Genomic DNA, 141,671 nt, shown 5'->3' on the forward strand with positions numbered 1-141,671 from the left:
ACATTTGGTCACTTACTTCATATATTAAATACAGAAATTCGATACCTTTATGAAATATTCCAGTCATGATTAGGTTTGTATAAAATAAAAAACCGCTTCCGCAACATTTAGAATTCTTGTTCTCTTCTTTATAGGTATAGCTCAACCCTAGACACCTCTTGCACAAATGAAATGTGACACCTATTACATGTCAGAATGGAGCGATACCTTCCCAATCATTATCTCTGTGTGGTGGTACAAAACTGCCCTTCTATCTCTCTTCTTTAGATCCAAAGAGTTTCCTGAGCAAACAATCCTTATGAGAATCATGGTGAAAACGTAACCTTAATGATGAACCGGCAAACAATGCACATTTCTGTCATAGTAACTGGTGTAGATTGTTTTCATCATAATAAAGGGATTACCTAAACAAGCCACGGAATGTGCATTTTGTACTAATGGAGAAATCGGTTATGAATTTCATTGTTTGATCGAAAGTAAATTTATTGGTCAAAAACTGCTAGTGTCATTTAAAAAACCCACAATACTTTTAAATTAGACCATTTATGATAAATATATAAAACTTGGAGCTGTGAAAAATATTGGTGAAGTGGAAGCATGTTTGTGAATATTTTGCTAAATACATTTTAACCCCTTCCATGTTTAATCATTAAAATTTGTAGTTCAACAAGTATGTAAAATGTCAATGAAATTATTTTTATTGTTATTAGTATAACCAAGCTGTAGTGTGCTACGAAAAATACACGGATTATCACCTGTCAACCGACCTGAGTGGATGTGTTATAACTGTGTCGAGGACACTGCATCTCATTATGAATCTGAGAGGTTTGCAGAACAAGTTATTCTTGGATTACCAAAAAGATTTAAATCTGTTCATGTAAATACATGTAGCTTCATAGACAAACTTCATCAAGTAAAATTTTTAGTCAGGATGCATGTGTTTGATATTGTTGCCATTGCTAAAAGTAAATGTGACTTTATTTTTGTTCATGATGCTGAGTTGTTTTATCCATGATGCTGAAGTTCGAAGCAATAGATACGGAATATAATCTTCACAGAGGTAGTGTTACATTATATTTCTGGTGATATCATCATGTGAATAACATAGCAGTATCAATTCCTGCCAAACTGAAAACTGTGGTGTTTGAGGCAAAGCTGGTAAACACATCCGGTATTGTATATGCAGCTGTTTACTGATACCCAGTTTTCTTTATGGAATTATTTTAAACTTTTAAACTATTGATGGAATAGTGAAATAAAATATATGACAGACTTAATTTGATCGAGGATTTCAATACTAAGGAATGTAAAACGTCAAAACTTAAAGACACGATGAATATTGATCAGATGTATGAAATAATAAAATAAAACACTCATGACACAAAGGACATAATCACACTAATTGACCGTATCCGTGCCCGATATTAATTTTTATTCTGGAGGCATTTCCCATCGTTTCATAAAAAATAAAACAATAAAAACAGCTGTTCATTGTGTGGTATAGTCAGTGAAGAAAAGAAAGGAAATTAAAATGGAGAATAGGAACGAAATTAGGCAAAGCACTCGTGTAAATCTTAAATACTGCGATTTGAAAAACTTAGATGAGCTTGGTCCAAGGATTGGAAATAAGTTTATTTTTAGACACAATGTTTGATAATATAAATATTGTATTCATAGATTTCAAGGATTTATCATTTCATACAGCATTTACCATAGGAAGAACGTGGCATCACATCAAATTCTAAGAAGTGGATTATGATGATCTCTTACCTGTCATGAGTACTATAAAATATCTCTTATCTGTCATGAGTACTATAAAATATCTCTTATCTGTCATGAGTACTATAAAATATCTCTTATCCGTCATGAGTACTATAAAATATCTCTTATCTGTCATGAGTACTATAAAATATCTCTTATTTGTCATGAGTACTATAAAATATCTCTTATCTGTCATGAGTACTATAAAATATTGAATATTGCATTATCTGCATACTTTAATTTAATGGGTTTTTTTAAATATTATTTACTGCACATGCAATAAAACAAAATAATGTATCTGCACTGAGTAAAACAAATATGGTGGCATAGGGTCTCTTTGTATATAGGCTCTTCTTACTAAAAATCAGTCTGATAAAAAGCCATTCTGTATAATCAGGGTTTAAATGGTTGTTATTAATAATCCATTTTTGCTATGTGCTCAAATTAAAATGCTTCATAACTTTGCAAAGAAGATTCCAGATGCTGAATCAAATGCATTTTCGTAATCAGTGCAAACTAGTTGACTAGGTATTTTGTATTTTAGGGACAGTGCAATGAAGCTAGCTGTCTAGCCTATTTACCTGCCTTCAATACATTTTGTACTCTCTGGGCTACATACATGAACGGTAATTTACAGCACAAATTTAGAAGGTAATAGGAGTCGATTGTTTTTGTTGTTTATTTGTTTATTTTATAACTGTTTTGGATTATCTCCTTTCAGTAAGCAAAGAATAAGAACGTGTATCGGACTAACTGAAAACTGTTGCTTTTCATGAACCTCATTCATTATTCTCGATATGAAATATTTTAAATCACTGTATTCTAGAGAAATAAATTATTTGTTGAATTTTACAAAACGTTTCGTTTTTGCTCTTTTCTATTACTTAATTTACGACCATATGGTCGTAATATCGCAATTCAGCAAATCCAAAAGTTGCATCTTTTTATCCAAGTTTAGGTTAGTAAGGCGGACATTTAATGAATAGTCATATATTTTTTCATTAGACAAAACTCGTCATTCTTGGACATACCTAGACAATATATTTTAACAGAAAGTACACTTGTTATGACATAAAATACGTGTTTTTGTTTAATCAGGTATGTGTTTGTTAAAGGTATCTTATGCAATAATTAAAATGCGAATATTCACTGATATGTGCCTTTGTGTAATAGAATACATTTCTTCATGCAAAGAATACGAATGTTGAAAATGAGGATATGCCAGTAAATAGGTCGGGCCATATTATCAATTGATCACTATAACCATTTGGGTCACATTTATGATTTTTTAGTATTTGTTAAACGTGCACTGAAATAAACATTTTGAAGATCCAGCCATGTTATGCCCTAAACCCACAGATAAATTGATAATATTTTTATCCAAGGTTTCAATCTAAAAATATATGTTATTGCTTTTCAACACAGAGTACTGCGCATTTATACAAATATGTTAATGAGGGTAATGGGGCGACCTGTCGATCTTAAGTAAACAAGTAGTACGAATGAGAAAAAGGAAACATTAAACCATTTGATATTATTACTTAATTATCACATTTAATCGACGGGTGTCATATGAAAATAACAAAAAGTCATTCATATATGTAACACTGATAACTTTAAACTTTCATCAATTCTAATTGGGATAAAGTTTTATGGTAGACAACCGTACGATACATAACAATACTGGGTACTGTCTACAGAACAGTTCTAAGCGAATAGGGACGGAAGAGATTTCTAATTCATGATATTCTTGGAAATCAATATATTTCTTTCGTAGAAACATGTCAAGTATTGCTATTACTAATGCAGTGATACGCTACATGGAAATCTTGTGGAATAGCGTGTGGACTGATGAATGAACCACTCTAATTAGTAAGTGCAGGAGTTTTCATCTGTTTAGAATGTTGATTCAAGTGGCTGTGTTTGGTGCTGTTTGACAAAGTTTGAAGAACACAGGTGTGATATAACACATGTCTAGTTGTTGCGGTCTTTGCAGTAGCTCTTGAGAGAGGTTGGATTTTAAATTTGTGTAGTCAGTGATGTGTACAGTCTATGTGCCTGAGACAGTGTTTACTATCATAGTTCATTCATCACAGCATAGCGAATTTTATGCTATCTGTAGCTCAGTAAATTTTCAGGTCAGCATCATTAAATGTAGCTAACAGTATCTAGTTCATTTCTCACGAAGTATTTAAAACTAATTAGGTGCCTGTAGCTACATTTAATGACGTTGACCCGAAATTTTAGTGCCTTTGTTCTACAGATAGGATAAAATGCACCATGCTGTGTGGAACGAACTATAGTTTTAAGCACAAAACCAAATAGCTCGACTTCGCGCGCGCGCGCGCGCGTGTGTGTGTGTGTGTGTGTGTCTAAAACTGTTTTATATGGTATGTTCGCAAAGTTGGAGAGATCTTAAGTTGATTTACGTTTTTGTGTTATATATCTGTTGCTGTTGTTGTTTGATTTTATAAAAACTCTGTCAGGCACAGCAGAGAACAACAAGGGTTTCTTATTTTTATTAGTTCCTGGCGTTTGGACACCTTAACTGAGACGATTTGACTGAGACAAAGAGACAGAGATAAGAAAAGTAAGTTTATCAAAACAGCTAGAATTCTCTGTCGCATGGGTGAGAAAATAATTAATGAAGTCTCCATTCATAAATTACTAATATGGACAATATTAGTAAAATCCCAAAGCAAGGCGAATAATTGAAGCTATCGAATAATAAAAAAGAAAAATTATATGAAAACAAATTTGCAGGTAAACATACAACTTTATGCGAAACGAATAGGGTCCCTATACAATACTAATGACATTTTGAACAAAACAGGTAAATAGCGGTATCATTCTGAGTTGATTTTATTGCAAGTGTCTTTTATGGGTAAGTGTTCTTTAAATGGACACTGATTTTAGAGCAGGTAAAAGAAGTATTAAGCAACACTAGCAAAAGAAACTCGGTCGTTGTAAAGATTTATTTGAAATATTTCCCTCTTAACAGACTGTTCTATACGATCAACTCTAATGGTATTTGGCAATGTAAACTTAAAGTACAATGTATATTATTTGGGAACAGCAAATGACAAAATAAAATTAGCTGAGTGTTTAATACACTTGACAATTAACATATTTCAATGTCGTAGCAATTCAAAATACAAAGTATACTAGCATGTGGTAAAATTATTCAAGAGTTACACAATATATCATATCTGAAAATATTCATGCGGCTCGTGACAAAACACAAGTACAACAATAAATACTCGTCCTCGTTATGAATATTAGCAATCAGAAGTCGACGTATAAAGTATTGATTTCAAACGTCAAAGTCATGTGATGTCATCCACATTGTTCTGGTCTTCTTTTGGTTCTGAAAGAGTGGCAATTAGGGGAAGGTCAATGCAAAAACTGTATTAGTGTATTGGGCATATATTCATTCAAACCATTCCATAAATGTGAGGTTGCAGCTTTAATCCGAGTTAAAATAAAGCGCGAAAAAATTCATTTTGCTTAGTTTTAATGTTTCTAATCTAGACTTGTTCAAAAACAGTTAACACATGTGTATTAAAAAAAACAGTGACGCTTCTTTAACATTATTTTTGGAACTTGTTTCTTAAACTGTATTACCCCCAAATGGACTAAATGTTTTCGCAATTTGTCTAGGGTCCTCTCCTTCACAGAAATTACTAATGCAAGTCTAATCGCAAGAGGCGCTCCTAGCGATACTTTACAACATCGAAACAAAATGCAAGAAAATATTATGCAACGAACAAATGACAAAGTAACATTCTAGATGGAGCAGACAAGGAAGAAGAAATTAAGAAAATGAGACGCAAAACAAAACGAACATGAGCACGGAGCAAACTAAAATATAAATAAAATTAAACCTATGGACTCGCTAAATCAAATTATGGGTTTATTTTGGGAAAATGCCCTAATAAAAGGAGAATAATAAGTTCTAATTTATTTTTTGTAACTGTGGTATTATAATAAACGTTCTGCTTACTTTGTATAACGACCGTCTTCTCGCTGTATCCTCTAGCGAAGTTCTTGGTTCTACAGACATATCTGCCGTAGTCCCCGACTCCTAGATGACCTTTCCGGATGACCATGGACAGAAACTGAGTATTGAAGTCTTTCACCAACTCTCTATCCCGGATAATATCATACTTCCGGCCGGCACGGATTTCCTCTCCGTTATTTTCAAACATCCATTCCAATTCCCCTTCCATAGGATATGCCTCTACCGCGCAGTGCAAATTCAATTCCTGCTCCCCTGTGGTGGTTATTGTTTCTTGGAAAACTTTAACGTCCGGTCCAACTTATTAAGAAACATAAACAGTTCGAAATTGTAGCAAATAATTTAGGCGCAAAACGGATGATCTTGTTGGACATTATTAATAGTAATTCTATCTGGTAAAGCTGGTTCTATGTCATCGTACAAAGTTGGTAAGCTACTAAGTGATTAACCCTTTCGATAGTAAAAAATCTATATTCCAGATGTACTCGTGTGAACTGTACTTGATTAATCCGATCACACAAATAAACCCATATTGACACATACACATGTTGTAGGGACATAAATGAGTCAAAAGATGTGAACAGAAGTCTCGCAAGCATGAATGAATACGTAAAACTGAACAATATATGCTTCACAAATAATTGAAAGAATTTTTTATTCTTCAGAGACAATCCCTCATTTGACACCAAATATTCCATTTTGATATTTTCAAGTATCTAAATAATGCTATTAAATTGTCTTTATAGACAAACATTTAAAGAAGAGAGAGAGAGAGAAAGAGAAAGAAATATCCAAATAATGCTATTAAAATGCCTTTTAGATACACTTTTAAAGAAGAGAGAGAGAGAGAGAGAGAGAGAGAGAGAGAGAGAAAGAGACAGAAATATTCAAATAATGTTATTAAAATGCCTTTTAGATACACCTTTAGAGAGAGAGAGAGAGAGAGAAAGAGAGAGAAAGAGAAGTATCCAAATAATGGTATTAAAATGCATTTTTACATACACCTTTAAAGAAGAGAGAATGAGAGAGAGAGAAGTATCCAAATAATGCTATTAAAATGCCTTTTTACATACACCTTTAAAGAAGAGAGAGAGAGAGAGAGAGAAGTATCCAAATAATACTATTTAAATGCCTTTTTAGATACATCTTTAAAGAGAGAGAGAGAAAGAGAGAGAGAGAGAAGAGAAGTATCCAAATAATGCTATTAAAATGCCTTTTTAGATACATCTTTAAAGAGAGAGAGAGAGAGAGAGAGAGAAGTATCCAATTAATGTTATTAAAATGCCTTTTTACATACACCTTTAAAGAAGAGAGAAAGAGAGAGAGAGAAGTATCCAAATAATACTATTAAAATGCCTTTTTAGATACATCTTTAAAGAGAGAGAGAGAGAGAGAAGTATCCACATAATGCTATTAAAATGCCTTTTAGATACATCATTAGAGAGAGAGAGAGAGAGAAGTATCCAAATAATGTTATTAAAATGCCTTTTACATACACCTTTAAAGAAGAGAGAAAGAGAGAGAGAAGTATCCAAATAATGCTATTAAAATGCCTTTTTAGATACATCTTTAAAGAGAGAGAGAGAGAGAAGTATCCAAATAATGCTATTAAAATGCCTTTTTAGATACATCTTTAAAGAGAGAGAGAGAGAGAGAGAGAGAGAAGTATCCAAATAATGCTATTTAAATGCCTTTTTAGATACATCTTTAAAGAGAGAGAGAGAGAGAAGTATCCAAATAATGTTATTAAAATGCCTTTTTACATACACCTAAAAAGAAGAGAGAAAGAGAGAGAAGTATCCAAATAATGCTATTAAAATGCCTTTTTAGATACACATTTAAAGGAGAGAGAGAGAGAGAGAAGTATCCAATTAATGTTATTAAAATGCCTTTTTACATACACCTTTAAAGAAGAGAGAAAGAGAGAGAGAGAAGTATCCAAATAATACTATTAAAATGCCTTTTTAGATATATCTTTAAAGAGAGAGAGAGAGAGAGAGAAGTATCCACATAATGCTATTAAAATGCCTTTTAGATGCATCATGAGAGAGAGAGAGAGAAGTATCCAAATAATGTTATTAAAATGCCTTTTACATACACCTTTAAAGAAGAGAGAAAGAGAGAGAGAAGTATCCAAATAATGCTATTAAAATGCCTTTTTAGATACATCTTTAAAGAGAGAGAGAGAGAGAGAGAGAAGTATCCAAATAATGCTATTAAAATGCCTTTTTAGATACATCTTTAAAGAGAGAGAGAGAGAGAGAGAGAGAAGTATCCAAATAATGCTATTTAAATGCCTTTTTAGATACATCTTTAAAGAGAGAGAGAGAGAGAAGTATCCAAATAATGTTATTAAAATGCCTTTTTACATACACCTATAAAGAAGAGAGAAAGAGAGAGAGAGAAGTATCCAAATAATGCTATTGAAATGCCTTTTTAGATACACATTTAAAGGAGAGAGAGAGAGAGAGAGAGAGAGAGAGAGAGAAGTATCCAAATAATGTTATTAAAATGCCTTTTTAGATACACCTTTAAAGGAGAGAGAGAGAGAGAGTTCTTGGCAAGGAAGGATAAAAAGATAATTACACTTGACATGGACTCGGATCTCCCTACGATTAGTTGCAACACTATTTGAAGCCTCACATATGTATATGTTGTCATAGTAACGCGTGATATTATGAAGTACAAGTCTGGCTCCTTCAGCCCCACTATCTAAAAGAAGAAATTAAAAAACAAATTAAAGAGAATTAAATGAAAATATAAATGTGTCTTTGAATTCACATAGATGCTTGAACCGAACGTTCAACTTAAATAGCATGCACTTCACACGAGGAATCGGATAACAGTTCCGTTCCCATCAACATTTTTAAACCCTTCTTTCTATTTGTATATCCACGTTTGTTACTGTATTCTCGCGAGTACTGATACAATTCACCTGTAGCTTTTATTCATAAGCCAAATTATGCATTAAAATCCGTATATTCCTCGCTAATATGCAATGTGTTATTATGCATCAAAAACACCGGTCTTTCCTCATTAGTAGGAAATTAAACGGTCGCCCTCTGACTTGCCCTAAGTTTTACGTAAAGAATGCAACTCTTATAATTATGCCCTGGTCCACTTAAATAAAGAACACTTTTTAAAGAAAACACTGAAAAATGTAAACCAATGGGCCTCTGGATGTTTGATTTCCAATTGTAATTTTAGACAAAAATGACGTCACACGCAGAAAGGAGAACAAAGCCTAAAAAGTCATATGGTACAGTGATCTCTTTTACTGTCTGTGAAGGGCATACGACACAGTATGATATAAACCCTGTCATTATTATTACCAATGATGTATCGTGCAGTTGCTACACATTGTATTCATAACCTTTCAACGAGTAAATTCTCAATATTTAATTCCTGCGTTAAGTGTTCATAGTCCAGGTAGGTTTGTGTGCATGTTAATACGGCTCAGTAAGGTATTATTGTTATACATGATGTGAAATTAACATATATCAGGTGAATGGAAGAAAATAGTGTGTGTGTGTGTGTGTGTGTGTGTGTGTGTGATTTGGACTTTTAACGTAACTGTAACAATTTTTCAGTCACATCTCTACGATGTCAGTAGTATCGCAGTTTATAGTGATGTAATTTTAGATGTAGCATCATTTAACACCCAGTCACATTATCCTGACACCAGGCCGACCATTCCTAATACTAAACTATTAATGCTGAGCGCCAAGCGAGGCAACTGTTAGTAACATTTTTGTAAGCCTTTGGTATGACTCGGCCAGGGATCGAACCCACGACCTCCCGCATCCGAGGCTGACGTTCTACCCACCTGGCCACCGGAGCGGTTAAGAAAATAGTAAAAAAACTATGCAAAATAATAAAATAGTAAAAAACTATGCATAATAATACGAAGAGTAATCGTGATAGCATCGATAAATGTGACATAAAAGATATATTTCATGCTCTTCTTCCCATCAGTGAATCGCTGCAAAATGTTTCTTTAGACGCCGTTTTCCATCGACTAAAATGTGATCAATAAAGAAAATTTCATCAGCTGTTTGTGCATAACTGTGTGAACACCATCTAGGCAGAAAGATATAACTAACCATCGTAAGTTTCCTTAGGTGAATATTGTTGTCTTTCCACATGGAATTTTCAACACAATAAAGTTAGCATCTCAACGCCTGTTATTATAAAAAGAATTATTTATGTTATGTCTACTATGATGATAGAATTACATGTGTAACAAACTACGTTGTGAAAATAACTATTATGTTCGGAATTCTCAGAGAAATGTTACGTAGAAGAAACAAGGCCCAGTTGTTTATCTGTATTATTACAGGCACTGGTTTGCATTATATATACAGTTTCCCTTTTGTTATTTCTATAGGCATTAACAATATACCTTAGATGGAAAGTTTGTTACCCTTCTAAATATACATACATACATATCCTACCCGATTTTTCAAATGACCATTGTTATTCTCTGTTGTTCTTCATTTGGGTTTGACTGGTTTGGTTTCTGTTGAATACGTGAGTGGCTGATCAGGTCAATGTATGTTCTGAGCTGTCTTTGGCACATTTGACAGGAGATGTCACTAGGTTTGCTTCATCAGTTGAAACATGTGTTGCTTTAATAATATTTATGCTGCTCGCGCTTCGGTACTGCCTTTGTGGTTTTCCTCCGTTCAAAATATGTTGCTACGTGGATGAGACTCCACCAGGTGGAACCATCCTGCGTGAGATCTTCCCAAGACTAAAGGTCAATGTTGAAGTGTGTCTAAGATGATTTGAGAGGTTCTTTTAAGAATTTCTTCTGACCACTCTGTGATCGCCTTTTATCCTTTTTATGTCGCCGTATATTTGGTTTGATAATCGCTCTTCTGACATCCTGGTGACGTGCCCTGCCCATCTCAGCCTGTAATATCAACAGCAGAGTTTGGATAGTTTGAATGGCTGCTTGTCTGAGAATCTCAGTATATGGGACCATGTTCTGCCATCTTATCCACATCAGTTTCCTCAGGCATCCCCATGTTATAATTGTTCAGCTTCGTGGCATGGAGTCTGTTCACCGTCTAGGTTTCGCAAGAATCTGCAACACAATGGTTTTACAGACCTTAAGTTTTATTGGCAGACTGACACGTCTGTGCTTCACACATTTCCATGTAACTTGCCAATTGCCACACTTGTGTGAGCAATTCTGGCATTGGTTTTGTCATCGAGATAGGTGAGCTTGTGTACTGCCACGAAGGTTTGGCCATGTGCAGTGATGGTGGGCTGTACGTAAGGCTTTCCTGGTGCAGGTTGGCGCATCACCTCTGTCTTCTTGACACTGACCGTGCCACCAAAACTGTCACAAGCTGAAGAGAAATTGGCGATACTGTGTTGCATTCCAGACTTTGAACTGGCATTCCAGGAACAATGGTATTCAGATAGGAGATCACGAACGGCCAATTCCTGTGACTTCGTCCACTGACACAACATGCGACCGGTCAAGATCAGTAATTATTTAATGTCGCAAGGAAAGCCACCAACACCCCTTCTCCGCCAATTATTATCCGATTAGTAAGACCAACCAATTGTCCAATTATTGTATTTTAAGCTGATTTCTAGAGAGAAATTATTCACTTCTTCTGAAAGATTTTTGATGAGAGTTTTAAATATACCATGCTCCCATTCGAAATCATGAACCCCTAAAGGGACAATAATACCCTGTTATAGATAACACATAAAGCAATACAAAGGCTTGTCACATATAACAACATTCATTTTATGAATTCATGTTAGAGACAACATATAAAGTAATATGAATTCATGTCACAGATAGCACATCAAGTAATATGAAGTCATGTCATATAAAACGCATGAAGTACTATGAAGTCATGCCATGGTCAACACACTATTAGGATGAATCCATGTGACGCATAAGTCATAAACTACTATGAAGCCATTTCATAGATAACACATAAAATAGTTTGAATTCATGTCACAGATATATAAAGTAATATGAGGTCATGTCACAGATAAACCAGATCACTATGAAGCCATGTCACAGATAACACTTACAGTACTATGAAGCCATTTCACTGATAACAAAGTATTTTGAAACCACAGCTTATAAAACACACCAAGTAATATTACGTCATGTCACGGATAATACATAGAATATAATGAAACCATGTCACAAATACCACATTAAGTAACACGAAATCGTGCCACAGATAGCATATAATTATTTTGAAGCCATATCATAACGAACACGTAAGGACATGGATGATATGATATTTAGATACTTAATATGACATACTTTGTGTGTAGATCATAACCAGTAGCTGCTAGATTCTGTCATATCCAACAGCATTGTCTGAGTCTGTCATATCCCTCAGCATTGTCTCAGTCTGTCATATCCAACAGCATTGTCTCAGTCTGTCATATCCCTCAGCATTGTCTCAGTCTCTCATATCCGGCAGCATTATCTCAGTCTGTCATATCCCTCAGCATTGTCTCAGTCCATCATATCCCACAGCATTGTCTCAGTCTGTCATATCCTACAGCAGTGTCTTGGTCTGTCATATCCTATAGCATGGATTGTCTCAGACTGTCCCATTTCCACAAATATGGTAAAGCTTCATTTATCACTACGATACATATTTCATTTTAGGTCGCAGTTAATTAACCAGAAAATGTGATGCGAATGTAGATACAGTCTGTCATTCTTGTCGCATTACATAGTTGAAAACGTATAAAGTTAGTAACTTAAATTTAACAAGAAATACGATTTGAATTGGAGTGATAATTTTGCATTGTGTACCATTCATTATGCTTACATTCTTGTTTCTATTTTTTTCTCTCCTCTCTCTCTCTTGCTATATATATATATATATATATATATATATATATATATATATATATATATATATATATATATATATATATATATATGTGTGTGTGTGTGTGTGTGTGTGCGTGTGTGTGTGTGTGTGTGTGTGTGTCTTCTGTGTAACTGACATCCGGTGAACATATTTGACCTAGCTAGTTGGTTCATATTCTGTGATAGAAATAAATTTCTTTACATTTTACATCAGGAGAAAAATAATTGATAGGATAGGCTGGAAAACAAAAAAGGTGAACTCGCTGTATGTGTGGTGATTTAAATCGAAATGCCACATTATCAATTGAACATTCTTAGTAACTTTTTCTGGTGTTTTTCCTAAAGCCTTGATAATTATCAATACGAATAACAATATATTGTACACAAGTAATGTACATCTAATTAGTTCATTTTCTTTTTTCCCGGATTTATTAAACTCAGACTTTCATTATAGCCCTTTTATGCTTATATGTAAATACTATCCATTTCCACTGACATCTTATATGTAAATAATACCCATTTCTACTGACATCTGATATGTAAATAATACCCATTTCTACTGACATCTGATATGTAAAATATTCCCATTTCTACTGACATTTTATATGTAAAATATAATACCCATTTCTACTAACATCTGATATGTAAATAATACCCATTTCTACTGACATTTCATATGTAAATAATAATACCCATATCTACTGACATCTGATATGTAAATAATACTCATTTCTACTGGTATCTGATATGTAAATAATACCCATTTCTACTGACATCTGATATGTAAATAATACCCATTTCTACTGATATCTGATATGTAAAAATTAATACCCATTTCTACTGACATCTTATGTGTAAATAATACCCATTTCTACTGACATCTGATATGTAAATAATACTTATTTCTACTGACATCTGATATGCAAATAATACCGATTTTCACTGACATCTTATATGTAAATAATACCCGTTTCTACTGACATCATATATGTAAATAATACCAGTTTCTACTGACATCTGATATGTAAATAATACCCATTTCTACTGATATCTGATATGTAAATAATACTCATTTCTGCTGACATCTGATATGTAAATAATAATACCCATTTCTACTGACATCTGATATGTAAATAATAATTCCCATTTCTACTGACATCTGATATGTAAATAATACTTATTTCTACTGACATCTGATATGTAAATTATACCCATTTCTACTGATATCTGATATGTAAAAATAATCATTTCTACTGACGTCTGATATGTAAATAATACCCATTTCTACTGGCAACTGATATGTAAATAATGCTACCCATTTCTACTGACATATGATATGTAAATAATCCCCATTTCTACTGACATCTGATATATAAATAATCCCCATTTCTACTGACATCTGAGATGTAAATAATACCCATTTCTACTGAAACCTTATATGTAAATATTACTCATTTATACCGACATCTGATATGAAATAATAATACCCATTTCTACTGACATCTGATATGCAAATAATACACATTTCAACTGACATCTGATATGTAAAATATTACCCATTTCTACTGACATATGTAAATAATACCCATTTCTACTGACATCTGATATGTAAATAATAATACCCATTTCTACTGACATATGATATGTAAATAATAATACCCATTTCTACTGACATCTTATATGTAAATAATACCCATTTCTACTGACATCTGATAGGTAAATGATACTTATTTCTACTGATATCTTATATGCAAATAATACCCATTTCTACTGACATCATATATGTAAATAATATCCGTTTCTACTGACATCTGATATGTAAATAGTACCCATTTCTACTGATATCTGATATGTAAATAATACTCATTTCTGCTGATATCTGATATGTAAATAATAATACCCATTTCTACTGACATCTGATATGTAAATAATAATTCCCATTTCTACTGACATCTGATATGTAAATAATACTTATTTCTACTGACATCTGATATGTATATAATACCCATTTCTACTGACATCTGATATGTAAATAATACCCATTTCTACTGACATCTGATATGTAAATAATACCCATTTCTACTGACATCTAATATGTAAATAATACCCACTTCGACCGAGTCATGCCGAAGACTAATTAAAACATGGTACTAACAGCTGCCTCGTTAGGCGCTCAGCATTAGGAGATAGTGATAGGACTGGTCGGCCTTGTGTCAGGATAATGTGACTGGGTGTTACATGATGCTACATGTCTGCGGCATGATGCCCCAGTGCTAGACATCACCATAAACTGCCACACTGCAGAAATCGTAACGACAGGACTGAGAAAAAAAATGTTAAACCTACGTTAAGGTCTAAATCACAATCCCACACATTTCTACTGAGTGCTACTATGTAACTAATACCCATTGAGAATGAGTGCTGATATATAATTTCTACTGCTGATAGTACCCATTTCTAGTGACATCTGATATGTAAACAATACCACATGCAGATATGTGAATATTACCCATTTCTACTGAATGTGGATATGTACCTATTTTTACTTACTGCTGATATGCAACTAATACCCATTTCTATTTACTGCTGATTTGCAAATAATACCTGTTTCTACTTACTGCTAATATGCAAATAATACCCATTTCTACTTATTGCGGATATGGAAATAATACACATTTTTACTTACTGCGAATATGCAAATAATACCCATCTGCACTTACTTTAGATATTTAAATAATACCCATTTGTACTTACTGCGGATATGCAAATAATAACAATTTCTACTTATTGCGGTTATGCAAATAATACCCATTTCTGCAGAGTACGCATTATACAATATGCAGAAAAAGAGTACATAAAGTTTGAAGCGTGTAGTAAAGATTTGATTACAATGTCGTTTCTGTAAATGATTACACTCTATTGATTTAGATTAAATGGTTTGAAGGCATGTCAGTGCAGGGTTTAATCAAGAAAATTTAAGCTCTCATAGGTTCAGGCATTTTTTTACATATTGACTTGAAAATCGGCAAAGCATCTAACTGAGCGCATTTCACCTGTCATACTGTCGAAAGTACCCTTTTACCCCTTAACATCTCACTTTTAAATGTTGTAGAATATGCAAATGTTTGTAAAAATTAGAGTGCAACCCAATGATGCTGACAAATGTGTCTAATGACTCTCTAAGACAATGTCAATGTGTTTCTTCCTACGAGCACATTCACGACTATATTAGAAAGAAGAACTAATTCTGATTCCTAAGCGCGCGCGTTTGCGTTTGCGTATATGTGTACCTTTCTTTATTCTGCAACTTTCTGCGAATTATGCTGTGTACCCACCTTCGTCAACAGTTTCTGCACGTAGATAACGTAAGGAGGGCACTAGCCCCTTTGGAGGCTTTTCCGTATATTTAAACAAAAAAATACAGGTGCTTTGCAGCTGGGTATGTGGATGGGGTAGGGAAAACTACCTTTATATTTCTGCTCCCAGTTAAGACAAAAAGAAAGAAAAAAAGTTATACTGCTCCTACAAAGCGGACTCTGTACTCCGTAACAGCTCGAATAACAAGTAACACCGGTAAATAAAAAAGGACTTTCCTCTTATATGCTAGCTGTTTTTAACCTGTTAGTGTTTGTCAGGCCGTTGATTTTAAAAGACATTATACTTAGTTTATACTTATTTTTGTGGACGTACACTTAGACTGTAAAGTTTATAGTAATCGGCCATGTTTGAACGAATTAGTCACAATCAGAGAAAGCTGCCACGTTAATGGGGAGCGAGAAAGTACATTTAGTTCATATTACGAATGCTTTTGACAGAACGCCAGACACTGCTACGGAGGACTAAGCAGATTTTGCAAAAGAAGTGATATATATACTAGTAGTTTTGGCTTTGTTGCATTAAACTTTAACATTAATATATTGTTCACACTATCATGCCGAGGAAAAGTAGTTAAGTGCCCTTCCCAAGGACACGCCAAGCCAGCCGCCTAGCAGAGAGATATGCTGATATCCGTGGAGACATGCGCTTGGAATTATTTATGAAGGCAGTATATACTGAATGTACGGATTTCTACTGCGGGTCTTCTTTCCACTTTTTGATGGAAGCAGTACAAACCTCCTTGAATTATAATGATTAGCGGCTTTTCATCGATTTTCATAGCAGGGTGTGCTTTGGGGCATGTGATCGAATTTCAGTTTTCATCTGATATTTTGAAACTTCATCCATGAGTAGCCAAAAACCGTCATCAGAGATGTGAATCTTTAAAGCCCTAGATGTGTGGTCTAAGACAATATTCAGCTTAGCTTCCACTACACACGGACTTTGTTGTGCCGTTGGTTTTTAGCAGGAGGGTTCCGGCTAATAAACGTACTAGCAACCCCAGGCAGTTCGTAGGCTGGAAAGGCTGTCTCAAGTCCCACATAAATGTGGGTAGCAATAAAGGCAGAAAGCAAGTATTGTAAGCTCCCATTCCAAAGGACAGCTATAATAAAGATGAAGTCAACGGCATCAATGTCATTAACGCGCCAACGATAATTTTTTTCTGCGAGCCGCTCTCGCCTCCCTTTCCTGCTCAAACCGGTGTCAGACCTTGCAGAGTTCGTAAATCCTAAATGTCGCTCAAAGGGTACATATGATTAAAATCCGACTTTGGTGTTGAAGAATGTAGTAGCTTCATCTTTTAACATTTTCGGAAATCATCTAGGTCTGAATTGAAAATTGGAACCCATTCTAAACCATTTTAACTAATTCTTATTTCCTGTATTAGAAAAGACATCTTTATATCAATGGACTATTTCCCCTTTCAATGTTGAGTCTTAAGATAGATGTTCTGACTAATTTATCAGTGACAATAATTGCGTGTCAAAATGAAGGTTTTCTCTCCCACCCATCCCGCTTATATATATATATATATATATATATATATATATATATATATATATATATATATATATATATGTCTTTTTCTAAAGGAATTAAACCTTAAAATGTATTATGTTTCAACTAGTTTATTTCAACTTTCTGCAGACACAACGGTATTTGTGTTTCATTTGTTTGTCTTGTCTAGGTTTTGCATTTGCCTTTGAAAAAGACTCATTGAGAGTCGAAATCGCATAGGCTAGTTAGATACTAGTTTTGCACTGTTTGTTGTCAGTTTATTGCATATATATATATATATATATATATATATATATATATATATATATATATATATATATATATATATATATATATATATATATGGTTTCGAGATAGATTGTCCCACCGGCTGAGAATATCTACTTATGTTAGTTTTATTCAGCAATCAGTCAGGACAGTAATGTATAATCCTTTTTATATACTTATATAGTTTGCACCCTTAAGGGTTAGACCGATGTGCCCATCTACCCATCCATGTCAAAGAAGATAGTTGTAACTGAACGGTCGGATCTAAAAAGGACCCAGACTGGTTGTACAGGCCACACGTGATGCTATGCCTACGAAACAGAGTGACTACATATGACTTTTCAACATATTCTTGTAATTGCGTTGGGACACAGCTTTCCATTGTGACGCTGCAGATTTTATCAGGAATGTCAATGTTCGTTGATGAATCGCTAGAACTACCGCGATGTTTATGAGGCTACATTGTCCGTCACTGACAAGAAATTATAACTCGTTGATTATTATGCAATGCCGGTATTTAATCTGTGCATTAGAATATTGGACGGCCGTGGCAACGACACATTCGGGACAGGATGCATGAGTAATTCATAGCGTCGTGGAGGCAGTGCTATTGGAAATATTGTCTCTCGAGTAATCGTGGTTCGGACTGATAAAAAAGGTCATTTCGTACGGCCAATATACTTACTCGTCATAACGGCGGCACCGAGTTACCCATCACCATCTAAACCCGGGAGGGAACGCAAGCCAGTGCTACAGGATAAATCAACAATGACTAGATCCTCCTTCATTATCAGTCACCCTTGAAAACCTTTAGTGACAGATCTGAAAGACCCCAGTTGCAAGGCCTTCAAGCCATATAGGTTGACTCCATAATTACCGTATTCCAGGTAACAGTCACCTCCCGCTCACCCCTAACCCAGCAGTTGTCAGTGTAATGTTGCAGGAACTTCTTTCCCATTTTAGACACCTTCTAGCGCAACACACATGATGCAATAATTCATTCGCTGATTGCGGATACTAAATACCAAGTCGGATAAAACCGTGTTGGATGGAAAAGATTTAACGGTTGAAACTTTGTTGATTAATACGATTTGGAACTTACTTGTCACAATTCTGGGCGTATGTTCCCAACACTGACTCACCTACATTAAATATGAGGACAAGGCTGCCAAAACTGGAGCGAAACCTATTTCCCCGTTTGGTGCGCTATAATGGAATGCGTCATTTCGGCAGGGGACCACCTCATATCAAGGATCCTCTATGCACACCGGATGTCTGTTTCAAGTTGTATTATAAGACGCACATCATCGTGGCTGACATAGGTGCTCAGCAGCATATCAAATTTGCCTGTCGCGCTTAAAAAGACATGCTTGGTATGGAATATTATTACTCCTCTCAGATCGCCTACTAACCAACATGTGCAACCTTAAAGTACTCCCGACGAATAGTGTTGTACCGTGTCTTCCATGGCAAAACTACTAGCAGACGCTTGCTGGCATCCAGACCCCATCTTTTTGCGAGGCTCGTTTTTCCTGTCCTAGGATATTTTATGAGAGTGACAAATGAGCCCGCTCATGGTCAACTGGCAGCAAGCTCTTTTCCCATGTCTACCATCTCACTCCATTCGCTGAGCAGTTCTGCAATACAATAGTTCATTTCGTCTTCCGTCGCCTTCTTTTGGAACGTATTCTTCCATGAGCCGAGTGGCATCTAAGTCATCCCACTCATACTCTATTTGAAACTGTTTCTGTTGTTAAAGTGGGGTGGTGGGGGTGGTGCGCGTATGGAATATCCAAGAATATCTTTGTCCGACGCGTTTACCCGAACCTCTTGAAAAGGCCCACATCTTCACAGCGGCAAAGATCCGAATTTCCATAGCGAAAGCTGGCTTTTCCAACGCATTTTGGCTTCATAAGCAGACAAAGTAGTTTAAACGCAGTCTGTGCGTATGGTAACTACGGATTCGTCCAAGACGAAATGAGACGAGAAATGGGACGGTATCCTTCTGAGAGCTTATTCTGTATATGGTCGACGAAAAGCGTAAGGTCCGGGCTCACTCGGTATGGGGAACCAGGTTGGCAGAGTGGTCTAATGCGCTTGCCTTTAAAGATCACTTACACATCTCACCTTTGTCCACATGAACTCGAGTCTGGATTAGTGTGACGTGTGTAAGTAACAAAGTTGCCAAGTAGTTTCCCATGGGTCATTGTTTTTTTTCCGGGGTTTTACACCAGCAATATACTGGCCGCCATGTAGCATGTACTGAAAATAGCGTTAAATCCAAGAAAGTCAAGCAACCCATTCAGTATCTAGCTCACGCTGACACTGCATATAGACTTCCATGGGGTATTTGCAGAGCTACACCCAAGTGACCTTGATCTGTGGCTGAAGCCAGTGGCAAAACAACAACAGGGTAGCTTTAACATGATGAGATGAACTATAATCAATGTGACCGGCTTATGTAGTCATAGCGATGCACCAGCTAATGCGGACCTAGCAATGCGACCGGCTAATGTAGGCCTAGCAATGCGACCGCCTAATGTAGGCATAGCGATGCGACCGGCTAATGTAGTCCTAGCAATGTGAACGGCTTATGTAGGCCTAGCAATGCGACCGGCTAATGTAGGCCTAGCGATGCGACCGGCTAATATAGGCCTTGTAGATACTTTACTTCATTCACCATGTGTTTATCAGAATAACTGTGCTGAGATACATCTTTAAATAATAATTAATCACCAGATAGGAATATGCAATGGCCTTAAACACCTCCACGTGTGGAATATCAACTCCCGCACGCCACCCCTTCCCCCTACCCTAAAGCGGAAAATGAGATGTATGCGGATGGGGGTTTACAAATGCAGGGACGCCGCAAAAGGGATAGTGGACTCGTTTCATCGCCCGATTGAATCTCGCCCCTACGTCTGTCAAAGGTGTGTAATCTTGCTGAATAATCTAAAAGCAAATCATGTCGATTCCCTTCTCCAGCAAATTCACCATTAATGAAAGAATAAAGAAAAGTACATTTGTTTACTACAGGAATATTTAGCAAAGGTTACCCACCCTGCCTTATTCCGTCTACTTGATGTGGCGATTTCCAGTACCAGCGTACAGATGGAGCCGGGAAACCAGTCACGTTACACCACAAGATGCCCGTGTCTCCTTCTTCAAACGTCATATCATGCGTCTCTTGTATCATGGGTGAACCTGCCAGATAAAGAAATAAAATACATAAATACATCAATGAAACTGAAACATTGTAATTCTTCTGCTTTTAGCATACTTCACACTTTGAAACTGAAAGTATCTCTATTGGGATGCATAAAGTGTGTCGTAGTTTCTAATTCCATTTTCGGTCATTCAGATATGAGTTTCTACAGTGTACAGACACATTTATGCTACGTCAAATTTCACAAACGTATTACCACAAACATGCAGGCAGAGTTAGAGAGAGAGAGAGGCAGAGAACTCACAAAAATAAATCTGAGGCAACACCTTAACATTGATGTTCTGCACCTATTTAAGCCCGCCGCCCCCCCCCCCCCCCCCGCCACGGGAGAAGTAAGCTCACTTACAACAAATTAGCTTTTCGACCCAAGATATATAGTTTCCAGCATCTCTCTCTCTCTCTCACACACACACACACACACACACACACACACACACACACCAAGAAGAAAATGTATATTCACTTTTCACCACGAGATGGACCTGTGATATGACTTGTTTTCCAACTTTACATGTGTATTCTCCAGCGTCTACCACGTGCACATGCTCTATATGGATGTTCCATTCTCCGTCGTACAATTGGCTGATACTCATCCGCTTATTGTAGGTGTACTTGTTAATGCTTATGATGGTATTTGGGTTCTTGTACCAGCTGACCTGTTATCAGAATAGGAAATACAAAGACCATCTGAGTGTTCAGATCTATTCTGAGATATATGACACGAGTTCAACATTATGTATTTGAACTGAACTTATAAACTTAATTATAAATTAACACAAATGTAAGATTCTAACATCATGACGAGTACTGACTGAATCTATAAGCGGCTATATAGTGAAGAGAAATGAGGCCGCTTTAAAAGTTAGATACCCTAGACATAACGGCCTTGACATTTATAACGCCATGACACTTAGGGTCGATCAAAATATCGCTCGGATGTTTCCATCGAATGGAGAAATACCCTCGGATTAGCTGTAATACCCATAAATTTGTTGGTTTGTATGAATTGTCTCTGACGGAATGTACTACGTATGTTACAACAGACAAGAATGACAATATTCCCATTGTGACTTTGTCTTCGTTTGCCGCCATATTATGAATAAGTTCTCAAAAGCGGCGAATTACGTCCCATTTGATTTACTCAGCTAGACGGAAAGGCCTAGGGTATTCCGATTGACATTAGACTTCTTACAGGATGATAATTACCTTTAATATCACTATTTAATGTAACAGTACATTCACTATTCGCATGACCACCATCAGCTGGTAATATTTATGAGTCGCGTAAATAAATTAATTGAAGTTACCATTTAGAAAATGGCGAGTATGTAGTTTGTAATTCAAACACGTACATTCACTTTGTTGAGCATATGAATAAAATGAAGAAAAAAATCTGCAAGCTTCGCACCTGCCACCATCGCTCCAGTCTGGCAATAATACGAAACGTCATTGAGCATATGGGTAGAGCAAATTGTTCTTGGTTATACCTGATTTCGGGTTTCATTTTATTTGGTGATTTAAACAAGGAGGCTATTTAGTACCGAGGTAATATGAGTAATAGGGGCCCCGAGTGGCCGAGTGGTCTAAAGCGTTCTCCGTTACGGATCACTGCCATCTCACTTCTGTCTGCGTGGGTTCGAGTCTCGGATTCGGCTAATCTGGGTATGTGAGAAAGCTTGCCAGTAGCTTCTCGTGGGTCGGTGGTTCTTTCCGGGGTTTTTCTCGGGTTCTTCCTCCACCATTAATACTGGCCGCCATGTATAGCCTATCTTGTGCTGAAAAATTGCGTTAAACCCTACAACAACAACAATAGGAGTAATATGCCTTGCTAATGAACTTGAAGGCTGCACCACTGTTGTTAAATCGAAAGAAACACACCGGGTAAGTGGCATGAAATCAACTCTTTCAATATTATCACGTTTACAAATGGATATTGTTAACTGTACCTTCGTGTGTGTGTGTGTGTGTGTGTGTGTGTGTCTGTGTGTGTGCGCGCGCGCGTGCGTGTGTGTGTGTGTTTGTGTGTGTGGAGAGAATGGGCGTTTCAAGCTGTCGGGATAATAAATTAAAGAGGAATCAGCTTCCCCATTATGCACATTTACTTTGATGCAGTAATAATAACTTACTTATATTCCCGTATACCCAGTTTTTCTATATTTTTTCTCACACATATAAAGAGCCCGCGTTTTCGTTCTATATGAACTGCTGGACATAATTCATTATGAAATATGGGTGGCGTAGCTGATACATAGCTTGTACTACAAATCACACAGATTTCGTGGCTGCTTCTGAAGGAAACAAACATTAAGTAATAATTAAGATCGTTCGTTTCTTAAGAAGCTAATGATTTCAATACTTACCATATCATTCGGAACGTTTGTGATGTAGGTTGACTCTGACTTAGTACATTGATGCCGAATCTAATGTCACTAAAAATTTACCCATCCACCCCAGTCTCCGTTGGCGAGCAAAACACGCGGCAGGCAAACTTTACTGGTACAGCTGTTTTGACTGGTGTGTTTATGTTGTCATCAATGAAAATCCCTTATATACAAATACACACTGGAGTAAGTTTGACTTTGATGTTGACGAAAGTTGATCATTTTAGTGATTCGGATTGACATGAGTAAGCTCTGAAGTCGAACTATTGTTGTAGAATTCGAAACAAAAACTCACGGGGAAAATTCTCTTTTTCCGCTTTATTTTTTGATCTTTTTATATGAAGAAATGAATATTTCTTCATCTATAAAACACATACTTCTTGTTTTTTTGCTATTGTTTTCCTTTTATTTTCAACTTGCTAATTGAAGTTTGTCATTGTGACTATGATTTTCATTCAAGAAAATTGATTGGCCTATGGTTTTGTGGGATTTGGCTTTTCTGATTTACAAAGGGTAATATTCAAACAAGGAAAACATGCATTAAAACACAAAGGCAAATATAAATTACTCCAGGGTACCATTACAACAGCTTAATGTTATTTTTTGCGTTTATCATTGCATGAACTATAATTTACCGAATCAAAACTCCTTTCCAGTGATATTTGCTGCATGTTTCTGAAGCTGACAGTTTATACCACAATACACGAAGAAAACAGTTAACAATTAAACGACTTCTACGGACCATTATCACATGACTTCAGTGATATGACGTTCCTCAAACGCGTTCAAACTGTTATGTGTATTTTTTCAGATTGTTTTATGGTCAAAGAAATGAAAGATTCTGCCCGTTCAGGCCAGCAGGCTGTGTCGCTGCCTGGTTGAGTCTTTTGGGAGTACACTTAGTTCCCATTTCCTCGGCATAAGAATGTTATCTACATGCAATATTTTACAATAGTACAGCTTTCGTGAGCTGAATATTATTAGTCACGTGTTTGTTTACCTTGATGTTCTGAACGTTATGACAATCTTGAACTCAGCACACTCTTCGGCTTAGAGGTACTAGACAAGTCAATCTAAGCACGGGGCATTATAACATTCATTACAGCACAGCAGATTAACATGTAATAAAATTATTACCTCATATACCTTAAATAAACTTATTTGGCGAAAGAATTACACAAAAGTTTCTCTCAGTTGTCATTTTTTCATATGTAGCCCACTTTTTTAATAAACAGCGAGCTAGTTTGAGGAGTTACCTCCCTTGCCGATTTCCTTACGCTACAATAACCCACCTTCCTCGCCCCTCCCCCCAGAAAACCCTGATGAAATCTTCCCGAACGACCAGTGAATCAGCTATTTGTAATTAACATAAATGTTCCTTCCTTTGGAAATACTTTTCAATGATAATAAATAATATACACCACGGTAACTCCCGTCGATATATAATAAAATAATGTCAGATATTGGATCATGAATAATCTGTTTGCATTTAATTTCTGAATATAAATTTTCCGCCATTTTTTTGTTGTCTCCATTTGTGTGTTAAAAGTCGTCGTGTGACTTGCTTACATCCATTTGATATGTTTGCTGATCCGCCAGCACCAAAGGCCAATAGTGTTTAGATTGTGATTTTATCTCTTCCGCTGTCATATTGTTCCACGTGAACGAAAATAATTTAGAATATTGTTCTCAATAGCAATACATTACATCCGAAGTTTCTTTCTCCACTTGACGGAAAAAGCCGAGGATGTTCCGATTGCCGTTTGTAAGTCTAAGTCACATGATCTAGTAATGATGCTATTGGATTTATTACATCCCTTTTTATCCAAATTATATCCTAAAATTTTGACTGTTGGCTAATAGAGTTTTATGATCTAGTAAACCTCGTACTGACCAACGCGAAGAGAATGTCACTATCGTAGGTTTACTGGTTCATTAAAATTTATATTGAAGAAACATATATCTGTAATTGTTTTGTTACATAATTTAGAGACTAAAATGACAATTTATTTTCCTTTAGATTTATATAAATGCATGATGCTATGAACCTAAGGTTATAAAGTCACGTAAAAGTCAATCACATCATGAGCAATTGACATAAAGCATGACCATCCAACATGAAGACATATCACATATCATGCAATGTTGAGAAATCCAATGAGAGAACCTCTTTCGCCGATCCTATAAAATAAATAGCACACTACGTCATTGATATAAAGTTCCATAGACTCGTTCACATTTATTCGCATTTAAAAAAAGAAGAAAATAAGTAGTCCCCTCACAAGAAATAAATAAAGATAACCACACACAAACAAAAACAGAAAAGAAAACTGCTAGAGTAATGGTATAATAAAGACAGGTTCATAAATTCAATGAGAGAACCTCTCTCGCCATGCTATAAAATAATTAGCACACAACGTCATTGATATAAAGTTCCATAGATTCATTTGACATTTATTTGCATTAAAAAAAAAAAGAAAATAAGTAGTCCCTCACAAGAATAAAGATAACCACATACAAACAAAAACAGAACAGAAAACATGCTGCTAGGGTAATGGTATAATAAAGGAAGGTTCATAAACTATATACCGTATTACTAACGCCTTGATTCGACACTTTACAGGGCAAAGTCGCCGGTTTGTTGATTTCAGCATTAACTTCGATCACTTCGCATTTTACACCACTGAAGACTGACCCTGAAATTGACAAGTCACTTTTGTAATGAACTATTTGCAGTCTTAATCCAATACCTACGTTGGAGTGTTGCCGTAGCTTAGCTGACAATGTGTCAGTCTCGTAATCATAGGGTCGCAGGTTTGATATCAGCCCAAGGTCGTTTGCTTCAGTGTGTCCGTAGGAAAGGTAATTAACTCTTATTTCCTCTGCATCTTGTAGCCATACATGTCTTAAAAATGTCGTTAAACCCCGAAAAACCCGAACAAGTAAATCTTCAATTGATTAATCAAAGACATGTGTTCAGATGTCTGTTCTATAAACGAAAATCAAAATAATTTTTACAAGAACAAGGAATGAGAAAACACATTAAAAGTTCGAAGTGCGACAAAACCAGTAGTTATTTGTTTCTGCCTAATGAATCAGATGTTAGTTTTGTATAAATGCAGCAAAACTATATATATATATATATATATATATATATATATATATATATATATATATATATATATATATATATATATATATGTGTGTGTGTGTGTGTGTGTGTGTGTGTGTGTGTGTGTGTTCATTACACTAATGCCTTTAATAAGATGCAAAGAATTTATGTAATTCTTTTTAACTGTTGTTTTATTACTTATATTTTCTGTTAGGTGAACGATGGTCATATTGTTTATTGTCACTTAATTTCCAAGAATTATGAAAATAAAAATCAATCATCTCTTCAATTTAATAAAAAAAATTAACTTCGGTTTTGTGCATTAAATGGATTATGATATTGATACAATTATGTATATTTAGTTGTCAGAAAGGAAATAGAAAACAGGTCCCTATTAGATGTTATTACTTACCGATAAGAAAACAAGCGAAGAAGGTAGACATCATCTGTAGAAATATTGGCTTCCTTCGCACTAGAACGCACAACACCTGTGAAAACATGCATAACAAACACGGATTCAGTATCGAAATGATTTAGCTATGATAAGGAGTACACACAACACACTCGACGTTTAACTAGGTAAAGGATGTGATAGTTCACGTTTTCGGGGTGTACATACTTTTCATTTAATTGGTCAGATTCAAATTAAACTTTTTCAATATCTATTTTGTTTTGTTTTGTTTTGTCATTTCACCTGAGCTTTCTAGAACTTCTTGTTTCATGGGTGAAAGGCACGGAATTAATGCATACACTAAGTATTGATTGTATTAACTGAGTCTGATGTACCTGACCTGTTTTTTTTTTCTTTCTGCTTTCTGATACGTCTACCTGTACGCAGCAAGTGTTTTGTCAGTTTTATCCTCAGATGTACCAAACAAATTCGCTTTCTTGGTAATTTTAATAGAAAAAATTGTATGTCTCTCCACTTATAACTTGCTCCTAAAATACAATACATTAGACCATATTTTTGAAACTCTGAAGTTTAAATGGTTTTTATCTATGTCTGGTGGTTTAGAAGATTGACATTGTGGAATGTCTTCTGGCAATTGACCTTACGCGAGATGATAGATCGCTCCGCCTACCAAAGCACGTGACATGACCACCTGTTAACCTCCGATAAGCATGCAGTATTTGGCAAAGAAATATGTTTCAATTTAGGTTATAAGTTTATTAAAAATGATTTGTGTTATACTTAGAAATGTAAAAATGCAAAGTTGCATAACTTATACTGCAGTAAAAAGTATGTATATTTGTATTTCAAGTTCGTGTAGTAATAACCTTAGTGTTTTATTTCAGTGAATAATAAAAATCAATTTAAAAGCTGCTCAAGAAGTTATTAATGGAAAAGGAAATTCTCTCCAAAAGATGCTAATGTATTTGGTATATAATATTATCCTCATTAATTTTATCTATCTGATGTTTCTGCTGCCTTGAAAGTAAACAACAACATAATCCTAAATGATTGCTGTTTAGAAGTATATTGTTGAACATAATAATTTAAAGTTCTAATGTGTTCGTCAGACGGAATTTTGATCAATGATGTATGTTGATGGAAACATGTCTATGCATGCTTAATACATCGAACGACACTTATCTAAATCTGTTCTTATTGTATTCATCTATTACATTTTGTATTGTCATGTATATTTGATTTAATTGATATTTAATTTGATCAGGTACTTTGCCTTTTTCTGAGAAGTCTTCTTCCAATGAGAGTTTTCTTATTCAGGGAGGAGAACGCGGCTGATTGATTTTGGAGGAACAGATCTTTGGAATTCAGAAATTATGAATGATCAGGACCAGAAACTTTCATATTTGCACCAGCAAGAAAGGAACGAGCTTAAACAGTTATTATTTGAATATGAGCACTAATTTCCAGATGTTCCTAAAAGAACAAACGAAATTTTCGATGACGTTGAAATTATACATTCCAAACCTGTGAAACAACACCCATGTAAGATCAACCCTCTCAAAAAAGGAATAATTGAAAACAAGAAATTCAGTATTTTCTGGAGAATGATTTCATAGAGCCCAGTAAAAGTGACTGGAGTTCACCATGTATACTTGTTCCGAAACCAGATAAAACTTTCCGCATGAGCACTGATATAGGCTGACAAACAGTTTGACTAAAACAGATTCATTTCCATTACCAAGAATCGATGACTGCATTGATAAAATCAGAAATGCCAAGTATATCATCGAATTTGACCTTCTGAAAGAATTTTGGCAAATTCCACTGAAGGAAAGAACAAAGGAAATTTCGGCATTCGTGATTCCAGATAGACTTTACCATTATAAAGTGATGCCGTTTGGGATGAAGGGTTCGCCAAGTACTTTTCAATGTCTAATGAATATGACCACCTCTGGTCTAGATAATTGTGATGCTTACACCGATGGAAAGAACATTTAGCAACAATTCGGAAATTTTTTGGTAGACTCACTGATGCAAGTTTGACAATCAATCTATCCAAACGTGAGTTCTGTCGTGCTAGTGTAACATTTCTAGAACATATCGTGGGACGTGGAAAAGTTAAACTTATGGATGCTATGGTCAAGGCTATCTCTGAAATCCCTGTGCATGTTAGCAAAAAGCAACTGATGTGATTGTTAGGTATGTTTGGATTCTATCGGAAATGTTCTTTTCAATTTATCCCTAATTTATATACTTTCTTTGGACTGAACATTGCGAGGAGGCTTTTAATACGTTAAAACCCATACTTAAAAGCGCGCATGTTCTTACGGCTCAAAATTTTAGTCAATCATTTAAACTGTCTATTGATGCAAGTAATGGTGCAGTTGCTGCAGTATTGGTTAAAGAAGACGGAACGCACCAAAGAAATTATTCAACAATCGAGAAGGAATGTTTGGCTTTGATATTGGCATTACAACATTTTGAAGTTAACATTAGTTCAGCTCCTTCTTCGATTATTATGTTTAGTGATCACAGCTTCCTTACTTTCATCGGCAAGATTAAAAATAAAAATAAAAGACTACTAAGGTGAAGTTTGTTGTTACAGAAATATAATCATGACATCAGGTACATGAAGGGAAAAGACAATTTAATAGCAGATGCACTTTCTCGTCTATGGAAATGTATTATTTTATGTATACTTTATATAATTCATAAAAATTCTTTTTTTTTTTAAACCTCATGTATAATAATTATATGGTAAAAAGAAAGCTTTATTATATAAATCTTTCTTTTTCTTGATGGGGAAGTGTTATGTTTACTTTTTTAAATTTATATTTGATTTAAATTAATTTTTGTGTGTTAGTTTTAAATATTTTAACTCCATTACATGCTATTGTAATGAAATTGTATTTGCTGGATTTGATATTTTCCAGAAATTAATTTCAGTTTTTCACAAACACTTATAATAGGAACTTTGTATCTAATGCTGACCTAGTTCCTGACCTTGAGTCAGAAATCTTATTCTTTTTTAGAGCAGATTCATAAAGTGAAATCGAGGCCATGCTTGGAGTACATGAGAAATAACATGTATCAATTGTTTCAAACTCTGATTTTTGCGGAAGATTGACCTGTACTGACCCGCATCCGGGCATCAATTTTGCGCAGTAGCCAGAGTTAATATTGATGTATTGAGAAATAGTCATTATTCTTGCCTGAACACTTGAGAAGTCAAAGTGTTTTTGTTGTGACCAGTTTGAGTTGAAGTTTTAATTTTTCTTCAAACTATTTGGATTCCAAGAGATTATTTTCTCCTGGAAATGCCTGTTGTCTAAGTTAATTCTTGGACAAGGACAGTACTCGAATTTTACTCAGAATGCAAATACTGGAATATTGTTTCTGTGGTTCAACAAAGAACTGTTGACACATCAGGAGTACACTGACCACAGCATACGTCATCGACTTCCATTTTGGATTTGGGATTTCATCGGGATTCGAACTCAGTTTCATTAGATCATTTTATTACTAGAACTTTTTTTTGTTCTCGGATTATTTTTGGATTGGATTCGTTGAATCGTTAAGTTCTTTTTCTCATTTTTACTTTGTTTTTATAGGGAAATAAATTCTTTGTTAAACTTTACAATGCTTATTTCTTCACTCTTTTCTTGTTAGGATTTCTCTCTTTTATAGGGAGCAATTCTAGAAATGTGAGACAAAGCAATCCTTGCCATCACTGTACAATCCCGAAACTGATTAATTTGAATATATACAATGATGTCATAATTTTAATAAGAATGTATATACAACATGGAAAACCGTATTCATGGCCTATACCTCTGTGTTATAGATTAGAAATATGTGCTAAGTATAGAAGTAAAAAAATGACAAAGTTAGCTGGAAACATGGAAATTGAAATTGTCCAACCCCCCCCCATTTCTATAATTGTTCTATCGTGAAAAGGCAACCTGGACTTATTTCTGGTCAGCTCTAGAGTTGCGACACAAGGCAATTCTTATCATCCCAGTTATTTACTTTGACGCAGGGTTTCAAATCACATGTTGACTAAACTACAAATAAAGAAAATTTGTGAATAAACTATAAAAAACTTAATTACAAAATCAGAAACATTGCATACAACATTTTGTCTCATAGAAAGGTGATCTGAATCAAGAGGGTATGCCACATAATGAATAATGTGACAATTAACCAATACATCTATGAAATAGAAACGGTAAAATCATTGTACACTAGTAATACTTGTCCAAAATCATAAATATCTTGCCACCATTGAAGCTGGATGTATGTCATCCGAGAATAGACTACAAATGAATGAATACGGAGACAACACAGTTTCGTCTGGCATTTTTTGGATAATCGTTTCTGTTCCTGTGTTCTCAAAACGTGTCATTCAAGAGGTGGTCATGTGAAATGTAACTATTGGTAATATTGCTTTATTAATTGGTTACGTGCCATGGTTCTCTCATTCCCCTCTATATATCTTTGTGCCTTCCAGTGATCATATGATTTCCTCTGTTCCATTCCACCATGAACGTAAAGGGGATTTCAAGAAGTGCAAATTTAATTTAGAGATATTTTGCGTTTCACATCACACACAGTGCTTAAAAAAGTGAAATTTACCTAAATAGAATACCTTTGATTTAGAGTAACGTGTTTAATATAACCAGATGCAACCCACCCACCTCAGAAAGTTGGTTCTGTAGAGTTAACTGAATATGTTATAAAATGTACACATTTTGTAATATAATATTTGTGTTTGGGTATGCAAACTAGTGAAACATAATTACACAAGCATTAACTAAGTAAAACCGTTCTGTTTTCTTTACTTTATAACTTAAATCTCTAGGTTATATTTCAGTTCAAAGTTTGGTCATTATGTACTTACTGACTATATAAGTATGTCATTTTTGAAAATCTGTTTTCAAACATAACCAGAGTTCAGGAAAGTAGCTATGTAGAAAAGGATTTAAAAAATCAATCTTTATACCCGGCAAACGTCACACGGTTTTGAGTTCATGTAATGATCGGAACAGCATTCAGTCATTTGTCAAGTCATAAAAACGACTTCGTGATAACGACAGGTTCTTCTGATTGGATATTTGCTGGTTAGACCGAGATGTAGCGATTGATACCAATGTTTGGAAAGATTATGTCAATGAAATAACCAATCACTGAAACGATTATGATCTAATCACATTCCCTCCGAAGTAGTCCCCGAACGTGTAGAGGTACTTAAATGGGACATGAGAAAAAGGTGTGGAATGTCTTCTTAAGTTAGGAGTGACTAAATACGCAGATAGTCCGGAAACATTAGAATGGAGTCATCGAGGGGTCTGTTATGTATATTTTATTTAATTATATCTGATTATATATATATATATATATATATATATATATATATATATATATATATATATATATATATATATATATATATATATATATATATATATATATATATATATATATATTTCAATTTAATTGTTTGTCAGTTTAATATTTTTTTCATTACATGCTATTGTAATGTAAATTTATTAATTAGAGATAACAAGATTTCCAGAAAATAATTTGACCTTGACTGTTCGTTTTGTAAACAACCAGGTGTTGATCTAGATCCTGACCTTGATTCAAAATTAGTATCAGCCACATAAAAGAGTTCTATCTTTATTTTAAAATGATTGGTTGTTGTCGAGGACATGATGGGACTAAGTGTTTAAGATGTGAACAATTTTGTTTATTTTATTATTTCTTAGAGTAAAATGACTGGTTTCATCAGGGCCACACTGGGTGAACGTGATTTTTAACAAGTACATAATTTCTACAAGGTTCTGGAACATGATCACGTAGCCCTCTTTCTGCGTTTTAGAATACGATTAACCTTTGTTTTGGAGAGATATTCTCAGTATAAGTTAGGCTTTTTCTTTCACTGGAAGTTGTATGTTGTGCTGTTTAGAGTCATTTCAGATTACTTGGGATTCAAAAGGATTAATTCTTTTTCCCCGAAAAATACGTGTGCTCATGTGAAAATGTTGAACAAGGACAGTTTTATAAAAATTTATTCAGATTTACAAAACCGGAGTGATAATTCTTGTTTCTACAATGCACTATAGACTTCAACACTACAGATTACAATGTACGTCATCGTCTTCATCCTGGATTCTTCGCCGGGACTCGAACTAGAAATTATTATAACATTTTGTTATTAGGACTTCAAACATTTTATTCGTGGATTTATTCTTGGATTAATTTTGGGTTAGATTCTTAAAACCGTAAGTTCATTTTTGTTTTAAATTTTAAAGAATTTTTCCAGGAAAATAAACTATTATATTATTTTTAAAGCTTGTTGTTTTCACACTTTCTTGTGTTACGGTTTATTCGACCGTAAACACCTAACAGGTCAGATTGTGACCTGCGAGAGTTAGTTACATTGTGTTAATTGGGAGTGTTATCACTGGTTTCCCAGGTACCGTCATACTGGATTGTTCTTTTCTTTCTTTTAGGCTAGTGTGATAATATATAAATATAAATCACACAGAGAAACACATATGTAAATATGTTAATACACCAACAAAAATATCAGAATGCAAAAAAATTGTTACAATCTGGATTGTTGAAAGGAATAAAGACCAAAATCTGCAATATGTTATAAGCGAAAGATGAAAAAATATTTCTACAAATATGTGTTTTATATGTGACAAAATAATCAAGAACACAGTTTACTATGGCGAAGCGTATGAGCAGAAGGCTCGTGAACACAAATATTGTATTGGTACATTTAGATTTCCAGAATCAATGAAAGTATCTTGAATTATAAATCCTCAGATTTGCATACACGTGTTTATTCAAATGTTTCGTGACTGATATAGATGAAGAGAGTGCTTTTCTTGTTTTGAGATTAACGCTGTTTCTCATTGCAAGATAGGCTATACATGGCGGCCGGTATAAATGGCGGAGGGCGAACCCTGGGAAAGCCCCGGTAAGAACCACCGACTCACGGGAAGCTACTAATATCTTTCTCATATACCTACACTGTCCGAACCCGAGATTCGAACCCATGCAGAGAAGTGAGACGGCAGTGCAAGATGAGGAGATACATATCATATTAAACAGCAGCGAGAAAAATATTTTGTTCGGCTAGAATTTCAAAGTTGTTATGTTTATGTAAGAAGCAAACGAAATCACAGTCAAAAGAATAATAAGACTGGTAGACGGCTAAATATTAATAACACAGTCATCATAATAACTAGATAAACATTTAACTGATGAAAAAAATTACAGAGACACTGAAATATTTTATAGACATGACATCTAAATATTTGAAGAAAAGCATTAGCCGTACGAAAAAATTGATATAATTCAAAGGTTCAAAACAACATTTATGCCACCCAAAATAAGCTTTATTCCAATTTAAATTATTAAAACATCAGAACAAAGTCCTTTAGTCTGCTCAGTACCTCGTGGAACATTTTTACATGAAATTACGTACAGAAATATTAAGTAAAGAAATATGCATCGATGTTGTGTGATATCTTTTAGGAATTTAGTATTGTTTGTATAAATAATTACAAACAATGCTCTGCTCACTTTCATAATCTAAGTCTGAAGGTATCAGGTGTTGAATTAGAACTGTTGACATACAATTACATTTTCGTGACGACCAAGGGTAGAAAGGCGGTAAAATTAGAATAATACTACAAACATAAGCTGAAGAAAATTATGGACACTAATTGGGCTAATTGGGTCAGTTAGGCTAATTGGGTGTTTGTGTGTGTGATTTGGATTTTTTACGTAACTTTAACAGTTTTTCAGTCATATCACTATGATAGTTTATAGTGATGTCCAGCACAGGGTCATCATGACGCAGACACGCAGCATGATGTCCCATTCTGTCACATTATCCTGACGCCAGGCCGACCAGTCCTAACACTAACATCCTAATGCTGAGCGCCAAGCGATGCAGCTGTTATACCATTTTTGTAAGTTTTGGTATGACTCGACTGGGAGTCGAACCCACGCTCTCCCGCATCAAACATGGACGCTCAAACCACTAGGCCACCGGAGCTGTCGGGCTATTTGGGTGAATATGGTAAGATTTATAATGATGGTGAGTATTAGAAGTTCATGGTTATTCAGAATATATTGAGGTGCTACACCTATCTGATGATACATATCGGTTACGGTTGAACAAAAATTAAATAAGTAGAAGGAACACTTGTTCGAAATACCAGATAGTTACGAAACTGCTTCTGATTTGTAACGGAATTTGGGGATCCCATTAAACTTGGATGTCGTTTTTCAAGAGCTACAGAGAAGCTAATTCCAGAGAAAAATGATGCATCAGAGTCACCGAAAAAGCTCATAAATTGTTACAAGGTCGCCTAACTAACTGCATCAAAATTATTATGTATATTAAAAATTAAAGAAAACAATCATCATTCGCCACATACATTTACATACATGTAGATTTAAACCCTGCCCCACTCCCTTAGGAATACACCCACACCTACAAATTTGAACTCTTGCCTTGTTTGGACAACAACAAATCCACAACGACCTGAATACTAAAACGCAAGACATAATTTGAATACAGATGTTTTCACCGTAATTATTGGCAAAATATTTGGTAAACAGATGGACGATTTGATGAAAAGAAGAGTTAAAATATTTTTACAGATGAAAGTATAATCTTCAAATGCCATAAGCTCGTTTGCAATGAGAATATCTAGTTTGGATGACTTTACGTTAGGCATCTTTGAAAACAAGAAAATCCAATTCACAAGACCAGTGTACGGCGGATTTAAAGTTCTGGAGGCAACCGTGTAGATGATCCAAATACTCTATTGCAGCAGACTGAACAACAACAAATACGCTAATATGACAAGACTTCCGGTGACTGACACCTGAATTGGTGTGCATTCGTGTAGCAGTAGTGAAATGTGACTTTGAGACCATCATAAATTACATTTTGCTAAGGCACGGAGTATCAGTCTTTGTACTAGACCCCGTCAGCCTTTGCAGGAATGGATGAAGGTGGGAGTTGGGCAAACATGGTAACCTAGTATCAGGTGAGTGACGGGATCTTTGATCACCATAAATAACATAGTGTTATGTCACAGAGAAGCAAAGTTTTTGTAGGTAGGTCCCAGGCGTCGTTGGAGGGTGGGTTTAGGCTGATCTCTGGCACTCATGGTAGCACAGCACCAGGTGGGTGACTACCAACAGCACACAACTTAGATACGCGACAGTTCCGTGGGATGCCATTTACAATGAAATAAAGGATACTAACTTTGGATTACCAAAGTGAATAATACAGTTCCTGGCAAGTTAAGCACGTTGTCACTTTGTCAGCATTGTCATGGAACTTAGTGTCATCCATCGTGTCACTGAACCATAGGTTTCTTCTTTATTGTCAGTCCTGCCATGGAACTTGGTGTCATCCATCGTGATACTGTACAATTGTCTTTTTGATTGTTTGTACTGTCATGGAACTTGTTGTCATCCATTATGTCACTATACAAATGTTTCTGATTGTCAGAACTATCCTGGAACCTAGTGTCATAAATCGGGTATATGTGCAATGATTCTGTATCTTTTAAAATGTAATTATATCACCGTATTTCTTTTTCAGTATATAGTAAAAATCATTCATCAATCACTTGGATAGTATTAAAACAGGAAACCCACCATAGATGAAAGATTTATTTCTTTTTCAGTGTAATAGTGACTAGCACAAAGCACCATCACTAATTACCTTCTGGCGAATGATAGATTTTTGTGCCACGTGAATGATTGATATTCGTTTGTATTTACTTTAAAGGTTTTTTTTTCTTTCTCAAATTCTCAAATTTTAACTGAATATTGAGTTATGCATGAAATTAGAAATAATTCTTTTCAAATTTTTCATTTAGCTGTATATCTAGGATTTCAGACAGGATTGTTTTTGAGGCAATACACCTGCGCGTACTTTATTTTCGTTGATATGTCAAATTGTAGTTCTTAACAAACTGCATATTCACAATCAGTATATTTGCACAGCTTAAAAGATTTAAATAGTTTTAATTCATCTATGAATTGTGCAACGTCTTCCCATCTCAAGTGTGTTCAGGAAAATGCATAGTTGGTTGTGTAATTTCTATACGTTCATGTCTAAAATTTGATAGAATTTTAAGTGTTCTCATAACTGGATCAATATTTATGTCATATTCATTAATCCTTACCTTTCAAAACCACTATTACTTTTTTAAATTATACAGGGGTATTGAGAATCGAATTCATATTTTGAACGTTTTCTCTGTTCCTTCTGTGCTATAATAGTTTACCCTGCTGCAACATTGTCTTCATTATAATCGCTCGTTCGCGTTTTGAACCATTTTATTATTGACCTGCGATGATTTTGGATGCGCTGTTTTTTCTGCTCTAGGAGTTTTTAAATAACGCAAGTTTAACTTCTTAATGTCCCATTACGTTTCTTGTTTACCTCTGTCACATTCAAGAATTCTCATTAATGTTAAAAAACTCAACATTTTCATGCCACTGGATATTGAAATTGATCTATTGTTCTGCATATGCTCCCAGTATTAGTGTCATCACCGGAGTGAATGTGTAATTTTTGCACACGATTTATATTAATATAATAATGTTTTCCGAGTGTTCCCAACCGATGATCAATTCATCGTATCACTTTCATTTGACATGTACATACTTCCTGACATTAATCCTTTCTGTCTTCAAAAACTTTGATTATGCTATGTTGGTTTAATACGAAATGAACTCCTCATTGCAAAAAAACATCATTTATATACTCTAGCTCCAAATCTTCCAGTGTGTAAGCAACCGGATCGCCTAAAATTAACTGGCTCAGTTTTAATGTTTCTTCGGTAAAGCTAGAAAGTCAGTCTTATTATATTATATTTATATTTATAATATCTAACTGCTTCACCGATTTTAAAATTTGGGAATTCCAAAATTTTCATTAATTAAGTAACAAACTAGGTTGATTCATACTTTTAGGTTTTTTTCTTTCTAGCATGGTACGACTAAAGATATATATATTGATCTGTGGTAAGTATTTCTGTACTCTTCAACTAGTTTAAATATATTTTGTTGTTCCAATTGGAGTGAAACACTTCCAGATTCTGATCATTATGGTTCTGGTAGAACCATAGGTTAGAGATGTTTTTTTTTCTGAGAAAAGTTAAAATATTCATTGCCGTCATTTTGCAACAAATTTTGTTTTGAAACGATTTTAGTTCTTTAAACTGTACATTTTAGTTTTCGTTATTTAAATATTTCGTTTCTGCATGCATTTTATTAACCCGTAAATATGTTTCTGACTATCATATTGGTTGTACACGTTGTTGTATTTCTCATATCCGCACATGTCAACAATGTCTGTCTGCCACTAACCATCCTCGTGATTAAGGCAACTTGTTTTTTATGGAATTGTTTTCATCGCTTGCTTGTGTAAAATGCAAGTGTACTCCTCGATGAACCATTCTTTCATTTCAGCAGATTTGATCTTACTTCGGTCCCGTATAATATGCTGCCGCATTTGATTAATTCTTGCATAAGTTAATTGACTTTTAAGATTGTATCAAAGATGTCTTAAATATTGTTTTTTGTTCATTATTTCAAAGGAAAATTAAACATCCCCAAAATAGTCCCTGCGCGATTAAATTGTCTTTAGGTGTTATCAGCAAGCCAGCAAGACAATTCTCTATAACAGGGATTTTTATTTTCAAAAATTTGCAACGTTTTTTTTTCTCTCAATACCTTTAAACCTATGAATGATTTCAGATTTATGTCAAACTTTGCCTTTCCTATTGCAACGTTGTAGACTCTGCTAAGCAGGATTTTACTCAGTCGCTTCATACAGTGAGTTACTTTGCTTCATTTTAAGTGAAATATTGTCCGCTATAAATTCTGTCTTTCTCTCTCTTGCTGAATCATTATAATTCGAATTCTTTTGATTTTTTAGTTCTTCAGGATGCACTGGAGTAAGTAATGTCATCCTTGTTAGATACTATTTGCAAATCTGCCTATTATCTGAAATATTGGAGGATATCGTTTTGTATTTTTGATATCAACAAATTAACATTTCTATTCTTTGACGTTATTATTCATCTCAATCAACTTCGACGATACTTTTATCCAGTGAAAACTTGTAAAAAAAATGCATTATAGACATTGTTCTTTATGTTTAACTCGACACTCATTTATATCATCACTCTGAAACTGTTGAATTGAAGACATTGTAGTTTTGTGCAATTATTTTTCCTGTGCAAACAATATGACGTGTGTGTGTGTGTTGGCAATCTGTCCAAATAATCCGACTAGTCTCATAATCTTTTAATTTGGAAATATTATCATCGAGTCTGACCCGTTCAGTCATTTTAAGAGTAATTATCAAACCAGGATTACTTAATAATTGAATTGGTCTAAATTGGTATCACACTTCGTAAAATTTCCATCTTGTATTTTTTTAAAATGTTGAATGTGAATATCCTTGAATAAATGGTGATACGCAAATATGTGTTGCATATAAATTTGCAATGATGCTGAAATCACCCCTCTAAGTTTGCTGGTCTAGTAAAGTTTAAATTTTCATTTTTAATTTCCTCGTTTTTTACACGCTATGGAAAAACAATAGATTGATGGGTATATTAGCAGGCATGTATGTAGGTAAAGATATAGAAGAAAATAGTTGATCCAACATGTACGTGTATGTATGTATGTATGTATGTATGTATGTATGTATGTATGTATGTTGGATGGATGATAATCAGGCAAGCAGGGAGGTAAATAGGCAGATGGAAATTTTTTTGCTAGATTGATAACCATGCAATGAGACAACAAGATATTTAAGTTAATTTGTTATTGTATAATTGCATACATTATTCAATAGCAAATGACCATTGATTCATAAAATTTAGTGAACGTTTGAAATGTCTGAGTGGCTTTTAGGTTCGTTTCTTTCCTGCCGATGTAAACGAGTAGTATGGTAGAAATATGACATCCGTATTCCATTAAGTGGGTCTGATAGTTGCATCATTTTCGCGATAAAGGCGATAATGTTTCGAGCAAAAAGATGTATTTTTCGCTAAATATCACCATTTTGTGAAGAAAATGTATTTTTCACAAAGGTTAGTGTAGCTAATGCTTAATACTTTGTTCACGTAAAACGTGTGAATTAAGCCGAACTTAGTTTCTTCTCTTTGAACGCTGACTTTAAGTGAGAAAGGATCACAGCTTTCGTTAACGATTTTCTTAGTGAAGCACCACCAAGTTAATTACACAAACAGCTATTGCTAGTCGCTAGGCGGTGTTTCACGTCAGTTTTATACCTCTCTTTTGATAAAATTATAAAGCATGCTACCATATGTACAAAAACTTAGACACTAATAACAAAGCTTCAACATTTTAAATACCAAAAATGTATATAAACTTAAGCTTACCCCAGGTAGCATCTTGTGTCCTTTGTTTTGCTTGAACAACACAGCAGCGATGGACCTACAATGTATCAAGATGGACATTATTACAACCTCTATGCAAGGAAAGGGATGACTTCAAAAAGTAAACATTCTCAATTTCGCTCACTCCGATTTATTTTTATCAGGCTGAAGACACATAGTACATTAATTTCGGAAATTATTTCATCAATTCTTGAGGCTTATGTACCCTAAGTGTAAAAAAGAAAGGACATCTGATTGCACAGAATGACACATTGACATACAAGCGAGGTACTAAATTATTGTCTCGTGTCGATAGATGCTCTTACAGCTCGTGCTTTATCAGGTTATATAATGGTGTTCTCCTACCAAAGGAAGTCAGCCCAATGGACGGAAAAGGCTCTCACACATATACTTACTATAGCAGCTGTTGTTGCATATACATGTATATCTTTTGTTTTAATAGAATACGGTAAGTGCGCATGACATACCATCATAACATTGTTATTTAGCCACTTGAATGAGATATTAGCCGAAGCATTTGCATGTCTCGTTTTTTCACGTTTGAACTCACTCGAGAATTTCTTGAACGTTTGCTGCAATCCCATTGAAAGTATTATAATGCTTTTAACATAGTTAAAATTTGAAAGCAACTCCATGGAGCCAAACAGAAGATAGCAATGGTTGTGTCCCTTGATAATGTAGTTCCTCGTGCGAGGACACCATGATCGAGACGACATGTCTGCGACGACCGGACTGATATACGAAAAGTAAGCTTAGCATAAAGCAAAATATCTCTGTTGTATGGGTGAGAATAGGAGAATATATCTTTACGTTTGCACCGAGACATCCCAGTTAAGGGGTTACGGTATTTGTCTCCTCACGAGGTTCGACCTCGTGGTGAGACAAATAATGTAACGTCGCGACTGGGATATCCTTGCCTTGGTACAAACACCGACATAGATTATTTTTTCTCACCCAATTTTTTTTAATTAGACTAAAATAACCCTGCAATTTTAAATTTAGTTAAGAGATTCAAAACACAGTATTATTCATCAGGTTCTGTTATTGCTTTCACACTAAATAAAGGTCATCACATTTTGTACTCTTTTATGCAAAACTGAATAATTATTTATGTGTAATCTAGCTATAAATGCAACGCTGAGCGCCTAGCGAGGCAGATGTTAGTACCACTTTATAAGCATTTGGTATAACTCGGCTGGAGTTCGACCGCGCGACATCCTACATCCGAGACTGACGCCCCGCCCACTAGGCCATCGGAGCGCTATATATGCCGTTCTTAAAAAAGGGGAAAATATCTCGAACAAAAGTTATAGTTGTTAGGTGTTGGAAGTATTGCGGAACGAGCGTCTCGAGCCACGTACAATGTACTAGTGTTGTTATAAATATAATACTGAGCATTTATACAAATATGTTAACGAGGTCAATGCGGCGACCTGTCGACCTTAAGTAAACAAGTTCTACGCATATGAAAATGGAAACATAAAACCATTTGCTATTATTAATGATTTATTACATTTAATTGACGGGGGTCAAATGAAAATAACAATAAGTAATTCATATCTTTAATACTGATAACTTTTAACTTCCATCACTTCAAATTGGGATAAAGTTCTATGGTAGGCAACGGTACAATACATTACAATGCTGGGTACTGAATTCAGGACAGTTATAATTGTGTAGGGACAGAAGAGATTTTTTAAATCACGATATTCTTGGAAATTACTAGTGAAAGGATACACTACATTGAAATCTTGTGGAATTGAGTGTGGACTCATGAATTAACCACTCTGATCGGAATGTGCAGGAATGTTTCATTTGTTTACAATGTTTGATTCAACTGACGCTGTTTGGGGGCGTTTGACAAAATTTGAAGAACACAGGTCTGATGTAACACATGTCTAGTTGTTGCGATCTTTGCAGTAGCTCTTGAGAGAGGCTGGATTTCAAATTTGTGCAGTCAGTGATGTGTACAGTCTTAGTGCGTGGGGCAGTGTTTTCTTTCATGGTTCGTTCCACACAGCATCGCGAATTTTATCCTATCTGTAGCTGTGTGAATTTTCAGGTCAGCGTCAGTAAATGCAGCTAACAGTATCTAACTTGTTTCACACGAAGTATTTAAAACTATTTAGGTACTTTTAGCTACATTTAATGGCACTGACCAGAAAATGTATAGAGTTGGGCCCAAAGATAATATAAAATTTCACCATACTGCGTGGAACGAACTATGGTTTCTAGCATAATACCAAATTGATCAACTTCGTGTGCGTGTTTGTGTGTGTCTGTCTATCTCAAAATGTTTTATATGGTGTGTTCTCACAGTTGGAAAGACCTTAAGTCGCTATATGGTTCTTTTTGTATTATATATCTGCGATTGTTGTTGTTTGGGTGTTAAAACAACTCTGTCAGGAACAACATTAGACAACAAGGACTTCTTCAGCTTGAGGACACCATTACTGAGACGACCTGAGTGAGATAACCAGACTGAGATAAGAAAAGTAAGGTTAGATTTCTCTGTCGCGTGGGTGAGATAGTTTGATCCCATCGCGTGATAAAGTGTTGACATCAAGATTTTGTTTCCCATGAATTATTAAAATTGTGACAATGCACAAAAATCTAATACATCTTGAGTAAAGTCCAATAAAACAATGTGCAGTGGAAAACATTTCCAGATGCCTTAATATGTGGACTAAGGATTATTTGTCAGTTGACTAGTTTTTTTCATAGCTGTTTCATATACATTTTTGATAACCAAAAGAAGGATAAATAAAACATATATTAAATTCCAATTAGGAGGTTGGTTAGTTTTTAATTGTCCCAAAATAGTAAGTATTTACTAATTTAGAAATAAATTGATATGGTATGGAATAAGGGGTAGCTGCTTTCGTGTAAATAATAATGGGATGCACGGTACCACAGAAGGGTAACAGTTGATTTTCCGTGAAATATTTTGTAAAAGAGATGTTACCCCCATTCTGGGAGAAATAAAAAAGATCAATGCTCCCTGCCTTTTGCTCCTTGATCTTTCTTTGCAAGCAAAATGTGTAACCTGGACACATAGTGAATTCTAGGGGAATTTGTTAACAAAATCTGATAATAAATTGGAGATGATTGCTGCGGCCAAGCTGTTGGGTATATGTTGTGTTAAGCGTGAAGAACGAAAACGCTTAATTGAGGATGCTTTATTTTGGAAATATTGGAATTTTCATTCACAGCGTCTGCTATTGCCTACGTCAAGGTATGGTTTTATGCCGTAGTTCTTGTTTACCTATGTATGCTAATTGTACCACGTGACTCCTCACGTCAGTAAATAGAGGCGTAAGGGGCTAAAGTGGCGATTTTTGTTATTTTCTTTACTTAATCAACTTACCTACTTCTTATTTTCGCTCGGACTTGTCAGCTTCAATCGCTCTTGTTATTTTCTAAACAGTAATCAAAACTTCGCGTGGGGTTGCGAGTTATTAGTACTATGGCGACAACTGTTACGGGGCGAGAATCGATCTCTAACCAGTAGCTCTCCGAAGGATGAATAAAAGTCGGTAAGAAATTCCCAAGAAAATAGGACCAAGTTCGCAAAGTATGTCCAACCGGTGGCTTTATACGGAAATGTTACAAGCTATCTTGATACCAAAGAGGTAGACTTTACAGTTTAAAACTGTATAGATTGTTAAAATTGACTGATCTGCAGTCCAAAAAAAAAATGATGTGAATTGCCACCTAACTTTATGTCATTCCGAGAGATATAATAATATAACATTTTGCAATAACTTTAAGATTCCAAATATTCATTACTGGAGATGCAAAAACAATCGACAAATTTGTCATTAATAATAAATACTCATCCCTGGACATCATTTGACACATTAATAGATGTAACTATAAAAAAATCAGAACCGATTATTTGAGTAATGGGTGTCATACGGCAAAATCAATGCCAAACTACGTCGACATTTTTGAACGAGATCAACTTACAAATATGATTCAGTACAATCTAGATTGAATGTCGCGCGCTGTGATGTTCCAATGAAATCTGCGTATGTTGATAATCAAAACCGCACTACCATAGATTGTGTCAATTAGACTCGACCTGCGCTTTCCTTGGGCCGGTTTAGTACCTGACCACCACTGTAAAAGTCCATAGCGACAGACACTATTTGTCCAGAAGCTTATTAATGACCATTAGGTGCAGTCCGGTAATCTGGACTGAATGGACTTTGGTTAAACAAAATTAGTATTACATTTTAAAACAACTTTTTAAATTTAATTTAAGATGAGTAAATGCGCATTCATAACCTGTATGACTTTACTATAATGAGGCAAATGCTTTTATATTTGTTTAATAATAATGGTGATAGTATTGTATCTATATGTGATTTAAAGAAAATAAGCATGAAACAAACTGAAATTATTTATACTGATACTAATTGTTGTCGGAGATGGCCTTATTTATTTTTAAAGGAGACAATGAATTCCTGTTTTTTTTCTGTGTCTACTCCATTAACCAGATTGCAAACAACTAACCAATTAATGCAACAACAAAATCAGATCACTAATCAATTAAGACTGAAACATGTCCAACGGTTTCGAAAGCCAGTTTATCACACTGCCAATACATCTAGGCAATGCTACTGTTTCTTGTTTAGTTAAATGAAACTAAATGTTAGCAATATTTTCCAGCCTTCTGTGGTGATGTCATGAAATGATTTAGTTGGTGGTGGGGGTGAGGCGAGGACATGTTAGAGAAGGAGGAGCAGTTTAAGTAGAAGGAGAAGAATTATGAGGAGGTCCAGGAGTAGTAGATAGTTCTTATTTTGCTCCCGAAGCCAGTGAATTTCTGCAGGCTTTCTACTTGATATTCGGACGTTATTTACACCAATGTCGTAACACTATGTTTAATATTTACATTTTGTCTCGTGCCATTTAATTGTAGTATATATTTGTGCAAATAACTTATGAGATTTCTTTGTAATTATTTCTTATTATATTTCTTTGTAATTATTTATTAGTTCTGACATGCTGATTTTATTGAGAAATTTCAAATACTTTATGCAATAAATTTTTTCAGTGAAACAAGAATTTGTTCCTCATAATAATGCTCAGCATAAGTAGGAATTTTTAATAAATAGTCAAAACATCTTCCGGCATTGTTACACTATTTCAAATGGTAGCTAAATAAACTTAATTTAAAAATACAGGTTTCATAACAGAGAAAAATAATTGCAGTCTGCCTTCATTTCAAATAAAGAAATATAAGCAAGGATTGAAAATTAGTTTAGCAAATGGAACAAACAGACAACTGGGAAAATATGTCTGGTAAGGAGTTGGAAGTAATGTTCTAAAAGTAAATTAAGTAAACGCTTGGCATCTTTCTTAAGGTAACATTTCATCTAAGTCTTTGTTAGATTTTGTTGTCCTAGCAGCGACATCGTTGAACTGATACATATATATTAGTTGGTGATTTAAATAAATTACAGTTAAAAGAAGGTTATATGAAAACAACGCATCAATAACGTACCATCAGGTACTCATTTTTAAAACCCTTAATTCTTTGTGCTTTCTTTTTCCTATTTCTTTTTCCTTTGGTTACTTGAAATGAATATGTTGCATGTTATCAAACTACAACCAAAAATGCTGATAGCGGAAATCTTAATTTGCATGGCAACAAACTAGTCATGTATCGAATGCAGTTGTGATGCCATCATTCGGCGAAATTTGGAGAACTTTCCTGGCCATTAAACATAAAAGTATGCCAATGTACCAATGCCGCGCATGTTCTATACCTGAGCATTCTGGTTTGATTTAGTGGAATTTCAATATCTACAGATAACAATAAAGACGAGTTTCTTCTAATTTTATTAAAAGGTAAAACAACCTGAAGAAAGAAAATAGCATAATTGATCTGTTATGGTTTTCCCCTTCATATATCACCTCGAAAATCATACATTACGTGCTTTTTGCAATTGCGTGATATACTAGTGGCATGCCTGGATCCTGCAGGAGAATGCATTAACAATTTAACAAAGTTTTAAGTACGAACAAATAATAGTATCATACAAGTTAGAGAATTTTTAATTTGTACTCTACGCAGATTCGAACACGCCATATGTATGGTGTGCAATAAGGAAATATCAAACTGTATTATCAGAACATTAGAAAGCCTCGTTTTGAAAGGAATACTTTACCAATTTAGCTTCCAGTGGGACAGTGATTCTTAATTTGGTTTTTCAGGGTTCTTCCTCCACCAGTTATACTGGCTGCCACGTATATCATATTGTGTGCTGAAAAATGATGTTAAAGTAACAAGAACAACAACAACGTTGACGCCTTTATTTTATAATATTAGGATTATTATTCAATCAGAATTTAGCTCATGTGATCACGAGACAATAAATAATTATTCACCAATCAAAAGTATTTTCAACAATTCTATGCAGAGACTGAAATTAACATGTAAAGATGAACTGAAATGCGACACACGCTGTAGAATTACACATTTCTAGAAGAATGACAACGAGTATAATGCTTAACACACACGAGATCATACAAGTGAGATGTATATATATATATATATATATATATATATATATATATATATATATATATATATATGTCGTGTGTTAAAAGCGTGCAATCGGTCAATATTACGTATCTTACAGCATGCGCTGACAATGCATTATTGCGGCAATACAGAACATGTGATCATCAATCAACTGGCATTCAAAACACATTAGCGAACTGCTGCTTAATTCGGAATCTTAATTGGGATCAGATTTTACAAATCCTAAATAATGTGCCTACTGCTGAAATAAACCAGCTAGAACAGATATAAATAATACTTTCAGGGAGAAATGGTTAATAATTATTTGTATGGTACTAGGTAGTATTGGTGAATTATCTAAAAGGACAATACAGAAAGGAAAATAGTTACTTTATATGGGGCAAATGTTTGCAACAGAGAAAAATGCAAATAAAACGTAAGTTGATAAAAAATAAACCCTTGTATTAAAGTTGCAGAAATGGCACATTTATAACTGAAATAAACGTGGAAATGAATGTAGACAGCATCGAAATGGGTGTAGATTGTATTGCGTTTTATTTGATAAAATTAGAACGTTGGATGATAAGGTATATAACATGCAAAGAATTGGTATATTGGCGTACGTTTATGGCCACGAACTTTGTTCGAATTCTGCCGGAGTTTTTGGAACTGATACATGACTATCAGCATGTTGATATAAGTTACTTGTATTGGTCACGTTATTCAGTGTCTGTCCGTACTGAACATAACTGCTGGCTAATATTAGACATTTGCTTACAGACAATATTGCACAACAAACACATTGTCAGATAATGAAAAGCACGACAAAAGACAACTGTATCTTCATAATGAAAACACTCTATCCTACTTCGAGCAAGGATAGACGTGATGGTGAAAACCACGGAAAGGAACATATAAATTCGGCAGATGTCAACGATGCTGCTTGGAAAAGTAAAAATCACAAAGGCAAAATCGGAGAGAAATCTATGTACCGTAAGACAACAAAGAGCTTTGAAGAGCAGCAGGGAGGGCGAACAGACCATTTTGGTGAGGGTCTATTCATGAAAAATAAAGCTTTCTACGAAAACGAAAATATTAGACCAATAACGTTAAACCGAAGCCTCGAACCTGAGATTTTCCTTTAATTGGGTTAGCTCATTTTGTTACTTTATTTTTGTCGCTCGTGTTTTTTAAATATGTACGCGTGTTCGTTTACCCGTCGGACAGGGCCGGCGCCAGACTATCTAGCGCCCTAGGCAAGGTTAGATTTTGGCCCCCCCCCCCGGAAAATATAAATTTCCAAATTTATAAACAAAAACCAAAAAATTAAAAATGCAGCCCCCTGAAATCAGCGACCTAGGCGGCTGCCTAGTTTGCCTATATGGCAGCGCCGGCCCTTCCGTCGGAGACTCATGGTTGGTCGCGCCCACCATGCTGCTGTAGTGCATGAGTAATTAAATCATTATTATATCAATAATTTGAATCTCACACATCTAAACTAGCTCGAGAGCGACTAGAGGCAATTAATAAATATCTCCCCGTCCGTGATTCTGTCAAGCAACAACTACAAGAGCGTTAGGAGTCTCAGGTTGAATTTGCAGAATGTGCAGAACAATTATTTAAACCGGTTACGAAGGCTACCGAAGGAGTTACAAAGGCTACCAAAGGTCCCACGTTGGAGAAAACCGCTAAAGCAAGTGGAAAAATAGCAGAAAAAAATAGAAAACAAAAAGCATTTTAAGACAACTTCCAGGTGAAATAGCTGCTGTTCAACCCTTTGACAAAGTCAAGGAAGAAATACTTAAAGATTGTAACAAGATAACCGGGTGGGATTTCGGATTTACAATAGAACACTTGATGGTGACACAAATACAATGTTTAATGATAAATGACTTGAACGAGAAAATAATTATGATTAATGCGTGCGTATGTAATATCCAAATATTGGATCAATTAACATAATCCGCACGAACTAAGTAATTAAAACACAAATCAATGACCTTACACAGTACAAAGACATGGGGTGAATGATTCACAGTGATTTCACAACGAAACTGTGGTATTTTACTCAAATAGTAAAATTGTATTAACTCAAATAGTGAAAATGATGAAAACAAAGGGACAGTACAAAATATTTGTACAGTCCCAACACACACTGGGTATTGCAAACCCCAAAGATTAGCCTACGGCTAAAATATCACATGTATGGAGTTACACACCCCGCCACCAGCACACTCGGCTACCAGTCACACTGGTCATTCAAGCAGTCAGTATTCCAGGTTGGTCAATCAAGGAATCAGCGCCCACCAATCTCGGTCAGCAACGTCCGATCACCTGCTGATCGACCAGCAACACTTTACTCAGCTCTACGGCTGTTATGGTTCAGCTTCATAGTTGCTACGGTCAACTTCTATGGTTAGCTCTACAGCTTCTACCACGACGACTCCGATCACTTCGATAACTGTGATCAATCTGATCAGCTGAAAATACATCTCTACAGCTGAAGATGTGCAAGTCCTTAAAGTAGACCGCTCACTGACAAGACGTTCCATAATGTCAAGATTCTAACCTACGGTGAGATATTTATACACAGACGATATGCGCTGGAAGTATTCGAATCTTCCCATCGAAAGCACTTCGCACGTGTGGTATAGGATGAACCGAACTCACTATTTCGAAATCTTTTACAATATACATAAGTCACGTTCTGGTAGCCTTGTGCACAAAAAAAAAACCGAAACCCGAGTACATGTTTTAATAAATTTGTACATTTCCGTGACAAAGGTATTGATAAAGCTGATGCTGAAATAAGTGATATAAAAGATCGAGTATCAGACACAGAACCAAAACAACTAAGAGACAAAATTGAATTGATTAATAAATTTACCGACAAAAGTGGTGCCGTTATAAGTAGTATTAAAAACCCCTGATCAATTATCTGAAATTGTAGCTGCAAGTATCAGTAACTGGAAAACATTTTTATAACCCGAGTATGCCAGTAAGCCTGTAGATCAAAAGACTTGGTACAAATGGATATTTCGAATATACTATGACGTCGATCAGGCCAGAGATAGTGATATAAAATATATTGCATTTTTCGATGGAACTTTTGAAACGAAAACCACAACCACAGCCTCCTCAACCAAAAATTAATTTCATAGATACATTTACCTCTGAAGGTATTAGCGCTATCAGGGATCAAGACCAAATAATAGATATTGCCGCATATGAATACGATGAAGGAAAAAATACGCAAGACCCAAATGTGTTAAATCTCTGACGAGTGAAAAGTGGATTAAAGATGTATATCTCGTTGCTAATAATCTTCAGAGTATCAAAGATTATGAAAAAACGTTAGCTAAATTTCAGCAGAAAATAAACGAGTATAAAAAGCAAATGGAACACTTAACACCAGGCGAAGAAGAAGAATAATTAGAAGCAATAGAGATGAGACGAGGGTTATGATAGAAAGAAAAAGAGTATTGTCTGGTCCCACTGCCGTTGGATGTGGTACTGCTACTCGATGAAGTGGCCTTATTTCTCCATGTCCCAGCAACGTCCTGGCCGACGTGAACAGACTAGAACTTTTGAATGGCGAAAGATGAGCCGTGATAATTCCTCAGAAATAGTTAATGAAGCAGCTGTTGTTTGTCAAGATTATTTACTGGTAGGACATTAATGTTTATTGGTCTCTGATGAAATCGTTGATGATTACCACAGTGATTGAGGGTATGCAATTATATACAATGACTAAAATAAGATGATCATTCATAATGCTCAACGTGGACCGATCATGGTCTGGGTGATAGATTCGCGATTACCTACGTATAAAGCGAACTACGTTGATGGACTCGGTGATATTGTTTAGAGTCTATTTAGAAGAATAGCCCCAAGAGCAATACCGATTGTAAACAATTATCAATGAAAGCTATTGATGTTGTTCTGATAAAGGTATTGGTGCTGCTGGTGATGTTGCCAGCAAAGCATTTTCAGCAAACAGGGATAGACTAGTACGATTACTAAGCAGACCGCAAGCTGCGTGACCTCATCCAGTCAAATTACCCAGTAATGAAGTTATGCCTACAAATGTTAGTAAAATAATAAATCACGCTGCAAATAAAAAAATAGAAGAGTTGACTGGTGTACCCGTGTCAGAAAAAGAGAACAAGATAAATCCAAGTTTAAAAGCAGGAAGTGGTCTTCGTGTTGAACGATAGCAAGTATAATAAAGATATTTAAACGTGCATCTGATCATTTGACATGGATGCGCCAGTTCTCAAATATGAATCTGTGCGTGATTATCAATATTACGATAATTTTACATGATCCTCGGTCAAGATATCGTGTATGTCTTGATAACAAGTTTGGTTGAGAGACAGCAGCAGGAGGGCGAGACCAACAACGAGTGTCTGACGGGTAAACGAGCACAAATACAAATTTGAAAAACACGAAAAAAGTAAAGTAAGAAAATGAGCTAACCCAATTAGTGCAAATCTCATGTTAGAGGCTTCGGTTTAGCATTATTGACCTTGTATGTTTCATTTTCGTAGAAAACTTTATTTTTCATGAATGGACCCTTCTGAAAATGGTCTGTTCGCTTTTCCTGCTGCTTGAGGCCAGTGATGTAGGGATTATATAATCTTTACCTCCCAGTAAAAAGTAACCTCCCTTAAAGGGCTGGTAAAATACCGACATATTCAATATATGTCGAAAAGATATTAAATCATTTAATGCAATTGTGAGGTTCGCTAGGAATAAGATGTTATCACAAAGAGCTGTACAAGGTTGCAACGAGGATATTTATATCCTGAATAAGTTTTACAATTTAGCAATAGTATTTAAATCTTAAACATAGCTTGAAGTCATCTTTGTATTTGTAAGAAGACTCCACAGGAACAGACAACATGGAACCGATCAAAATGAAGTTAATATAATCATATTTTTCCCCATCACTGATGTCATTAATAGATTTTGTTCTTGAATTAAATGTTATATATTTTAACAAATTTATTCATAAACCGAACATACAAAAAAGGTGACTCAAATGTGTTGCATTCGAGGTATGATCAGATGCAACGCTGAAATATGTCAAACTGTCATGAATAAATATCATGTTGCACCGTCTTGTGTACAAACTTGCAACCAGTCTATAAATTCGGTATAATCTGTGTCTGCAGGGAAAACTGAAAACTTGATAGAATGGAAATATTCATTCACGTTAAAAATGCAAAATAAACACAATACAATAAAAAAGGAACAGAACAATCTACAGTGGCTTTTCAGTTACATTATAGATAGGGGATACCATACAGTTCATATGGTACGATTCAGTGGGAATCTAAGTCAGTAATTTTCCCTGGATACAAATTGCAGCGACACCAAATAATCCAGTCCATCAAGTCCTTAATCTTGCGTTTCAGTATTCGTCTTTATTTCAGTTTTGTTTTCCTTGCCAGGAAATTCTTGTTTGCCACAATATGACCTCCTACATATAATTTATGTTGGCATAAACGTAAGTGACAGCTATATTGAGTGTTCTTTCAGTGGGAATCAAGGCACGTAGCTTTTCCTTTCTATTACAATACAAGGTATAAACAAATAACTTAATGTTGTCATTTATGGTAAAAGATTTCAATAACTATACTACTTATGTGAAGTAAAGATTACAAAAATAATTTCTTTCTCGTTCTTCCATACTTATTGGTGATTCTTGTCGTTAATAGATGATGCAAAACATTTTAATCCAAATTCTAATTATAATCATTTTAATTAATTACATTTGAGTTACGACGATAAAAGAATATTCATTTTCTTGTTCAATATCACGTGAAGGTGAAGGTATTTCAGCACAATCTTCCCATTTTTAAGTACCGGTTTAAACACTGACGTCATTTTTTGCATAATTCATTTAGTATTTAAAACATTCAGCAATAATAATAATAATAATAATGATAATAATAATAATAATAAAAATAATAAAAATCAGTATCATCATCATCGTCATCATCATCATCATCATCGCGATGATTTAAAGTTAGCAAATGTTTCAAACGAATGTTTCATGATTATGACGTTGAATGATTGGTACCATGAAATAAAACTTAGAAAGATTGAAATTAAATATAAGTAAACAATTCATTAAAGTCTAATTTCAGAATGAATGACAAATATTCGATTATTTGATAGCATAAGATGACACGACTGATACGAAAAGGACAATATCATATGATTTCAAATGCTTAATTGGTAAAATATTATTTTTCATTTACTTTATTGAAAATTTTTTACTGTATACAATTGAGATCTTTTCACATCATAAGAAAATCAAAATTCCTGATTTGAAAACTGTTGTGTAGGTAATGAGAAGTTGGATGCGGTTACTTTTCTATATTACATAGTCCATGTCAGAATAATGATTAAAATTCTATGTAAATATTCGTGTACGATTATGTTAAATTCAGATTAAACGTGGTATCGAACATGAAGGCAAGAAAATAAAAACTTTAACAAATACTACTGAACGTACAATAATCTACATGAAATAAATGAAAGCGAATGTCTTTTGAAAGAGAAAACACTAGAATATAGACAGTTTTGGTATATTTACCCTTACAATAATTGATACAGTCCTATTTTATCAATTGCTAATATAGACAGTTTAACCAAAAATTAGGGCGAAAAAAAATATATTTATTGACTATGTTATGGGAAAGTGTTACACTTACAATTATAATTTTGAGAGAGTTTAACTTTCTCTCTATCCATGATTTTGTTCATTGCATGTGTCCAGGCTCGGTCCTAGAATGTGCGGGGCCCAATGCAGCATGCAGGGCCCAAAGCAGCAAGCGATGAGCGCAAGGCCAAAGCACACAAAAAATGCATTGCTCGAAAGCGCGGGTACCAAGGCGGTTGCCTCGTTCGCCTTGCCCTAGGGCGGGGCCTGCATGTGTCCTTTAAATGGATACATGTCCTTAATGGCAGGTTAGGCCGATTGGACCGATAAGGCCTAATCGGGCCCCGTACGTTGGTCATTTTAAAAAATGTGTATCTATAGAGAGAAAATAATTGCAAAGGGATGGGAGGAAATTGTAAGGGCAATATCATATAAAACTTGTTTAAAAGTTTTTGTTTCCAAATGCCGTGTTCACAGGCAGCCCCGCGCGTAAATCCTGGGGGCCCCACCAAAATGATCCAAATCGGGTACCGCGTTTGCTAAGACCGCTGCTGCTTCATGGATGAGTGTTCGTTAAAATGACATAAGCTTTAGGACAAGTATAAGAGATAATGAGCAAGATTAACAAGGAAACATCATCATTGTGAAGATTTATTTAATATATCTGACTCTTTATAAAATCGTCCGAAACAATGAACGTTAATTGCAATTATCTGTTAAATAACAATGCATCTTAATGGGGATAGAATACAACGCAAACGAAAGAACGAAGTTGACTAAGTGGTTTAATGCATCAGCATAAATCATAATACGTTGTTCTAACAATTCAAAATAAAACATATGTGATACGAGTTTTCAAGAGTCACGCGAAACATTTTTCTTTGAAGATTTTGATGTTGCCATCAACAAAACACATGTAAATACACCACCAATATTGTCCTCGTCATGTGCACATAAAATTACCTGTCTGTGCATAAAACATTCTTTTCACACATTTGTGATGTTCTCCTTATCCTCATTGTCTTCCATTGGCTCTGAAAGACAGTAAATGAGCGCAAGGTCAATACAAAAAGAAAAGATTAAGGCTGTGCTTACTTTATATGTGCCCTGGCTTGATGTTCAAGCCAATAATTGGCACTCAATGGACTGATTTGGTTTGGTAGGTTTCAGCACATTAACACAAGTAGTTTATTTAGTGGCGAAATAATTACATTGCCCAAAGACATATAGCAGTATTTGACCCAGGCTGTCTGAGGTAGGATTCGAAGCTGTACACTTTTGGTCGTGAGTCAGACACGCTAACTACGTAGCCACCGCGGTTCAACCCAAGAGAGATTGGATGTTCAACCCAATAACTGGCACTTGTCCCATAGTGAAATATATCAGTGGGTGAAAGTACCACGTTTATTGCCACAGCGGCAAGGTCAAATTTGGGACTACTTTCTATTTAGGAAGGATATCTGCCCTTAGGTATGTTATTCAGAACTGTATTTCAGTCTTTAGTCCTGTTTCACTTCTTCTTTCCCCATGAGGATAAACATATCGTTGTGTTTCAGTATTGATCACACTCTATTATACATTTATAAAATCAATGAAAAGGCACAATCAAGAATGTCTAGAAACGAACCCCAAACAGCATAGAAATGGCTTAAAGTATTAACATTTTATAATTAGTTTTTCACATGCAAATTGTCAGTAAGTTAACTTACATGACTATTTGCAATTTGATAGTCTGTATCACCCATATGTTACCGTATACGTGTTGCACACTAACGGCACACACTTTAATCATATCTGAAAATGACGGATAAATCAGGTATTGATGAGTGCTGAATGCACACGAAATTAAGTGACAATTGAAATTTGGTTACAGTGTCAGTTACCGAAATAAACTGCAAGCTAGCCAACACACTGAAATAAACTGCAAGCTAGCCAACACACGAAAATTCAGGTTTGAATGCAGACATAAACAAAATTAGAAACCAAATGGTGACAAGTAAACTCACAATCATTAAAAGGTGTTGTTTAATGATGCAACTCTCTTATGTCTATTTGAGAGCTGTGCCATTTCTTTTGATTACAGTATTATATGTGCACCCCACTAATGTTTACTGTGTCAATCCGAGCACGAAATCCACTAAGGTGTACTGTGTCAATCCAAACAGGCAGGCAATGTGTTAACGAAGATAAATCTCTTCATTTGAACTATAATAGAGAAAAAAATGCATGCAAACAGAAACATTTTGCATGAAAAATATATAATAAAAAGGAAATCTACTTTTTTGAGTAGATACAAGGAAATATTTCACTTATAAATCGAAAAAATGTTTGTATTGTCACTAGTGGCTTTGCCGCTCGCGAAAATACCTCTCAACTTCAGTCGTGACATATTTACTTATATTCATAGATATTCTTTATACATTGTTTCAAATATTTCGAAGTATTCCAAAACAAAAGTGAGACTGATGTCTTAATATCAGCTCATATAAAGTCATTTTGTTCAATTTTCGTTTAAAGCGGGGGCTGTCCTTGACTTTAAAACAAAATTATCCATAAAGCGCTTTTACGTACCTCTGCAATTTCTCCTCCGTAGATTCAGGTAATAAAACATGTTTCAAGATACATTAACGATGCAGTAGGTTGTTTTATGCACACATTACACTTAGTTTTAAGTACATTAGAAATGTGATTGGCAGTTTATAATGCTTTTATGTCGATAAATGGAGTTTTCCATACTGTACATTGTGTATAGATTGGCTCTAATGTTGATATATGGAGTTTTCCATACTGTACCTTATCTAATGATTGGCTCTTATTTTGATATATTGAGTTATCCATAATGTACCTTATGCTTAGATTCACTCAGTAGAAAAAGTGAATCGAAAATAAATCGGAGGTATCAAGTTCAAAAGTCCATTCGGAGACTTTTTTTTCTGTATTGTATTTAACTTCTCACGCTAAATCTTTTTTTCTTGGAAAATGATTACCGTTTTTCGGTATTTTGTTTAAAATGGTAAAGTATTATCTTCATCATAACCCAAAATCTAATACTGTATACATTTATTTAAGAGTATGGAACTCTGGCATAACTAATTTTTAAAAATGACTAGACGACTAAGTATTGTTTCGTGCATTGACCAATGACCTACTATAGACCTCTTAGCTTATTCTGTCAAGAGAACTTCTAAAAAGAGGTTTTGCACTGTTTCTGCTTGTTGTTTATACCGCTTATATATATATATATATATATATATATATATATATATATATATATATATATATATATATATATATATATATATATAAATTTAGCAACACTTTTTTAAAACATTTTCAGAATTTTTTTCGCATATTTAGCTGCCTTCATTTACATAATAAAAGTATCAGGGTTTGACGAAACTATATTGGTGATACTCTCTTACAATAACTATTCAAAGGAGTCATAAACACAAAAATATGTATCCAGACAAATTTCAACAAAAACTATAAAACTATCAAAATGCTGAAGAAGTATGTAAGACACACCAGAACCAAACGATGAAGAAAGAGAACACTACTAATTTACAAGACAAAAAAAAAAGAAAAGAAACCAAACAAAAACCAAACATAATTATTTAGAGGACGCATCATAGATAGTTAGTCTAATATGTTGCTGACGAATGAAAATTAAATGGATTTCTTTAATGAAAAACTTATTACCAGAAGGAGGATACTAAGTACATTCATTTTTTCTCTATTACAGAGTATGGTAACAATTGTTCTACTTACTTTGTATAACCACAAAGTTCTCGCTGTATCCACTGCTGAAGTTACTAGTTCTACAGACATATTTGCCATAGTCACTGTCTTCCAGAGAATCTTTCCGGATCGTCATCGAGAGGAAAAGAGTATTGTAATCTTTCACCAAATCTTCATCTGGTCGCAGATCGTACTTCCAACCAGAACTGATCGGTAAACTGTCATTTTGAAATGCCCATTCCAACTTCCCTTCCATAGGAAACGCCTCTACCGCGCAGTGTAACGTCACTTCCTGTCATTTTGTGGCTATTATTGTATTTTGAGGAACTACAACTTCTGGTCCAACTTATTAAAAGAAGAAACAAATAGAATTGTATCGACTACTTTAGACGCAAAACAGATGCTCTTGTTTGAATTTAACAAACAACGGCAGTATTAATATGCCATGTGCATGGATTATGACTGGTTCTCAGCTGGAATGAAATGTCGAGGAGATACTTGATTACTATCCCTTTCTTTTTAAAAGAACTAATCTTTTCTCGATTCCCGTTGTAACAGACTGAACCTTTTTCCCCCTTCAAACACACACACACACACACACACACACACACACACACACAAAGACAACCATGTTGAAACCATAACTCAGTCTATATATGCGAAATAGAAGTCTAGTATTCCTACAAGAACCGAAATCAACATTTTAGTTTTAAATCCTTACAGTTATACTTAATATTGAACATTGTACACAAAACATTTCAAGTTTTAATTTTAAAAATGTCAATTTGGTAACAATATCCGTTTGATAACCACAGAAATGCCACTACGAGTTTTGCAGCTATCTAATGAATAAAATCAATTTGGTTAAATAATAATAAGATTTAAAGAAAGAAGTCCTAAGAGAGAGAGAGAGAGAGAGAGAGAGAGAGAGAGAGAGGGTGGGTGGGTAAGTACACTTGACACGGATTCGGATGTCTCTACTTTTTTCGTCAACGCTATTCTTGGCCAAGCAAACATATATGTTGTCATAGTAACGGCTCATATTATGCAGCACAAGTCTGTTTCCTTCCGCTCGACTGTCTGAAAAACAAGTAAACTTGAAGAAAACTAAATACAAATGTATGTATGTCATAGATTTCAGATTAACATTTAAACAGAAAGTCACACAGAAGGATGATGACCTTCTTAGAAAGAATCGATGTTGTGATAAAAATGACCGTGAAGAATCGATGTTGTGATAAAAATGACCGTGAAGAATCGATATTGTGATAAAAATGACCGTGAAATTCTTTTCTTCTTTTTTGTATGCGAGACATTCTTGTTTAACTAAAACATTGGTTGTTCTTCATTTGCGAGAAAGTTCCACTACTGTCCTCTGACTTCTTACTAAAATAATATAAAATATATATCCATAGGCTTATGGATGTCGATTTATGTGATGGGTATGTTTTGCAAACGTTCCATCACAATAGATGTTTAATTTGTCTGGTTTGCTTCACTTGTGATACCGCCTTTTAAAAGAGAGACCTTGTATATATTACGCATTATTTAAGGAACCTTTAATTCCCTTTATTTTGGCTTATGATTAACTAACAACTTGCTTACCTCCTACAGCAGAACAACTCGATAACTGCCTGCGTTCATTGCTCGACAAGCATGCTCCAGCTACCAAGTGCAGAGTATCAATTCAAAAGTGTTCTCCGTGATATAGCAGTATTAGGGACCAGCTTCGCACTGCTAAAAGAGACCTCCGTAAAGCTGACAGGTTTTGGGTTTCCAACAGACTCACTAATCATAAGGAAATCAATGAAGTCGCTTAGAAGAATGTCACAAATATAGTCCATGCAGCGAAATCAGCCCACTACACTACAAAGATCATGGAAAGTTTCAGCTGCAAAGAGCTCTTCGAGATTACTAACAAGCTAATGTCAAGGAACAAATAACAGACCTACACCACTTCCATCTACCTTCTCTCCAGTTGACCTTCCGGACATGTTTGCAAATTTCTTCCGTGACAAAGTACAAACCATTAGAGATAAGCTTGATACCACACTTTCAATTGACTCATCGTCGCCATGCAGTTGGGATACAGAATTTGAGCGGCAAACATTCGCAGCATTTGAACCTGTCTCTATGGATTTCGTACGTACAATCGTGATGAAGAGTGTACCAAAGTCTTGATTCAATTCCAACATCACTGCTGCTTGAGTGCTTAGATCCAGTATTGCCTTCACTAACTGATGCTATTAATACCTCTCTCTCATCAGGGGAATTCCCATCTTTTTTCAAAACTGCCATTGTAAAGCCTCTGCTGAAAAATCCAACACTCGACCATAACGATTTAAAGAACTACCGCCCAGTTTCTAATCTCACATTCTTATAAAAAATCTTAGAAAAGCTGTTATATCCCAGCTTGTATATCATTTGAATTCAAATAGTCTTTTTAGCAATGCACAATCTGAATATCAACCTTGCCACAGTACTGAAACTACTCTTCTGAAAGTAGATAATAACATTCCCTCTCCTCTGGATAGCGGAAAGATTACAGTCCTCACATTCCTTGATTTGTCTGCAGCATTTGACACAATAGACCATGACATATTACTTCACCGTCTCCAACATGTATTTGGCATTTATGATACAGCCTTACTGTGGTTCAAGTCCTACTTGGTCAACAGGACATAAATTGTGTCTGCAAATGGAATACACTCCAGCTCACTTGATCTATTTTGTGGTGTTCCACAGGGGTCTGTTTTTGTACATGTTCTCTTCATTCGATACACTCAGTCGCTCTCAAGTGTCATAGATCATCATCCAGTGTCTCACCAATTGTACGCTGATGACACCCAAATATACAAATCTAGCCACCCAACTGAAGTTGATGCTACCATCCAAGGTGTAGAGAGGTGCATTTCTGATGTGAAATCATTGATGACATGTAACAAGCTGCAGATGAATGATAAAACTGAGACCATTCTGATCACAATACAAAGACTTTATCATTCACATCCTTTACCTCAGACAATAAAAATCAGGAACACCAACATTAAATTCACACAATCAGTACGAAACCTAGGTGTTACTCTGGACAGTACTCTCACATTGCACCAACAGGTCATGAACATATGCAAGGCTGCATATCTTGAGCTGAGACGCATCAGCTCAATTCGCAAATATCTTCCAGTTGATGCCACTAAAACACTTGTGTGTTCATTAGTACTTTCAAGACTGGACTATTGTAACTCAATTCTGTCTGGTTCATCTCAATATCTACTACAGAAATTCAAAAAGTTCAAAACACAGCTGTTAGGATCATACTTAGAGTACCACGACCAGAGCACACCTCCCCGCTGCTCTGTACCATACACTGGCTATCCATTCGATCCAGAATCCGACTCAAAATTTGTTCTCTGTGCTACGTTTCACTGACGGACTCAAGTCCAACATACATATCCGAGCTCACCCATGTGTACACACCAGTAAGATACTTACATTCCTCTTCTGACAATCGTATACTCATTATTCCCACTATGAACACAAAGTCATATGGACAACGTTCTTTTGCATACCAGGGCCCAGCAACGTGAAATGAATTTCCCACTGAACTTAGTCACAAAGACACAGTGATCCCATTCAAGATTGCTCTCAAAACTCAGTTATTTCGACTGCAAGAACAAACTTAAAGACCTAATAATGTTTCCTACCTTAAATATTTTCAGCATGTTTTTTATGTTTTCTAATTTCATGGTGTTTGTTTTTGTAATCATATCATGATATATGTTTCTTTTATCTTATAGGTGTTGTCTAATGTCGTAAAGCGCTTAGAGCTTCTAACGATTAGACGCTATACAAAGTCCTCATTATTATTAGTATTATTATTGTTATTAATGTGTGTAATATGGGTCATAGTGTATATGCACCTATAAAATTTAAAAAAAACTGCTTGTTCCGCTCGGTCATTTTCACTTCCGGGACTTCAACAAACAAGTTCTGGTTTATTTTGGTCACTTGTTTGTAGGCATTATGTCATTGCAAACTACAAGCTAGATTTGCTTACAACAGAAACTGAAGAGTTTACAATGTTCAAAACTAAGCACATTGTCAAGTTTACGCTTTGCAAAAGCACATATTAATGCACTTTTTTGAAAGAATCGTGCTTAGTTTAAAATTGCTTCCAAGCGATGTATTAGATTGACTTCCTTTAATCATGAAAATTAACACAGTAATGGGGCAACGCGTTTGGAACTAATTTGTTGCTCTTAACATACAGACGTGACCTCAGATATGATCGGGATAATATCCAAAATTGGATTGCAAATTGTCAGATTGCAGAGTCGCGTATTTAGCGACTATAACGCAGAGTGGAACATCAGAGGTAAACTATAAAAAAGGAGATAAATCTTTTTTTTTACATTGTATATATTTGGTAATTCAATCTGAACCCCTGACGGGCAAAACTAGTTTTATCTATTTCAGTAACTGCTAATGACAGAATACCTTAGACTAATTCAGGCTGATTTTCAAGAATATGGAAGCAGTCGTTTTGGTTGGCAGTGTGTTCAGATCATATAAAATTTCCACAAGTACAATATCCAAAGAAATTTAGGCCACAGTACACGAAAGCAGCATAAAGGTAAGCCATCATTTCTCCATTTCGCATGTTGCAAATGCAAACAACTTCACCTTTCATCTGTCTGTCTCTCTCTCTCGGAAGTCCATGATATCATTAGAGCGCTCCATCCCATCAAAATAAAAAGGCGAACCGAGTCGAAATAGTCACATAGTACAGCTGACCCCATTTAATACGCAAAAAGTGCAAACTCACAGTATCTTAGAAAAGCTATAAATATTGTTTGAATATAGTCAGTGAATAATCTTGCAGTTGATACATATCTCATGTAAGACATTTTAGTGACTAAAATCCGAAGAAATAATCCTGTTTGATCAATCTGCTTCTCCATGTTTTCAAAACAGAACACGTACAAATCCGTGTACGTGTCTCGTAAAGTGGGGCTCCATACAGGGCCGTATAGAGCGATCACGGGCCCTGTGGTAAGAAACACCCGGGCATCTCATTGTTCTTGTTCAAACAAAACTTACTTTTATAAAATTAAAAGTATTGTTCGGCCCGTGCCCCCTTACGGGCAGTGTAAGTGCGTAACGTACCTAATACCCATTTATGCAAAATACGGATATGCAGTATACAAAACAAACGTATAAAGTACCCATTTATACAGAATACGGATATGCAGTGTACAACACAAGCGTACATACTTCTTGAAACGTGTAGTGAAGAGTGTAATAGTAAAGGTATTGTTAAAAACTTCTGAATATTAGTGTGCTGTAGTATTTATTAGGTAACAGTATGTCAATCTATCCCTGTAATTTACTCTCCATGCACCTCAATGCACTTCATCTGCCTGATTATCCAACTATTAAACGCCAGTTTATATTCACTATTTGGTCTGCTGTTCATATGCTGGAAAACTGTATTCCAAACCGTATGGCAGCTTTCCAATCGTCTGACCTCAAGAAATCTTTGAGAACGGAACTCAACCAAAAATCGACTTAATCGGGACTGTATGGAGGATGTGGCATGGTTTAGATACTGTACTATGTCAGAAAGTCAGTCGTGGAGTTGATGGATACCTAGTGTATTGCTGCGAGCACGTGTGGCTTGGTTCAGTTACACAGCTTTGACAGTACTCTGGAGACATACAAATGTTCGGTGACATGAATAGTCAGGCACAGATACTTGGACGACCAGACCTTTTGTACGGAAACATAACGCGTACAAAACTATCTTGACGGTACCTCTACGACGAGCATTTTTTGGTCTCTGCTCATTTCCTCCAATCCGAACTTGATTATTATCTCTTGAGTCATGTTACAAAAATAAGTCCATCTTACATCACCTGTGACATTCCCATTTTTTATATTTGGCTAGTACCTGTTTAGCCACGTCCTCAAAGGTCTTTTTTGATCAGCCGTCAACAACTGCGGGACCCATCTTCCACAAACCTTTCGGAGCTTCAAATGATTCTTCAAGATATTACCCCGTCCCACCTCTTTCTCTCTCTCTCTCTCTCTCTCTCTCTCTCTCTCTCTCTCAAGATTTCAAGAGGTTGACTTCGGAGATTCGTGGTGGTACAAAGCAGGATCATGCATCTCTCATCATCCGGTGTATTCGAGACTTATCAAGAAAAAAAATTCACATATTATTTTGGTCAGTCACTAACATTTTGAAACCAACTGAATACCCTTTAATCTCTTTACAGCTGACTTTTTATTATAAGAGGTTTTTTAAAATATTTTACGATTTTAAAGATTCTAAATGGTACCCCAAAACCAATTAGAGCAGCCAATTAATGCAACTCAAACAATCATTTCTCTTCTTTTGGCCGAAAAACACAGTTTGTGTCGCTTTAAGACAGCGCCAGTGTCTTTCTCACGTCGAGAATACTCAATATTAAGTTATTATAACGAACTAATTTTTTGGTCTGTGTGTATACTTTTCTACAATTCTTTATTTAATACTGACTTGTATTGGCGAAGTACTGTAGTGTACAATGGGTGTATTAAGCAAGGCAATACCCACCTTGCCCTATTCCATCAGTTTGGTTTGGCGGTTTCCAGTACCAGTGTACTGTTGGAGTCGGGTAACCAGTTGCGTTACACCACAAAGTGCCCGTGTCTCCCTCGTCAAACGTCATATTCTGCGTCTCCTGTATAATTGGTGAAGCTGCGTGATAAAAGAAAAGAATTAACACAAAGACATCTCGGTGAGTGAAATTGTATATGTGTTTAGTGTGCTTATCACTTTGTGAAAGAAAATAGTTGTATTTGTGATGCATACGGTGTATCTAAATTTCTGATATATATATATATATATATATATATATATATATATATATATATATATATATATATATATATATATATAAAATTATGTACTATCATACAGGTTAGCGAATTTTTAATTAGAACTCTACGGAGATTCAAACCCGAGTCCTGTGATAAACAGCACCCATCGCTTTGCCTGCACACATGAGCCCATATTCAATCATGACTAAGCACACATCATCTAAAAATTATGGTACTCAGTCGGTGTTATATGCATTCGTGCGTAGCAGACACATTCGAATGACGACCTAGTAATTGATTCTCATCTATTTACATAGTCATTCCAGATTCCTATAAAAGAAATCAAGGTATATACAATTAATTATAGAGAATTATAAATATTCACCAGACAGAACGGAAAGTGCTATCCTGGATTCTATAAAAGAAAGCTTGATAATAGTAGGGAGAATTAATATTTTAATAAAATAATACTATCATACAGGTTAGAGTATGTGTGTGTATATATATATATATATATATATATATATATATATATATATATATATATATATATATATATATATATATATATATATATATATATATATTCTTATCTATATTTGACTTCATTTATATTTGATTAATTTGTTTGGTAGTTTTAAAATTATTTTTATTGTTTCCATTACATGTTTTACTAATTTAATTTTGTTTTCTGGAATTTGACATTTTTGACAATTTAGTTTGACCTGACTGTTTTTTCTTAACGTTGTATATTTATCCTGACCTAGTTCCTGACCTTATACATAATTAATAACAACTGTAGTAAACAACTTCCTTTTTTATTTATTATTAATGTGTGACCTTGTAAAGTAAATTGATCACGTGACCCTCATACGTGAATCTGTTTTGCGCAGTAGCTAGATTTAACACCGATGTTTTGAGAAATAATCTGAGTTCGGCTTCTAAACGCTTAGATATCAACGTGTTTTTTCTGTTGATATCAGTTGGGGTTACATTTTAATTTTTCTTCAAATTATTTGGATTTTATCAATAGATCTTTGTATCCTTATGCGGACCTAATTCCTGACCTTGATACAGAATTAGCACTAACTTTAGTTAACAATTCCCTTTTCTTATTGATTCTTAATCTGTGACTTAAAGAGTGACATCGAGGATGTCCATGGGTGCTTGATGTAAAGCTTCTACCTTGTTTTGGAAAGTGATCTGACCCTCATACGGGCATCTGTTTTGCGCAGTAGTTAGGTTTAATACCGATGTTTGGAGATATATTATGAGTGAGGTTTTTAAACGCATAGATATCAATGTGTTTTTCAGTTGTTACCAGTTGGAAGTACATTTTAATTTTTCTTCAAATTATTTGGTTCTAAGAGATAAACTCTTTTCCCTGGAGAATATTGAAGTGTTCATACATAATTCTAGGACAAAGACATTTATTGAAATTCTGTTCGGAATTCCATCATCGGAATATTAGTTTCCGTGGAAAAAGAAAGAAATGAAGACACATCGGTACTACACTGGCTATATCATACGTCATCGTTTTCCATTTTGGATTTTTCTTCGGTAATCGAAATCAAATTAATTAGAACGTTTTATTACTAGGTTTAATTCTTGGATTATTCTTGGATTAATTTTGATTGTTAAAACCGTAAGTGCTATTTTCCATTGTCACCGTGTTTTTCTAGGGAAATACTTTTATTGTTAAATTTTGCAAAGCTTGTTGTCTCCACTGTTTACTTGTTCCTGTCAATGAGAGCCTTAACACGTATATATATATATATATATATATATATATATATATATATATATATATATATATATATATATATATATATATATATATATATATATGTCATTGTGCCCAAATAAAATGATCTTTTGCAGCCGACACAGTTTCGTTTAAATAAATCTCTATATTTGCTTAATATCTTGTAATTACTACTATAAAAATGAATATCCCGGGAGATAATTTGCGCTTACATATATTTACATAAATAAAAATAAATAAGCAACAAATGTCGTTATGGCTCATCGATTTCTAGGTCAATAAAAATGTTATTTAGCATCCGTAACAGGTTGAAATAAACTAGTTGAAACATAATAATTTTAAAGGTTTAATTCCTGTAGAAACATCCATGTAAAGTTTTGCAAACACAACGGCTTTTGTGTTTTATTTGTTTGTCTTGTCCGTGTTTTGTATTTGCCTTTGAAAAAGACTCATTAAGAGTCGAAATCACTCAGGCTAGATATGCACTGATCGTTGTCAGTGCGTTGCATTTATCTTAACCAATCCCTGACACACGTGATCCCTTACTGGATCCTGTGGGCTTGAAAGGACTTTTATTCGCCATATGATTTGCATTCTTTATATATATATATATATATATATATATATATATATATATATATATATATATATATATATATATATATATATATATATATATATATATATATATATATATATATATATAATGAATATTGTAGGATATAAAAAAATATTATTCTCATAGTAATATGAATCATGACCTCAGCACTTAGTGCCTCGAAATTTATCCATATCTACTGATGCTGACAACTCAACGTGATCAAGTATTCAAGATAACATTATTATGAGAATAATACAACATCTCTCTCTCACACATACACAGGAACACACACACACACACACACACACACACACATTATGAAGGTATACTTACATTCCACAAGGAGTTTACCATTCAAAATTACTTCCTCACCAACCCTACAGGTGTAGTTCCCGGAGTCTTTATGAGTCAGATGTGTTATCTTGAGGTTCCACTCACCATCGTATGGGTTGTCCACACTCATCCGCGTTTTGTAAGAGGGTTGAACATGTTTGTTTACGCTTATTAAGTCAATTGGGTACTTGTACCATGTCACCTTCTAAATAATAGGAATTACAAAGAGAATTTTACATACGCGTTCAGATCTGTGAGGATACACACACACACACACACACACACACACACACACACACACACATATATATATATATATATATATATATATATATATATATATATATATATATATATATATATATATATATATATATATATATATATATATATATATATATATATATAAATTGTTACGTATTTCTGATTTAATATATCTTTATTATTATTTAATTGTTTGTTTGTCAGTTTTAAATCTTTTCTTTTTTTCTTCTCTTACATGTTATTGCAATGTACATTTATTCAATGGAGATGATATTTTTTCAGAAAACTGGTTGACCTGAATCATTCTTTTAATAAATACCAGGTGTTGGCCTGTATGCTGACCTTGATTCAAAATTAGCAAGCAAAGTTCTATTTTACTTTAAAATGTTTGGTTGTTGTCAAGGTCATGATGCGACTAGGTTGGTTAAGAAGTAAACACTTTTTAAAAAAAATTATTCTGGGAATAAAATCATTGGTCTAATCAAAGCCATATTCTGTGTACGTGATATAAACACGATCACGTGACCCACCTAACCCCCGATTTCGCAACTTGGGGGAATTTCGAAAGTGCGTCTTATAATACAATATAACCTTTGTTTTAGACAGAGATCTCTTAGTTTTGGGGCTTTTTACACTAATGTCAAGTTAGTTTGTTGTAGCTAGATTTTGGGCAATGATTTTCTTCAGATCAGTTTTTTCTCTGGAAATATTTTGAGGAGTGCTGACACAGAAAGTTTGCAAAGAGATTGCTTACAAATTTAATTTGGTTTTACAACACCAGAGTGCCATTATTTGTATTTCTACAAGGAAAAGTACGACTACAGTATACGTCATCGTCATTCATTTTGGATTTTCCATCAGGATTCGAACTTGAAATTATTAGAACTTTTATTACAAAGACTTTTGCAAAATAATTCGTGTAATATTCTTAGATCATTTTTGGATTTGATTCTTGAAACCGAAAGTTCGTCTCCTTTTTTCATTTTTACAGAATTTTTGCAGGACAAAAATTATATGTTAAATTTTAAAAAGCTTGTTGTTTTCACTCTTTCTGTGTTACTGTTTATTCGAGCCTAAACACGTAGCATATAAATTGGGGGTTCGTCCGTGATATTTGAATTTTGGTTTAAATATTTCAGAAAACTTCTATTTTTTTAAATTTGATTTCCCCATGTTTTTGAAATCTTTTGTGAGATCGACGAACGTTTTCTAAAATGGCATCAAAAGGAGGAATCTTTCTTTCAAATCCTACCCAGGAACAATTAGATCTTTTTAAAAAAAGATGATTTGATTCAACTTACCAGAAAATACGATCTTTCAGAGGTAAAGGCTTTTTTAACGAAACAGGAAATAAGAAATATTTCGGTTCAGTAGTTGGTAGAAAAGAATGTTTTGGGTAAAAGTGATTTGGTTTCAGTCAGTACGTCTGTATCAGACTCTGACACAAAAATCAAGGATAAAATTCAATATGGAAATGGAGTTGATGAAGATCGAACTTCAGAAATAAGAAACAGAAAAACAAATGCAAATGCAGTTACAGTTGGATAAGAGAATGAATAAATGAAATTGGAGAAAGAGAAAGAACAAACGAAATTGGAGAAAGAGAAAGAACAAATGAAATTGGAGAAAGAAAAAGAACAAATGTTATTACAAGAAAAAGAGACGCAGTTACAATATGAGAAAGAGGAGAGAGAGAGAAGAAAGAGAGAAAGAAAGACAAATGGAATTACAAAAAACAGTTGCAAATACAATTAGTAGAAAAACAAATAGATAAGGAGAGAGAGAGGGAAGGAATAAAAAGAATATCAATGTAAAATGAAAGAAATGGAACTGGCAAGTGAAAAACATATTTATAGTTCAAATTCAAATTTAAGTTTTGATCTTGTAAAGAACATTAGGTTAGTGCTCCCTTTCAGAGAAAGAGAAGTAGACAAATATTTTATTCGTGTTCAAAAAGTTGCTGAAAATTTGAAAATGGCCAAGGGTGCACTGGACTCAGTTATTACAACGTGTACTCACTGGTAAGGGTAGTGATATTTATAATTCACTATCAGTTCACCAAAGTGGTGACTATGATGTTGTTAAAGAATGCATCCTAAGAGGTTACGAGTTAGTCCCTGATGCTTATCGGCAAAAATTCGGAAAGTATAAAAAAGAAGTTACCAGACCTATGTCGAATTTGCACGGGAAAAAACCACGACAATTTGATCGGTGGTGCGCCTCTAGGTTAATAAAGATTACGATAGTCTCAGCAACTCATATTGGTAGAAGAGCTTAAGAACTGTGTTCATAATGACATTAGAGTCTATCTTGACGAGCATAAGATCGAAACGTTGGAAAATGCTGCCCGTGCCGCTGACAATTATGCATAGCTCATACTATTTCTTTTGTAAATAAGACTTCTATACATCAGTCTTTTGGCAGAAAAGTATTTCAGCCTAATAGAAGCCCTTCTAAAACTCAAACTGGCACAACTTCTAAAAATCAAACTTCGGAGAAGCTTGGTTCAAGATCCTTGTTTCTTCCTACGTGTACCTACTACAAGAAAAACGACACGTTATTTCTGATTGCTACAAATTGAAAAATGGGCATCAGAATCAATACAGACCTATTCGAAATGCTCCTATTTCTAAGAGGTCAAGGTCACGGTCATGTATTGAAAGCAATACATTTGTTGGGTCTAACAAACCCCCGTCTGATTTGATTTATGGAAAATTATGAACCATTCATATCGAAGGGTTCTATATCACTCTTGGGTGATTCGGCCAATACTATCCCTATTAAAACTTGCAGGGACACAGGAGCTTCTCGGAGTCTTTTATGGTCGGGTACTTTGCCTTTTTCTGAGAAGTATTTACTAATGAGAGTGTTCCTATTCAGGGAGTAGAGTGCAGCTTTGTTGATGTTCCTCTCCCTTGTGTAAATTTGTCATCACACTTAGTTTCAGGACCCGTGACATTCGGAATGGTCTCTGTTTTATCCGTTGAGGGCATTCATTTATTACTAGGCAACGACAAAGCTGGAGACAAAGGTGTGATTAATCCACTTGTAACTGACAAGCCATGCTTGGATCAGAAAATCGATCCAATTGAAAAAGAATTCCCTGATGTGTTTCCAGCTTGTGCAGTTAACAGCGCTATGGCAAAGAAAGCTCTTGAAAATGATGTTGATAAGGGCGGTATTCCTTTAGCTGACACATGTATTGGTCAGGCTCTTGATGAGGTCACTTTTACTCCTTGTTTTGATCAATCAGAAGACATTGATCACAGTGATTCTCTTTTGATGACTTATTCTCTTCATTCTAATCAGGGTGATAAACGACAATCACTTGTCGTCGAACAGGAAAAAGATCACTAGATCTCCTGTTTGAAAGGGCCATTAGTGAAACTGAAGCTACTGAAGTTCCTGTCTGTTATTTCATTACAAATTGAATTCTTATGTGAAAATGGAGACCTCCTGAGGTATCTGCTGGTGACGAATGGTCAGAGAACTATCACATTGTAGGTCCAAAACCTTGCAGACAGGAAATACTTAGTTTGGCCCATGAAGCTCCACTGGCTGGTCATTTAGGGATAAATAAAACTTATCACAAGATCTTAGCTCACTTAATGGACCAAAAATCAATAGTGATGTTGGTAAATACTGTAGATCTTGTCATACCTGTCAAATGGTAGGAAAACCAAATCAGAAAATTCCCAAGGCTCATCTACAACCTATTCTTGCCTTTGAGGAACCATTCAGTAGAATTATAGTAGATTGTGTTGGTCTCTTACCTAAGACCAAGTCAGGTAATCAATACCTGTTGACCATTATGTGTGCGTCAACAAAGCTTCCAGAGGCAATTCCATTGAGGAATATAAAATCTAAAATAATAGTAAAAGCATTGATAAGGTGTTTTACTCAATTTGGCCTTTCTAACTTTATCGAATTGGGTCAATGGTCAAACTATAGGTCTGGATCTTTCCAGCCTATTGTGCATGAATTAGGCGTTCAACAATTCAAGTCAGAAGTGCATTTATGGTTTGACAGAACTAAAATGGAGAGAACTTTTGAGGTTTGTAATAATGGAGTTCTGTCTCTCTTGCTCATTCTTCAAAATTTTCTTCAGATTAGATATTACGGCCGTTACAAAGTTAAGAAGAAAATGAATGAGTTAAATTATAATATTAGTGCTCCTGGGATTTAAATAAATTATAGGAGTACCATTATATTGAAAGAATGAGCCAGGTGAAACATGCAGTTAATTTAGTTGTACCTGTCCACTCAGTGAAGATTTAAGTGATGGAATATCATCAGATTCTACTGACATTGGAGTGACAAATCTTCAGAATTTAGAAGTTATGAAAGATCTGGACTACTGTTAAATGTATTTCGCTGCAGGTCGTAGGTGCCTTACTCTTGGGTCTTGCATGTTTATATTTTCTTAGTACTTATGGGATACATATGCTGATTGCGGGTACAATGATCCCGAGATCTTCTCAAGTAGAGTCACTTTACAAATAGTTTACTACAACCATATGCAGGCAGTGTGGTAGCTTAGCTGGCAGTGTTGCAGCATAGCTGTCAATATAGTAACGTAGCTAGGAATACAATAGTGTAGCTGGCAGTATGTCAGCGTAGCTAGCAAAAGGGTAACGTGAATGGCAGCATAGTCTCATAGTCGGGTACAGGGCAACTTTGTCAGAAGCGATGCAACATAGCTGGTAACAGGACAATATTATTGGAAATAACAAATTCGGCAGCAAAGCAAAGTAGTTGACAGTAGAGCAAAACAGCGGCGTCACCGGAAAGGGTCTAAAGAATTAATTCAAAGGATGTGAATTTCGAGCTAAGAAATTAAATTGTGAACTGTGGATTTTGGATTGTCAGTGCATATAGTTAAATGAACCATATATTTGTGTAACATATTCACAGTATAGTGAATATAAAATTCGTTAGTTGTGCCTTTGGTGAATGATTAATTTTTTTTATGTCTTTAAGAAAGAATCTAGTTTTATCTTTTTAGTTAATGCCATGGTGTGTAAGACAGTGCATTAGTACCATATACGTGCTTTTATTTTTAATTTCTATTATTACTATATTTTTGACCCATTTCATAGTCGCATTAATTTGTATGTGAGAGTTCTGAGACTCTCATAGTTCATATCACAATGTTTCTTTTATCTGCGTACAATATGCTCGGTGTTGTCACTTAATCCATATCTATTTGGTTTCTCCCCTGTCATAAACTGCTAGTGATATACATTTCGATAGCCGGAACAAAACGCTCTATACTTTATGTGGCTTTATGGTATGTATAATCCTGCTATAGACTGATATATCATGTGCAATATAATACAGTTTTATGATATTTGTTATTATGCGATAGAGCAGGAGAGGGGGCGATCAGACCATTTGTCTGAAACATCATTTGCTTAAAATATAAGCTTCTTCCAAAATAAAAAAATGAGGTCACTAAACCAAAGCGTCTAACTTAACCGAGAATTTTTATCGAAATTTGTGTTTATATACCAGAGGTCCCGTCCCCTCTGCTGCTATAAATTGATCGAAAATTTTTATCAAGTCCAATACGATATCTTGTTCTAGGATCATGTAAATGTATTGTTATAAACCCGTTCTGGGTTGATTTTGCTTGTGAAAAAGAATTTCTGAATTTAATTATATCCACGTCACCGCTACACCAATTTTGATGTATATTTCGCAACACATGCGTATCGACTCCATTAAATATAACTAAAATATTACAGTCATCTCTGATCACTTTTGGTATTTGTGTGTATCGCTTAGTAACATAAATCACATCAGTGTTTTTATGTCTGCCAAGTGAAAAAATTCTAACAGGATTTGATTGTTTGTGCAGCATCACATCATCGTATACAACTAAATTATTAATAAATCCGTCTAAAACATCATCATTCGGCTCTTCATCAATATCGGTTATAAATTCGTTAACGTCGTTATCTTCATCCAATAATCTTGCGTTTTCATTAAAATCTTTATGTATATCATAGCATCTCTGATCATCAACTGATGGTGCTACCAAATACAACTTATCCCACTTTAACCATCTCATTATCAGATTAAGCAATAATTGCATCCTACCCGATCCAGATGGACCTATTATTATCATTCTGATCGAATTTGGCAACGCAGGATATTGTTTAACTGGCTCTTGTTTTCGTGTCGCTGATAAATCAATTATATCCATATATAAATAATATGAATATTCATATTGTTTACGTTGTAGAGCTAAAACTCCAACTAATATATCTAATGTTACAAACACAAAAGAAAAAAGAATAGCATATGGTGGAAGATGTGCAGTATGTAACAGAAAAAAGTTTTCGTTTTTACCTAAAAAAGACGGTGGTGATATTGTTGCATTAATGTCAAAGTTCCCAGGAACCCCATGGGCTAAATACCCTGGAGAAAAACATCTACCAGGATATAATTATTGTGGTCCTGGTACTTGACTTGATATCAGGCTTGACAATCAGGATCAACCAAAACCAGATGAGTATCCCACGAATGATATTGATAAAGCATGTCACGTTCATGATGTGGCTTATAAAAATAAAGATCTACAACAAAGGCATATTGCAGATGTGAAGTTGATTCTTTCTCTCGATTCCATAAAAAATAAAAATATCAGAGAATCATTAGCTAATTGGTTAGTAAAATCTGCAATGAAAGGTAAACTCGTATTAGGAGCTGACAATTAATTATAAATGGAATCAATTTATTATAGTCCAAGGGGATACTGGAGGGTGAAAGCAGAAATTAGTAAACTCGCTGATGCAGCAGCAGTTCAACATTCTACTGCTAAAGCGTGGTTATCCAAATAAGCAATATGGCAAATTTACCTACCATCATCGAAACAAATTCAGTACGCACATTTCGATGTAAGTGTTCCTAATGAAGTTCATCAAGCAGATATTCTGTTTTTACCTCATGATACAATTAAAGTACGTAGACGTCAAATAACGTAAAAATACGCGTTAACTGTCATTGACGCTGCAAGTAGAGATAAAGCGGCAGAACAATTATCAACTAAAACATCATCTGAAGTAGCCGATGCGTTTGAACGAATTTGTCAACAAGGACCATTACGATGGTCACAACTATTACAGGTTGATCCTGACAAAGAATTTCTTGGTCCAGTATTATCATTAATGAAGCAACATAATGTCAAAATCAGACGAGGACACACTGCAATTAATCGTGATCAGGCAGTTGTTGAACGATTTAATCGAACACTTGCTGAGCGGTTATTTGGATATCAATACGCGAAGGAATTCATTCAAGATAAAAGATCTCGCGAATGGATTGCAAGATAACCAAGTGTGATAGCTGCATTAAATAACGAAATTACTCGAACAACCAACATGAAACCCATTAGTGCAGTCACAAAAAGAAACATATACCTGTACATCGACGTGATTTTTCAACACAGCCAGTATTAGGTAATACCACTGTAAGATATTTGTATGAACCCGGTGAACTTGAAGGTGGTAAAAAAGAGCAACTGATCCTATTTGGAGTATTACGACAAACAAGATATCTAACATAGTAAGATTTACTAGTAGACCCGCAATATACAGACTGGATTCAACTACTCCTCAACGTGGTTTTACACGTGAACAATTGCAGGTGATTCCCGAAGACACACCTGCGTCGATTACATTCAAGACAGGTCAACATCGTGTTTTCTCGTGTATGGCCAAGACGATTATCTTTCCTATCTACGTTAAATTGTCTTGAATCATTTTTCAGATACCGCCATAACATTATACAATTCCAACTCGCACAGTGATTATTCTGCTGCTGTTTCAGCGTATTAATAAATTCAACGTCAAGATCAAAGTCGCGTTTTTTTGTTGTTGATCACACTGTTTATAACCACTAATTTTTTTCTTATTATTATCGCTGTTAATATCATCATCATTGATTACTGACTCGTTCATGCTAATCCTTCGTAGTTGAGATATTCTTCTGACTCGAGACACTGCGAGATAAACCAAATTTGACCACTCGATACGATCATCGACGATCCAAACAACTGTATCAGTAATAGTTAGTCCTTGAGATGAATGAATCGTCATCGCGTATCCTAACGTCTACGGGGATCTATTTGTTTTTAGCGCATCTTCAACAACATTGAAATCAACTGTGACAATATCATTTCATACTAAATTCTGTTTCTCGATCTGTCCTGGTATATCAGCATCAATATTTTACCGCCGTGTATCAGCTGGTCGATAACATAACGGAACTGGCAACGTTGGAAACTTCTCTCGTTGTAACTGAAACAACCACTGCTGAAGTGTGTCTCTGATCATCTTTCTACTTGCAACTATCAGATCCTTTTGTCTCCACGTTTGCAAAAAGTCTTTCATAGAGGATTCTGAAGTCACCTCACGCATTACTTCACACTGAATTTTATTCGGCTGTAGTCTGATTAATTTTTTTTAACTCACTTAATTCTGGATCAAGTGCTCTATGATCATCAGCCACTTCTTCGAAGTGGTCAACAAAATCTTCCAGCCAATCATGTGGAGATGGTCCAGCAAAATGTGGTGGTTGACCGTGATCGCCACACATTATCATAACAGTATTTTTTGTTAATAGCCAATCAACAAATGTTTATAATGTTTCTAACGGTATTGTACATATTCCATCCGAAACGATACTCCTTGGAATATATTTCAATCCCATCCTCGAAGAAGTCCATGCATCACCTTTCCATTGGAAGAAGCTGTGATAGGTACACGACTGCATTCCTCGTTGTTTCATCTCTCGCGCGAGTCTGTGTGTAGGCGTTAAAACAATTATATCTGAGTTCTGAAATAATTTGATTGCTCGAGTCGTCTTACGAAAATGTCCCGGTCCGTTCAGATAAACCGTTTTATTTCTGGTTGGATCGTACAGCGATGGTGCAGAAGATAGCTTTAAGTTTGATATTTTTTACAATAAATATCTTTAATCGTAACATCAGCGGATTCGGAACAATCGAGTATGTTTTCTTTTTTGATTCTCCAAGTACCCCACTGTGCACAAGTATTGATATATAGTTGTTCTAGCAATCCTGAATATTTTTTATAAAACGAATCCATAGCAACTCTGACAGCAACCTTAGAAACAATATTTATCATCGATAATAGATTTATCGAGACATATGCGAGCATTGAAGATCTTAAATGAGTATATTGACGTGACTCACCGTCCATGTAGCTTGCAATTGTACCTAGTTTATTTCCATTTGGCACGAAAGCTATTTCTCGATTGATAAACGTGTTTCTTCTACTCGTTGTATCAGCGATTATAAAATCTTACTCAGCATCGTCCATGATCAATCTTGCACAATGTCGTTTATGATCGTATGATCCTCCTTGAGTGAACTTGCCAATTATTTTTCTGCCAAGATCTTTCGTAATTTTATTCTCGTAGTCTGTTTTCTCCGGGTTTTCATTATCAGAATACTGTTTTTTTTGTGGTAACCAAACTTCGGTTTGTTTCCGATATGATATAATTGCTTCATTTACAATGAATGATATTAACATCGCACAATCAAGCACATATCGTAACAGTATTATTGGCACCCACATTTATTTCAGAAAAATGTTTTCCAAACCAAACATAACAAATTAGATGAAGACCCATAGCAAACTCGAATGACTCGATACAAGCGAATCCAGTCAGATCAAAATCCGGTAATGGTCCATTTATCGACACTTGCGTCATTTCGTGCGTCGGATGACCGAATCTTTTAAAGTATACAGAACAATCTCCCATCCCGAGAAACTTCCGGGATAACACGCCACCATATCAACTGAAATAACATCTCTGTGATCGTATTTAGTATTCTATAATCCACCGTGTCCATATTCGACACACCTGGATATTATGTCATTGAGAAAATCAAATCGGTTTCCACGAATTTTTCTTTCTAGCAAAATGAGCCGCAACTGACGGAATAGTAAAAAAGTTGCTCAATAGTTCGTCAGTATCATCAGTATATTGCAGTGCAAGATTTTTCATTTTCTCGTGGAGAAGATCTTTTCAATAAATAACGCCATTAGGTCGTACACATTGATCAAATTTACTTTTTTCTTCCATGCATGATTCGTCGTTAGAACTCTGAAATAACAATACTGACACAGGATCGTTTATATTTATTTCGTTGATAAAATCAAACATATCTCCGCGATAGTATTTAAAAGTTCGATTTCGTGGAAACACTGTTACTGCGTTGGTCCATGCATGCGCGTTATGATCAATAATTTTAATCGAAGGTCCTTTTGATTTATATTTTGATTCATATAATATTTTTCCAGTTATCGTCGCTACGGTTATTGGGAACTTTAGTTTTTTTTTCCTAACTCAGCCACATCTTTGATTGATGCCCCAGTATCTTTAACCATTTCTCCTCACGTGTTTATTATTTTACGTCTTTTATCCGTTAGACCGTTTATACGGGTCGAAACGGTAAAATGTTCTGTTACTCGTTCAGCCACACAGTTTATTTTTGAAAATTTCATCGGTGCCAGTTTATCAACAGTTGGTTTTTCATTTATCACATAGATTCCATAAATAATTGCCGTTACAGGATACGCTCGCTCATAATACGGTTTGTCAATGCCAGTCAATAGACCTGGTTTGGAATCTTTACTTAGTACGAGAGTTTTTTCACCTTTGTGTACAGGATCATATTTGTCACGGATAATCAAATTACCTGTTTCTGCTAGCACGACAAATTTTATTCTGAAAAGATATTTGCGATTATCAATGTAGTTAATGATAGTTGCTCCTCGTTTGTCATTTATCGTAGCGTCGATGACGCCGTTGCGTATAATCTTGAACGTTGACCATACATGAGATGCACCATCTGTGTGAAATTCTTTCTTGGCGCCGTCAATTTTAGTAATCAAACTTTTATTTTTCGGATCAACCAGATCTCGCATCGGTAGGTCGGGAGATATTTTGTCGAGATTAAATTTATCTGCGTTCCAGAGCTTGATTTTGGATAATCTATCGAACTCGCTCATATTATATTTCAAACAAGTATTTGAATCAAAAAGAGTATGTATAACGTCTCGATGCAAATGGTTGATGATCGGTTCATTGACTCATTGTAATAAATCCTGTGAAAACGAATTCTGCGGACAACACTTGCAGTGCGTTCACCGTGGAAGCTTGGGACCAATACCGTGTCTGCGATGTGGTGTTGGAGTACGAGGAAAACACAATTATGCGCAAATTGTGGTGGAAAAAATAACGCGAGCTTAAAAGATATTATGATAAAACAAATAATGACAGTTACAGATCTATAAAATCCGTAGAGGACTATCTAAATAAGTTTTCAGGTAAATTATGATTTAAACAAATACTATTATTATATAAATGGAGGAAAATATGAACAAGGAGTTTATAACGTATCCTATAATAACGAAATACGAAGCAAGTCGTGATGGTGTGATCAGAAATTGCAGGTTAAAAACAACAGCTGGTATTGTTAATAATACTTGTTATCATAGATTTCCTGCTGACGGGAACATAAATTATTACTGTCGTCGGTTCATATACGAGTGTCGCAAGGGGTTGATCAAAGACGGTCTTGTGATCGATCATACTAACGGAAATAAACTTGATAACAATTTATTCAATCTTCAGGCTATTATACAAAGCGAGAACTCTGCACGGGAAGAGACAGGTAAATATGAAAAAAAATAGTTGCAAGGAGAGCTATTAAATTTACAAATGTAGATACTGATGAAGAAAAAATGTTTCAATCAATGTATGCAGCTGCTAGATATTTTGATGTTAACCGGCGTGTGGTAAATCCGTCGCAGAAAGTACATCCAAAACTACCTTTCCCAAAAAATACGAACAAAAAATTATTTTCTATTATTGTTAATGACATAAACTATCTACACCATGAAACGTCTGTTTTCATGATATCCTAACACCGATGTAAAACTTAATATTTACCTCGAATTATATTTATTAACCATTTATTTAATACTTTTTTTTGGTCTGTATTGTACTTGCATACTACTTACCTGAAGAAGGGAGATAACTCCGTTGAGCACGTCATGTAATTAAATTACTTCCCTTTGACAACGTGACGGATCCGCGGACGTGTTTACGATAAACACTCTACGTAAGCGGAAAATTGTTGTACATAAATATAAACTTGTAAATAATATTTGTTCTTTGTATTTCTAAAGTCAGTTGAGTTCGACAAAGCGTACTTATTTAATTTTGATTTGTCTAGAGCTGGCTAACGGAAAGAATATCAGTTATTTTCCGTTGTCATTCAGGAAGAGTAGCAGTTATCTCCCTTTTTTATATCAGTGACTGTCATTATGGTATATTTAGCACAAACAATATACTTTAAAGAAACAGTATTTTCTATTTTATTAAATTCGTTCGGTTTTCCTGGTTCATCTGTATTGTCTTCTGCGATAGTAATTAATAAAACAAATAGCAAGTAGCCAGAACGTTTTTCGAATCGTTTTCAGGTACATGTATTATCCCGAAAAATAACTAACTTTTTAAATATGACTTGTTAAGCAGAAATACGTTTTATCTGTGTTCAGAACTGAAAATCAGTTGTATTTGGGGGAAAATACCCAATACTGATTTCTTCAGCGAATGGTTAACTATATAATAACTTCTGAAGCATGTACAAGCAGATTAGAACCATGGGGCAATTATTAGTGCAGCTGACTCTCCGTCAAGTGGTCGGCGGTTCGAATCTCGTAACGGGAATATTGTCGACGGTACCTATGTAGAGTTTTTCCTTTATAAAGTGGGTGGAGGAAGCAGCCCGTGTACATCTCACACTACAAAAGCCACGTAGTGTGAGTGCGTTTTTGCAGCCCCGGTTTTCTCCTGCGGTGTGTACATGAAACTGGCGCATCGCCCCTAAAAGAAACAACAGCATGGATGTATAAGCTCTATGTCACATGGGTGCCCACAACAAACAGAAAAAAACATTCAGAAAGAATGTTTGGCTAAAAGAAACGATCATGGCATGCCGAGAAAGACCATAAGAAAGGTCTCAAATGAAGACAAAAGTCTCAAATGAAGACAAAAGTCTCAGATGAAGAAAAATGTCTCAAACAAAGGATCCCATGGAGACACAGAGGCCAGTGCAGGAACCCATGAAATTGATGGAGACACAGAGGCCAGTGCAGGAACCCATGAAATTGATAACCGCTCATTATGCTACTGTCTATTTTTGTTAAAATGAATTGTAAAGATATATTTAATCTGAAATATTTTTTATAATTTTGAAATATTTTTTATTTATCATAAAATCTGATCGATTTGAGTACCAACCACCCCATCATAATTAACAATCTGATTGATTTACATGATTTTGATTTTACATGATGTTGAGTACCATTTACCCCGTCAATTTCTGAATCAATAAAATATTTCTTAAGAAAATGTTTCAAATAATAATAATTATTTCAGAATAAAATATTTCAGATTACAATAATTATTGCAAAACCGATTGGTTTGCACAATTTTATGTACCATTTACCCATAAGAATCAACAATCTGATGGATTTACACGATTTTCAGTATAATTTACCCATCAAAATCAACAATCTGATTGATTTACACGATTTTGAGTACCATTTACCACATCAAAACGAAGAATCTGACTGATTTACAAGATTTTGTGTACCATTTACCCCGTCAAAATTACCAAACTGATTGATTTACACAATTTTGAGTACCATTTACCCCAATAATAAAATATTTCGGAAAAATCTACGATTTCACCTACAGATTCACAATTAATTCCTCTCCCCTTAGGTCAATCAAGCGTCCGAGGTGGTCTGTGAACTTAAAATCTATTTGTGTTAACAATTATTATGACATCGCATATATACAGGATTGGTTGGTACTTGCACGACCAAATACCCAGGGGGAACTTGTGGTGTGAACGTGCATAAAATGTATCCTTGTTGAGCCTGATTTGACTTTCCAAGATCTATTTGATAGCTACCATCGATCACATCACAATCGAGATTAACCGCGATTGTTGATGTTATATTAACGATTCCTAGTGAGATATGTCTGCCGCCGCCGTATTGATCGTTATCATGTCTTAAAATAACCGGAGGTGGAGTCATTTTTCTCCATGATTCGATGATTTTAGGAAAGTTCTCATTGATAATATCGCTGAGTAATTTTACTAGTTTGTCGGCATAAATCCCTGGTATTACAAATGTTGGTAATTGTTGTTCAGTTATTTTGTAATGATTGTGAAACAATCGTTTAGGGGTCGTTGTTGTAAGTGGTTTTGTATAATAATCAGCATCATCGTAGTAAATCATATTCCAAATGATAGTTTTATTGATGTATCTGAGATCTGATATAATCTGATTTAGATGTTTTATCGTCTCAACGAATTGTTGTTTCACATCATCACTGTAGCATTTTGTGGTGTCAGAAAAGAAATTTCGTAGCTTTTTTGACTGATTGTCTAAATTCAGAGTTAACAGGATCGAAATATGACTGAATAAATCCTTCATCGATGATTGGATTCATTTTATCATCATGGATATACAAATGCTCTATTATTCTAGGAAGCTGTTCACCATCCGGAGCAACAGTAATTCTGATAATTCCAGTCTGTCTCCATGGGAATTTGCCTCGATATTCTGGAGTTATTATAAATTTCTTTTCATTTATTGTAAAATCATCCCGACGTGGTTCTGGTGGTCCATGATATTCTAGCACAATATCAGGCCAACCTAGTACGGATCTTATTGATGATCGATAAATATCAACGGCACAATCAGGAAAATGTATCTCAACCGCAGAAGATAGCGTCGGCCCATGAACTTTAATTGATATTTTTCCTTCTTTTCCGGTTATTGATTTTATTCTACGCGCAAATTCTTCATTGATCTCTTCAATCTCATAACTGCCAGTGGGTATCACAATAACGTTCCAGTCAGGTGTTCCATCATCTTTATTTTTTTAGCAAATACAAGCGAGTTATTTGCTGGTGTACCATTAAATGATTTCGATCTGATATTTGGCCAACTGTAATATACTCGTAATTCTGCCAGTGCGATTTCTTTTGCTAGAATCGCAGTCGGAAAACTAACGTTAAATTCAGGATTAGTCGATCTTACTGAGATCATCGTTGTTTTTGGTGCAGTTGTGTTTGTCACGATCGGCATGGAGTAGCTCTAGTGATGTCATTATTTAATATATTTGTACCTTTAATACCATCGCATTCGTCATATATTTTAATCATTTCTGTAAACTCAAAATCGGAGATGGTTCCATCATTAAGACTCACTGATAACAACGAAGATAACTTTGAGTATGCTACCGTAGCTGTGTGCAACTTTATCATGTAATCGGATATTTCTTTATTCGTGCAAGTACTTATCTTCTTTTGCAATGATACTAAGCACACCTGCATTTGATGTAGCTGAAATACAGATTGTTACGGCTACTGGCGCCATCATTGTTATTGTTGATGATAATAATCCGGTGGAACAACAGCGGATACTGAATAAACGATTACGTCAACGATAACTAGTCATCGTCAATATTTCTTTATTTTTACCGTGTATTGTTCGACTCGATTTTTTAAGTTCGTTTGCCATGCACGTGCTTGATTGTACCTGTAATGTTGCGATGCTCAGGTACTCATTATCTTTTAAACAGTAACCAATTGAGGTGTTCCAGCTACATATTCTAGACACCACCAGTAAGATGTTGCGGTTAATTTCTTATCAGCTGCTTCCAGAATAAATATTTATTCGCTTCCTTTTTATTTAATATGATAGACACAACTTCAGAAACTGAAAATCTCGAATATTGCAGCACTAAACACAGACAGCCCGTACACGCCAGTGACTGTTGCAGTATATTTAATATTTTTATTTTGCAGAGACTATGTTGCGAATCCAGATGATACTGTGTATACGATATTGGTAATATACCCGGGAGTTATTCCGTCTAAAAATTTAATCAGACTAATTTTGTTAACGATGTCAGGAATTCCACTTACGACATCTTCCAGTGTTTTTTTAGTTGCGTCTAGGTTAGTTTTGATATCAGAAAGTTTTATGTCAACGGCGTGCGGAGTGCCGAAGAATTTATCTATGGATTCATCGATTTTTGAAAATTTCTTCGAAATCTTCCAAAAGCGCCTACGTGCACATCATACTCGGCCCGCAACGTGGATAATTTACCATCTACGGTGCTGTAGCCGACGTCCACATATTTTTTCGTCGCGGCATCTTCCTCGGATGCTTGATCTCTTAACACTGTCATGTTGTTTCCGTTCAGGATGAGTTCACCTGTCATTATGTCACCGGTATTTTTTTAAGCGATTAGCAACACTTTTTGCAATTTGATCTCTGATGGTTATAAACGATATAATTGAATCCCTGATTCTACCGCCGTCAGTAAACACGTGAATGTTATCCGTGACCACACCGAGTACTCGTCGAACTATATCATTCCATTTGATATTGATAGTTTTTAGTTTTCCGTATCGGTCCTGAAAAATAACAACTTCATCTCGGTCAACTCCAGCCAGGTTCATAATATCAGCGAGTTCATCTTTAGTCGCGTACTTCGACAAATCAATATCATCTTTTTTGTTTCTTACTGGTAGAAGAAGATCTTCCGTAAATATCAACCATTATAATTTAAGATCCGTTCAAATGGAAGTGGTTACTTGTATAATCATGCACGACTTTATGAGGTGCCGCGGAGGACTCTGATATAGCGTCGAGTATATTAATTACTTCACTGCCTCATATTGGCGGATCCGCCATTGTTTGTGTTAGTAGCGTTGAATACCAAACCGCTGCGTGAAGTGGCGCGACATACTTGATAAACTCACGAGGTGGAGCTAACCCGTACGAATCGAAATAAACGATTCCATGTGGATCAATTGTGATGATACCCAATGAGTACCGGGTCCTAAATTATCATCAAGATTAATAATACCCGTTTCAGCGCTGTTTGGTATGTCCGGCAATTGATCTCGCATAAAAACACCTCTGAAGTTTTTCTATTTTTAGTTGTTTAGCAGCATGAAGTAAATCAAATTTTGATGCTGAAATAATTAAAGAAGTGATCCTGGAAGCCTCAGACCTCTTCCCCAACGAGATCCCGGTAATCTTAATCCGGTCCCTCTTTTTTAAATCCTCGCCCTGTTGCTTTCTTTAATGACATTGCAGCAGCGGTTCCAACAGCACCTAATGCAGCTGCCTTTGCTACGGCATGTGCGGCTGCGGCCATTAATGCTGGAATAGCCGCGAGAAGTGTAAAAATACCACCTGTTTTAATTGAGTCTTTAACCGCACCCGCTAAGAGATCAAGTTTTACGCCTGTCTTTGATTGTTTAACGCTGTTGAAATGTTTAAGTTGACTTTCTGATAACAATAATTTATTTTGACCACCCGTGATCTGATCTCGTTTTAGTGATATTTTCATTCCGCAGTTTTTTGCTGAATTTGATTGAAGGTTTTTAATCTGACCCGGAGTCAGACTGACACTAACGTGATGATATGGCATTTTATGACAAATACTTGCCACGCTCTAAATAATGATTATAGATTTTCCACTGGTGCATCAACGACTCTCACTCGACCACTACCACTTTCAAGTGACATTGCTTTATCGCTGTGTATGACCGCGATTGCTCTGTAGAGGACACCACCACCTGGCGGGTCACTAACACGAGCTGGGGGCCCCGAGTGGCCGAGTGGTCTAAAGCGCTCTCCGTTACGGATCACTGCCATCTCACCTCTGTCTGCGTGGGTTCGAGTCACGGATTCAGCCAATGTGGTTATGTGAGAAAGCTTGCCAGTAGCTTCTTGTGGGTCGGTGGTTCTTTCCGGGGATTTTCCCGGGTTCTTCCTCCACCATTAATAATGTCCGCCATGTATAGCCTATAGTGTGCTGAAAAATGGCGTTAAACCCTACAACAACAAGAATAGCAGCTAAAACAAGCTCGAAAGTGTATATCAACGACGGATTGCTCGGATCAATCAAGATGCTCCAGCGAAAAGTAATAAATCGGATACAGATTTATAAAATCTAACTGTGATATTTGCAGCCCAGAATCCACGTTTTGATCACGTCCCATAAATGACATCAAACGATGATATGCACGCGCTACGTGATTTTGACCAAAATTTTACAATACATTTTCAGCTGGTTCTTGATGTCCATTTATCCGCAAGAAAACTTCATCAACTCCAAGTTTGTCAAATATCATATGTGAACGTTCTTGATTATTAAATCGATTACTATGTCGTGGCGCAGAAACACCTTGCTGTGATGCTATATGCCATGTGAATAAACCATTAACATTACTATGAACAGCATCTGTGGTTACTGTTAACCATGCTAGCAATGATTTACCGCCTTGATCAGTAAAAGAGAGTAATTTTTGTTCTTCAGCAATACATGGATTCATTACAGGCGTCCACAATGAAAGTTTCGTTATATTTACTTTACCAGCATCATCAACACCAGCACCTCGCCAGATTGCATCATTATCACCCCCTTTTCTTACGAGCACAACTGTGTGTTTAGCTCCAAAGATGACCTTTCTAACATTTCTGCAAAATTCAAAGATGTGAGACACTGTAATTACACATGAAAAAGTTCTATCGTCTCATAACAATGCTGCTCGGCGTGTTGCAAATCCTAAGTTGTAAGTTGTATTAACTTTTCCCATAATATCAAAAGCAACACCTTGTCTAGCTTCATGTTCAAAATCAACTGGTTGTGGATCGGCTGCAGTACCCTGTGCTGTCCGTATTTTAATATATTGAACATCATCAGCGTGGTTAGTAATATCCTCAGCAAACATCATTGTTGGACAGGCTGATCTTGTGTAATCATCAGAATATCTCGCTAGACCAATTATTGTTGTAGCAACATCAACATCCTTCTGAATTGATTCAATATTTTTTCCATCAATCATGTATGGCAAAAACAGTGCCATAATCCCGTTGTTAACAAAACCAACTCGCAAATTGGCATTATATGGCGTATTAGCCGCAACATTCGTTACAAGTTCACCTTCTACTTCAATAAACGCCTCAGCGGGTAAGAAATATCTACTTGTATCCTGAACCTGTAATTCGATTCTCCCCCGCTGATTTGGTTGTCTTGCGTCATAGGAATAAAATTGATAATCACGTACTGATTCATCTTTGAGGACCGGGGTATCCATGTCAAATGCTGGGTCGGATATACGCTTGAACATTTTGTTATAATTACCCATTTTTGCAAATGGTGATCTAAATTATCGTTGTCTGATATGAAGACCACTTCCTGCCATTAAATTTGCAGTTATATTTCTTTCTGCTTCTTCAGATAATTCCGCTAGTTTTTTTTATTTGCGGCTTCATTTATTATTTTACTGACATTTGCGGGCATAACTTCAGTGCTGGCCAGTTTCATTGGTTGCTGCTGTTTTCTTCGTACTAATTGAGCTAGTCTGTCCTTGACTGTCGAGAACGCTTTACTGGCAACATTCCAATAGCGCCAGGAATTGTATCACGAACAGCCTCAATAGCCTTCATCCCTAATTGTTTTCCAATCGGTATTGCTTTTGGAGCCATCCTTCTAAATAGACCCTGAACAACATCACCAAGTCCATCTCCGTAAATTGTTTTGTAATTTGGCAGTCGTGAGTTTACTACCTTGACCATGATCGGTCTACGTTGAGCAGTGTGTATAATCATTTTTATATACTGATTAATTAATTGTTTAGTCGCTGTGATAATCATCAGCAATTTCATCAATAAGGGAACGATAAATGCTACGATCCATAATACCGCCAGTAAATAATCTTCGACAAATATCAGATATTTCATTAACAATTTCTGAAGAATTATTTCCAGCTCGTTTACCTCCAATCAGTATTTCTAGTCTTTCTACGTCAGAAAGAACATTGTTAGGACAGGTAATAAGACCACTTCCCATTATCAGACTCTTCTTCTGGAGATTGCGGGTGAGTAATTTGCTGCTGCGGTGGAGAGATTTTTGACTTTCCTGATGAAGAAGATTAGTGCGGTGAGGAAAGTTGCACTTGTTGTTGTATTTCAGGATATCTATTCATTGCTTTAATAAATGCAATGTATCTAGTATCATTGCTTCTAACTCGATCAACTCCATAATTTATACGGTATATCCATTTGTACCAATTTTCACGAATTATAGCATCATTGACATACTCGGATTTTAAAACTCTGTCTCGTTGATCATAGCTTGCCACAGCAAACTTAGCTAATTCATCAGTGTCTTTAATTTCCTTTATGGCGTAAATATTTTTTCTGGTAAATTTAACTTTTATATCAACTTTAGCCCTGGCTTGCTCTGTTTGTGTTTCTGGTACACGATCTTTCATATCACCTATTTCAGTACGAATTTTACCAATACCTTCAAGTATTTCTTCGCCGACGGGTAGATGTTGAGCTGCAGCTATATCAGTTGGAAGATCTCGTAAAATCGTTTTTTGTTTTCTTAGTTCTCGCCGCTATTTTTTCAGTTTGCTCAGCGGTTTGTTTTAATACTGGACAAATACCCTTTTTCCTCTCCTTATAATCCTCCTAAATATCTCCCCATATAGTTTTTTCAGCAGCCGCTGCAGCTGTTTCAGTAGCTGTAGTGACGGGTTTAAATAACCTTTTAGTGTCTTCTTCGTACTCAACTTGTGCTTCCTGCTGCGCTTGTAGGTTTTTTCTAAATGAATCTCTAACAGGAAGGAATTTCATAATTGCTTCTAGTTTTTCTCGAGCTAATCTAGCGGTGTGAGATTTACTAGCCTGTGGCATTTATTAATATAATGATGATTTAATTACAGCAGCAGAGGGGGCGGGACCTCCGGTATGCAAACACAAATTTCGATAAAAACTCGGTTAAGTTAGACGCTTTGGTTTAGTGACCTTATTTTTTTATTTCGGAAGAAGCTTATATTTTAAGCAAATGATATTTCAGACAAATGGTCTGTTCGCCACCTCTGCTGCTGATAGAGTAATATATATGCCTGCAATATTGTACAGTTGTACGGTATTTATTATCATGTCATAAACTGATATAACGCGTGAAATATGATACAGTTTTTGTTGTTGTTGTTGTCGGTTTTAACGCCATTTTTCAGCACACGATAGGTTCGTTATACATGGCGGCCAGTATTAATGGTAGAGGAAAAACCCGGGAAAATCGCCAAAAGAACCACGGACCCACGAAAAGCTACTGGCTAGCTTTCTCACTACCCACATGGGCCGAATCCGAGACTCGAACCCATACAGACAGAGAATAGTTTTTATTATCATGTCATAGACTGATATAACGCGTGCAATATTATACTATTCTGGACTTTTGTTGAGGTGAAAATAAAGTTTTCTGATTCCAAATCCTCATATTGACCAACGCGAAATGGAAGTCTGATAGGTTTGCTGGTTCATACAAGCTTCAAGTTCATATGAACGAAGCTATGTAATTGTTTTCTTCCGTGATTTTAGAGAAGAAAAGAAAATGCAATTTAATAAAGTTAACATGGGAATTGTTCAATTTTATATAGAAAGTTATCCTCCACTACGTTTTGGTTAAAGTATGCAATAAAACAATCATTAATTTAAACTGCATTACGCTCGGAACTGACTGTGACAAATCAACAGTCAATGACGTGACCATTCGTAATGACGAAGGTCCATGAAACATGAACAAATATCGTACATCAAGTGACGCTGTGTGATACTGGGAAAAAACATCTCTAACATGAAGCATATAATACTGTACGTGTATAGAACCTGCTTTTGGTAAATATGCATATGTGATTAATTGAGTATTGAAAAACATTGGACCCAAGATCACGTGGTACGGGATGCCCAAGCTCACTTGGGCATTCTATGCCACATGAACGAAGATTTAATAATTTGTAATACTCGATGAAAAAGCTTTTATTATGTACTTAAAATAAGTGTATTAATCACTCTGTTTTGTTAAAGGGATAATACAACTGAAACAAAAGATAAAGAAAATATTTACAAGTTCTGTTTAACTATTTACACGGAACATTGTTGACTGATACATTGAAAAATTGTATCAAAAGAAGCTCATCCCCCTCTTGTACTAAGAGCAGCAATTAGCCATCACCATCCCCTCCCATTTTCAACATTTATTTAATTTATATTATTTTTCTATTTTTTTTTCATTGCAATTTAAATCTTTGGATGTATTTAATTTTTCTTTGCTTATTTTATAAGATGGACATTATTTAAGGAGTTTAAAAAATTTAGTAATGTAAGGTAATTTGTCCATATGTGACATACGTAACCATAACTGTGCATTTTTCTGATAGTCCCGATGTCTTGCTCCACCGGCCGCTATATTGTTGATAGTAATAGCATAAAAAGGAAAGAGTTTCAGGAAGGGGAGGGTGGCAATAAAATATCCTTAGGTTTGCAGTCAGTCAGTAATGACAATACAGGATTTCATGGGCATATATCAACCAATCAGATTCACAGAAAGTGATGTATTAATGAGTTCATAGATCAAAAATATTAAATTGCAAACACTGTATTCAAGTGTACCAACTATGTGATAAAAAAATTACCATTCGACACGAAGAACCATCACATATCACATGATTTATTTTTTTTATACAGTGGAAAACCATCTTTCAAAGTAATCATCACATAGTATCATTGATATGACATTCTCTTTCATTATATTTTTATATTTTCATAGAATGGTTGGTTAAAGAGCTACTAGAATAATGACATAAAAATAACAGCAAAACAATTTACCACATTATTGTCTTGATTGGACACAGTACAGGGTAATGTGATGTCTTTCTTTTCTCTGATAATGAACACCTCTTCTTGAACACCACTCACGATTGTTCCTGCAACAGACATCTTCATTTCATATTGCTTGTGAAACTTATTCCAGTGCCTTAAATGACTAATCAATCATGTATGTTTCCATATTTTTCTTTTTCCAAATAAATAACAAAGATACATAAAGTAAAACACATTGTTTACAAAGTCGTATGAACAATTGCATAAAGTTCCATACACTCTGCTGAGTTCTCTGGAGATCCAACGCATCGAAGCTTTCTTGAGACAGATAGCTCTTTATTACCTTACTATTCCATATTATTTGTGAACAAACGGGATATTTGTGAACTTCATTGCCTTCTGACGCACAGTTAGTACACTGCTTCTTGGAATCATGTGGTATGTGTTTAGGGTGAACTTCTTCATTGCCAACCTAAAGACATGCAAGCATATGTCACCAACACAGACGACAGTCATCAACCAGGAACCCAATGGGTAGCAATTTTTTCCCAGCGATCAGAGAGCGGACTATTTTGATTCTTATGGATCACCTTCTTTGGAAGCCGACATTATTGACTGTATGATAAGAAATGCCGAATTGACTGGACTCAATAGTGTGAGATGCAAAGGAGCAGATTCCATGGTGTGTGGGCATTATTGTCTATGTTTTTTTCATCAGTGCAGTCTTGGATGTCTCTTAGAACATGTATTGACCTGTTTTGATTGTGCGTATGCTAGAAACGATGATAAAGTAGAAAGATAGTTGTGTGAACATTATGGTTATCTTTTGTGTTTAGCTAGGAAACGTAGCGTGCATCAATAGCCAAAGGACATAGTTAAGTGGATGTCAAGTTTAACTCCGCAGCGTTGACAACCTTGTAAATACGTTCATGTTTACAATTGTTGAACGGTTGATTTGTGTGTTTGGGAATGTTTCTCTGATAATTAAAGATGTCGACGTTTGAAATGGTATTGTGTTGTGGTATTATTGAAAACTGTGTGAACATATGCTCCTTCACCTCTTTTTATCGACCTGGATGATGTTTTCATTCATACCAAATCGGATGAATGTTTTCCGTCATGTACATGCTTTAGGCATAAAATGGGGAGCGTTGTCAGTCTGACCATACATTGTTGCTTTGTCTTGATTTTTAAAAACTTTGAAAAACACTCACGCACTCACACATTGGATGATGCCGTTCAGGGATTTGGAATAGTGTGTATGGATTTTGGATGATATAAATGGTGTGATTGTATGCTTGTTGCATTAGATGTAGGTTGTTTGAACCCTTCCCCGTCTAGTCTCATAGTTGCTATGTGGAGATTGTACAAGGCGTTTTAGATTGTGTTTGAATGGATTGACGAACATTATAGAGGGTGTGATGGATAGTAAGTTAGTTAGATTACATCTCCCTGGTTTGACGTATTCCCTGTTTAGTCTGATGCTTGGTGTGTGGAGACTATACAAGGCGTTTTGGTATTGTGTGTGTGTGTGTGTGTGTGTGTGTGTATTGGCAGTGCAGATGGTGTGATGGACAGTATATTTGTTCGATTTCATCTCAATGGTTTCAACCCTTCCCTTTTTGTCTGAGAGTAGGTGTAGGGACAATATACAGAAATTTGGTATTGGATTATATACATATGTATGTATGTATATGGTGTGCTAGATTGTTATAAGAAATGGTGATTTGTTTGGATTGTATCTAAAATGCTACCATTACCCTTCGCGTTTGTCCCATACACACTTCTTTCTCTAGAAACCCTTTTGCCTCCTAAACCCTTCTGTCCCACTGACCCTTAAGTCCCATAAACCCATTCCCATGTTAAACCTATAGACAAATTAAACAAAGCTTTTCCCATATATATCCTTATTGATGTCAACTGCAACACTGTTATTATATCACCCCAGTTGAGTTGAGCAACTTGAAACACTGTTACCATTTGACTATAAATCCTATGGAAAAATTTAACATAGGATTTCTGGTATTGCCCCCAAGTTGCTCATCTGCCCCCATTCACCTCCTATTACTACTTCCATACGTATATTAAACGAGTAAATCCATGCTTTTCTTTGGTGTAAACATTCACTTGATTCGGTAACAGTATTGCAAGGTATGAAATTATTAACTTAAAAGAATATTTACATTTCGGTCCCGAAATGAAATAATAACATTAACGAAATAAATAAATTTACAAAAATAAAATTCAAAACAAATATGGAAAGTAAATGTTATAATACTTTTTCATAATACAAATTTTAAAAAATAACATTAGAAGAGCCATATCAGAATTATATTTGTCACTGAACATGGAGATGTTTAAAGGATAAATGCCGAGCAAATTGCCCTTTCAAAGGAATTACTATAAACTTTGTATTGGTGTGTGTGTGTGTGTGTGTGTGTTGAGATAGAGAGAGAGAGAGAGGATATCAATTACATAACTGGACAGTTTCTGTCTGAAGGAAAACAAATAAAATCAGTCAGATTGCTATCTCATCCGTTTACTCACCGATTAGGAAGCAAGCGATGAAGATATGCATCGTCTGTATAAATTTTCTTTCAGCTTCCATCTTTCCTTATAACGCATACTATCTATATAAACACATGGTAAATATTCATCTTAAAAATGTATACAGCATCAAAATTAATTATTTGTAATTAAAACACAACACTCAGAGAATGAAATCTACATATAGCTTACCACGTGATAGGTCAGATTTTAAACTGTACCTATTTTCTATTTAATTTGCTCGATTCTACTTAAGTTTTTATTCCGGACAAGATTCACTGCACAGAAAGATGGTTCAAAGCGAATATGTGATGCAACTGTAAAATCTGGATTTGTTAACTGAGAACGCTGCAAAGTCTACAGATCCTGACCTGTTTCTGCGCTGATAGAGGAGTGAAGAAGTGGAGATGGTTAGTTACACAGATTTTACGTACTAATGACAACATTCGTCTATCTCTTATTATAAACTCTAGTGGATCATTACAGTACCTCGATCAGAGCTCTGGAGAAACAAGGATACACTGGAATACATTCATAAGAAAGCGGAACAAAGTTCATATTTTAGGAATATTTTAATGAGGCTTACATCTTTTGGCAACAAGGACACGAAGATAACAAATATTTATCCAGGATAAGGAATACAGAAGATTAAGACTTTAGAAATAAGCGATAGCAACGATAAAAATTTCAAGGATAAGGGATAGTGATGATGAAAATGTTCAGGGCTAATGAACAGCGAGCATGAAAACTTTCAGTGCTATGGGATAATCAAGAGGAACATTTTTAGGGATAAAAGAATACGGGCAAGAGATCCTCATTGACAAATCTCAAGCCGGCTGTGTTAATCTTGAAGTAACCAGACTTGGAACACTGAACAATATTTAATATAAATTAACTGATTAAAAAATCAACTAAACTAGGTTAATATAATAAAAAGCTCCACTCAGCCTAATTTGCATAGGAACAGTTTTACTAATGATACAAAACTTTAAAAAATTTGCAGTTTTATTTTTTTAAGTTTAACGTAAATCCAGTCAATAATTCTGGAGTTACCAAAGCTGAAAGTGACAATATAATACGTCCTCATCATTATAACCTATTTTGTGGATCCTCATCATTATAACCTATTTTGTGGATCCTCATCATTATAACCTATTTGTGGATACTCCGCATTATAACCTATTTTGTCAATTCTTCATATGTTGTAACTATTCACTGAAGAATAAATACAGAAAAGATAAATGTCCTACTGTCCTTGACCAGCTGTCAGATTTTAAAAACATCAAAACTTGTATGTATGTATGTATGTATGTATGTATGTATGTATGTATGTATGTTTGTATGTATGTATAAATAGCATAAATAGCAAATTTGGGTAGAGTCGTCGATATATATTTTCTTTGCTAATGTATTCTTTCGTTCCCCCCTCCCCATCCGCGGCTGATCTGTCGAAAATAGCAAAATAGCTTAGCATTAATTAATGCCACCTTACTTAGATCGTAGCAATATCGACGCCTGGGAACATGCGATTTGTTTTTTACGCGATGATTAATTCTAGTAATATCTAATTAGCACCTAATTAACACATGACCATTATCTTACCCAAAACGATACAAGGCTGCTACTGCACGTGATGTAAAGGGATTCTACCTTTCAATTACACGGACAAAATATTGCACTGTCGTCATGTTAAAACGGAATGATGTGTATCGCACGACAATCAAAAGGTAGACAGCGCGTGTTTATTGTGCAATCGTACTCGTTTTATTGGGATACAAAAACGTGTATTTTTTCAGCAAAAATGACAAACACGCCGAGGTTCTATAGCTACCGTGTGTATTTTATAAGTAAGGAATAATTTGTCACAGTTATCAAGCTTGAAATTAGCCCATTTAATCTGAGAGACAAAATAAAGTGCGCCGCGCTTAATTTTCGCATGTCGCCAGGACTTCAATATAAAACTTCAAGAAAACTGACCAGACTCTAACCCATGCTAATTAACACCATGTATTCAGAAATTTCATTTACAATAGCGAATTTCTGATTTTCAAATTCGATTTCGTATGAGGACCTAACAGTTACTGTTTCTAAGATTAGGTTGAGCCTGATCCTGAGATAATTTACCTATTTAACAACGAGCATCTTGGCTGCCAACACAGTTCAGAGTGAGTGTATGATCTAACAGTGGATATTCAGACAATAAAGCAAAACATTATTTAAATCATATGTGAAAAGTAATAAGATAGGTTGCGTGTAACTACTTTATAAACTATGCCAGTAAGAAGAAAGTGACTGAAAATCATCACCCATCCCACAATTACGTATTCCAGCTACTTCAGTAATTACAAATTTGGTCTGGGAAATAAAGAGAAACCCTATACTGACAGTTACAAAATAGACAATAAAGTAGATGAGATGGAAAAAAAACGTGAAAAAGGTGCCAGAGGTGTCAACAATGAGTATGTAAGCAATATAGAACGAGGATGCTAACAACAAACATAGATTCGTTATTTGACAGGTAGGGACACACACACACACACACACACACACACACACACATATAACACAAAACACACTTTCACACGGTCACTCCATGTGGTTTCCACATGGATTCTATATTTTGTAAAACTTCATATTATCATATTATGAGTCCCTTTCATATACATTGTTTAAATATCAGATACAAGCTATGCTCGTGTGAAAACGGCGTCGGTGTCACTCGCTGTGTGAACAGTTACATCAGAATTAATCTTATTATTAGCCTCATTGTAATAAAAGAAACTGTTGCCATAGTAACGGGTCGTGGTTTTATTGCATGATGGGTTATTTGCGTTGAACCGGTTTGTAAGTGTAATCATATATGTACAATATATTGTCAAAAAAAAAATAGTATAAAAACTTAACCTAGTACACAAACAGTCTAGCGTTCTTTATTTATTTGCTCTGCCACCCTTTAACCAGTTCAATATCTCGTACACTAATTTCTAGCCCTATATATTATGCTTTTATGTGGACATTTTAGAAATGGGGTCAAAATTGCATCTTATTCTGTTTTGTTTGTTCTCGCATTTGATGGTAACCACAATGCTTTGACCGTCATGAAAATATAGCAGTCACTCAGCTTGAAATGTTTGTCACAATCATAAGAAATGGTTTTTCTTTCACATCTTTTTAAACTCAGATTAATTAGCAGTACTTTATTAACACCTGATATGCACAACTATTCACGAACAGTTGTGACATTTGGTCCTGACTTACGTATTGAAAAGTCCAAATTTTGGTAAGTCCATATTTTGCCATTGGAGTGCTCTAGAGGTATTAAACAGCTACAAATATTTTCTGAACTCGAAAGAGACTTGTAACTTAAGTAGACACAACCACCCATTACAATGTTAATAAATACATACCCACAAATTTCTAGATTATGACATGGATGGAAAACAAGCCAAGTTTAGGCTGCAGAGAGTTTATAAGTAGTACCAAGATGACGTCGAAAAGGCATCATCTAAATAATTCAACGACTGAGTAAAAGCATTGACAGGCAGTCGAGTACTTTTGCAGTGTTCTCTTTTGCAATTTGTTCGTTAATTTATGGTGTTTAGTCATTATGGTCAATGACATAATAACTTCATGCGAATACTTGGCTATTAGAGATTGTTCCAATGATAATAACAGTTTCTTCTAACTCTATCTAATGGTAACAAGCTTTAATTCCTAGTTGCCGACGGTAACCATCGGAAAGCGTCCAGAAACTAAATATTTCAAAAAGAAGCCGACGGGAAGAAAATTTTGATTCAGCTGGGAATAGTCTACCAGAATATATCAAACTTTCTTTCCCATCTGATATGATTGGATAATAATAAGCAGAATGTTTCAGATCGGCATGCCAACACAATTCCGCAATTGACGTATAAAAGATTTATTCCTGTCGGAATGTCGATCTGAGATATTTTGTCTTCTAAAAGTTTTCAGATACAAAATAAATGATGTATTCGGGTAGCTTAAACCATATGGAAGCTAAACAAAAACTCTGCCGGACTCTTTTTACAACATTGATTTTCAAGATGTCCTTCGGTGCATGGAATATGGTATTTCCAAATTTTCTCGCTGAAATTTACACTAAGCATAAGTCAGCAATCATATATCTGAATACCTCATTTTAAACATCAATATTGAAATAGTTCATTATACATAAAACATTTGTGCAGACTTACCGCATTTACATATGGCGTTCGTTGTTCTTTTTCAGAAACAAAACATGAATGCGTACACAGTGTGATAAACAATGGCAGGAAGTTTCTCATTGACTTAACTGGTTAATCTTTAAAGTGTAGTAATTGTTTTAAAACTCGCACCATAGAAAACAGGACTTTCAGATGTAAACATTCTGAAATTATAATGTCTAGTTTCAAGAAATCTCGATAAATAATATTGGAATTCTCTTTTAGCTAATTCTATTAACTAAATTCACGGTGACAACATGATTATGCTAACAATCCTTACTTTCAACCGCACTGAAGAAAACCAGTCTTAGGTAACTATTAAAGCTGGTAAACGCCTGTCAGTTTTCAAATATCGTTTCTATACATCGTTCTACAGCTTGCAATATTTTGAATTTATTATATACTCACATGTGAAATATAGACTTAATTTCGAAATCATTTTCGTATTTTTCATTCATATATTTTTACATGTGAAAGATATATTTTTATACTTGCACACGTAAAAATATAAGATTTGCCATCATGCCATGCGACTCTTGGTTGTGTGTACCTACAAATGTTGGAGCTGCAACAAAAAATAAAAATAAAAAAATAAAATAAAAAATAAAATAAAAAACCCAACAAACAAACAAACAAACGAGTGCTTGTGAGGTAGAAACTGCCTTACATTTCAGACATGGTAGTTAATCTTTTTCATGAAAGTAATTTGACCAGACGCCATTCGTGTCTCTTTGAAGTAAGTTCCTATTATACATCCTTGACAACAACGACAAACCCTCTGTGATTCATTGCTGAATCGAACTTGCATTGTTTTCAGATAAGGTCACTTGGTTTACAAAATAACTAACATGTTATTTAGTGCGACAGATTAGGTCAACCCAATCCTACCACTTAGTTACGTCACGTATATTTACATGATCAGACAATGAAAGGGAGGTGAGTTTACGAAAACGGGATGGGGGGTGAGTGTGTTGTGCCAAAGAGAGAATTTAATCTTCTAAACTTCGACTTTGGAGCAAGATTAGTTTATAATAAAAATAAAATTTTCTTTTTCTACGTGAGTACTGGATTTGCTTCACTCATTAAAATATCATGTTTTAGTTGTTGTTGTTGTTGTTGCTCTAGAGTTTAGCGCCATTTTTCAGCACAAGATAGGCTATACATGGCGGCCAGTATAACTGGTGGAGGAAGAACGCTGGAAAACCCAGGGAAGAATCACCGACCCACGAGAAGCAACTGGCAGTCTTTCCCACGTACCCACATTAGCCGAGCCTTGGACTCGAACCCACGCAGACGGAGGTGAGATGGCGGTGATCCGGAACGGTGAGCGCTCGAAACCACTCGGGGCCCACTCATGTTTTGGTACCACGCACTGAAATATATCCGGTATTAAAAGTCACTGGCCTCCTATATTGGACAAAAGTGTGATATTATTATAGTCATAAGAGAAACGCATTTGCTATATATGTATACCATACAAATGTTTAATTAGACTAAAAAGTCAATTTTTTAATGAAAAAATTGACTCGTCAATCTCCATAAACAATTGGTAATTTCCGCGTGCCAAAAACGAACATGACGTACATTTATCCCTTCGGTTCAACCTAGCCATTCATGCGTTGAATTTCCCCGCGAAATTTCTTCGTGATAGATCTTATCGATCGTGTTTTCTACGACAAATATGGTGTACTGTGTTGCATATGGAAAGACCCTGTTTACTGGAAAAAGTGCATTGAAGCTGTGCAACGGAATAGAGTGAGGGATGGGAAAGTTGTACCGTTTATACCAATTGCAACATCCCGCCTGTGCATACGGTATTTTGAGGACAGTTGATTTTTACACCCTCCTTCCGTGATGAAATCAATTAGTGTCAAATGCAATTGAATTTTTAAAGACGGCAGTGCCTACATGTTTCCCAGAGACTGTCGAAGATAAGAAGAAAACCCTTCTGTCATCAGAGAATTTGGACCACCTAATTTACGTAGAAAGCTCTATGGTGCATATGGGAAGACGGATAGAAAGAGCGTAAGTAAAATATATCAAATAAAGATTACAGTACAGTAATGTTACTGCATATGTAAAATATTAATGTTTAAAATAATCATAAAAATACTTCTTGAATGTGCAACGTGTAGACCTCGAACAATCTATTGAGCATTATTATAACGAATATGAACTCGAAAGGGTTTAAAACAAAAGAAATATGAGGTACTACTCTAAGAGGTTTATCGTTACAGCAGTATATTGATTGTGGTTATATTTATATACGTTATATTGTGTAAGAATATTATAGCCACAATGCACTTCGTATAGATTGTGTTAGAATATATTAAACGGTGTTTATTACATCACTGGCGAAAACATCACATCTTGATGCGTATAGACTTTTGAAAGAATTTATGAGTATATTGAATTCTGGGATTATATAGTAATCTAATGTTACAGAAACGAACAAATCACGGATTCGCTAAAATGCATCCGACAGGTTTATAAAAAAACACAGAATATGTATTATCTTTTCGGTCAAAATACGTGTTCAGAGACTATTGACTTAGGGATTATCTTGGAAGAAGAACACTTAGACTTGGCCAATCTTAAGAGAAAATGCATGAAATATCATTATATGACACTGTCCACAAAAAAAAAAAACTGAAGTCACTGACGTTGAGTAGTCCAGCTAATACAGATAATGAAGCAAGTGAATGTTCTAATGATGATGTAATTAGCAAAATTAATAGGAACAGCGAAGATGATCATTAACAAATTGATTAGAGAAATGTTTCCAGCATAGTATCCATTTGTAATAACAAAATATATGAATAAATGATTCAACACCCAATGATATGGTACCATCTCTCTGAAGAATTATTTCGATGTAAAGATAAGGAACACATACAGTTAATACTCTAGGAAGGTACAATATGTATAGATAATTTAAGATTTTAAAATGAGGATTATAACACGCTTGACATTTTTTAATGTGAGAGCACAATGTATGGTCAGTTTGGAATCGATTTTATGTATGATCTCAACGGTAAAATTATAGCAGGTATAGTATAGATTAAACAACAATTTGCCAAAAAATAGTCATCTACTATATTTATTCATGAGTTAAATAATGGTTTAAATAATGCCGTTTTAAAGCTGTTATACCAGACGCTAATAAACTGTAAGAATGATATACAAGATAGATTAAAGTAAGCGAGTTTTGCAAGCAAGGATCATGCTGATAAGGAACACGTTATTTTGTCAAGTTAATAATCTTGTGTATACCAAGAAGTAAATAACAAAATTGTGGGCTTTTCTTCCGACATAAATAATGAAGCTGCTATAATGAGGTTCATGACTGTAGAAGCTCGTATAATTTGCTTTTCAAGTAGCAGTAGAGCTTTCTCTTAACTATAGAATCTTTTTGTTCTTCTTGTTGACGATTCTATGCCATTGAATATAATTATAAATTACAAATTAATTATTACAGCCACAAGATAAACAGTATATTCAGATAAGACATAACTAATTTGCTTAGGTGATTTCAGAATCTGGCTCATTACACAGTCAATGATGCCATGTAATACTGCTTGTTGGAGTTATGTAGCTTAGCTCACGGAAATAGTTTGTAATATTCATCCAGCCTTCTCTGAACGTTTCAAACAGTTTATATATATATATATATATATATTACTTCTCCGCCGCCACCTGCGAAATCTTTGCCACAACTAAATTGTTTCGCACCCACTTTGTGGCTTCTTATATAATTTTTAACGTCTGATTCATCGTTAGTTAATATTTTCTCTTAAGTTTGTTTCCAACTCGGATAAATGCCAAACTATTTGGCCCTTGAATATATTGCTTTAATCAGAACTGTGTTAAGTTTGTGTTTAAAAAATTCATTCATTTCTTTTGAAATGTTTTGTTGTTGTATATCTTCAACATCTTTACCTTGTATTAGCGAATCAAGGTTGAAATGACCTACCGTTTTATTTTGCTGCAGCAGAAGCATTTACATAACCTTTGAATTCTGTGTCTTCTTCTTGAGCATATAATCTTCAATAATCTTAAATAAGGTCTCTACATCCCATAACTGCTGAATTTGTTCCATTTCCATTTCATCTAAATCTGACTTTGCTGCGCTGTAGTTGCAACTGGAATAAAAGCTTCTTAACGCACTTGCCAAGCAATTTCATCAGCATTTGCTTCTTTTCAGCTTTCCCTGTGTATTTCCTTGTCGCACAAATTATACTGACGTGAAAAGTAAGTTCCATCATATAAAGCAACATTTTGGAGTAACATACTTTAAGTTTAGCCGTTTTTGAAACTCGTGTTTCTTTACCATTTGATTCATGGAAAGTTATTGGTTTAGATGAAAATTTAAATGGGTCTTAAACAAGCTATACTGAATTTCATCTGAATCTACATCGTACTTAACCTCTACTCTGGATCAACCAGTAATACCTGTGTATGCTGGTGATGTTGAAATATATTGAAACCTTTCATCGATGAAATTATTGATAAACTGTTCACGAATTACTATCGTTATAATTTGCATCAAATTCATCTTAAGCACGATTTTCAGTTCTAACTGATTCTTCCATTTTCTAACCATCTGAAATGATCAAATACAACTTGAACATTTTTTAAACAACAGTAATGAAGATTACAAATACACTCCTGAGCAGGAAGACGAATACAAACAGGAATTACAATTTAGTATTACAGATGGAGTATAGATGTGATGTGATGTGATTTGGATTTTTAACGTAGCTTTAACAATTTTTCAGTCATATCGCTACGATGTCTGCAATGTGGCAGTTTATAGTGATGTCTAGCACTGGGGCATCATGCAGCAGACATGTAGCATGATGTCCCACCCAGTCACATTATTCTGACACCGGGCCGACCAGTCCTAACACTAACCTCTTAATGCTGAGCGCCAAGCGAGGCAACTGTTAGTGCCATTTTTGTAAGTCTTTGGTATGACTTGGCCGGGGATCGAACCCACGACCTCCCGCATCCGAGGCGGACGCTCTAACCACTAGGCCACCGGAGCGGTGATGGAGTATAGAAATAGATAACTCGTTAAAGGATTAGCAGAAACGGATTTAGATAAAGTGGATGGAAAACAAGGAAAACATAACGTAATAAATTTTTGTAAATGCTAGGTCATAGAGCTACCCCAATTATTATGTTACGTGTTTAGGCTCGAATAAAGAGTAACAGAAGAAAGGGTGAATACAATAAGCTTTGAACAATATAATAAATATTTTTTTCCCTGGAAAAATACTGTAAAAATGAAAAATTAAGAACATACGGTTTTAAGAATCAATTACCTTATTTGGTGCTTTGCGTGCTTTGGAAGTATGACCTCTAGAAATAGAAGCCATTCAACAATACGTAGTGCATAACGGAGCAAAGGATGAACAGTGAGATTTCCATCTTATAGTGTGACATAGAGGGAATTGAGAAGTGTCTGAAAAATTACAGTGCTCTAAAATTGCAACTTAAACAATTGCAAACGAACTAAATGAGGAAAACGATGAAAAGAACATTGAACAGAATGATGAACAGAATAACAAGTTAGATAATAACTTTAAAGCTGGTATGAGAAAGTTTCGCAAGAAACTAACTGTTGATGCTAACTTCATAGTTATAAAACGAGAATTTGTGCAAATAAATAACCAAATTGATAGGAAACAAAACAGAGAGAGAGAGAGATAGACACGTGCTCTATTTGTACTTCATACGATTTTACTACTGCTATATAAAATTGATAAATGATCAAACTTTACATATTATTAAAATACGAATTTACCGCTGAAATGTTTTTTTTTTTTTTTTAAAAAGTTAGAAAAGTTAACAAGTTCGAACTGATGCCAAAGAATGCATTGATTTAGAAATTCATAATAATGCTGGTATTGTGTAAGGAAGTATTTAATAATTAGATGAACGGTGAAACGATTCTTTTGGTTCATTTTGTGCAGTTGTGTTGGGAAGATATTTCTCAACCCGAGTTTCTAGGAGCATACATCATAATGTACAGCAATCACGAGACTTTATGGCAGCGTGGCATAGTTTCGTAAAATGGACGCTTCCTAATTTCTTAACATAGGGAATTCTCTGGATATTTGTAGGTATACGTGTTCAGCGGTTTGAGATAAGAATAATTATTTGTATTAGATGTTGGGGTCGTATTTGTATCGTATGGCCTGAATTACTATTATTCGACTCGAAAAGGCTTGCTAATAAGTCATACAAATATGAAACAGGAGAAAAACCACGCCAGTATGAAATTAGAAGTTCATGTACGACGTGTGGTCATTACGTGATTAGACGAATATTACTGTAGTACATTCGCATTTAAGAACCATTCAGGTGACAACGACTGTTGTCTTGGGGTAATTGGAAATAGCTGAAAATATGGACTATCAAACCATGATCACGCGTGTGTTTGATTCACTCGGTAGGAGGCCTCTTGCCTGTAACACTATGTTTAACAATGGATGGTGAAAAATTATTGCACTGAACTGAAAATATGTGATGACCTTCTTATCACGTATGTAATAGGACAACTATGATAATAACACAGATTCAAATCTGTTTATAGGCAGTTGACAGTGTACAATACTGAGTATAGAATAACAATTACGAGCCAGGAAAAAAGTATTACTATTTTAAATAAATGCCTTGTTTTAAACGGTATGAAAATGTTAAGCTAAACATTTATGAGTAGCAGTAATAATAATAAAAAATTTTAAACACTATTAAGTATGTAAATGGCAATAATTTCGAAATTCAGAAAAGTAAATATTTTAATTCGTCTACAGCTGTATTGATTTTAATTCTAAACTTTAAATTTTTTTCTCCAAATATTAGTCTCTAATCTTAGTTATGATTCGGCAAAATCAAAACTAAAACTGACATAAAAATTCAGTTAATTTCCTATGTTTGGAAGTTGAAATAAAGTATCATGAGAAATAGAAGAATGTGTGATCATACTAAAATCGTTGTTTCTATGAATCACTTCCTTGGATCAAGAGGATTAATAAAACGATATGAGATACATAAGATTGGAATAATAAAAGTAGCAATATACATGTCATGGAATCTTACACTTCTGACAGGTATCTGCAATGAACTATTGTAAAGTGAGGAAAAACTGCGCCTGGATTCTGTTAACTTTTCAACACTTGTGTTGGACTGGGTTATCTAGATAATTTTTATTATAAAAACCCCACCCCTCCCACTATAATTATTATTATTATTATTATTATTATTATTATTATTATTATTATTTCGCCAGTTTGAGTTTGGTAAGATATAGTGGTCACGTTTTCTATGGTGTTGGCGGCTACCTCAACATTGTTAAAGCTGTGCGTTACAGTTTGTAAAAGTCATGCGTCTTATACATTTGAAGTTGCATTTCAGGTGAATCTGTTTGACAATATCACTAAAGGCCTGAAGTTTATGGTAAAGTTCTTCTTCTTATTATTATTAATTAAAATGCGAACGGTATATAAACTTAATTCCGCACGTACGCGTGATATATATTGATTACATATAGAAAGGGTGTGTAGAATCTGTAAGCCAACATGTATGCATATGTTCTTGCTATCCATACCGCACACACACACACACACACACACACACACACACACAGATATATATATATATATATATATATATATATATATATATATATATATATATATATATATATATATATACACACACACACACACACACACACATGCACACCGCTCCGGTGGCCTAGTGGTTAGAGTGTCCGCCCCGGATGCGGGAGGTCGTGGGTTCTAACCCCGGCCGAGTCATACCAAAGACTTCTAAAAATGGTACTAACAGCGGCCTGGCTAGGCGCTTAGCATTAAGAGGTTAGTATTAGGACTGGTCGGTCTGGTGTCATGATAATGTGACTGGGTGGGACATGCTACATGTCTGCGGCATAATGCCCATTGCTAGACATCACTTTAAACTGTAACACTGCAGACATTGTATCGATATGACTGGAAATTTTTTAAATTTATGTCAAAAAAATAAATCAGACAAACACACACACACACACACACATATATATACAGATATATATATATATATATATATATATATATATATATATATATATATATATATATATATATATATATATATATATATATATATATATATATCTGTGTGTGTTTGTGTGTACACTAGACTAGTCTCCTCCCTCCCGTCACATACTTGCGTTATTGCTTACAATAATTTTATTGGAATACATTTATACGTTCAGTTGTACAGAAAATAAAGTATGTAAACTAAAATGTATTTTACAATATGACTGTCAGTAGCATTTTATGCAAGAATTACTTTTATTTAAGAATGTGAAGAGTACTGGGTACATTTCCTTTGGGATCGATAGTTTGCAACAGCCAAGAATGTGTAGAGTAATGGGTACCTTTTCTTTGGGGTTTGATATGTATCAACAGCCAAGAATATGTAGAGTACTGGGTACATTTTCCTTGGGTCGATATTTATCACCAGCCAAGAATGTGTGGAGTTCTGGGTACATTTTCTTTGGGGTCGATGTTTATCAACAGCCAGTCACATCTAATCTGAAATAATGTTTGGCGTTGCAATGAAAAGGAAAACTGTTTGTATGAACTGTTGTCAAATAAAACAAGGAAGAACAATAAGTTATTCAAGGAAGATTACTAGTTTGCAACAATAGGAAGCTGATAGTGTAACGAAGTGATGACTACTAGTCCATGATAAGAGGAAGCTGATAGTGAATGAAGTGATGACTACTAGTCCATGGTAAGAGGAAGCTGATAGTGTAATGAAGTGATGACTACTAGTCCATGATAAGAGGAAGCTGATAGTGTAATGAAGTGATGACTACTAGTCCATGATAAGAGGAAGCTGATAGTGTAATGAAGTGATGACTACTAGTCCATGATAAGAGGAAGCTGATAGTGTAATGAAGTGAAGACTAATATTCCATGATAAGAGTAAGCTGATAGTGTAATGAAGTGAAGACTACTAGTCCATGATAAGAGTAAGCTGTTAGTAAAATGAAGTGAAGACTACTAGTCCATGATAATAGTAAGCTGATAGTGTAACGAAGTGAAGACTAATATTCCATGATAAGAGTAAGCTGATAGTGTAATGAAGTGAAGACTACTATTCAATGATAAGAGTAAGCTGATAGTGTAATGAAGTGAAGACTACTAGTCCATGATAAGAGTAAACTGTTAGTGTAATGAAGTGAAGACTACTAGTCCATGATAAGAGTAAACTGTTAGTGTAATGAAGTGAAGACTACTAGTCCATGATAAGAGTAAACTGTTAGTGTAATGAAGTGAAGACTACTAGTCAATGATAAAAGTAAGCTGATAGTGTAACGAAGTGAAGACTACTAGTCCATGATAAGAGTAAGCTGATAGTGTAATGAAGTGAAGACTACTAGTCCATGATAAGAGTTAGCTGATAGTGTTACGAAGTGAAGACTACCAGTCCATGATGAGAGTAAGCTGATAGTGTAATGAAGTGAAGACTATGAGTCCATGATAAGAGTAAGCTGATAATGTAATGAAGCGTAGACTACTAGTCCATGATAAGAGTAAGCTGATAGTGTAATGAAGTGAAGACTACTAGTCCATGATAAGAGTAAGCTGATAGTGTAATGAAGTGACGACTACGAGTCCATGATAAGAGAAAAGCGACGCCAATTAAGTACTCTTAAATATAATAGAAATTCAAAATCTTCAATTTTATTGGGATTGCTATGAAAATCTTTTTTTTAAAAAATACTCTGTTCATGTTCTGGACCTTATAATACAGTAGGAGACTATCACACATTGTACATTATTCATGAACCTCATAATGCAGCAGGAGACCATCACACATTGTATACTATTCATGAACCTTATAATGCAGCAGGAGACCATCACACATTGTATACTATTCATGAACCTTATAATACAGTAGGAGACCATCACAGATTGTACACTTTTCATGGACCTTATAATACAGTAGGAGACTATCACACATTGTACACTATTCATGGACCTTATAATACAATAGGAGACTATCACACATTGTACACTATTCATGAACCTTATAATACAGTAGGAGACCATCACAGATTGTACACTATTCATGGACCTTATAATACAGTAGGAGACTATCACACATACAGTAGGAGACTATCACACATTGTACACTATTCATGGACCTTATAATACAGTAGGAGACTATCACACATTGTACACTATTCATGAACCTTATAATACAGTAGGAGACCATCACAGATTGTACACTATTCATGGACCTTACAATACAGTAGGAGACTATCACACATACAGTAGGAGACTATCACACATTGTACACTATTCATCGACCTTATAATACAGTAGGAGACTATCACACATTGTACACTATTCATGAACCTTATAATACAGGAGGAGACCATCACAGATTGTACACTATTCATGGACCTTATAATACAGTAAGAGAGTAGCACACATTGTACACTATTCATGGACCTTATAATACAGTAGGAGACTATCACACATTGTACACTATTCATGGACCTTATAATAAAGTAGGAGACTATCACACATTGTACACTATTCATGGACCTTATAATAAAGTAGGAGACTATCACACATTGTACACTATTCATGAACCTTATCATACAGTAGGAGACCATCACAGATTGTACACTATTCAAGGACCTTATAATACAGTAGGAGAGTAGCACACATTGTACACTATTCATGGACCTTATAATACAGTAGGAGACTATCACACATTGTACACTATTCATGAACCTTATAATACAGTAGGAGACCATCACAGATTGTACACTATTCATGGACCTTACAATACAGTAGGAGACTATCACACATACAGTAGGAGACTATCACACATTGTACACTTTTCATGGACCTTATAATACAGTAGGAGACTATCACACATTGTACACTATTCATGGACCTTATAATACAATAGGAGACTATCACACATTGTACACTATTCATGAACCTTATAATACAGTAGGAGACCATCACAGATTGTACACTATTCATGGACCTTATAATACAGTAGGAGACTATCACACATACAGTAGGAGACTATCACACATTGTACACTATTCATGGACCTTATAATACAGTAGGAGACTATCACACATTGTACACTATTCATGAACCTTATAATACAGTAGGAGACCATCACAGATTGTACACTATTCATGGACCTTATAATACAGTAGGAGACTATCACACATACAGTAGGAGACTATCACACATTGTACACTATTCATGGACCTTATAATACAGTAGGAGACTATCACACATTGTACACTATTCATGAACCTTATAATACAGTAGGAGACCATCACAGATTGTACGCTATTCATGGACCTTACAATACAGTAGGAGACTATCACACATACAGTAGGAGACTATCACACATTGTACACTATTCATGGACCTTATAATAAAGTAGGAGAGTATCACACATTGTACACTATTCATGGACCTTATAATACAGTAGGAGACTATCACACATTGTACACTATTCAGTGAAATTGTTGACATTCCAAATTAAATAACTTGGAAAACAATTCTTATAGTTTACTCAATAACTTTTTTTATTCAGTAGAGAATAATATTTAGTCTCATGATTTCTGGGTATACTAAATACCACAGAACATAAGCGGCGAACCACTGACATCCTGGAAGAAATCTACTTCAGTTTGTTATACACTTTACCTAGCCCATACGTTTGAGTATAACGTAAAAAGAAATTTTGTGAATGACGCATTTACTTCATCTTGTGGGTGAAGGTCTGTAATGGTCAGTGGTTGGTTACATGAACATAATGCAGATTTCGTGATTAGAAAATAGATTTTAAGTGAGTTATACCATTTCCTCAAAATGACTCAAGATTAGTAGTAGATAACTGCATTATACTTCCGGTGCCCGTGGGACCGGTGAGAACTCGCATCCTACATGTTAGTAAATGTACTGAATCTTTTCCGACAATTCATTGCGTCGCATATTATCATGTGTATACTCAGCTACACGACTGACTAAACGATACACATATATTAATACTTACTGATGTATGACACTGGCTTGTCCAATTTAGGCTGCGCACTAGCAAAGATTTGAACCTCACAAGTACATTCAACAAAAGTATTTTGGAAGATCATCATGTGTCCGTTTACGTTTTCAACGAAAGCGACGGTGGTCAAAGTTGTCTACTTTTCATCCATTCATCTGCCTACTGTATATGAGTGGTGGACGAGCAGAATCAACCCTGTATTCCAGAACCCTACTCTAATACATACCTCCATTACCGAACCCGTACACACATATAGTGCATCCATACATACATTAACCTCTTCAAGCGGATACAAATCCCAAAACAATATTCTGCATCATTTCCATGTTTTGAACAAAATTATTTATATCATATTAAAGTACAACAGTTGCATATCCATTGATCCAACTATTTCTGGATTATTTATTTTGTCTTGAATATATATATATATATATATATATATATATATATATATATATATATATATATATATAGAGAGAGAGAGAGAGAGAGAGAGAGAGAGAGAGAGAACCGACATATAGCTATCAACATAGTTGATATAATAGACTTGTATTTGGTCAGTTATTAATCTGATTTAATGCGTTTGGGACTGTTTGATGGCAGAGAGAATATCTTTAGTCACCTAATATATTGCGGATCAAACACGTGGAGATAACGTAAGGAAACCATGACAAAGAGGTAGATGATATCCTCAAAATGAGCAGACTTGTTTCATCTTCCAGTAAGTGTGGAAATGCTGGTGATAATCGACGAAAAGAAAATGAGAGACTCATGTCTTAGCTCTCGGTACTGATAATAGGAAACGTTGCAGTACACAAGACTCTGAATACTAAATAATATGGAAAAATGGGAACCAGTCTGGAACTGTGTGATGATAAGATATAGTGTATAAGGGTTTGGCTGGACATAACTGGCTGATAATAAAAATTGAAATTTAGCAAAAACAATCTTTTGAGAGCTTGCGCTAGTTGCAACTGAAAAAGAGACATTGTTTTAACTATAGAATTTTAGTCCGTTAACAGATTTGAGTTTAGATCAATCATTACTGAAATAAGTACCCGGGTCTCTGGTGCGGAAAGTACGTTTCAAAACACACCGTTGCTCATATGGTTTTCTCTGCGTAGAAGCTCTCATCCAGGATGCGTATCTACTGATAAATATATATTTGATCATCAGCACCTTGAAATGTAAAATTATTGAATTGTTAATGTCATTGTAAAGGGTCTCGTCGTAGACTACCTTAGGTTGGGGTGGGGTGCTCCTAGTTCTATCTTTAATTATTACAGAAGACCCACCTTGACTCGTTTTTGCTAGAAATTGAAGTAGTGATGGAGATGTAAAGCTCCGAGCTCCCAGTCAGCGACACCGACAGTTAAATTTCTGAATGCACAAAAGATGAAATTCAAATAACAACAATTTTAATGCCATTCAATTACAGATAATCCTTCCTCAAATGAAATTCAATCTTCAAAACCCTATCACTCGTCTTTCAATCGACCAAGTGACGGCCTATTTCATCATCTGACTTAGTGTGATAGATTTTCCTCCTGCCCTGTGTTTTTACACATCTGTAATATTTCTTCACTGGTAGCTAGTATCCCTTCAGTCTAACAACCACGTCCTTCACCGTTCCACTTCCTCCACTTTCGTTCTCTCCTTTTCTTGTCTCCCTGAGACTCGGGACCAACTGTACCAGGGTATTTCCCTTCTCTGTCTTCTACAGCTCCTCCGGTCCCTAAAAGCTTCCTGTCCGAACACACGCAAGGACATATGTATATTCCTCTAGCTATCTAGTCGCACACTAAACAACAATCTATCATCAGATAAACCATTACCTTCTTTGGTCACGCATTCGTGCACATCGCAATACCCATACTTTCTGGTATGGTATACACGGTATCAACTGCTTATCATGCATATATCAATAGTTTTCATCACATCGGTATTTACAGATTCTCAATCTTATTATACAGAATAATATCACATAATCAGACTCATTTCTATACATTGCACTTCTACAAAGTGTACACAGATAGTCAAATACCCCTATTAACTAATGTTGCACACAGCAACCATTATACAAAGTTATGATTCAATTCAACATCTGCAAATCTAGAATATCACATGAATAAATGCACGAGGTTACTAGGAATTAACAAATAGCGAATTACAATATTAATTCTTTACATAAAAATTGCTCATATCTCAAAATATGCATGTACATCAAATACTACAAATGAATCAAACCCTACAAATGGTCATTCTACGTACTAACGGTTCTAGTACCGAAGTATACACATTGCACATAATTAAAGTACAACTATCTTGCCGTAATAGAATGCAACAATCGAGCAAATAGTCACTGACCTTTCCGAAGCTCCTTTGTAATTCCCAGAATAACAATGTTTCCCGCCAATTTCAAATGACGTCGGAGTAGCTTATAACTTCTTTATGTAATTCTCGCAAGATGGTTTAGCGACTACTGAGGTTTAGTTTCAAGACACTGTATTTAATCTTGCGATTCCAGTGGTAGCCACACCTTGATCAAATCCGAGTAGATGTCGATCCTTCCATGGTCTACATAATTAGCAGATATTGCCCCCTCCTCGGCAGTGTGTCAAGGGTGGATTTACGACCCCCACTTGATGTTCCTTTGAGCCAACACCGGCAATTCATGCACGAAGCAGAATAAGGCGCCACAAACAAGTTCCTATGGCCATGTTATATATAACTGGCTTCCCATCCGTCTTTTTATGTCGGCTTACACTTTCAACATTTATGAAGCGAATAATTAGCCTCAGGGTCTAGCATATACAGGTTGCAATTTGGCTATTGTTCCTTACTTATAACGTGACAGTCATAATGTTTGCATAGATTTATCATGGGAACTGAATTAGTACCGTGAGTCCTCCAGGTACCACTAGTCATGAAAATGAATAGTGATATAGGGAGTATATTCCGTTTACTTGCATTAATATACCAATAAGAGTAACTTCCCTTTTAGGGTTGTTGAATTACTATAGCATTTTATTAAATTATATGTTTCAGTCCGCTCTTAAACCTTGCTAAAATAGGTCATCATTATTACGAAGAAGACCACACCTTTATGATGAGGATGTTTATTTAGCCTTCAAAAATTGTTTTAATTGAAGAACAATATCCAAATCGTTTTCAATTTGATGTTGTACATTGCAATAACGGAATGCACGGATCAAGCAAGCAACACTGAGAGTCAAAGGTGTTGGTTCGAGGTAGAATGCGAATCAACGCTGTAATATGCCAAGATCATGTGAATATATATAATGTTATCTAACTTTGCAGGGACAAAAAAACTAACTCTTTCTACATTAACGAAATGAAAGGATTTATTTGACGGAAGAAACATACAATGGCTTCTCATCCACACTACGGAAAGAGGGCAATAACAGCGTTTATATTGTAATGGCAAAATCATATAAATTAACTGTGATAAAAGTAGATTCATTAGTCTGTGCATATGGTTTGACCGTATTACGAATCTATGGTTTTAAAATAAGTAATAGAGAAGAGTGAGAAGCAACAAGCTTAGTAAAATTCAATATATTATTTCCCTTGAATACAAAGTGTAAATTTGAAAAAGAAAAAGAATTTACGGTATTGCGAATTACAAAATCTTACATTTTAACGGTCTGATAAACTTTAGTGGAAATCCAAATTAAATTGAACTCTGAAAGTGATGATTTGCTTATCGTAGCCCGTATCGCGGTAATGTACCAACAGTCTATTGTTGGATCACAATAATACAATCCAAGAATATATCCTTAGTCTCTTATTTCCAAGAATGTTATTTTTGAAGAGCACTTCATATTTGCAGAGAAGAATCAATTGAATTACATAATTTGAAGAAAGAATAATCCAGCTCAAATGAACTTCTTGACACAACAACAAAATTTTAAAAAATCAATGTTTCAGGTCATATAGCATATATTGAAATAAACAAATAAAAGAAACTAACAAACAAACAATACAAATTAATATACATAACAACTGGATATAATGCATAACGAAAAAGAAAGGTTCACTTTTGATTCTAGTAAGTGCCTTTCCTTGAATCGGAATGGTAGCGCCATCGGAACATTCTGTCCAACAAATCTCTCGCTTTACGTTTTAGAACGCATCTTTCACTGTTTCAGTCATTCCTTACCAAGAAAATTATTTATTTATTTATTTATTTATTTATTTATATGTTTGTTTTATTTAATTTTTTAAAAATTTATTATTTATTTATTGATTTACTTATTTATTTATTTATTTGTTTATTTATTTATTTATTTATTTATTTATTATGAAACCTTTCTCTACATAAAATTGGGACTTTCTTACAGTAAATAGTACTGACAAGAAAATTATTCTGGTGGTAATGCGGTGATAAAGTCGATAAGTTTTTCTACAGTACACAAACCTTGCCCGGATCATAATTTTAAGTGTTCGCAAGCATTCTAATTCAGTAATGTAAAGTTTAGTTCTTAGAAGGAACGCAAGGAAATCAAATTTGAATAAAAGGTACTGACATTAGCAACAATGATATATGTTTTACATTTGGATGGCAACAGGTTTTTTCTTCGAATTACCAGCAAATTACTAAGAACAGAAAATTGTATTACATAATTATCGTGGGCAAAGATCAGTTTATTCTGAATGCTATTAGATAGCTTTTCCTGGTGCGCCATCTAATTGGGTGACAGCTGACTAACTGACACTGAGTCAAAAAATACGTTAAGCAAGACTTTTCTAATATAACACAAAAATTTGATTGGTTGGAAAACTGTACCGAAAAACAAATGCCTATGCTTTAATATGGGTTTCTGAATGGACCAATCACTAGTATGTAGATATGTGAATTTGTGCCTTAGGCAGTCAATATCTTGGGGTTATCCTCTCAAATTATCTCCTAATACGTTTTATGAATATTATTTTGATCCGTTTTTGCGGGGCCCTAGGCCTGTGCCTACTATACATTTTTGGTAATCCAGCACTGCTAATATGGACAGTCTCGAACAAAATTATTGAAATTCTAAAGCAAGCCGAATAATTTAACCTACTCGAATAATAAGTAAAGTTATATGAGAAAATATTACAGGTAAAATTACAATAATGTGAGAAATGACAAAGGCATCTATACAATAATAACTAAGACTTTGAACAAAACAAGTAAATAACGACATCATTCTGAGTTGTGCTGAGTTTATTTTACGTGTTCTTTAAATATGCATAAGGTCTAGGGCAGGTAGAAAGAAAAGAAAAAGAGTAGCAGGAGAAACTCGATCATTTGAAAGATTTATTTGAAATATCTTATAGTTAACAGGAATGTTCTTAATTTAATGGCATTTGTCGATTGAAAAATTAAAGTACAATGCATATTTTTTGGAGATACCGTATGACCAAAACAAAATTAACTGAGTGATATAATACATTTAACATGCATTATCGTTCATTGTCTTAGCAATTCAAGGTAAAAAGTACACCAGCATGGGACAAGTTTATTCAAGCGTCACAATAAGCCATATTTTCATGCTGTTCCTGACAAAACACAAGTGCTACAATAAATATTCTTCCTCGTTATGAGTATTAGCAATCAGCTGTCGACGACTGAAGTGTTGCTTTCAAACGTTATTGTCTGTGATGGCATCCACATTGTCCTTGTCTTCTATTGGCTCTGAAAGTGAGCGGATGATGAGAATGTCAATGCAAAAACAAAAAAGGACATTGTCAAACTTAACTGATAAGACACACACTCACACATTTTAAGATCGACAGTACAACTGTATTAGTATATTTGGCAAATATTTTTTGCTCAGAATATGGCATAAAAAGGTAGGTTTCGACTTTAATTTGATTTCAAATAAAGCATGAAATAAGTCAGTTTGCTCAGTTTTCATGTTTATAGTCCAGACTTGTCGACTTTAAAATTGTATTTAGCACAAAGCGCAAGTGAATACCTCAGTAAATTGTTGCTATGGAAAAGCAGATATTGAAACTAATTTATTTTAAAGATAAATATTGGATTCACTAAATTTTTTGATACACAGTGTTGGAGACATTGCTGGATATCAAACATGCGGATGTACGCTTATACTGCTCTCATAGTTAACTCTTTATTTTCCATACTTTATTTTGTGTTGAGGTTAGATTGGTTCATAGAGTGAATCCGTAATTATCTTAGATGTACTGCTTTCGAATCCCATCAACGGTCTTGTTTTCTTTCAGTTTAAAAAAAAAGAAAAACTACTCACAGTTCTCTCAGAAAAATAAATTAGAGCTTTTCGATATCTTTTAATGAATAAAATTAAATAGCTTAAGATTGTGACTGGTGCCTTGGGTATTACGCCTTACTAACTGGAAATACAATGTGTACAGTCTTATCATATTCCTGCAGATGATTTCTGACTCGTATAAACGATTTCTGATTCGTAGAAAACACGTCATGCTTTAGGCTAGGTCTTATAACACCACATATGTCATAACGACATGCACTGAGACTTATATTTGTTACAAATGGTTGGCCTAATCCAAAATCGTAACCAAACAACAGCTCCAGTCATAAGCAGTTAACTCTTGTGTATTAAGAAAAAATAGGGACGCTTTATTTGAAACTTTTATATATATATATAACTCGTTTCATAAATTCTACTGCCTTCACTTGGACCAAATAATTTCACAACTCATCTAGGGTCCTCTGCCCCACAGAAATTATTAATGCAAGTGAAAGCCCAAAAGGCGCTACTAGAGAAATTTTAGAACATTCAAAGTGTTTTAGTGTTTATACAATGATCAAAAATGACTAAAGCAACATTTTAGAAGACGGAGAAGAAAAGAAAGAAGAAAAGAACAAAATGATATGCAAAACATAATGAACAGGAGCACGAAGAAAACGATAATGAATTTAATCAATGTACTTGCTCAATGAACATTTAAGTTTATTTTAGGATAAGTTCATCAACATAATGAGAATAATAAGTATTAATTGATTTTCGTAAATATTGGACATTGTAACAATCTTTATGCTTACTTTGTATAACGGCCACCTTTTCTTTGTATCTAGTGAAATTCTTGGTTCTACATATATATTTGCCGTAGTCTCCGACTCCTAGATGACCTTTGCGGATGACTATGGACAGAAACTGAGTATGGAAGTCCGTCACCAGATTTCTATCCGTGACCAGATCATACTTCCGGTTGGCACGGATTGGTTTGCTATTGTTTTCAAACAACCATTCCAACTCCCCTTCCATAGGATATGCCTCTACCGCACAGTGCAACTTCACTTCCTGGTCCCCTGTGGCGTTTACTATGTCTTGGAAAACTTCAACGTCCGGTCCAACTTATCAAAAACGTGAAAAATTCGGAATTTTAAGAAATGATTTAGGCACAGTGCGGATGATGTTGCTTGACATTATTAATAGTCATCCTATTTACTTTACCAGATAGCTGTTCTCACGATCGGAACATCGCTCGGCCATTTCCTTTAGGTCGTGAAATTAATCTCGGATATAATTGGTCACCATTGAGAACTATATTCTGAATTACTTTCATTCACATGGAAGAAAGAGTCACAATCGAAATACTAGTAATCTCGGCCTTTACCATAAGCATAACACATGCGTTGCACTCCTCCAGATACGAATCACCAAACACATCAAGTTGATGTGCATTCCTACAACCACTTCCGAGGTTATTTCACGACCTGACGGAAATGGCCGAGAGATGTTCTGATCGATGTTCTCAGTCATCGTACAAAGTCGAGAAGCTATTGACTGATTAAGCCTTTCCTTAGTAAAGAAGTAGTGCATTCTCTATTACCAGCATAATTCAGTCAGCGGTAGATTTTTCATCAGAGTGCATAAATAAATATACACACAAACAAACATACACATGTTGTAGGGGGGACATATTTTTGTCTAAAGATGCAGGCATGTCTCCCGATAGAGAAAGAACCAAGTGCAACAAATAGGTTTTACATTTCTAGTTATACTTAAAACTGAACAATACTGTTTTAAAAGAGAGAGAGAGAGAGAGAGAGAGAGAGAGAGAGAGTTCTTGGCAAGGAATAATAATTACATTTCACATGGACTCGGACCGCTCTGCGATTAGTTCCAACATTATTTTTGGCCACGCATACGTATATGTTGTCATAGTAGCGTGTGATATTATGAAGTATAAGTCTGGCTCCTTCCGCTCCACTATCTAATAGAAACATTTTATAAATAAAATTTAAGAGAATAAAACGAAAATATAGATGTATCTTAGATTTCACATTGATGGTTGAACCGAACGTTAAGCACAAATTGTATGCACTTTACACGAGGAAGCGGGTTCAGATAACACTGCTGTGCCTGTAAATTTTATAATCCTTTTTTTCTATTTTCCTATCTACTCTTGATACCATATTTTCCCGAATATTGATACAACCCATCTTTAGCTTTTTCATATACTAAATTATGGTTTAAATGACGTATATTTATCGATAATATGCATTCAAAACACTCGTCTTTCCGCATTTGTAGGAAAATTTCACTGTCACACCCCTGACTTGCTTGAAATTGTTCCGTCAAGAAAATAACTCTTATTTTCCATTAAGTATTATATTCGGAATTCTTCTATAAAGACTAAGAAGAAATTAACAGCCAATGTTGATCCTTCGCGTGGCAGGCATTGATTCGGAAGACTAAAATGTATACATGGATATGAAGTTTCACTGTTATTTCTATAGTCATTATCATAATACTTCACCTGGGGCCTCATTGTGCACACTGTATTTACATATATTACCCGGCCAATCTACTGACCACTTACAAATCCTTTGACGGGACAAGGGCAGTAATTGTTTAATCACCAATTAAAAAGGAACCCAACCTCCAACCACCAAAGTTTCATCTGACTAATAAACTTAACTTCTTGATTTATTTTACACTGATTTTAATAGAGAAATAGTTCCGTTCCTCTGACAGGTTTTAAAAGAGGATGTTAACTCTACCATCGTACCATTAAAAGTCATGAATCCATTTACAGCGTATTGGAACTGCCTCGGGGGCAAGTTCAGGCCAGTAATATTTAATCTGCATAAATTATAGCTGTTCTGTTTAATGCTACAGATTATTATTTTCAAGGTGTTATTGATTTATAAATGTAATAATTTGGTGAAAAACATTCCCATGATACATTTAGAGTAACAAAGAAATAAGGCACAATCTAAAATGGAGCATAGATATTCCAAATTAATAGGCAATTAATTTCTGAGAGATTGCCATTTTATGCATCAAATCCTGCACAAAGTATTACGAAGTCATGTCAGAGATTAAATATGAAGCACTACGAACCATGAAAACACGTCGCAGATAACACAAAGTACTATGAAGTCATGTCTCATAAAGTTCAATATCATGTCATCGATAACACATAAAGTAATATTAAGCCATGTCGTTGAAAACAAATAAAATACTATGTATCATGTCACAGATAACACAAAGTACTATGAAGTCATGTCTTATAAAATCCAATATCATGTCATCGATAACACATAAAGTAATATTAAGTCATGTTGTTGATAACAAATAAAATACTATGAAAGCATGTCGCAGATAACACATAGCGTAATATGAAGTCATGTCAGAGATTGCACAAAGTACTATGAAGCCATGTCATAGATAACACAAAGTATTTTGAAGCCATGTCACAGATAACACATACAGTAATATGGAGTCATGTCACATATAACATGTAAAATACCATGAAGCCATGGCACAGATAACACACAAAGTACTTTGAAGTAATTTCACAGATAACACATAAACTACATGCATGATATGATGGTTTACAGACTTAAATTGAAATACTTTCTATATAGTTCATCTTCATCGACATATCAGACAGCATGGTCTCAGTATCTCATATCCCACATTATTGTCTCAGTCTGTCATATCATACAGCATTGTATCAGTTTGTCATATCAGTCTGTCATATCTCACAGCATGGTCTCAGTCTGTCATTTCCGACAGCATAGTCCAGTCCGTCATATCTCACAGCATGGTCTCAGTCTGTCATATCTCACAGCATGGTCCCAGTCCGTCATATCTCATAGCATTATCTCAGTCTGCCCAAATCCCACAAATAGGGTAAAGCTGTTTTTATTCCATCACTGTTATACTTCTTTCATTTCTGATAATTCAGTGAAATGTAGGTCACAATTAATTTACCAGATAATGTTGATATAAATGAATCCTATAATTCTGGCTGCATTTAATAGTTGAATATTTATAAAGCTAATATTGAAATGTATCATGAAATATCTTTAATGTGAATTACAGTGGTAAATTTTTGTATATCTCGTTGTATACCTTCCACGATCCTAACTTTCTTCTTTATATCCCTTTTTCTCCATTATGTTATTTGGGTACCGTGTGACTGATATATGCAAATAATATTTATTTTTATTCAATGCGGATATGCAAACAATACCCATTTCCACTGAGTACTGATATGCGCATACTACTCATTAGTTCATATTGTGGAAATTTAAATAGTATTCACTTCTACTGAGTGCTGATGGTAAATAATATAAATTTCTAAATAATACCAATTGCTCGAGTGTGCTGATATGTAAATAATACCCATTTTCACTGAATGCTTATATGTAAATAATACCCATTGCTACTGAGTGCTGATATGTTTATAATACCCATTTCTACTGAGTGCTGATATGTAAACAATACCCATTTCTACTGAGTGCTGATATGTAAACAATGCTCATTTCTACTGAGTGCTGATGTGTAAATAATACCCACTTAGTGCTGATATCTAAACAATACCCATTTCCACTGTGTGCCGGTATGTAAATAAGACCCATTTCTGCTGGGTGTTGATATGTAAATACTACCATGAGTGCAGATATGTGAATAATATCCATTTCTACTAAATGATGAGACGTAAATAATAACCATTTCTCCTGAGTGCTGATATGTAAATAGTATCCATTTCTACTAAATGATGAGACGTAAATAATAACCATTTCTCCTGAGTGCTGATATGTGAATAATATCCATTTCTACTAAATGATGAGACGTAAATAATAACCATTTCTCCTGAGTGCTGATATGTGAATAATATCCATTTCTACTAAATGATGAGACGTAAATAATAACCATTTCTCCTGAGTGCTGATATGTAAATAATATCCATTTCTACTAAATGATGAGACGTAAATAATAACCATTTCTCCTGAGTGCTGATATGTAAATAGTATCCATTTCTACTAAATGATGAGACGTAAATAATAACCATTTCTCCTGAGTGCTGATATGTAAATAATATCCATTTCTACTAAATGATGAGACGTAAATAATAACCATTTCTCCTGAGTGCTGATATGTGAATAATATCCATTTCTACTCAGTGATGAGACGTAAATAATAACCATTTCTCCTGAGTGCTGATATGTAAATAATATTCATTTCTACTGACAGCTAATACGTAAAGATCACCATTCCTACTGACAGTGGATGTGTAAACAACAGCCATTTCTAGATAATAAGGATATGAAAATAGTATCCATTTATACTGAGTGCGAATATACACCACGCAGAAGAAGCGTACATACTGTTTGATGTATTTAGTGTGTGTGTGTGTTTGTGTGTGTGTTACAGTTTTAATGTAGCTTTAAAATAATTCAGTCATATCGCTACGATGTCTGCAGTGTGACGGTCTCTAGTGATGTCTGGCACTGGGGCATCATGCCGCAGACATGTTGCATGATAACCCACCCAGTCACATTATCCTGACACCAGGCCGACCAGTCCTAACACTAACCTCTTAATGCTGAGCGCCAAGCGAGGCAGCTATTAGTATCATTTTTGTAAGTCTTTGGTATGACTCGGTCGGAGTTCGAACCCGCGACCTCCAGCATCCGAGGCGGACGCTCTATCCACTAGGCCACCGGAGCGGTGATGATGTATTTAGTAAATATTCGAATAAAATGTCATTTCTGTGCATGACTTCACCCTGCGCCATGTTGATTTTGTGTAAACAATGTAGAAGCATATATTAGTACAGAAAATGTATGTATTCACATGTCTAGACGATTTTATTAACCAATTACTTTGAAAATCGACATAAACGTCTAAACACATGATGTACAGTCTACAGACCTAGATTGGGGGTAAATATCGGCAACGTTCCTTACTTATCATCGTCTGTACTTGAGATAAATTGAGCGGGAAATCAGGTAGTTTTGCTCAGGTAGAACAATTCTTTTTCTTAAAAAATTGAGTACTGTTTTTATTCTTGAGCCGCTCTCTTTAAATAATTCTATCGGGGCCAAGGTTTGTAACATTTAGAAAGCAAACAAATAATACTGCAAAAGATGGTTATTAACTCTGTAAGCCAATGTCAATGTCGTTTTTCCTTTGGGAACATTTATAACTAAACTATTAAGACTAACTAATTTTCTGTGTGTGTGAGTGTGTGTGTGTGTTATGTGCAGTTTTCTTTATTCTTTAACCTAATTCTACTGACAAAGTGAGTTAGTGTATTAATAGATAATTCAACTAGGGTAACACCTACGTCGTCAGTTTCTGCGCGTGGGTGATGTAAAGAGGACGCTATCCCTTTCTGAGGCTTTTCAACTTTTTTCAAAGGACAAAAACCACGTGTTTTGCAGGTGGGTACGTGGTGGGCATGAGGGAGAGGCTGGATTTCAATTTCTGCTCTTCCACATATGTTTTTTTCTTTTTAAAACCACTCAGTTTGGATGACAGGTTGGGCGCTCGTGGCTTCGGAAAGCAAATTAAACATTCTAAGTGGGCTCCTTCCAGGAGAGACGAAAAGAAAATTACTTGCACTGCTTCCTCAAAGTGGACTCGGGACTCCGCAATATCTCAGATAGCACGTAACAAACGTGCAGAAAAATAAATTTACCTCTGTTCTGCTTGCCGTTTTGCCCCGTTGGTGTTTATCAGGACGTTGATTTTAAAAGCGACTTTATACTCCACTTTTTTGTCAACGTTCACTCGGATGGACTGTCACTCTCGTACGAATTATTCCCGTTCGAACGAATTAGTCACTATCAGACAAAGCTGCCACGGTAATGTTGAGCGAGAATGGACATGAATTTCATCCTGCTAAAGCTTTTGACAAAATGCCAGTCACTGCCTCTGATGACTTGGCAAATATTACACACGTAGTAATATATTAAAATACTGTTATAGCATGCCGAGGAAAGGGAGATAAGTGGCCTTCCCAAGGACACGCTGAGGCTTCTGTCGAACAAAGAAATATGCTAATATTCATAAAGATCTGCATTTGGAATTATATATGATGACAGTGTATCATAAATGCACCGGGTTTCTACTGCAGGTCATTATTCCGCTTTTTAATGAAAGCAACTCAGACCTCCACGCGACAGCTCCGGATGAGTCATCCCAGGCTTTTCATCCGTTGTCATAGCAGCATTCGCTCTGATCAAATTTAAGTTTTCATTTGATACTTTTTTTAAAGTTCATCCATAATTATCCCGAACTTCTCAACAGAGATGTGTCCATCTTAAAAGCCCTAGATGTGTGGTCTCAGAAAATAGTATGCTAAGCCTCCGCTAGCACGAGGATATTGTCATGTGTTTTGGTATTCACCTGACGGTGCCCGTTAAAAAATTTGCATGCAATCCGAGATAATCCCTGTGCTGGAGAGGCTGCCTCAGCCTTCATATATAGGTGTCAAAGCAATAAAGGAAGAAAGGAGGTATGATAGGCCCCAATTCCAAACCAGCGGTAATAAAGGCGATGTGAAAAATGCACCGTCGTAAATCCCATCTGCACCCCATCAAAGGGTCTCTATGGATAAATATACAATTTGGGGGCTGCTGAATTTAGAAGCTTCATTTATTTAATAATTTTCGGAAAACTACTAGATCTGAACTGATATTTGGCTTGCAATCCTAAGCCATGCTAATTTGGGAAATTGTATTTCCTGTTAGCAAAGACAACTTTATATTAAGGGGTTCTTTTCCCTTTAATTGTTTAGTCGTAACGTAGAGGTTCTGACCAATTTATCAGTGACAATAATTATGTGTGAAATATACCCTCCCCCCCGTTTGAAAACATGTTAAACGTTATAGCACACAAAAGAATGTACACGGAATTCTGGGTTTTTCCTTACACAGACTAGACACAAAAGGAAATCCCTAAAGACGCCCTTAGTGTGGGATATTACTACTCCCCAAAATGCGCCTACTGACCAGCATGTGCAACGTCAAGGTCCTCCTGACGAATGTTGTTGCAATGGGTCTTCCACGATGAAACTACTAGCAGACACTTGCCGGGACCCATACCCCATCTAGGTTCAAGGCTCGCTTTTCCGGTCCTAGGATACTTTCTGAAGGTGAAAAGTAAGCCCTCTCATGGTGAGCTGGCATCATGTCCTTTTCCTATGTCCGTTATCGTATTCCGTTCGTCGAGCAGTTCTACAATGTAATAGTTCATTTCGCATTCTTTGGAGCGTATTCTACTATTAGCTTAGTAGCATCTGAGTCATCCCACTCATCGTCCTTCAGCAGCTGTTTCGGAAGTTAAAGGGAGGTTATATATGAGCAGAGGAAAAACCCAGGAATCTCTTTTCCAATGTATTTACTCGATCCTAACGTCTAAAACGATTCTGGCATTTTCAGCGCATTTCGGCTTCATGAGCAGAAAGAGTAGTGTAAAACAAGAGTCTTTGTGTATGATATCAGTTGAATCATCCAAGGCAGAAACAGGCGAGAAATGGGCCGGTATCCTTCTGAGAGCTCCCTGTATATCTGATCCACGACAAGAGTAAGGTTGGGGGCCCACATGGTATGGGGTGGCAGAGTGGTCTAAGGCACTTGCCTTTACAGATCACTCACACATCTCACATATGTTTGCGTGAGTTCGAGTCTCCACCAGACCAACGTGGATATGTGGGAAAGCTTGCCTGTAGCGTCCCGTGGGTCGGTGGTTCTTTCCGGGTTCTTTTACCACCAAATATACTGGCCTCCATGTAGAATGTGCTGAAATTTGGCGCTAAACCCATTAAAGCCAAAATAAACCTATTCCGTATGTAGCTGGCACTGACTATGACTTCATATGACTTGTTGAAATCCATGGGGTAGTTGTACAGCTGCCAAAAAGCCACTTTGTTGTGTTGACCGAAGCCGGTCAAAGAGGACATCAGGGGCAGGCTGGGTAGCTTTAACATGATGTGAAGATAAACCCTGGCCAATCAGTGTCTATGATCTTAACTTGTCCTTCGGAAAAATTTGGAGTTAAGCGGAGTTGCCCTTATTAATTTTGATTTCGTAAGAACAGTAACCGGCCTTGGTGATTACGAAAGGCTAAAAATCAGAATTGGTAATTTTTTATTTTTTTATTTTTTATATTTTAGCTTCAAAATATGATTTAGAGCAGTCAAAGTTTTCATAGTCTCATCTAGGACACTAGGAAATATGATCAATGCGACTGACTTATGTACTTCTAGCAGAAACTTTACTTCATCTATCACTGGTTTATCCTTATAGTTCTACAGATATATTATATAAATAATAATTAATTACCAGAGTGCAATATTTATTGTCAGGTTTAAATCTACAGAGAGCATCTCTTTAAATGAAATTTGTTTATCATAAGCTCCTCCTTCACGAGTGCAAACAATCTTTTGGTTTCCTATTCTGTAAAATATAGACCTAATAGGAATATGCAAAGGCATAACTATACCTGCGGAATTTGAATATCAAATTCCCCCTTCCAACCCCAAGGCCTAAGGGGGTTGGGGTATTAGTTTACAGGGACAGCACAACATGTATAGTGGACTCGTTAGTTCCCCAATTAAATCTCAGCCCTACGTCCGACAAAGGTGTGTAACCCTGTTGAATAATCAAATAGTAAATTGAAGTCAGTTTTCCAGCACAGTTCACCAATAACTTAAAACTAAAGAATGTTCATTTTGGAGATGCATGTCTTTGTTTACTGCAGGAGTTTTCGGTAGGGTTACTCACCTTGCTCTATTCCGCTCACTTGGTGTGGCGATTTCCAGTACCAACGTACAGTCGGAGTAGGGAAGCCAGTCACGTTACACCACAATGTGCCTGTGACTCCTTCGTCAAACGTAATATCATGCGTCTCTTGTATCATGGGTGCACCTGCAAGATAAAGAAACGAAATTACCACACATGCATAAATGCATCTGGATGAGCGTAATTTTCGTTATTTTTTCTCACTTCAGACTTTGTGACAGAAAATAACTGTAGTATGATACATACAGTGTATCTAAGTTTTATTTCCATTTTCTGTCATGTAGATATGATTTTCAACAGACCATGCACATATACGTTTACACACGGCCAAATTACACAAACATATTGCCACAAACATGCAGGCAGACGGAGCAAACTCACCTTTCATAAAAATAAAATAATGCTCAGGCAACGCCTAAACAATGACGTTCCGCACCTATACCAGCCCCTCCCCAATACGGGACATGTAAGCTCACTTTCGACTACATAAATTTGCTGCCCGACTATGAATGTCTTATTTCCAGACTGTTAGGAAATAGTCGAGCGATGTTCTAATCAGCCCTAAATGTCACGACGTTATGCATGTCAAGGAGCCTTTCTCATCTCTCATGAGACCACGGTAGTCTCTCTCTCTCTCTCTCTCACACACACACACGCACAAAAACAGAGGGTCAAATACATATATGTACATACAAACACACACACACACAAGGAAATATATACTAACTTTTCACCACGAGATCGACCTGTGCCATGACATGTTTTCCAATTTTACATGTGTATTCTCCAGCGTCTCCCACGTGTACATGCTTTATATGGATGTTCCATTGTCCTTCGTACGGTTGGCTGATACTCATCCGCGTATTGGAGGAGTATTTTCCCATGCTTATGAGGGTGTTTGGGTTCTTGTACCAGTGCACCTGTTAGCAAAACAGAAATTACAAAAACGATTTGAGTGTTCAGATCTATTCTAAGATATATGACACGAGTTCGAAATTATCTTTCTTTAGGAAGTGAACATTCTTATACATTTAGTTAGAAATCAACAGAAATGTAATATTCTAAAGTAACACCATGACACTTACTGACTGAATCAATAACCCACGATATAGTGTGGTGAAACGAGATCGATGTAAATTTGGATATCCCAGACACAGGCTCCTTGACATTTATAGCGTCTTGACATTTCGGGGTGATCGGAACATCACTCGACTATTTCCAGAAAAGTCTAGAAATAACCTCGGATGTAGCTGTAGGAATAGGCTCGGAACATCGCTCGCTATCCGTCAATGTGTGAATTGCACAATAGGATATAATTAGTCGCCACTGAAAACTATATTCTGAACTATTTTTGTTTAATGTAACAATATGGAATCAAATCACAATTATTAGTTCCGGTTCAGTGCACACGAATTTCGTCCCATCTATTTTTTGAGCATTTTTTTTCTGTCTCCTTTTGGTGGTGATACAAGACTTAGATTTAGGCATTCTTAGCATGAATTTAAAGGTAATTGTTAATTCTTTAGAATATGAGCTTATGGTGTGGTTGTCCTTATGTGTTTCGGCGACAGTGCACAGTGAGTAATAAGGCTTTTTGTGATGATCCGGAAGTGAAATTTGTGATTCATTGCACATTGCCTTGTTTACGGTCAAGCCTCTCAAAGAAATGCCGCTGAATGTATCACAAGAACTTCAGCCTGAAGTCATCTTTGAACGTATTTTAGATTAACATATCATTGATTGGCAGACAGTGGAAAGTTCAGTACTGATAAACAAATGTAGAGACTAAATAGGAAAATTAATTGCTTTTTTTAGTCCATATGGCGGTGGAAGGAGACAAAGTCACAATCGGAACGTTATCTGCCTTTGCTGTTATAATATATGCGTGTACCCAGCCAGAGGAGAATCACAAAACAGAAATTAGATGTTTACTAGTATAACTACTTTTAAGGTTATTTCAATATCTGACTGATACGGCCGAATGCTGTTCCTATCGTGTACAAATGTGTTCGGATGATTCGCCTCCGACAGAGTGCACCACTTATGTTACGACAGAAAAGGCCAAAAATATTCCTATTGTGATTTTGTTTCCTTTTGCCGCCATTTTGAAATCTGTTAACAAAACATGTATCGAATTTAGTTCTCAATGGTGGTGAATTACGTCCAATTTTCTTTACAGACGGAAGAAGACATATGATGTTCCGATTGACTTTGTACTTATTAAAATGATGATAATTGCATTTAATATGAATATTTCTTTAGATACTACGCTTATTGATCATACGTCCTTCGTATGACCACCATCAGCTGGTGGTAATTATGAGAAGGGTAAGAAACTTTATGATATTACCATTAAGTGGAGAGCATCTAGTTTGCAATTCGAAGTAATTTCATTTTGTTGCGCATGTGAATGAAATAAAAAAATATGCAAGTCACCAGCCTATTACAGTCAGTAAATCATATAAAATGTATACAGAGCACATGGGCAGAGCAAATTGTTCTTTCTTAAATCTGATTTGGAGTTTCGTTGGATTTGGTGATTTACGTCACGGCAGCACAAGTAGGTTATTTAGTACCGAGGCGATTGGAGTTGTGTGCCTTGCCCAAGGAATTGAAGGCGGCACCAGTGTTGTTAAATGGAAACTTGGACACTGGGTAAGAATTGTGAAATCAAGTCTTTCGTTATTATCACCTCTCCAAACGGATCGTATTATCACGTCCACAAAATGGTGAGTATTTGTGTATGTGTGTGTGTTAGGTACTAGGTAATTTAGGATCCAGTATATGGCATGATTGTATTATATAGATTGACGGGAGTTACCGTGTTGTTTATTATCACTGGAAATTATTTCCAATTGGAGGGGTTGACGTTAATAAAGCATGGCTGACTCGTTGTAGTTTGGCAAGATTTTCTCTAACATGGGATGTTGTTTTGTGCGGGAGGAGCGCTTTGTTTATAAACAATCGTATGCAGAGCATAACATGACACCTTGGGTATTCTTATTTTTAATTCTTTCGTCAAATAAGTTTTATTTAGGGTATATAAGGTAATAATTTTATTACATGTTAATCTGCTGGGGTATGCTGAATGTTATGACCGTATCATAATGCCGAGTGCCAAGATCCACCTATCTAGTACCTCTAAGCCATGAAGGCTCACACATAGGGGCAAGGGAGGGAGGGGCAGTTGCGTCACTTGGGGGATGCGGGGGTGCGGACCGCACTGGGTGCCATCATTAGATGGCGTGACACCAAAATGACTGCCTATAAAATGTTTGAATTTTTGTGTAGGTAGGAGGTCCATAGGGGTGACACCATGGGCTACCTCACTGGGTGACACCAATCCTAGTGACACCACTGGGGAGGGGAGCACGTCATCTCTAAGTATGTATGGACTACATCCGTAAAACTTAACGGATTACCACTGCAGGTTTACCCCACCCATTGTAAAATTTCGCCTTTGCTCTAGGCCTAAAGATGCATGCGGTTCAAGAATGTTATAACGTTGAGAATGCCAAGGTAAACAAACACATGCCTATCAATATTTAGCTCAAGAAAGCTGTAAAATTTAAAATATTGCACGTGTAATGTTATTATATAACATCAAAAATATTATACGACAACATAAAAGTTGTCCAAATGTACATCAGCATTATTTCACTAAACTGTATCGTAGTTTATTCAATAAGATCCGTGAATGTCATGATGTTGTGTGTTTATTTTGTTGTTGTTGTTGTTGTAGGGTTTAACGCCATTTTTCAGCACACGATAGCTATACATGGCGGCCAGCATTATTGGTGGAGGAAGAACCCGGGAAATCCTCCGAAAGAACCACCGACCCTCGAGAAGCTAGTGGCAAGCTTTCTCAAATACCCACATTGGCCGAATCGGAGACTCGAACCCACGCAGATAGAGGTGAGATGGCAGTGATCCGTAACGGAGAGCGCTTTAGACCACTCGGCCACTCTTGGCCCCCGTTTGTTTTGTTTGACTGCTTCCAGGCTTTTGAATCTTAAATTCAGCATTTAACATTATAATCACAAGAAATGGGAGCTAATTGTTCTTCCAATGACATGCCGAGGCACCGACACTAACCTGTTAATGCTGAGCACCAAACGAGACAGTTGTTAGTACCATTTTTATAAGTGTTTGGTATGACTCGGCCGGGGTTTGAACCCGTAATCCGAGGCGAACGCTCTAGCCACTAGGCCACCGGAGCGGTTTCATCCAGGGTACATAAACACAAAGATCAACAAAACTGTACAAGTAGCTTTGCCTCTTCCATGTATTGCTCAGGAAGAGAGAAGGTTTGCGGGGAGTGTTGAAATTTTCACAGGCATTCCATTAGGTGTCACTGTATTGGATCAGAATCACCGCGTACCGGAATCAAAAAGGGTGTACTATGCAAGTATTTGGAACAATCCGAAAATATGGTAAGTGTTCTGAATATTAACTTTAAAAGAAAAGAACAATCCTAATTAGTAGTTAATTATTTCTTTCCTGCTGGAGACATCAGTGACTTGATTTTGATATCTGTAGTGTACTTCAAACCAATTATCAGTTAATCCACCCCTTTTTATAATGGATTAGGCCATCTGTTCATATAGATCGAAAACATTGGTTCTTTAACTACAAGAGAAAATTGTTGAGAAAACTGTGTATACGGGAATGAATGCCAGGATGGTATTGCCGTTTTAAGCATGATATGCAAGCTGGAAAAACTGAGTTATCCAGGCAGTTTCAATCACACCCTCCATCTCTCTCTCTCTCTCTCTCTCTCTCTCTCTCTCTCTCTCTCTCCGCGTACACACACAACTATTGTAGTTTTAATGGTTCGTTAAGCTTCATATTCAAGAAACAAATGTCTGTAATTGTTTTGTTATATAATTTAGAGAATAAAATGACGATTTATTTTCCTTTAGATTTGTATAAATGCATGCCCCTATGAACTTAAGGTTATCAAGTCACATAAATGTCAATTACATCATGAGCACGCGACATAAAGCATGACCATGTAACATGAAGAAATATCACAAATCATGTAACTCTGAGCCATCCAATGAATCTCACGGATATCATGCAATAAAATAATTAGCACACGATGTCATTGATATAGTGTTCTGTAGACTCCATTCATATTTATTTTCATTTTTGTTTGTGAAAATGAGAATTCCCCTCCCTAAAACAAAATAAAGAAGAAAAATAAATAAAAAACAAACATAAAAAGAGAAAAACTCCATGTTCACGAACTGTTAGAGTAATGACGAAGGAAGACGCATAAAAACAACATACCGTATTATTAACACCTTGAATCGACACTTTGCAGGGCAAAATGGCGGGTCCATTGATTACAGCATTAACTTTGACCATTTCGTCTTTTGCACCACCGATGACAAACTCTGCAATAGACAACTCACGTTTATATTGAACCCTTTGATATATTGGGGTGCCGCTGTAGCTAATCTGGTAGAGGGTTTGATACCGGCCCAGGCTAGCCAGGGTCGGTTCCTCGGTGTTCCTCGGGAAAGGAACTAAACTCCCATTTCCTAGGCATGATGAAGCCATAAATGTGTTGAAAGTGTCTTTAATGACTCGTTAACTTATCAGCTCCCATAGCAAACCTATGCAAACACCATGATACTAAATAGTCAGTAACTTTAAATATCTGAATGCTCATGATCAGATCGGTATTTATCAGTATGGATACATCTTTGATGACAGCTGAATCTACATGCTTTTGAAATACGTGCTTTCCATTCCGCACCAAAGAATCGGTTGCTAACTTTAATAAAGAGTTTTCCAAACTCAAGTATGTAAAAGGTCTGAAATTCCATCATAAATGAACTTCACCGTGTCTTTCAGTTGCAACTAGGATATGTTCTCAAATAGCGTCTTTTTACTAAAATCCTACTTCCATTATCATCCAATCCTGGCCAGCCAAATCTATATATACTCTATTTTATCTTCACCCATTTCTAGACGGGTTCCCATTGTTTCATATCTTTATTGTCGTGAGTCCTATATCCACCATTTTATTTACTTGACATACCCATGAAAAGTGGTAGAATGTATAAGTAAACAGTATGTAAAGTTCTGCTTGTCAGATATTACATTAGTGACTATTAGATAATATTGCATGTTCATGTTCACCTAAAGAGCTATGGTGTATTTCAGGCAACATTTAAATATTTGAGCTTTATTTAAGATAATCAGAAAAAAATATTAAGATCAAGCTGTCTACTAAGAGTCATCTTTTTAATATCTCCATTTATCTCTCTTCAGTGTAATGCTGAAATATATTACCAGCCTTGTCTTATTATGTAATTAATGAGTAAAAGATCAAGGTGACCATCTATATGTACATGTATTATTACAGAAAAGAGATTTAAATGACAAAATAACCTGAAATTCCCACAGAACACATATAATTTAAACCTAACATAACGTAAGCATAAGCCAATTAAAATACAATATATGAAATTCAAAAACATTTACTGAATGAAATGGTGGGCCACAAAATTAGGAGAGGTCATTATTATTAAGCATGATGGAAGAGATCTAAGTAATCATATCTGGGGCGTAGTGTTTCAAAACACAACTTGCAAATATCACGTTTCTGGCAATATTTACTCTGTAAGTGGCAAATTGTATAAATTGTATATATCTGATTGCACATATATTAACCAATGTACAAAACACTCCTCCAGGCATACTAAAATCTATACACTTTACAGATCGCATCCACATCCCATTTCATGGCAACAGTTGCCATATCTAAAAGTGTGTTTAATATCCCAATGAAAGTCACTCCGAGGTATATAAAATGTATTCATTTCGCTTGCTATCCACGAAGAGAACCATGATTTTCATTAGTTGTCCAGTTAATTGTAAATGCATATATGGAACCACTGTAGCGTTTATCTTTATAGGACTCACGGTACTAATTCAGCTCCCACAGTAAACGGATGCAGCCACCATGATATTAAAAAAAATCAATACTTTAAATTTTCTGAATGCCGCTGCATTTTTCTGGATCTCCGTGTCTTCGAAACACGTGTTTTCAATTCTAGCAATGAGTTTTCCAAACTCGAGTCATCGTTGGCCATATCGATTATTGGCACTTAATTTGCAGGAGGTTTGAATATAAGTATCAATCCTCTCTTCAAATTAATAAATATCAACTTCGGTTTTGTGCATAAAATGGATTATGATATTGATGCATATATATATATATATATATATATATATATATATATATATATATATATATATATATATATATATATATTGTTGTCAGAAAGGAAAGAGAAAACAGATCCCTGTCAGATGTTTTTACTTACCGATAAGAAAACAAACGAGGAAGGTAGACATCATCTGTAGAAAAATTGGCTTCCCTCACACTACAACGCATAACACCTGTGGGAATATGTATAAAAAACATTAAGATTTATAAAGCATCAGTATTATATATCTATAATAAATAGTGCACACAACGCACTCTTTGGTTAACCAGGTAAAGGATGTGACATTCACATTTTGGCTTGTTCATTATTTTATCTGGTTGACCAGATTCAAATTAATTTCTGTTTCATATTTTGTTTTGTTTTGTTATTGTCAATTGAGATTTTTAGCACAGAAACATGGTTGAAAGTCACGTAGCTAAAACAAATGCATTGTTTATTAACTATGTCTGACGTTCCTCACCGGTTTTTGCGCTGGATGAGTAAAACAGGAATTGAGTTTAGATGGGTAATTATACATTTGTTAGTGACCACTTAATTTGTACTCGTCGTCAATTTATTGTTTTATTTTGAACTTTAGTGAAACCCACAAGAGGACCCACCATGCGTTGGTAGGATTAAAGGAACAGGAAAGTTTGAAGATTGTATTCATGTTTAAAAGGAACAAAGTGTGAATTTTAGTGAATATTGAAATGAACGTTATATTGTCTATTTGGCTACAAGGAATCGAATATGACAACTTTTATCAACAAAGATAGAGATTTACTTGGAAAAGGTAAACATCATCACTACATGAGGTTTTTACTTATCAGTCTCAGGTTAGGCTGTGTGACTCGTTATGTAACCAGACAGGGAGTATTCAGTTCGTGTAACTATGTGGTTGTCGGTTCAGCGATGTTAAATTTCAGTTAAACTGATGTTAGACATCAACTAAATTAAATTCTTTATTCTCTGAGTATCACACCCTAATTAAGAATGAATAATTCTACTATACGACATAATCCCGGTCCAACTTCTTTTGCCTAGACATATTCTTATTAATCGTAAATAATTATCCCGAAGCTGTTATTGCTGGGTATGCAGACGATTGTATCAAAGAGGGTTGCGAATCCGAAGAAGATGACCCACGTTCTGGAAGACTGTTGTCTGTTATTGATGAGCCGGAAGTGACCGCCGTGAAGGAGGCAATTGATAAAGATGCTCGATACAAAGTGGAGGATATTTCTATTATTACGGTCACGAATGTTTCAGCTATCTTTAATACATAAAAAAAAAATCGTTTCATTGACGGCTGATCAAAAACATATTCTGGTTCAAAGCTCCAAAAAGATATTTGCCAAATATGAAACATTAACCAGATACGTTTGATGGAGATTGTCTGTCAAGTGTGATGAAACATGGATTTACTTGTTGGACACGACTCAAAAGAAACGAATAAGGTTTGGAGCGGACGAAAGGAGCAGAAACCACAATTAGCTTAAATGTTTTAAATACCCGTCGTGTGATCAAAACCGTCTGTCGCAATGCAGGGAAGAAGGAGGCTGAAATGTACGTTGTGGCCACGATTTAACTAGATGTAGAGAACTCGGTATGGCGAACATTCGTAGCTAAAGTTGTACTAAAATGTACAGGTATTTGTATGTTGTGGCCACGATTTAATTAGACGTAGAGAACTCGGTATGGCGAACATTCGTAGATAAAGTTGTACTGAAATGTACAGTTATTTGTACGTTGTGGCCACAATTTAACTAGACGTAGAGAACTCGGTATGGCGAACATTCGTAGCTAAAGTTGTACAGAAAGAAAGCACAGCTTGCAAACATCATTCTTAGACTTGAAGCTGAGAGGACCACTAAGTCCGATAAATCAACGCCACAAATATGTGTTGATACTGATGGACGATAGGTGAATGGCTGATTTATCGGCCTAAGAGGATCACATGCATATCCTATAGGTATCATAATAATCAGTTCACATTACACATTGTGAGGAAGCAAGAACACGCATTCACAAATTCAATGCTGTTGATGATCACAAAGATCAGTACGATTTATATAAGTCGCTCAGATACTGTCGTATATGATGGCAAACTAATTACAGGTAAATATAAGAACGTCAGATCAATAAGTATCCATTTTGATCTAACAACACACTATATTCATTTCAGACAAGTTTTTCTTATTCTCATAACGGCATTTTCGAGTCCATAACCTGAAAATGATTGCATCCTTGTAGGAACTATTACGTCAATGTGTTTTTTTCTTTCACTTCATGACTGAAATGGTCATTTCATGTCACAATATCTCTTGGCAGTTTTCCTCTACGTGTCCAGTACAGCGGTACCACTCTACAGTTATCAAAGTTTATATAAAGGCGGGGGATTCAACTTTGCTCTGGATGGCGTACTAATAGTGTGCGCTTTTTATATCTTTTCTATCATACCAGTTTTATTATCATTGCACAGGGGGTCCGAACTACTCAATAATGATCTCAGACATTTTTGATCTGTAGTTCAATGTTTTCTCCTGTCACTCCAATTCACAGGTAGCATTTTTAGCTCACTGACGCTATATGTTTATTTACTTGTTATAATTCCATTATTGGGTACAAGATTTTGATCCTTAAGCAAAAGGGTATCTCATTGCTGGTTTCGAAATGGTGTTTAATTTCGTTTTACTAATGAACAGTTGATCTGCATGCAATTTACAACTTGAAATCTTCTCAGACGAAAAGAGTTACTACAGCAAAATACGAATAGGACTCGAAGTGTAACACTTGCCGACACTTTTGATTAAAAACCGTTCTGTAATTTAAATTCTGCACCATTACGTTTAGCCAAAAATAAGCCCACATACAGGATGATTCATCACCTGTTGTACCCATCGAACATCTCTGTTGACAATAGAATCACACCCAAACAATGATCAATTCATAGGAAAAATATAGATAATACTATTTCATTGATAGAGCTGCAGTATAGTTGCTTTATGGCAAAACAGACGTATAAAATGTTTTTCGCATTATTCCTATTTGTCCCTTTCTGTCCAATTATTGTAGGTATGTTTGCTAGATGCCGTTTAATTACAGAGTGTATTTACCCATAGTTAGTCGTTCAGGTTGCTAGACCTTTAGCAAATGTCTGTAATGGATAGCAAACAAATGTTTATCAGCAACATGTATGACTCCTAGGTTAGATAAAGTTTTGGTCTTGGATTCCTCTCGTGTCTAATCACAGAGAAAGCTCGGATAGTTCCAGTGGCAGTGGCATTCATGTGGCAAAACAAAACTTTGACACATCCATAGCCATAACCTTCATTCAATGCGAATTAGATTCGATCAGATTACCCGGTTGAATTCAACCTGATAAAATGCAAACGTAAAATGAATTGATAAAATCATATTTGATTCGATACATAATCACCCTCTGAGAGTTACAGTCCATAGATAGGTACTCTCCAACTTATCTTGCACAGTGATATTGCGAAATAGTTTAGCCTTGGGACACATTTCTAACAGCCTAAAGGTAAATCTTCGCTACTGTCACATCATTGGGATTCACCTAACTCCTTGTACATGTATGCTTCAGGTTCGGTTGGTAAAGGGGCTGTCCTTTGCACACATTATTTTTATGATCTTTGGGATCAGAGCTGAGTAATTTCAAACAGTATTCTTCTTGAATTACAACCCATTATTTTAGCTTTTAAGCTTTGTGGTAAAGATTTAGCCAACAAAAAATCTTTTCCAGACATATAATCAAGCCTTAGTAGAAATCATAAACAAACAGCCTTGCGAAACAATTATTATACAACCCATTTCGGAAATTAGCACTTCGATGGTTGAAAGACATGTTTTATTGAATGAGGGACATGTTTTCCAGTGTTACAGAGCAAACTCGCTTATGCTATTTTTGCAAACCTTTTTCCCTGTTCAATGAGCTGGCCCCAAGTGCAGACCTACAATTAGAAAACAAAAACATCCCTTTCAGCAAACTTGCACAACTAGAGTGTGCCTTGAAAATTTGTTTCAAACTATATTGAGCCCAGCAACACCAAACACATCAGCAGGATTGGAAACTACTGGTGGAATTCATTTTGAAAACATCAACTGAATGTTCTCTCCCTTTTCCGTAATTACTTTTTCCCTGTTTATAACGCATTAAAGCAACATCAAATACACACCATCTTTAGTGTCTGCATTAGTTTCAGCAATTGACTATGTGCACAAACTGTATGGCTTCATAGATCCTACTTTGGCTTTCTTTATTTTTAAACTCTTTCGAAGAATTAATGCAAATAAATATCGTGACGTTTTCTTATTGCATTAAATGACTGCAATCTGACTAAATACGATTTTAAGTGAAACACGTATTTGGAAATGTTTATTGAGGCTTGTCATGGTGCTTTCATACTAGGTGAACTAGCAGTGTAAATTATTTGATCTATCTCCTCTCTGATTTTCTCAACATAATATTGCATTGACGATTTGCAACTTCAACTCAGCCTGAAAATCATTGTCCAGGGAAGAATATAATCCAGAGCTAAGACAAGTATTCTGCGTGTTTCGTTTCGAGTTCGATCGACCTAGGTCACCAAGTTCAAAAACTATAGCTGCCACTGTGGCATCCTAGTATGATTGCAGTGAGAACCAATATTGGGAATTAGGCCGCTGGAAGTAGGATGCATTTTACAATATATATTTGGTTAAGCAATATGATCTCAGCATGGTTGTTGTTGTTGTTGTTGTAGGGTGTAACGCCGTTTCCAGCACAAGACAGGCTATAAATGGCGGCCAGTATCACTGGTGGAGGAAGAACCCTGGAAAACTCCGGAAAGAATCACCGACCCACGAGAACCTACTGGCAAGCTGTCTCACGTACCCATGTTAGCCGAGCCTAAAACTTGAACCCACGCAGACAGAGGTGAGATGGCAGTGATCCATAACGGTGAGCGCTTTAGACCACTCGGTCATTCGAGGCACCCGATCTCAGCATGGTAAAATAATGAGTGTTGTATTTACTCCATTTACTTATTCTTCTATATCTCGTAGGTTTCGCAAGCCATGAGTATTTTAATAACTCGACTGTTCCACCTGATAGCTCTACGTATGACTGCCATCCTGACAACCAGAAGTGTATGACGCTTTTCTACAGACTCATAGAATTTCAATATAGATAAGAGGTGTGAGATTATTCTACCAAATTACTTTACTGATCGATAAAAAGTGCTCGACTTAGACTCTAACGCAGGATCTGCAGGACGTCTTTTAGACTGATCCTGAGGCGAGTGTTTTCTGCTCAGCGGCATGAACATACATGAACTTTTTTTATTGGATCCACACTTCCATTTACATTATTCCTTAGTGGTATACTTATACTGGAGTACACGGTAGATCTGTTTAGTGTGAAAAAAATTTATTACAATATTTGCATGTTTACAGTTATAAATAGGTTTGGTTGCATTAAACAAGCATTGGCCCTTTATAGATCTCGTGGTTTTCCATCTTATCACTTATGGGTTGGCAGAAAAGTGACCGAGATCAGTTTCCCGTAAATTGTTATAGCGATTGTAGCATAACAAATCCTTAAAATGCTGTGTAACTCGGTGTTCAACTTTTTTTCTTTTTACTTCCTAATATAAAATGTCAAGATTCGTATGCTATGCAATGTAAATACACTGGTTTTTATTTATTAGACAGTATGTGTACATTCATATAATCTCTGTGTATGATCTGATGTGAGAAAATTCTCTCATCTTCTTCTGTTCTTTAACCATTTATGTTGTTGAGTGTGTTTGCGTGAATCCAGTTCTTTCGTTTTATTATAGCTTCATTAAATATAGACCAACTTCGCTTTGCTCGTTTGAAATATTTTCTACTTAGATTACTTTTCCTTCTTTTTTAATCCTATTTTGTAACCTTGTACTGTAGCACTTGTCTGTAATTATCTCCCTTTAACAGTCTATACATACCTTTCACGTCATAGGTTCCTTCGATCTTAATGCAGCTGGATACTAGCAATTTGTATTATTTACACTCACTTGTAGGAACACCTCACATAAAACACATATAATAAGACTGTTAACTACATGCGGAACATTTGTACAAGCTTAACCCATTTCGTATCGGATGTCCTTTAACTTTCTTCAGTATTACAAGAATTGGCTTACTCGCTACATGATAGACAACGGAAGGACGTTCATCATTCACTTAAATTTATTATGCATGTGAGCCTGATGATTGTTTCAGTCTTCAACAACAGGAAACGGAATACTTTCTGTAGTAAACATTATTAATTTGCACTCTCTAGTTTTATCACATCCCATATGACTCATATAAGGGTTATCTATAACCTAAATCCAGGCACTAAATAAAGGATGATGACTCTTATGTCACATAGAATCCTTCACATAGAATCCTTATTTTTATCCTTGTTTAAGTGACACAATCCGCGTTTAAAATTGAAACGTAGAACAAAACGAAGTGCCTATCCTTTGTCAATTTATGTTTCGGTAGTCCTTTCTTCCGATGGTAACATTTTTATTGAACAGATATATTCCGAGGTAAGAATATTTAACAAGTACTGCAGGCATTGGAAACAAATTGTTGTTTTAATACGATAATTTTAAATTTCAGTCATGAAATTCTGCTCATTTGTTTTATGCGGTCAAATATTCGTAACTATAATTTAAAGTCGGTATAATTCCTAAATTCTGTACGTATCATCTGCCTATTAATTCATAATTATAATTTCAATATCTGAAGAATTTATTGCGGTGGTGAAGGCGTCAATGGTTTTGCTTATTTAATTATTTACAAATGTTGAGATCATTGGGAACTGGAAATGTGCCGAAGGATATATACCCTCTCACACGCGTATGTTACGATGTTATAATGGAAATGCTTATTTACATGAAACGCAAGAACAAATAACAAGTTAGAAAATACACTTCGCAATAGTTTTGCATTAAAATTAGTTTCACTCATGTACTACTTCAACAGGTTGTATTTCTCTTGATTTATTAGCGCCGAATATTTATGGCAGACCGATAAATATACGAGAAAGTATTTTTAAAAAACCCAGACATGCATTGTTATATATGATTTTATAGCTTTTATGCAGGAGTGATGGTGTGCATTCTTCCAAAGATGTATGATCCAAACAAGAACAATCTTTATACCAATTATCGAGAAAAGATATTTTAGTCACTAGGTGTATTTGGTCCTGCTAAGGGTTAGTATGTGAATGCGAAATGTGAATTTATCATAATGAATAACAAAGTCATTGTGTCTGAAGAATATCCTTATTAATTTCATTTTTTTCTACATTCAATACACTTTATCGCCAAGCAAAGGTTTATCACGATTAAGCACTAATTAGGCCTGGAAGTAGCACCTAGGAATAGGTACGGTTGGGATTTCATGTCTTTAAGATAGGAATAGGTACAGTTGGGATTTCATGTCTTTAAGATAGGAATAGGTACGGTTGGGATTTCATGTCTTTAAGATAGGGATGTGCAGCCCAGTGTCCTAAACGAGTACCAGAGTAAACTGAATTTATCATTGCCTGTGCATATGCACCTAAAACAAAATCGGATACAATATGAGTTTCTGTCTGAAAGCAGAAACTTCTTCACCGTATTCATTTAGCTTTTAGCTTTTGTAGTAAAATTCACAGCCATAGTCAGGTAAGACAACCGTAGTTAAGTTTGGTTAAGTTTTTTTTCTTGTGTTTAAAACGGACTAACACTAAATTATCATCAATCATTCTTTTCCTCCTGAACGATTAGTGTTTGCGAGATTTTCCTTATTTGTTTTATCTGTATATACATTTTACAGATGTTCTTTACTATGACGTTCGACCTGTTTAGAGAAAACCGAATTATTGAAAGGTTTGAAGACGTCCTTATGAAAATTGTTGTTTGCCTCCTTTCTCGTTCTCGTATTCAGCTACATATTATCATTTCATCAGTGGTTGTTGATCAAACAAGTAAACTATGCATCCGTGTTGATTTTTAAGCCTAACTAAACTACTATGTCTATAGTGAATGATATATTATTCTTTGCTTTTCACTGCAAACGGAACTTTACTGTTCACATAGTTTATTTTCCTTGTTCAACGAACTGTTTGTGAAAATGTATCAGTAACCTCTATTTTAACCATTTTGCACAGTTGCTTAAATTGTGGCTTAGTCCGAATGTACGGTACATTTGTTGTGTTCAAAATTTACAACATATAAAAATGTATTGCTATTTGGTTGCACGTCCATGCAAGCGTACTTGTTGCTAACCCGATCTGTTTGTTCTTTGTATGAGCTACCTTAATCGATTTGAACATGTCCATGTTGTAATGAAATATTCAATCCTGTCCAACATCTAATTTGTTCTATCAGTGATTATATATTCGAACAGGTTGTCGAATTCATAAAAAAGCATTTAGAGCCATATACATCTCGATTTGCTGTAATATTCACCAGACATTAGTTGAATACTTGTTTGTTTTACTTTTTTTATATAGATCAACGTGAGATAAAATCAATTATCTGAAACTGTACTTGAAACAGTGGAGCGATTACGTAGTCAATTCATTTGTACTTTTATTGGTGTTAATTCTTGTAATGTGAAGTATATATCCTGATCATTAAGATCAGCAAATTTGAACACGTGAACAAGATCAATAAAAAATATCCTTTTAAGTTTGATTTTGCTGTCTTTTCTAATTCAATTCAGCATGTTCTTTTCTGCACCACTCTCAGTCTGCTAATCTTTAAACATCTCTCCAAGGCTTTCAAAGTTTCGTTTAAAAAGTCAATTAAACGTTCTGTCATTTATGAAGCTTTACTGCCGTAATATACTAATATCTTTAGAACATTAACACACTGTTCTAACATTTTTAGTTACACTATGTTTCCACGAATAATTTTGTAAGAAATTTTGAATACAAATATAGAAGAGATTGATGAAAATCTCAAAAGAATAGTATAATTAAAGGAGTACAGTTATGTCTTTAATATTTTGTTCTTTGCCGGTATCTGTTACATCAGATATAGATTATAAACCTTTCTAAAATAAGCAGCTGTTCACTGAATTGTACCAAATAGCACATCATCGCAGATTGCAAAACAGAAGTTACTCAATCTGTATGACTTATTATATGGGTCTTGACCAAATCAATTTACATCACACACGTGCATCTGACCCAGATGGATGGCATAAAAACAGACTGTTCGGCCCTCAGGTACAATGCCCACGACACCAGTAGCTCGAAAAGCGACTTCACCTGAGGGCAGTAGTTAATCAAGGAGGAGACGTTTCTGGTCCTCAACGACTGCACAGATTACATCTCCATGCCTATGTACTCGGCCAGCTGTACCAAAGTACCAGACTCGACAACCCTCAGTGCCAGTGATACATGATTGCTTAGCAGTCCAGGACAGGGTACAACAATTCTTTATCAAGCGCCAT

The 141,671-nt window shown here is 35.4% G+C and overlaps 3 protein-coding genes across 5 annotated transcripts; all 3 read right to left on the reverse strand.

Moving 5' to 3' along the window:
• Window positions 1-4,605: 4,605 nt before the first annotated feature.
• LOC149801403 (neurotrimin-like) lies at window positions 4,606-40,805 on the reverse strand. Its single transcript, XM_089955469.1, has 9 exons — window positions 40,734-40,805; window positions 40,411-40,465; window positions 26,942-27,017; window positions 26,007-26,113; window positions 21,500-21,692; window positions 20,871-21,014; window positions 8,366-8,491; window positions 5,765-6,079; window positions 4,606-5,128 (listed from the first exon to the last, which is right to left on the reverse strand). The coding sequence occupies exons 2-9, from the start codon at window positions 40,420-40,422 to the stop codon at window positions 5,088-5,090; spliced, it is 1,014 nt and encodes a 337-aa protein (XP_089811595.1). The 5' UTR covers window positions 40,423-40,465; window positions 40,734-40,805; the 3' UTR covers window positions 4,606-5,087.
• A 13,599-nt stretch (window positions 40,806-54,404) lies between these two features.
• LOC149801404 (lachesin-like) lies at window positions 54,405-96,879 on the reverse strand. Its single transcript, XM_089955492.1, has 8 exons — window positions 96,783-96,879; window positions 92,569-92,651; window positions 90,028-90,125; window positions 66,938-67,142; window positions 63,973-64,116; window positions 58,329-58,454; window positions 57,405-57,719; window positions 54,405-54,670 (listed from the first exon to the last, which is right to left on the reverse strand). The coding sequence occupies exons 2-7, from the start codon at window positions 92,627-92,629 to the stop codon at window positions 57,670-57,672; spliced, it is 684 nt and encodes a 227-aa protein (XP_089811618.1). The 5' UTR covers window positions 92,630-92,651; window positions 96,783-96,879; the 3' UTR covers window positions 54,405-54,670; window positions 57,405-57,669.
• Window positions 96,880-114,120: 17,241 nt separating this feature from the next.
• Window positions 114,121-138,407, reverse strand: LOC149801405 (neurotrimin-like). 3 transcript variants are annotated; one of them, XM_089955495.1, is made up of 9 exons: window positions 138,179-138,405; window positions 136,128-136,165; window positions 132,312-132,387; window positions 130,264-130,370; window positions 125,699-125,891; window positions 124,954-125,097; window positions 117,015-117,140; window positions 115,966-116,277; window positions 114,121-114,612 (listed from the first exon to the last, which is right to left on the reverse strand). In XM_089955495.1, the coding sequence occupies exons 3-9, from the start codon at window positions 132,343-132,345 to the stop codon at window positions 114,560-114,562; spliced, it is 969 nt and encodes a 322-aa protein (XP_089811621.1). In that variant the 5' UTR covers window positions 132,346-132,387; window positions 136,128-136,165; window positions 138,179-138,405; the 3' UTR covers window positions 114,121-114,559. The 3 variants fall into 3 exon arrangements, with proteins under 3 accessions (XP_089811621.1, XP_089811620.1, XP_089811622.1); XM_089955494.1 differs by lacking the exon at window positions 136,128-136,165; XM_089955496.1 differs by lacking the exons at window positions 117,015-117,140; window positions 136,128-136,165 and having other exon boundaries at window positions 138,179-138,407.
• Window positions 138,408-141,671: the final 3,264 nt, after the last annotated feature.

This window comes from Sinohyriopsis cumingii, chromosome 4, assembly GCF_028554795.1.
Source record: "Sinohyriopsis cumingii isolate HCF-2022 chromosome 4, ASM2855479v2, whole genome shotgun sequence".
Lineage (NCBI taxonomy): Eukaryota > Metazoa > Mollusca > Bivalvia > Unionida > Unionidae > Sinohyriopsis > Sinohyriopsis cumingii.

What these genes read in the sequence shown, in the direction of transcription:
- LOC149801403 (XM_089955469.1), bottom strand. An exon ending in CTTCGCTTGTTTTCTTATCG is followed by an intron (nt 26,114 to 26,941) that starts GTAAGTAATAAC and finishes TGTCAATTTCAG; the next exon opens with GGTCAGTCTTCAGTGGTGTA. An exon ending in GGTCCATCTCGTGGTGAAAA is followed by an intron (nt 21,015 to 21,499) that starts GTGAATATACAT and finishes TTTATCTGGCAG; the next exon opens with GTTCACCCATGATACAAGAG.
- LOC149801404 (XM_089955492.1), bottom strand. Translation starts at nt 92,629, where the DNA reads ATGGAAGCTGAAAGAAAATTTATACAGACGATGCATATCTTCATCGCT. An exon ending in AACTGATGGAATAGGGCAAG is followed by an intron (nt 58,455 to 63,972) that starts GTGGGTATTGCC and finishes CTTGTTTTTCAG; the next exon opens with ACAGTCGAGCGGAAGGAAAC. An exon ending in CATCCGAATCCGTGTCAAGT is followed by an intron (nt 57,720 to 58,328) that starts GTACTTACCCAC and finishes TCTTTTAATAAG; the next exon opens with TTGGACCAGAAGTTGTAGTT.
- LOC149801405 (XM_089955494.1), bottom strand. Translation starts at nt 132,345, where the DNA reads ATGATGTCTACCTTCCTCGTTTGTTTTCTTATCG. An exon ending in GGTCGATCTCGTGGTGAAAA is followed by an intron (nt 125,098 to 125,698) that starts GTTAGTATATAT and finishes TTTATCTTGCAG; the next exon opens with GTGCACCCATGATACAAGAG. An exon ending in GGTCCGAGTCCATGTGAAAT is followed by an intron (nt 116,278 to 117,014) that starts GTAATTATTATT and finishes GTTTTTGATAAG; the next exon opens with TTGGACCGGACGTTGAAGTT.